Source organism: Agelaius tricolor, unplaced genomic scaffold, assembly GCF_023055355.1.
Source record: "Agelaius tricolor isolate 1412-34295 unplaced genomic scaffold, bAgeTri1.0.p SCAF_2, whole genome shotgun sequence".
Lineage (NCBI taxonomy): Eukaryota > Metazoa > Chordata > Aves > Passeriformes > Icteridae > Agelaius > Agelaius tricolor.
Genome location: NW_027269262.1, coordinates 50,483,444 through 50,627,622, shown reverse-complemented (window position 1 = coordinate 50,627,622; position 144,179 = coordinate 50,483,444).

Sequence of the window (144,179 nt, the reverse complement as noted above, 5' to 3'; positions counted from 1 at the left end):
TGTTAGAATCAGCTTGTAAAACCAAAATGTTTTTCAGCACTCTTAGAAATTCATTTAATATTAAGAAAATAGAGGATTGAATTCACTCCCTGTATAACCACAATCACCTTCAATGTACCTTGTGGGAGGAAATTTTTTGATACTGCAAGTGTTGTCCCCTAGCACTGCTGCTATATCTGGATCATGAGTTGAGTCTCCGTGTTAAGATTGATGGAGATAGGGGTTCCATTCCTGAGAACATCCTTGAACAAATACAGTTGTTGCAAGATTAGTTGAGCCAAACTGAAAATGCATGCACAGCTGTGCATGGACAGTCATCCTCTTCCTAGATTTCCTCTTCTTTAAAAGAAAAAAAGTGGTCCTTCCCTCCAATACCAAATACTGTTCCAAACTTGACAAACTGCAGCTGACAACCATAGCCACTACAAACAAAAATGATCTGTCAAAAGGTAAGAGATTTTGGAGTAGTAGTTCTTCAGCCCTAATTCATACTTCTAAAGAACAGGGATATATACAGCTGCTTTGCTGTCAAAGACATGAAGATTTGGAAGGTACCTTTTTATCCTCCCACATTTAGCATATGTCTTAGCCATGCATAAGACTTTTCCAGAGTGGAGGAAGCCTAAGAGGAGGAGGAGGGGCAGGGAGGAGGCAAAATTTTCTTCCTTTCCAAGATGCAATCTGAAGTGATTCTAGAAATACTCACTTTAGCTGTATATATTTTTGAAGATAAGACTTGTTCATATCAATCAAAGCAGAGTGGCAGCAGCCCGAGTGAATTGCTTCAAGTAGTTCTGCTTTTCACAATCTGATGCAGCCCTTTGATATGTTTGTTCAGTTGCAGAGGGGCTCTAATATCACAGGCACAGCTGGTTTCCCACTCTGCTATCACACTTAACAGTGGGGGGCTCTCCTCTACTGCAGCTGCCTCTAACATCAGTACCACAGCTATTCCAAAGGCCCCCGGTTTTCCGTGGGCCCCTTGCCTCTCCCATATGACCTCCATCTCACTAAGGTGATAAATAAACTGCTCATGAGGTTTCTTTTTAAAAAAATTTAATTACTCAATTCCAGCCACTGGTGATTCCAAATGAACGAGATCTTGGGAGCCAGGATGGAGATATTGCAAACCTATTAATGGCAGAGGTAAGCAAAGAAAGGTGGTGGAATCAGGAGAGACCTGGAAAAAAGTGAAAGCACTGAATAACATCCAGGTAGAAAGTGATGCAGAGTTAGTCATCTGAAGAAGCAGAGGGTGAGAGTGCCATGTGAAATTCCAATTTTCTGCTTTCTGAGCTCATTTTAACCTGTTATACACAGTGCTGCAACTGTTAGACCTACTAAGCCATTTCCACTGACAGCAATGCCAACCATTCCATTGCTTCCATGAGAATACAGCTAGGCTGATATAAAATAACTTTACCCTAGAAAACAACATTTTGAAGCACTTAATTTACATTTTTGAAAGTTTGTTTTGTGAATGAGCAGTGTTTGTTGACATCTCTTTGGGTTTCAACTAAAACTGAAGCACACCTAGTTTTCTGTTAAGATTAGTTAAATTCTAAAACATTTTTAAATTAGAGAATTAAAGAATTTTAGAATCATTTTTCTTCCTTGAGTAATATAGAAAACATAGAACTTAATATTTTAATAGCTGCCTTTTTTATTTTAAATTCGTGGCTAGTGGAGGCTTGGTGGCAACATTTTTGGCAAGTTCTGAATTGTCTTGTATCTCCTTCCATAGCATAAGGCAAATTAAGAGATGGCTATACATCGTTTTTATCTATACCTATTGAGAGTGGACAGTCAGTAGTTGTCAAAGAGAATGGTTTGGTTGTATTTCTGTGTCAAATGTTAACTGTTCTGGAAGCAATGCCTCTGTATCCACCATAAGCAGTGCTGGTCATTCTTCAAGATCTGAATATTGAACAGGTCAGTCCAGGGACTGGTGCAGAACCACACTATCCTGGACTGACTTTCTTGGCTTGAAGACAGTAGGTTTCAGCCTTGCAATGCAGGATCCACCCTCTCATGAGTACTGCTGAAACTCCACAAGGAAGGAATCAGGACCTCTGTCCCTTGTGATGGAGAGTGGCAAACTTGGGTGGCCAGGTAAGTGCAGCCTACGGGAATAATGGCACAGAGAGTCTTTCAGCTGATAGGGAGATCTGAAGCACCTGCAGATATTCTAAGCAAATTAGCCCCTAACCACATAAAGGCAGAAATCAAGGATTAACCTTGGAAAAAGCCTGGGACTTGCACAAGGCAGTACTTTCAGACGTAGGAAGGAAAATAAGGCCTCTTTTCTGAAAAGCATTGCAAATTCTCTACAGTATGACATCATCATCAAGTAGGTACATCTATGAGTGTGTTCAACAGCAAATTTAGCAAGAGAAGCTTGTGCATGCCATGCAGCCACACTCCAACAGGCTGCTTATACCTTCCCACCTGAAAGCTGCTCTTTGGAAAGTTGTTTTATCACTTCTTCCCAGCAGCTGTGTAAATCCTACAGTCTGATATTCTGGCACGGGAGAAAGGACTTGAAGAAGAGGAGGTGTAGACTACACTAGTCATTCAGTGGATAAATGTGTCAGCAGTGAAGTGCATTGAAAATTATGTCTCTGGGAAGAGTGCTAAGAAAAATAGATATACTCTGGTGGTCTGTAGCTCCTCCAGAAGCTTTTTCAGTCCCCTGATCAAGCTACAAAACAAACAATTTGCATCTTTGGGAAAGAGAACCTGGGAGTATGGTATGGTCATGAGAAGGTGTTACAGATGCCAGTGCAGTAGTTCCCAGCTTCCACATGGTTTTAGCAGGCAGACAGACACAGCTAGTTTATAATTGGCCTTCCTTGGAACTCAGAGGCAGGCCCCAGATTGTGACTGCCATTCGAAAATGCTGCAACACATAATAAAAAGAGTATGGAAAAACTGCAGCAATCCACATTACTTGTGACATCCATACAGTGGCCATTTACAGAGCCAGAGAAATTAAAGTAAATATAAGAAGCCTGATTAGTTGTTCAGAATGAATGCACACATATTCTCAAATGTTAGAAACAGACAAAAACATTATATGTGGCAAAAAACAAATAGATTGCACTAAAAAGTTCTCATCAGCCTCTCTAGGAGCAATTTAGGCTAAATTCAAGATGCAGATGGCATAATCTCCACTATGATCTTCTGGAAAGATTTGACAGAGGTGGGTGCTTTGTTGACTGTTCTTGCACAAGGTCACAGAGCTGACCATGTGCTGTTATCGTCACTGTGAAAAGGAAAAGAAAAAAAAAAAAGACATCAGAAGAAAAGGCAGGCTTTACATGACTCCCCCAATCAATGGGTCAATCATGACTCAACCCAATTAAAATTGTGCTAGTTGAAAAATCATCAGGCATTCACTATCCCGGCTGTAGATGCTTGGAAAAAACCCAGTGGGATCCTAGTGCTTTAATCATACTATTGATCTCCCTTTACCTACATCATTATGGTATTCTGGATTTTTTTTTTTGTCTGTGTGGTTTTTTTTCTTTTTTTACACAACCTGCTAAGATTTTGCATTCAGTTTCTGCATAAAACAGAGGACCAAATCTGTGATCTTTTGTACAGCTACACACAGCCCACACAGTATTAAAATGACCATCATTTTGCTAGTCATGTCCTGTGTGGGTGGCAATATGTAGAATTATCTTTTAAAGTCTAGTCTCCCTAAGTTAACCCAGGATGGAACAGTAGACCAAAATAAATAGCCATGTTCTATTTAACATTTCTCAGAAAAAAACCCTATGATAAATTACAGAAATTACATCATGACCATGGAGATAGCAAATGAATAACTGAAATGCATTGTTTTAGTGCATCTGGTTTATGTTTCTAACTAAGAACTAGTTCACTATTTCATATTTCTGACACACAGAAGTCTCTGTTAAACATCCAGACCACCTATTTCTTCAATTAAGATGTGAGAGCTAGCAGTACATATTTTGTGGCATTTTAAATAAGCCCTTTAGCAGGCCACAAAAGATCAAAAACCAAAAAGTAATATAGTTTTACTAGGAGGTTGTTCTGGTATTTATACATCATGTTGAGTACATCAGAAAACAAAGCCAGTTTAAGAACAGTTCTGTTACTCCTAATGCACCAAACAGGGCCTGAAATTATTCACTTTAAATTCAGTGAAAAAGCCCCATTACGTTTAATGTGTTGCATCAAATGTTGCTGACTAAAATGTCAATATTTACAGTTGCCACCAGGAAACATCAAACTGTCACAGCACTTGCCTTTTGACAGCAGAAAACTAGCTCTCCTTGGTTAACACCACATGGAAAGTACTGGGAATAGCAGTCACAGTAGGGATAACAAAACGCTTGATGAAATCCAGGCACTGAAATCCACAGTGCTTTTCTCTTCAGAGGCACTCCTAATGCAATAGGTCTACAGAGGCACAGTAAGTAACTCCCACATCAACCTCTATTACATAAAATAATTAAGTCTACATCAATGATTTGGAATAAGAGACTATTGCCACAGGATCAATGTTGTGCACTTTGAAGAACAAACCTGAGCTGCACCATGCCATTTATTTTCCATAAATGCTTTGGCTTTGCCTTGCTGTTCCTGCATCTGCAGGAGCCCATTATCCTGGATAATATTCTGTTCCATTGACAATTATATCTTATTTCTGTCCTTTAAGTAGCTGCTGCTTTGAGGATCTCTCATTATGTGATGCAATTTTCATCACTGAACTTCCTTTAACTTTTACTGCCAAGAGTATATTTTTATATTAACCCCTGCAAGTGTCCAGAAACACCAGCTTGGAGTCAGCAATCTGGTAGAAATTTGATGGCTGCAGCAGGATGATCACTGCACAGAGCTTGGGAACCAACTGATTTGTATTTAAGTGGTCTGCAGGGACAATAGAAATCCCAGCACTCAGAAGAAAATGAGTATATTTAGGCTTTTCCCACATGCTGTGTTCTCAATAATACAAGCTTTCACTAAAAGAAAAAAAAAAAAAAAAAAGAAACCAACTTCTAGCCCTTCCAATTGCAAAAATAGTCTTCACTAAGTAAATCCCATCGCTGCTGTTTTGTTGAGTCTGCAGCTAGCCAGACTGAAACAATAGCACCCAAAGAGCCCACAACTCCCTGGTTGCATCTTAATGGGCTGTTTGTTAACTTCAAAGCTGACCATTTAAATGCTAACATTATTAGGCAAGTAATACAAAACATAAGCACCCAGCTTGAATCATTAGCATTTAATTGCCTAACATTTTCTCTTGTTTAATCTACAGCACTGTGCAAAATGGTCTTAATTTTGGTTTTGAACAGTGGAGCACTCAGGGTTATGTTGCCCTGTGTGGAGGGACTCATGAAGAAAAAGCAAAATATTTGAGCTTCCAAAAATCTGTATCTTTTAATGCCACAAATAATGCAGCTTTACTCTAAAGTTTTCTCAGGTCTTTTTTTTTTTTTTTTTTTTCTTTTCTTTTCTTTAGGTTCTTTTCCTTGACTGGGATGCTTGTTACCTACTCTGGGCAAGGACTGTTATTAAGAAGCGAAGATTCAGCTGCTAATGAAAGAGTTCAGAGTTGTTGCCTTTATTCTTTGCTTGAGCAAATGGAAAAAAAAGCTGCTTCTACTGCTTTTTCAAGGTGGTGTAAAGGTCACTGACAATAGCTCCCCTATAGATGCCAATGTGTGACATTTTGCCTGAATAAAACAGAAACATGATAAGCTATGAAAACATTCAAATTCTTTTCTAGATAAAGCTGTTTCTGAAATGTGACTTGTTCCTTAAAATAAGGTACAGAATTTAACTTTTATCTTCAAATCTTATCTGAAGCTTAAAGCATGTCCCCTGAATGTAAAAAACCACCAAAAAAAGTGAAGTAACACAAATCATGTAAAATATATACAATGAAACCTGGACAAAGACTAATAGACTAATGTCTAAATGGATGATTAGAGTAAAGTGATGATTTGAAGTTTCAGGTTTTAGCAGCTGAGATCAAGCCTGGAGTGTGAGGAAATTCCCCCAAAACCCCCCTCTCCAAAAAATAATCCCCAAACTCCTTTTTTATCACTGAGAGACACCTTATTGTTAATTTCAGAAATAATGAGAAAGATGATAAAACCAAGCAATTGTGGTGTATTTTTGACATTTTGTCCTCTGAGATTGCCATTCTTCTGTTCACTTTTTTTCCATGCTTCTCTGGTGTCTGGTCTTCATTGTTAAAAAAACAGGTTTTTTTCTCTTGTTCTGGGAAGTGTTTTCTATCCCCCCAAAAAAGCATAATGAAAACAACATTCCAGTTTCTCTCCAAGTTAAATTCACCTTGACCAACACCATTTCCCCCATGAAGTTAGGACTTCAGTAAATTTACCTGGCAGGAAGTACTACACAGCTGATCCTCACTGGGTGCTCTGTCACTTCCCTGCAGTTCAAAATACAACATTTTTTTTTGGCTTGAAAAGAAGCCCTGAGATGGACATATCAAACCCATGTATGCAGGACATCAAATCTGTCAAGTGGCAGGTTTAAATACTTTTCTTACATGATATTTTCACTCAGAGATTAATTTATGGAACATTATTTTATCTTAAACCTGTAAAGCTCCCTGGATTCACCATTACACTATGTTAGCCTGTAAGCATTACACTAATCCATCTGAAGAATTTTGTCTCTGGACAAACAAAGCATTACTAGGCAGATTTACCAAAAGAGTTACAAGATGCTGATTCCAGCCATCCTTCAAAAGAAGCCAAAGAGGATTGTTGAAAAAAAAATTTGAAATTAGTGACTGCAGGATTGGAGTTTGTATGAGAACTCAGGCAGATGTAAGCAAAAAGGATGGAAAGGCAAAAGAAAGGATAGAAAGGCAAAGGGTCCTAGCGACTGGACAGCAAACTGATTAAAGTGTTTCTTCATCCCTGGCTGCCTGTAGACCTTCTCCTTTCTCTCATCCATAACAGGCAATCAAACAAATCCCTCTGTCAGTCTGTAGCAAGTTACACTGCATGGCAATCCCTTTTCCCATTCTCAAGCATGGCTTTCTAAAACCTCTTGTTCTCCTGGAGAAAATATGTGCTGAACTTTTGCAAACTAATCTCAGGCTCTGGTGGTTTCACCCCAGTTTGGCCATTTTCATTACACTGACATCTTCAATCCTCTCTTTTCTAAACATAGTCATTGGAATTTTATGAATCATCTTCTTGTAGAGTAGCATAATATTGAGATGCAGTAATGGAGGGTGCCAGCAGATGGTGACATATGTAAATTTCTATAAAGATTATGTGTTACAAAAGAGTCTTCAGAGGAGGTGCAGATACTTCATGTATTTCTGCTTCCATTTCTTGTAATGCTCAGGGAAAAAGAAAATCTTTTTATTATTTCTATCTTGGCCTGCTACAGCTGGTGGCAGCTGTTTGGGGACCTATTTCTACCACTCAGATAATTTTGTTTGGCATTGATGCCTGGGTAGCTGCTGCAAACCATCTTGGAAACTCCTACAGAGTGTGTCTACTTTATGCTCTTTTGCTGAGGGTTGTTTGTTGTTTGTTTTTGTTTTGTTTTTTTTTTTTCTTTTTCCTTTGGAGAAGTTATTACCAAGTGTGCTGTTTACTGTTTATTCTTGATATCACAGGGGAGCCAGAATGCAAAATAGATGGCTGTAATAGCCACAGGGTAGCATACTGGGGGCCAACAGAGGAGAAATGCTAATCACATTGCCATTTCCTGGCCCATATGGTCAGGGCTTCAGTACACGATGGTTTGAAATGCTATTATGAGTACAGGCTAATATCGATTCTTCAGAGAAGACTTTGGCAAATCCATTACCAACTCTCTTAAACTGCACCTCACTAACAATTTAGGGTAGCCATTCATCCAGAGAGAAGAAATACAGCTGTGGGCTTGATGAACTCAGAGAAAAGTTGACTTTATAGGAGGGGAAAAACTTTGAAAAGTCACATTAGTGTTTTTTCTTGGCAAGAATGAACTCTTCTGAGGCAGATCTCTTCTGAGGGAATGACTTGCTCAAACTGCAATCCTGTCCTTGTATCTCAAACAGATCTAGCTCACTCATTCAGTGTGAAAACCCTTTTGGCCACAGAAGGCATTTCTGCCTCAGCTGTTATTGTCTCCCATTCACCAGAGGCTTTCACCCCAAAATAGAAAGGGCCATGTGTTGCCACACCAGTCCTCTCCAGCAATCTTTCCAAACTTCCCTCTCTGGTGGATGAGATGAACGTGTGGGACTGTGAAGTGGGTACCACTGAGGGACAGGAATGTTCTCTGAGGCTTTGGGGTGGACAACAGGAGGGCAGAGCGGGCAGGTGGAGGCACCAGTTTGCCATCCTGTGCCAAAAGTAGTCCCAGCTCCTCTGCTAGGGCTTTGCAAGGCTATGGTGGTGCTGCCCACAGGGCTGTTCTTCTCTGTTAGCACTAACTGGTGCCATTCATGAACAGTGGAGAAAATAAAGCAAGTAACCTGTGGTAGCTGAGAAATTGATACATTCTGCTGAACTGAAGAAAGGCTTGTGTTCCTAATGTTCAAGCATTATCCCACATATTCAGAGGAGGGAGAGGAAGAACTTGAGGACAATCAGTAAACAATGGAAATGGACTATGGCAGAAGTGACCAGGATGGAGAAAATTTTATTTTCAGCCATAGTCAGAGTCAGCAGTGCACACAACCTGTGCACAGTCCTAATGTGAATCAGGCTGTTTTGAATTCACTTTTCCCTAGTCAGCTACCCTTCCTTGCCCTAAAAGGTGGTGCTTTCTGGTACTAAGCTCTACTGACACCACAGTGACCAGATATGAGCAAGAGGTATCCTCAAAAATTCTTTACTCTACAGGTTCCTAAGCCATGCAGTCTCCTTCAGGCTACACTTCTTTTGGTCAGATGATGGGAATGGAAAGTCTTCTCCATTTCTAGGTAGCCCTAGGAGACTCAGGTCTCTTTCCATTCAAGAGCATAGAAGAGCCAGCCACTGCTGCCACTTTAGCATGGTGGTAACAGCAACCCTTTAGAAGAGATTTGCTTTGAAAGCCTGGCCTTAGATGCTTGTAAGGTCTGAGGGAAGTAAAATTTTAGTAAATCCATCCCTATTACTGGGGAGTGAGAAATTTTCAATCTTTGGGATTAAATTTTCCTTAATAATACAAAGTGCATGCTTTCAGCTCTGGGATTATTCTGTCTGGAAAGATGCTTTCTTGCTCCCTGTGCAGTCACTTTTTACAGTATTTTGTATCCCTAGTTTGACTGTCCCTAAATGGCATTTGCTCACAAAGCCATTGCTACATAGCATGTGTTCTCCTGCCTAGCAAACTGCATGTCTATTATCACTGATATTTTTGTACCACTCATCATGACCTGAGCAGTTGTAGATTATCCTGAGATTTTGCCTCAATGCATAAATTTTCCTGCATCAAAGACTTGTTGTTTTCCATTTATGGCCCTTGTAGTGCATTTTGGGGTTGGCTTTTTTTGCTGCCTAGACTTGGGAATCAGACACATACACACACAATGTTGTTTTTCTGTAACAGTCAGGTTACAGAAAAATATATGAAGAAAAATACGTGAAGAAAGACATATCCTAATATGAGGTTACAGAGCACTGCACTGAAGTCATCATGTTGCTCCATTTGGAATAATTCTGAGAGGAAAGTGTGTAATTAGGAGCACTGTGTATATTTGGGGAATGAGGACATCATCAGTGAGAGCATTGATGATGGAAAACCTGGTATAATTTGTGGTGTGAGTAGGTGTGTACTCTCCTCCTCAGATTTACACTTCTTGCTAGGAACAGATTTGGTAGCAGGGCTGGCTTTGGGGAAGAATTAAGCTGACAACTGCCTGTAATGGGCAGCAAAGCAAACCCCTCAGAAAGGGCTGATCATTCTCCTGTTGTGTGAGAGCAGGGTCATTGGCTGAGCTAGGGGGTGTGAAAATAAATCTGTCCCTGGTGAGAAGGAATAGGCAATGAAAAGAAGACTGACTTTGCTAGCTGGGCCTGGCAGGGAAGAAGGCAGCAGAGGAGAGGTGGCAGTGGTAACTGCCTTTGCTTCCCAGCATCTGTGCCAGCACCTGCCTGTTCCACACAGCCTCACTGTCTGTTCTGCACTCCTCCAATATTTCAGTTTGCCTCTGCTGCTGATAAACTGTGAGCCAACTCTGTCTTGGAGGCACAGTGGAGTCCTTTCTTTGATGGAAAACTGTGGTTCTCCTCCATCCTGACTCATAACACTATGTCTGTGTTGTAAAGGATCAAGCCCTCCAGGCCAGGTGTTTTCTACCATTTTCATTTTCCCAACTTTACTTTCACCATATTGCAGTGCCATCATACAGCACACAAGAGCAACAGCTTTTTCTGTCCTGTGTCACTGTCACCACTACTTAATTCTTAAGTTTGGAGTTCTGCTGAGGTTCCAAAGCCCCTACTCACTGAAAACAACATCTTGATAGGATATGGGTAGAGTGGGATAATTTTGAGATGAATTGTAGATCTAAATTAACTATGTCTTTTAGGATACATTTTCACAATATGGCCAAGATGATGTACAAGCTCACCAGTGACTAAAGGGAGAAACTGTGGCAACTTTTCTTCTGACTCCCCTCTTCTTCTTTTCTCCACCCCCCCCTTTTCCCCTCCCCATCTCTCACCACAGCAATCAGCTTTCCCTCCTGATTCCATTACAATGGCTCATCTGCTCTCAAATGAAACTGCTTTGTCTTGTCCTTTTTTGCCATCTGATTGGGCTGCTGTGTCTTGCTGTGTGACTTACATGAGTATGAAAGTCATCTCAAAGTGAGCAGTAGGAGAGCATGGCTAGGAGCAGGAAGGATGGAGATATTCAGGAATGAAGCTGAACCTGCTACTTACACAGTGGTACACTATTTGTCTCAGACCATATCATAAGATCAGACTCTAAGTGTGCCATGCCAGAAATCTCGTCAATTATTTGGACATTTCATAGTACAACAGTCACTGAATCAGTTGGGCTGGAATGGACCTTGGGATGTCTTTCAGTCTGCTCTCAGCAAGGTCAAAGGGACCATTAAAGGTCTCTTTGGTTAAATGTGTGCCAATGGACTTCAAGAAACCCCATTTTGGTTGCAAGATTTGCCTGCTGACAATCTGTAGAGCATAAAAGTACCAAGACTGACATGAAAGGAAGTGAGTGGATTCAGGCTCCCTGCAATTTCATGAAAGACATCCTCTGTGTAAGTAGTATTCATGGCCTCATATTCTCCTTCTGAATCTGCAGGTTTTCAGAAGGGTTCTCTTGGTACACACTTTCTTCTATAAGGGGTCCCTTGAATGCTGTTTTCCACAGTAAATCCTGGCAGCTTTTGCTGAGAGAGAATGCAAAGATGTTCATACCTCATAAATACATAAGGCAAAGGATGTCAGGGAAGGGAAATATTCTCTCCATTCTATAAAGGAAAGCTTTGCTGAATCTTTTTTCTCCTCCAGAGTCCCAGTGAACATGTGCAGCAGCGTAGCAACGGGGACACCAACCTCCTGAGGCTCAGCCCAGTACCTTCCCTGTAAAACTATTTTTCTTCAAAGCTGCCATCTAGGAGGATTTTGTTAGCTGCTCACAGCTCTGAGATTTGTTGGGGACTTTTGCCTAAGCTCATTCTCTTTCTTGAATACAAGTGTGCATTTGTTTCCTTGATCTGCTATCACACAATTTCCTTTTAAACAGAGCTTACTGTGCAATCTTATGTCAGCCTTTGCATTTGTTCTTGTGCCATGAACAGATTTTTCTTTGCCTTGTGTGACTCCACACACTTTATGGAGATTAGAGCTGCTCTGGTTTGTGCTATCACTGCCTTACTCACTGCCTTACTGGCCATTTTTCAAATAATTTGTAAATCCATAATAAATTATTCTTTCTGCAGGATGTTCCATCATCAGTATGAAAGATATTTGAAAGGCTGTTGTAAAGTAATCAGATGCCTTGCCTTCCTTTGCCAGCTGTTGGGAACACATGATGACCAAGTGGAGAGTTTTCATCTGGGTGCAACAATCTTCTAATGTTTTGATTGGAACATTCATTTTATTCATTCTGTAAGTTCAAAGGTGAATGAATTTTGTTAATCCTATTCTTCTTCACAGTGTGAATTGAGATTTTCAATTTTTCTCCACTGGAGACCTTTTTTCTCTTGTGCTGATATGCACTGAAATATTCTGCCTGGCTTGTTCAGTATTTCCCTAGGAATCCCTCTAGTCTTAGCTGCTTGGGTGGATAATTTCACCCATTCATTGTTACTGCCCTCACTTACCATTTGATATCTGACATCCTTTGCCCATCCTCATTTATGTCCTCTTTGCAGCTGGTATAGGAAGAGACCCGTTTGACTTCTCATGTTTGCCAAAGTTCATGAGCCTCAGAGCTCTGTGTTAGGAGTAAAAGTGAATGAGAGAGTTGGGTATCTCTTAGGTAATACCTTTCTACTCCTATGGCCCTTAATGTTGAAAGAATTAAACACTGGGAGGCAAGGCATTTGCTCACAGTTCAAAATAAGTTTCAGTCAATATTTAGTTTCAAGCTTTTGATTTTTTTATTTTTTTTCAGGCCAGTGTTTCTAGGAAAAGAAGAAAGGAATGTGGGTTTTTCCTTGTAGTGTTTCACGGCTGCCCCCACTCAAAACCAGTTATACCCAACCATTCACTGAAAAATTTCCCAGTGACTTCATCGTGTTGTTTCTGTAGGGTAGCAGAGATCCATGTAATGGTTGGAAAGAAAGATGCTTCTTATGTGAGAAAGATATGGCTTTTTTACCACAAAGGAAGAGCCGCAACTGAATTAATTGGAGTCCATGATATTTTCCTACCCTTTAGTTATACTCTTGGTGTACCTAGAGCGGCCCTTTTGGGAAACATCTACAGTGCCCATCCTAAAACACTAAATTGTTGACTATATTCCAGCAGTTTGTTCAAAAAGGCAGACAGACTCTCCAGTATTTCACTGTGATGGAGCAGCCCAACTTTCTGCAGCTTTAATTAACAGTAATATGAGATACAGAAGCAATAACACAAGTGTATCACCAGTAGAGACAGTGACATGCTCTGGCTTTTCAACCTGACTGCTTTTTCTGCTCATCTTTCCTGATGCTAATTCCCCAAATTAACTTTGCAATGAACATTTACCACTCTGGTAATATGGCTGCATCTGCACTCCCAATTATCAGAAGGTGTGGCCAAAACATTTCCTGAATCATCGCCTGGTCACTGCGCTAAGGATGTGTGAAAGGATTTTGGAAGGTCAGACACTTTCTGTGTAAACAACACTGAATGTCCTAAAATACGCTGTCTCCACTGTGAATTCAAAAACTTTTATTCAGCACTTATGTTAGCAAAATTTACTTGCTTAGAGGCAAGTGAAAGACAAAGGCAAAGTGGGTTAGAACATGGCCAGACCTAATTCAATTTTGTATTTAAGTGATTGTCCTCAGGAAATTTTTACTTAGTACTACTAATTTTAAAATTAATTTATTAGAAAAGAGATGGGGGAAAAAAGTAATTTATATATAACTCAAGAACTACTGTGGGACTGGGATAAAGTGCAGTGCAAATATGCCTGAGCACCTTGTTTAGTGCTCGTAAATAGACTGAATCCTAACTCATGCTTCTGTTTAAATGGGCTATTCCACAGGTCATATTTCTCATTTTCTGCAGCCAACTTGTCACCTGGTTATGTTGCAAAGATTTACACTACATTCACAAATGCCAGTTTAAAGTGTCAAGGCTCCTTTAAAAGAAAAATAAAGTTAACCTGGGCAAAATGAATAATACATATTTTATAGCCAAAAAGTGGATTTCTTTTAAGTTTCAGAAGAACTGTGAGTTCCTGCAGCCTGTGATTGCAACAATATTTTTTCCTAAGGAACAGAAAGCATTTATACCTTGATATCCAATTCCTTAAGGTATGCCTATACTTATAAATTTTAGTCTATTTCTTCTCCATTCATTGTGTACTCTGGGAGAAGCTGGGAACTATGTAAATTTTTACTTTACAGCTGCTGAAACATAAGCAAACAGCATCATCCCTAATGCCTCCTGTGAAGCAACAGTCCTTGATTTTTCTCCAAAATTAAATAAAAATAAAACACTTATAAATTGGTACCCCAAATTCTGATAGAGTTTCTTTCCACAAGACACCAGTGTCTCATCACTGTGGTTCCTAATGGCCATATTGGTTTACAAACATTGTCACACATGGCAATACTTGTAGGCTGAAGATCCTCTAATGTAATGTAAATCTTATTTTCAGATTTTAATTAACAAATAAAGATTATAGAAATGGTAAAGATGACTGCAAATTGCAGTTCAGTTGTTTTCAGTTGATGGAAGATAGGTAGAAGCTCTTATCAAAACAGGTCGTACAATGCCACTGATGGGCTGAAATTGAAATTTTCAGTTATTTGGAAGATAGGAAATCCTGTTGTTCTGGGATAACATGACCATGATTCACTGCCTCAAAAGCAATCACAGATCAGCAACTCCTTTCTGCCCCCAGCCACTCTATCCCATGTCAGAGTGAAGGTCACAACAATGTTCAGCAGGCTGGTGAATGCCTGGGGATTTTGTGGCTTGTGTTTGTCAGGAGTATGTGAACACAAGTTTGTCATCTAGTCTGCAAGTGCTCAGGGCTTACAGCTGCAGCTATTATAGGGTAAAAGTGGTTAGGGAAAGCTGTGTCATGGAGTATAAGAGTGCACCCCCTCTCTTTGTCCAAATATAGTTGCATTTGTAGACTTAAGATCCCCTGAGCAGGAGTGAATTTAGAGGGCATCTGGACAAAGTAGACTCAGGTGAGAAAACTTTATTTCATTCATTGAAAAAACCAAAAAATTACAGTTGAAAGCAGAAAAGAATTTGAGACTTTACAAACACACAGGTAAATCATCCATTCACAGCCTCTGCTGGCCTTGTGAGGCAGTGGGCAGCACTGGAGGTGGCGAAGCAAAGAGTAATGCTCTTCTGCTGCCCTTTGTCACCCACTCATTTTCCTGCCAGGTTGCTTCTGAGTGTCCCTGTTCCAGGGTAGACCTAATTAACTTCTGTCCCTCACAGAGAGGAGGACTTCAAAGGGGAGAGGGTAAATAAAGAAGCTGGGAAGAAGCTCTTTTGGAAGGAGAATATGTCTTCCAGACTGTGAGAGCTGTTTCAGCATCAACAAAGCAAAATCAAAGGCCAGAAAACCATGCCATGGAAGGACTCTTAGGGAGGGTGAGGAGAAGACTGGTGTGAAAGAACTGAGAAAGGGAAGGTACAGAGCAGCAGAGTGGAGGTGCAGAAGGCCCACAAGGAGAAGATTTAGCTGCTGATGTGCTTCTTGAGGAGAGGGATGGCCCTGGTGCTGCTGAGGGAAGACCACCAGCTGTTTGGAAGTGATAAGTTTAGCTGTTTGTGTGTGTTTGTGTTAGGCCTTGGGTGTAAATACCAACATGTCACTGGTCTCACTGCAGGTTGTGCCACCTCATCCTGTAGGGATGGATCAGCTAATCTGGGGTGTTTGAAACAGCAATCTATTCCCACCTGTTCTGGAGGCCATGGAACACTTACCTCAGTGGATACTACACCCTCTTATACCTTGAGACACACTGATACTTACTTAACCTCCTCTGAAATTTCTAGTTTTATTAGTCAGTTTTTCAATTTTTTAAAATTTCCTCCTGTTCCCCAAGAAGTGCAGTATAAATTACTGCTTCAGTAAGAAAATCAGTGAGTATCCCAGGTCTGGAGCCATCTGTACATGACAGAGCTCAGGGAACTCATGCTGAGGAAATCTCTTTGAACTTAATGTCCCCAAAATTCAACTAAACTGCAAAAATTCCTTTACTTCTTTCAAGAAGTAATTGGAAACTTTCCCTGAACTTTGTAAAAATTATACTGGTCTCCCATTCCTGGTTATTTTCTGAAAAAAAAAAAAAGAAAGAAAGAAAGAAAGAAAAAGCTTTTTTCTATGTATTCTGGCTTTTTTTTTTTTTTTTTTTTTTTTTTTTTTTTTGCAAAACATACATCCATGCACATCCTTTGGTATAAATATTTATAATTTTTCATTTGACAGCTTTGAAGTAAATGCTAATATGTACACTTTCCCCCCTCATGAATGTCAACATGCTCTAGGAACCATATTTTTATGTTTATTGCTACCATGTGAAGTAAAAGTCATGCAAACTATATAAAAGTAGAAGGCTCTAATAAAAAACAAAAGCAGAAGGGAATAAATAGGAATGACCAACTACCAACTCTGAATGTCTGAATGAAGGGAAGTTCCAGAGAAGCTGACTACAGAAGCAGCAGAAAGGGAAGCAGAAGGGGAATCCTATTTTATCCCCCAAATGCTCTGTGAAGATGTTAGAGGAAGGAGGCAGAGAGGCCTCCCATCAGACAATAAACACAACATCCGTGTTTTCTGCAATGCCATCTGTTTCTGCATCTTACAGTGCATTGCTACATACAGCTGCTGCCACCAAATGCCCAGCTAATTTTAGGGTACTTATCTGTGCCTGAGCTTGGGTAAGTAGTCTCTCAGCCTCCATTTGTAGGAGATGACACATGAGCTCTCCCACCTGCTGTAGATTTCCTCACAATTTCCCTTGGGACATCATAAAGGGAGCTATGCAGTTGTGGGATAAGAAAGAAGGGTTGTACAATTAATTAGAAATTGTGAAGTTGTCAGCAGCATAAGCTGTAGTAAGCAGTTTGTTTTCAGTCCAGGAGGAGTTGGCCTGCAAAATAATTTAAAAAACCCCATCCCTTTGACTGGAAGAGTGCAGCAAATTCATCAATGTTTGTGTAAAGAAGCAAAGGAGGATAAAGCAAAGCTTGTGAACAATGCTAAATAGCATAGTTGCAGGAAAAAAATAATGACCTGTCTTAGGAACACAGACTGTGCCAATCTCTGGACAATGGAGAGGGTTCCTCTTGCTCCTGGGTAGAGGAACTTGCTACTGAAACAAGAAGTTGCATCCTGGGAGCGTGGAGATCTGTATGTGTAGGACTTCTGCTTGTTTTCTTGCTTATTCATGGGCATTTGTAGGCATGGAAGGGGAAGAGGTATTGCCTACTCATACATTCAATGGGACTGTCACCTTAGCTGGATGGCTGTGTGGAGAATGCCCTAAACTGTACTGGGGAACAGCGGAAGGAAGGATAAACTAAATGGGAATCCAGCCATGATTTGGTGTGTGGATGAGTGCCATTGTTCTCCATGTTTGAACCTTTGCGTTGAGAAGGGCTTGAGAAAGATAAAATGTTAGTAGTCAAGGAATATGAATGGAAGCAAATTGACAGCAAAATACTGAACTGCAGGATGATTTAAGAGTTCCACATGGCAAAAAAAATATAAAGAAGCCTTCATCATAGTCTCCTTGATGAAAACCACCTGTTGATGGAAGCCAAGATTCAAATAAAATAAACAAGTCTATCTTAAGAAAGTAAAGGAATGCCACTAAGAATGTCTCATAATGTAAACTGAGTGTGTACATTCACCTTGAATACTGCTTACAATTCTGGGCACAGCGCTTCAAAAAGGGCAAAGCAAATGGATCCAGAGAAGGACAAGAAAAAAGTATCAGAGGAATAGCAAGATGTCTCCTGTGTGCATGGTGATTATAAAGGTGAATGCTTTAGAAAGGAGCAAATAACTTATGACATAGCATAAATATATCCGGTACTGGCTAGAACAAAGAAGGTTAGACAGAGGCACCTGTTTGCTTTCATACTAGAAAAAAAATTACAGACACACCATAAATGATAAGAAAACCAATTTAAAACTTTTAAAAGGATAGTTCTGGAAGCATGAATAGCATGCAGATGTGTATACAATGCAGTAAAACACGACTGAGGAAAAGGGATCAGTAGGATTCCAAAGAGCCCTTAAGACCAGATCTGCAATGGTATTCAGTTGACTAACTCCTACTGAAACAAATGTAGTGACTTTAATTAGCTATGAGCTCAGTATTGGGAAGTTCTGAGCATGCTGGCTGTAATCCAGTGAGACCCATGCTTTGCTCTCAGCAGGTAAATATTGTCCCTGATGAGTGCAGCAGAAATTATACCCCTGAGGTTAAGCACACACTTATATTATTTGCTGGACCTGCATGAGCATGTTGAGTAAAGAGCTTTCCATAAATAAAATGCCCACAATTATTTATCCTAGGGGAAAAAATTGTTTCATCGAGGAACAAACACCCAGTGATCTGTACACATTTAACTGTAACAATAGAACTCATATAATAATGTACAAGAGCTGACTGAAATATGAGGAAGAATTGAGCACCAAATGGAAATACATGCTGGTTGTTTATTTCACTGGCAAGAAAGATGTTACATAAAAGAAAAAAATTCCTTAACTTAAAGCTTCATTTCACTGTCTGACACTCTCTTTTGGAAGAAATGAATAGTCTCTTGTCAGTATGCCTTAGTGAAAAAACAAGAGAGAATATTTTTTAAAAATATAAACCTCTACACCTAGATTATTTAAAGAGTCAAATACATGAATCAAACATAGTAATAGTTTGGAAGGTTTGAAGTTCTGATTCACTGTTGCTGAGAGCTGCTGGGATTAGTTACATGGTATGTGCTCCTTGGTGACAAAATGAGCTGCCCTTCCTCCACCGCCCTTCAGCCCTTTGTGCCTGCTCCCACACTCATTGAGATGTGCCAGCACAACTGCTTGTGGGATCATTTCATGGACCAGATTAGGGAGATCTGTACTGAAAAGCAAGCAAACAAACAAAAAACAAGAACAAAAGCCTTTTTCTCCTGGTGTTTTTCTTTTTGCCCTGGATTGTATCAGGGGTCTGAGACACAGAGTGTTCGACAAACAATTGCATCGCCTCCGTCAAGGAGACAGCAAACTGCAGCTGAGGGGCAGCAGTTGGGTCAGGGCAATGCTGAGGAACTTCCCAAGGCAGTTTTGTCAGCAAAAATAATATTTAATTGCCCCAAAAGTCTCTCTCTAGAATCAATTACATCAGAATTTAATTTCAAAATTGAGATTCATCCCATGTCTCTGTAATTGTACTTTTATACATATATATATGCATAGAAATCTACATTAAAATATTATATATGTGTGCAAGTGTATCTCTAAATTTTGAAAATATTCACTAAGCTGTGAGATTTGTCTTCCTTGAGGTAAAAATAAAATCAAGAAAAAAAAAAAAAACACACAGGCAAACTATGTGTTTAGAGACAGAGCTAAAAATGCCTGGGAAAACACAGTGCAATGTTTGTAAAGACCTATACAATAGAGTCCTAGCTGCCTGCCACACAAACATTCCTCTCTTGTGAATGGATGCTTAACTATGGAGCAACAGACCATAAGCTTGGGCAGAGCAGCAGATGGCAGGTCACTCTATTAATATGGAGAATTCAAGCGATTCCAAACATTTTGCTGTGCTTTAACCCCCATGATGTGAAACTGTATGACAATGGAGTGAAGTTCCAATGGCTCCATTTGAGGAGCAAGGAATGTGGAGATAGACCTAATTGGATATTACCCATTTACTGCCAGCTCCTATTTACTGTAACCAAACCACCCATTCTTCCCTGCCTGCTGAAGTGTATTTTGTGTCTGTCAGCAAGGTACTTTGTAGAGCTTATGCATGCTGAGATGCAGAATCAGTCTGTGTGCAGACATTTTCCCTGTCCCCGGGACAAATGGCAGAACAACATGCCCAAGAAAATGAAACAACTGATGGATCTAGAAAGACGACTTTGGTCTCCAGGCTTCAAGAGCCTGGCCTATGCCTGTCACTGGAAGGCCTCATGACTAAAGTTTTCTTAAGACACAAGGAGAATTGCATCTTCCTTTAAACTGCTAGATGACCTGCACTTTAATGTGGTTACCCTTAACCACATTAAGTGGTTTTCCACATTCTAAATCTTCTTAATATTTTGTTACCCGGGGAGCTTTATTAGCATTCACCTGTCTGAAAATGACTGGGGAACAGAAATGCAAATTACTCCCAGATAATGCAAATACATGGCATTTTGCAAATGAACCTTGAAAAGCTTATGCACATGTTGGACCATATTCCTTGCAGCTTCTGTCCTCAATTAAGCTGGTGATGACCATAATATATTATATTGTATGTCAGAGGTTAATTGTTCTCACCTTTTTTTGTCTCTATCTCATCACCTTCTCCATTCTTCTCTCCTGACCAGTGACAACAGCAGTTGGAAGCAGCTGTCTTAGTTTGCTATCTTGTGTCAGATGTGTTAAATGCAGGGCTGCTGAACATGCAGTTCACATCACTCCAGGGGAATATGTTGAATATCCAGGGCCTGAATTTGGGTGCTTTTTCTTACTTCTCCATGGAAGTGAAAGCAGACTTGGAGGAGTATTCTGTGAACTTTATGATGTAGGCGTTGCCCCCGAGGTTTTCTGCCTTCAGATTATCTTTTGTCCTGCCCTCACTTCTCTGAATTAAAATCCTCTTTGTTCAATGCTTCAAATATGATAGGCATTCCATAGTGAAAGGAATGAGCAACTCTTCCCTGAAAAACTTCAGAAAAACAAATAGGTACCAAGCCTCCAATGAAGGGCCAATCTTCAGATGTAATTCTACACTGGAGCATTTTTATCTGCCAATATCATTTAATTCCAGGCACAGCTTTACCTGACCACTGTTAGATGCACTCATTTTATTCTGTACTGTACAGCAGAAATGGGACCTTGGAAATAATGCATGTAAATACCACTTTGTAGTATTTAAGGTCAACTTCTGAAGCAATACAATTCTCAACAAACTCTTGAAACCTTTCCAAACTAATACTTATTAAATGGACCCAAATCTTCCAGGTTGATATAATGAATACATCAAGAATGTTACCATAAGTAGACCCTTAAAATATTTTGATATACATATATTCGTCCTAGAAAATTTTATAAAGGAAAACAATTATTTGAATGTCAGCCATTACTGTCATTTAAAAATTAAATAATGTGTGCAGAAGCAAGAACTTTGCAGATAGTCAATAAAGGGCAGAAATTTTCAATTAATTTTTTTTTCACAAAGCATCTCTGGCTCCTCAGTAGCATTTCTCAAGGCAGACTCACAAATCCCTTCAAATAATAAGTATATATTACAATTTGTAGCTCCCTTGGTTACTCAAAAGTAGCTCCCTTGGTTACAATAATGAATATATTGCATTATGTGCTATTCCAGTCAGCCATCTGACCCTATTTTTGTGGACATGAATAGCTTCTTTCTTGTGTCTGTTCCATAGGATCTGTCAACTCTCTTCCTGCTGATGCGTGTCACATCTCTATCACTACTTTCCTCTCAAGTGATCTAGTCAATTAGCAAAATTAGATTAAGCTATGAGCAAATATATTAAAATTATTTTTAGCTTTCTTTTCAAGGTGATGCTTCTTACCAGAGTTTATAAGACGACTCCAAAATCTGTACTTTTTCCTCCCCTAGTTGTATTGTAAATCTAATAAAAGTTTTTGCAACCCTAGATCTTAACAAAATGCTGGAGGAAAGAGTAAGTCTTAACTCTTACATTGTGAAGATCATCAGTGTGAAGATGTAGGAAATGGAGCAAAACAATTTTTTTTTAGATTACAGTGATGTGGAATATTGGATGGTGCATCTGCATCAAGAAAATACCGTGTTTGGCTTTTTCATAAGAGTAGGAAGGTGACTTCTTCTGCCTGCTGATTTGTCATCTCTGCTGGTACTGACAGGTGCATTGATCCTCATACTCACCTCTCCATTGGCACAAGAAATTCAGTTAAAGGCCACTACAAATGCCTGTTAACCCAAAAGAGGTTTTAGTAACTAAATATTGCCTATGCTGAAATGTAGAACAGGAAAGAAAATATTTTCAACTGTATTTTCTGCTCCCATTGCTGTTTTGTAGATAAGGTTTCTGTGACTTAAAATTTAGAACTCCAAGTGATGGATAAGATCATTGGGGTGTTGAAAGACATTTCTTGACCTTTTGACTTCATTAGGCTTTGCATTTTTATTTGGTGATCATTTAAGAAATAACCCCCCCATATTTTAGATACATGCATGTATGAACTGGTTTGGCAACTGCCACTGTTTCTTATTCTGTCATCTGAAAAATCAGAATAATCTGGGGGAAATATAGGGTTTTTTTACACCGCAGAAATATCTTCCAGTGCTTCTCAAATCCCTCTACTAGTATGTGCAATATGGGATGATATTTCTTTATTAAAAAGGTCACAGAACATTGCTTTTAAGTGAAAGACCTTCCTTGAAAATATATTAGGAATATTTCACTACAACGAGTTTCTAAGGAATCTCTTTAAGGAGTGATGAAAACAGTCTTTACTCTTGCCCAAGTCATGAAGGAAATTGCTTTGGGAAAGAGAATGGTAAAGAGGGAAGGGGAGGAAGAGGGAAAAACCCCACTATGCAAACAACCTAATATCATTATCTCTTTTTTCTCATTGTACTTTTGCACATACACTTGTGAAAGTCCACATACTTGTTGGACTTTCCTGGCTTTGCCTGAACTGAATATCACATCAAGCACCCCAGCCCAGCAGTAGTTTCGCAGCCCTGTCTGATATTCCCTTTGTGCGTCAGGAGGAGGTAGATTTTGTTTCATGCATCATTCATAAACTCACTGCTGAGATTCCACAAGTTGCTACATCTCCCACTCCTATTTCAGAGGCTTAAAACAGAAAGAGATGACTGCACTTCTGTGGAAAATGGCCACATGTGCCACTTCATAAGATGTTGCTGATGTCAAAGATGACACTTATTTTGAATACGTGGTAAAAAAAAGTAGCTCTTTACTGTTGCACCCATGTCAAAACTTTTCTTGAGTCTTGTGTGCTGTATTCACATGCTGACAGAGGAGACACCTGTATTCCCAGCACAAAGAACAGGATAAATAGAAACCTGTCTTTATGTGGAAAGATGCTCCTTGAGAATGTTGGCAAATCACTTAATCATCCAGCCAATCATAACCTTTTCTCTTACCCAACTATGTCACAGTAAGACCACCTTCCCTTGAATTCAGCCTATTCTCTGCACCTATTGGACTTCTTTCCTCTCTTTTCTTCTTTTTATGTCTCCACAATGTGTGGTAGATCCTTTCCTCCTTTTTTTTTCCATCATCTGGAATAGCCATCAACCATTATGTGACTGATTCAGTTGGGCTTATTTTATATTTGGTGACCTTGGACATCTATTGTCACTGGGCTATGCCTCCTTTCTCAGCTAGAAAAAAAAACTAAGGAAAAAAAAAACAAAAAAACCCCACCACAATACCACCACCACCAATGATAATAAAGGCAATAGAACTTTCATTCCTGAGCTTCTTTACAATCCCAGTATGAAAGCCTCTAAAAAGCCAAGAGACTGCAGCAATCATCCTTACCTCTACCTAGACTGGGTACAAGATCCATTTTAACAAAGAATATCTGTATTTGTGCTGATAAATGTAGCCCACGGAGACATGTTCTCAGATGTTTTTGGTAATGGCATATATAATCCATCACAGTGAATTTTGAAGCGGGGCCTCAGGAAGGGTGATGAATCCCTGGACTGAATTAATTTATAGCAAGGCAAATGTGTACTCCTGCCTGTAGCCCAGAAACTGTTCCCTACAGATGGCTAGTCACATCTTTCACTGTGTTTTCCCCTGATTAGGCAGAAGCATAGGATGTCCCCAGTGGGGACCCCATTCAATCAAGTGAAACATAACAGGAATTTGATGGTGGCCAGAAGAAAAAGTCCATGTTCACATTTCTGACTTCACATTCCTCAAAGCTCCCTAAGGATGAGAGGAGATCAGCTTTGATCTTGCAATGGACCATGCTACTCTCCCTATGACCATCCCTTCATCTTAGAAACATGATTGTTCTTGTTTATCAACCACAATTTGTGCATAAATGTTAACAGGACCAGAACAAAACCCTGAAACATTTCATGCTTTTCATACCACTCTTCAAATTTTTTTTTTAATAATGTCTTCCTCTGCTGACCTTATAGAACTTGAAATAAATGCACTTTTCAGTACACTAAATTACAGAATTACAAGAAGGATTGGGAGAAAGATCTGGGGAGCTACGCTCTGATCTCAGTGTTGGAAAAGGTTGTGGAGCAGATCATCTTGAGTGCCATCATGAAGCACACACAGAACAATCAGTGGATCAGGCCCATTTGGTGCGAGTTTATGAGAGGCAGGTCTTGCTTGACCACTGTACCTCCTTCTATGAGGCCACTGAGTGGATGAAGGAAAAGCTGGGGATGATGTCTACCTGACTTTAGTGAGGCCTTTGGCAACACTTCTGATGGCATTGTCTTGGAGAAACTGGCTGCTCATAGATTCTGTGAGCAGTCTTTGCTGGGTATAAAGCTGTTTGGATGGCCAGGCCCAGAGAGGTGGTGAATGGAGTTACATCCAGCTGGCAGCTGGTCATCAGTGGTGTTCCCCAGGGCTCAGCTGGGGCCACTCCTGTTTAATATCTTTATCAATGACCTGGCCAGGAGGATCAAGTGTTCCTGCAATCCTCCAGTTTGCAGATGACGCTGAGCTGGACAGGAGACTCCTCCTGCTGAGGATCTACAAAGGGATCTGGACAGGACAGATCCACAACCTGAGGCTCAACAAGGTCCTGCCCTGGGGTCACAACAACCCCATGCAGCACTGGATGCTGGGGGCAGTGTCTGGAAATCTGCTTGGTGAAAAAGGAGTTCAGGGAGAGGATCAGGGGAGATCTTATCACTCTTTAGATCCACCTGAAAGGAATTTGTACTGTGGTAGGGGTTACTCTGCTCCTGGGGAACAAGCAATAGCATGAGAAAAATGGCTTCAAGTTGCACCAGGGGAGGTTTAGATTAAATATTAGGAAAAATTCCTTCACCAAAAATGTTGGAACATCGTCAAACATTGGAACAGGCTGCCCAGGGAAGTGGTTGAGTCACCATCCCTGGTGATATTTAAAAGGTGTGTAATTTGTCACTTGGGGGCATGGTTTCATGGTGGGCTAGGCAGCAGTAGGTCAAAAGTTGGAATTCATGATCTTAAAAGTCTTTTCCAAACTAAATAGTTCTATGATTCTATGATAACACACCGGTTCACCTCAAAATTCAGCAGAAGAGTACTGGTGTCTAGTGTAGTATTAGTAAATAATACTTATACTTCTGAAATTATACTTCTGAAACCAAAACTATGAATGTGTGGAAGACAAGCTCAGAAAGATGCCCTGCTCCTTTCTTGCTCTTCACTGAGATGGAGGTTGCAGTTTCTTCCTGTTAGGGAGCTAATAAGGATAAAAAAAGTAGTAATAAAACCAGTATTAGTTTTGTGCTACCCTGACCTTTCTGCATGTTTTGCTTAGCGACCACTCAAGGAATTTAAAACAAACATGTTCGTTGATGTCACGTTACCAAGAAACCTGGCCAGACATTCAAGAGCACAATTGCATAGGCTTTACTTTTTTTTTTTTCCTAGCTCACTTTTATCTCAGGTTTGTTTGGGGAGGGAATAGCAATGGTCCAGCTGAACATTCAGGCAGGTTTTCAAGTCAGGTTGAGGAATTCCATGACTGAATAGTATTTATACAGTGCTGAAATTTTTTTTTGAAAAGTTTTTTAAAGTATTTTTCTAATTAACCTTCTGCTACATTTTTGGATAGATGAGATATTACCTGGATACTGGTTGTCTATACTATTGGGCAACTTCTGAACTTAATTCTGGTTTCTTTATATGCAAAATCCCTCTTAAACTATGGATGAATTCATGGTTTTTTTTTTGACAAAACTTACAAAAATAAAATAGGATGGAGGTATGTATGGAGGGTTGTGTTATTGTGACAGATACCATGTTTCCCAACATGCAGCAGAACTTGCTGTGTATTAGTTTGTGTACAATATGCTTTTCATTGCTGTCACAATGAACCAAGCATGATAACACTGCTGGTATTCAGTGCTGAAGAATTCATATCTATCATTTGGAGACATCTCCATTCATTTTATATTAAAGGTGTGAGAATTTTTTGTGTGGTGATAGGATGATACATTCTGCTACCACATAGGTCCTTCATTCCCAGTGCCTGGGCAATGTCTTTAAAGGTTTATGTGAAGTCTGTGTTTTGCTCTAGGTGGTTGCCTCATTCCTGAGTGTTTCTCCACATGCTGCAAAATGAAGACATTTGGCCCTTGGCCCTAGGAACTAACAGCAGCCTTTCACTCAGCTCACATTTAATGTCTGTGCAAGTCTTTTTCTGTGGGTCTTTGGACCACATTGTGTGCTGGCATTACCCCGTGTGGAGAAATTTGCATAACACAAAGTATCAGAAAGTGTCATTTTGATTCAGTCTGCTCCTGTTGAAGTGTAAACAGCCACTCAAGATGTAAGGCAAGGGTATTCTCTTTTCCTTCCTTGCCTGATTCAGAACCTCAATGGCTCTTCAGGCAGACAGGTCAACGTTTTCCATGAGGAAAATGGAAGGGCAAGAAGCACTACAAATCCCTCCTTAAAGCTTGTGTGGTATGTGAGGCAACTGGAGTTTTTCACAAAGCAGTAATTAAAACGAAGCACACGCTTGGTGCAAGTAAAATTACTGTATTAGAACTTTAGCCCTATTTTCTCTATAGCATTTGTTACTATAATTTGCCACATCCCGGACAGTTAACTGTTGGTGAGGTTTTGGTGCAAAATTCATTTTCCTTGTGAAAGGACTGTGTTTATTTAACTAATTTTAGGTCTGCTCCTATTAGTTGTCATGGGGGTATAGTAAACCCTTTTAAATTTTGTAAAGGACAAAGAGAGAAAGGAATTTTCAGTTTCTGTCATCATAGCTCAATTGACTTGCTTTCTCTGGTAGCTATGCTGCATCAGCTCCTTGCCAAAGAGCCTGTCTTCCCTTCATTACAATTTTCTAAATCTGCTCCTTGTCTCCTGAACTGTCTGGCATTTTATCTGGAGGACATTTCAGTTCAAGGAAAGGGACAAGACTATGGAGATTTCTCCCCCTGAAGAAATTTAACCTTTGTGCTGGATTGACATGTCTGTGCACTTAAAACCATTTTATACCTAAATCATGTACAAGTCAAATCCCTCAAGCCCCCGTGTTTCAATCTTGAGGGAATGAGGTAAATTTACATCTAATTTTGAGGGGCTGGTGAGAGGAACTGTGCCAAGAAAGATGCCAATTATGAACAGGACAAGCTGGTTTTCACCTGCTTGTTGAGGTATATGCATAAGCAAATCCTTAGCTACTGTAAATTAGTGGAATTCCACTCACATCTAAAGACTCTCCATGTTCATTATCTGGATCTTTATTTTCAGGTACTGTGTGTGCTACACAATTTCCTCTGCGAGGTAATTTGCATTCAGGCATGCTCCAGCTGCATGATTCTATAATATTTATACACCTGTCATTATAAAATGCTGAGTGAACAATAACAGGGACTAAACAGGAGCATATGAAGAGCAGAAAAGACACACAGGGATGAGGTGCCTGTCTCACACAACTATTCAATGTGTTAACTGCTTCATTATTATTTTCCATTATTTCTTAGCTAGACATAGAACATACAGTCTGCTGTAGTGGAAAAAAGATAGTTTGTCCAACAATTGGAGGAAATTTAAAAACTAAAGCTATGGCACAGCTGCTTTTTTTCTTCTCCTCGCTGCAAGTGCTGAGAGAAAAATGCACTTTGAGGCTAAGCTTTTCAGTGTAGAGAAAGTAAAAAAAAAAAAAAAAAAGCCAAGAAGAATACAGGAAAACTTCAGCGTGTGCAATAAGGTTAACCCTGAAGGAAAAAGATATTCACTGCAATGCACAAAACATCTCCTTGCTACCTAGTCTCTGTGTTTTACCCTAAAAATCAGAAAAAACTGATGAGAGAAGAACTGGGAATCAAAAGTGCAGCAGTCAGAAGGACCAAGTGAAAGCAATCCTCAAGATGAGAGCAGGAAAGAAACAAAGGAAGAGAGAAGCAGCGCCAGGAAAGCTTCTGTTCCTTTATGCAGTCGTTTGCAGTCTCCCCCTCTGCCAGGGTCTGAGGCATGCTGAATTCTGGCTGTCAAAGCAGCCCAACAAAACCTTTTAGAGACATCAGATGATCTGTCCTGCTGGCCATTGGCCTTCAGTGGGATTTTGTGATGCTGTCATTTGAAAGCCACTGGCGATGACACATAATGAGTTAACAAGAGTCATCATTGGTAGCTCCAAGTGGTTGTAACATCTGGGTTATGAAGTTTACAAGGGAAAAGTAAAGTTGAATTTTGGACATAAAATATTCGGCAGATCACAATCATACTTTGCTAAAAAGTGTTAACCTTGAAAAATAAATCAGCCCTTTGGAGTGTTGGCTACTCAAGCACAGAAAATGCTGGGTATCCGAAGAGCTCTCTTGCTCCTTACTATCTAAATTGCAGCACTTCTGCCCTCCAAGAGTGGGAGCAGAAATAGTCTCTACCATTCAGTCAACGAGTCACAAAGCTCAAAAAGCCAAGAGCATGTTGCTTAAGAGCAGCCTCCATTTTGGGACAGGATGTTTAATGCATATTTCTGGACAAATATTGCAAAACAAAACCAGATTACTAAATTAAAATACACGAAAATATGCAAGAAAATAAACATGTATGATGAAAGAAATTTAAAATGGTTGAGCATCATTGAATTCCAAGTTTGAATTATTACCACTGAGAATAAACCTATGAAAATTCAAGGAAGAAAAATATTTTAAAGAGAACACGGATACTTTAAATACACATTTAAGGTCCAATTCCATCTGACCCCCGGGAGCTTTCCTTCAAGCAAAGTGGGTGCAGGAGAATCAGCCAAGTAGACATTGAACATTAATAGGCATAACATGTTCTTGAGGGACCAATAAGGATTTGAGAATGGGGAGATGAACAAAATGTACCCAAGTAAATGGATTATACAGCATAGTAGGTGTGCATCTGAACTCAGGGATGTTAGGTTCAGGCTTGCTTCAAGCTAGCACTAGAACTATAAGCAATATTTCTGCATCTGGACCAATAATTTTCCTCTCTAAAGGAAAGAAAGTGGAAACAAAATTCTCTTCAGTGAAAGACATAGCTAAGTCCCAGTTGGGATACACTTTATTCTTCCTTCATTTTTAACCATTTAAATGTGTCTCAAGGTTTTGAGATCAAGAGAGGATAAAACTTTTATCTGTATGGGGTTTGAATGACCAGTTGTTGGTGGTGGGAAGTATACAAGGGGGGCTTCTCTGAGAAGCTGCTGGGAATTTCCCCATGCCCAAGAGGGCTGATGTAAGCTGTCTCCGAGATAAACCCACTGCTGGCTGAGGCTGAGCTCATCAGTGACCCTGGTAGTGACTCTTGATTTGGTTTTACCTCTCATTATTCTCCCCTGCTTTGACTGGTAGTAAATTCACTTAATTTCTCCATGTTGAACCTCTCATACCAGTGACAGTAATTGGTGAGTGATCTCCCCCTGTCCTTATCTTGAGCCACGAGCCTCTCATTATATTTTCTCTTCCTCTCCCAGCTGGGGAGGGGAGTGATAGAGTGGTCTTGGTGGGCATCTGACATCCAGCCAGGGTCAACCAATCACATTATCTAAAATGGGCTCTTTCACAATTAGATGATTCTACTCCAGTCATTTTATTTTTAAAGACATGAAAATTGACCAGAAAAATAGAAACCTCAATCCAAATTACTCCAAGCATGTTTTATGTTGTAAAGGGGGAAATAATGTTTGAAACCCTAAACTCACAACTGCCCTAATTTCTAATGAACCAACCAAAAACCTGAGACCTTCCAGATGTTCCAAGAGTCTGGGATTCAGATTCCACATATCAAACCACTTTTAAAAATAAATATGAAATGTGGTACAGATTTAGACAATTTAATCCCCTGAGTTCCACTCATATCCTGTATAGACAAGTTGTTTTTGCTATTCCCATCAGTAATGACTTTTGTAATTGGATAGGCTGTGAAATTCAGCTCTTCTTCATATCTCCATCTATTACCAGTTTCTCTGTTCTCTTTTTGATGCCCAAATTATCTCATATTCATCTGGACTTTGTCAATGCAAAGCTGTTCTTATTACTAGCCTTTGTTGTTTTCCGACTTGATTTTGAGTCAAAGTCCTTTCTTGTAAATATGTATCATTAACATACTTGATTAACTTATTAAACATTGCAGCACAAGCTCATTATGTGTTTGTCTGATGTGATTTAACTTTCATTTGGAGTGAGTTCATTGCAAAAGAAAGGCTGTGTGATGCAGAGGGAACACAGGGTACTGCATAATGCTCTCTCCTGTCAAGCAGTGGTTCAAATCCAGTCTCTTCAAAAGCAGCTTTAATTATCACTGTCTAACAGTTTTGAAGAAGGATTTTTTGGTAGCTGCCTCATAAAACTAGGAGTTGTTCGTACACAGACTTTGTTGCAAAAAGTGAAGAATGACAGAAAATGTGCTTTCTTCTAATATTGAATAAAGGACTTTATTCTGATAAAGTGTTATTCCCCTTTGCTTCCCTTGTTTCTTCTCTTTTCACAGCACTATAGAATTTCTGCTGTGAACTTTTTCCCACCTTCCCTGTACTGGTATTCTGCCTATTAACTAAAGCAACTGTAAGTCTCTTTATGCTACAGTAGGACCCTGGGCAAGTCACTGTGTGAGCATGCATCCTTTTTCCAGCTGCGGCAGCAGTGCCACCTGCAGAGGTTATCAGCACAACCCTGACTCCTAGCTACCCATCCTTGCCAGAGGCAAGACAGCCTGAGCTGCTCTCAGGAAAGTTCCTGAATCCAGATGGGGTAGCAGAGATTTACTCATCACCCTTTCAAACAAGGCCCACTTGTATGAGCTGGAATGGGTTGAGGAGCTTTTTCATGAGCAGCTAAAGGAGCCTGAAGGAGCAGTAGAGAGCACTGTGAGAGCAGTGATTTGCAATGGCACTGGGAGGGCTGCAGCAGCTCCCTCTGTCACCTTAGGCGTAGGTAAAAGGTGCCACGTGTCCACACACTCTTGGTCAGTGTGCTCTGTCTGTAACATGGGCTCGATGCCATTCTCTGAATTTCAGGCAAGGTAGAATTCATCAGCTGTGCCAGCCCCTCCAAGAACAAGGATAGAAAGCAAAAACAAAAGCCAAAGCATGATTAAGAATTGCTATGTCAGATTCTAACAGAGTGATGGCAGGCATAGCTGCTGCATTTTAGCCATGAAACAAAGTAAATGGTTTCCATGCTAACTATTCAGGGCAGATAAGAATTCCATCTCCCAGTGTCCCTGGAGGAAAGGCTTCATGTGTCTGTCCAGCTCCACATGAAAAGTGCATGCCAGACTATAGGTCACAGCAACCCCCTCCACCCCCAGCCCTAGACTAGGGAGGAGATAGGTCATTTTTGCCTTCTAGGCTCTTCTATTGTCTTGTCCATGCAAGCTCAGTTGAGCTTGCTACTATATCAGGGACAAGAGGAATGCCCCCCTGTCTGCCTGTTTACTGCACAAGACCAGATTGCTGGTCTCCTGTAACAAGAAAGATCCCCGAGGGTATAAGAGATTTCTCTACCTCCCTACCATGCTTCTCTACATGGGTGGACAGGCCAGGTCAAAATGTGATTCTTCATGATTGCCACATCTTTCTGCTCTGCCTCATCAGCAGAGAAGCCCCGGGGCTCCTGAATGCACTTGGCCATCACACCGCCCTGCAGACAGGCAGCATCAATGCACAATTCCTGGTGCATCACTTGTCTTCTGCCTGCATTTGTAAAACAGTTTTGTTGCAACCCAGGGATGCCCTTCCAGCAGAGTAGAGCAAGCCTTCTCTATCAGGTTTCTGAATTTGCAATTAAGTCAAAAGTGTAATTTCTCTGCAGTGTGTGTGTACTGAGAAAATCACTAATATTCCTGGGAATAAATCCACTCACTCACTATGGTATTCTCAGGAAGACAGTAGGAAAGCTATATCTGTGTTTAGAGGGCTGGGACACACTGTCTATATTAATTAAGAACTGAAATTGATACTCTGCAGTAGACATACCTGTTTCAAGATTTACTCAGCTCTGGTTCACATGATCCATAAAGAACCTAAGAATTACTAAGGAACTATTCAGACGTTGTTTTGTCAAAAAATGAGGTGACATGGCACAAGGTGACACCATCCCTTTGCTGTCTAAGAGATAAAATAGCTCTTATGCTCCAGGAAGAAAAATTGTCTCCTTTGGAAGAAATAGTGAGAGAATGTAGATGGTCTGTATTGTGTGGGAAATCAGTCTTGATGATTACCACTGTCTCTACTGGCTTCAAGCTTGTCAGTCTCTGCAGCTGATAGTCTGGGGTCCTGCACAAGAGCTAAACTAGTCTTTAGGAAGTGTAGAGCCGTTATTTATGATATAAACCACAGGACAACCTGACTGTGTGATGGCAGCTTTTCAATTTGCAATATGTCCTTTATAAAGAATCACACTTCCTTTTAGAACACACAGGGAAAAATATATTCTTGTGTTCATCGAACTGTTGGAGCTACATGACAACAAGCAAGAAGTCTGGAAACCATGGAAAGGAGGGCATCATAATCCATAACACTGCATAATTAATCATTTTTGCAAAAACACAATCTTAAAAGCCTTGAAGTGTTTATAAGCTTCCAGTGGCCTATTAATAAAACACAGTCAAAATGGAAATTAACTCTTTAAAATATGATGGTGGCTGAAATGAAATTTTCCACAGAATAATATTAGTTAGAGGGCATGCATGTCTTTGTTTCCTGCTCTTTTAGAAAGAATCACTGAATAAATCTAACTTTTGCTTTAAACTCAAGGTATTTACAACAGTGTATGGGATGGTAATTAGTTCTACAGAACAAGAAAAGGTTAGCAAAGGAGCCATATAATCTAAAAATAAAACAGTTCCAATGGTTTAGCAGAATGACTAAACAACACAGTTTCTGATGGCAGGAGCTATCAAGAAATTCAAGCATTTCTCAGTGCTTCATGATGTTTTTCCATAGCCTATCACAGTTTCTTTTTAAAATGAAGCCTAATTGGTTTACAGTACACACTCATCATTTCATGTGCCAAAAATACTGTCTATTAGAGGAACATTAAGGTGATAAAATAATCCCACAGAAGCAAGAAAGACTAGTTGCAGATTAGACTTCTATGGTGTAATATAAAGGGCACCACAGGAAGACATTAATGTGGAACCTAATTCTGGAAACGTAATGATAATTATTATTTTCCAACAGGTAATAAGAATAATCAGCATTTATGCTGGTGTCTTGCCTCCTGTATGATCTGGATGCGTTCAGTATGGCTGAGAGGAAGGTACCTTTTGGGTAAATGAAGGAAGTAATGGGGGGGGCCAGATCTGTGACCTGCTGTAGAGTAGAGCTGTTAGGAAGGTCTCACAGAGCTGCCCTCCAATTGCCATGAAAAGGCCAGGGATGCTTACGTGGACAGGTGCTGAACTCGGGGAATTGAGCTAAAACAGTACTGAGTGCCTTAGAGAAGCTCAGGCTAATGTTTACATAAAGTGAGAGGAGCTGGGAGTATGGAGTTTTTAGAGTCTTAATTCCATTTGTGCTTGGGCAATGTTTTTCATTTCACTTTTTTTAGGTAATTTTCCAGCTTTTATTATGCTAAGTAAATACTGAAAAAAGATTATATTATTGATTTGGTAGTCACATAATAACAGTAAAACTAATGTAAATTTAGATACAATTTTGTAAAAAGGACATAAAACCTCTTATTAAACTTCAAAGAAAGAAGCTGAATTTGAACCAGATCAAAGATTCATGAAGTCAATCTGGTCTTACACTATTATGCATTGGTCATAGCCTGAGTCAAAAACTGAGTTCTCAAACAAACATAGCAGATTACAGAGTGATGCTGGTGATCACTACACCATCACACCTGAATTTTTGAGCCACAGATCCCTGTACACATTAAGTTGCCTTCAGTCAGCAGTGCTGTTACAGCAGATTACTCTGCACTCTCCTCCGCTTTGCTCTCCCACTGGACCAGCATCAGATCTTATGGTGGATGAGGCCATAAGTGTTGATGCAGCCAGAAGTGAATAAGATTGGGAAACCGAGCAGCTTAAAACTAGCTGGGAGGATTTTTTGTCCATTTTTTTCCCTCTCACCTCTGGGCTGGTTTTACCAAGGATCCATTCTCCACTCCATACCACTGTGTGTCTCCATCAGCACTGATGCTCTCTCCTCAGAGAGGGAAGGGCTGTTGAGCCACAGGCTGACTGAGCTGGGGAAAGAAGTTGTGTTTTGTTGAATGGAAGTGTTGGAAGTGTGTCCGACATTGTGTGTGTCACCCATGGCATTTGCTCTTCCCCTCGGAGCAAAGCTGGCTGCAGGTGGAACATTCATGGCAGTCACCTAGTTAACCAGGAACTTGACCCAGATACAAGCCCATTTTTCTGTCCCTAGGGTGCCTGGTTTCAATATCAGACAGGTAAAAATGGAAATTGGGTTGCTCATCTCAATGTAACCATTCCAACAGGTTGTGAGCCACAGTTTGGCCCAGAAAGTATTTTCTCCTCAGGTTCTATCTACACAATAACATATAGATAGGCCACAGACTAGCTTCTCCTGTGCTCTGCATTAATCAGATGTGAGCCAGAAAATGCTGGTTGCATGGTTGTGCTGAATCCAGAGTTATATTGAGGAGAGCTTTGCAGTAAGTGCTAACACAGCCAAGTGGTGCACACTCCATCACAGGGAGCACAGGCAGAGCTGGGTCATAAATAATGACATCTGTCTGGCCTGCACATGCTCAGAGGAGTAAGGCAGGTTATGAATCAGGTTTGATAGACACTGGCACCAGCAAACCCCTCCAGTACCTGCTGACTAAATGCTGGGCTCTAAGCTGTCAAATGCCATGGGAATGGGATTGAGTTACTGCATTTGCAAGCATTAATCTTGAGTTCAGATGAGTTGTGCAAGATCATAACTGAGGGCTTGGAAACTTCTAGCTTAGTCTTTGCCTTTCTCAGCTATAAAATGGCTGAACGATTTTTTGGAATTAAAAACAAAACAAAAAGCACTGCTGTGCTAAAATCTGTGTTCCAGATTATAGTACAGAGCATATTTTTATGGCAGAGTTTAAACTAGAAATGTGGGTGGAATCTTAATTAACAAATTGCTATAGGACTCACATTATCAGTTGCCAATAACTATCATACTGTTTATGGTTAAATATCACCTTACAAGCCTGCATTTAGAAATATCCCTGACATTTAATGTTTCTTTTTTTCATAAGTGCAACAAAACCCATAACACATAAGCTGCATGGAACCTTATTAACATGTTTACCATGATATTCTGATTCAGTTTCTCTCATTCTTCAGTTAAGGTCTGTGGAGAAAAAGGAGATGGAAATACCCATTGCTATAAAAAAGGAATCAGAGAGCACACAGCAACCCAAGTTCTTTAAAAAATATTATTCCTTGATTGTCTGCACGTAAAATGTGAATCACGTGTGTGGATATGAAATTACCCAAAGATGGGGTTCTGATATTAAGAAAAAAACCATAAAAATTGGGAGAATTCAAAGCATGACCCTGCTGAGTTTTATTCTACTGCATTGCCACATGTTTAAGAAGATGTAGTTGGGTGAACAGATCACAGTCTGTAATGGGAATATATTGGTTAATGAAAGCTCGTAGCACATGGGGCCAACCTCATCACAGGCCTAATTGGACACAACAGCACCGATCTCAGTGGTGTTGTACCCACATATGCTGGCAGCAAATCTGGCCCCATGCCTGTAAGCAATGAGCAGAAATGTTAGAGCAAATATGAAAAAGAACAACTCCACTAATGATTTTGAACTGAGATCACTGGTGACACAGTTCAATTACAGCATTAGTTCCTGGTGTCAGAGAGGGGTTAAAATGGAATGTAATGACTCTTTAGCAGATAGATTTGGAGCAATTAGAAGTCTGAAAATGTCTCTCTGTGTAACTAAAAATATAATTGCTTTTGAATAGCTAGGCTATAGAATCTTTTTTCTTCTTTTCCTTTCTCTTTTTTTCTGCTCTGAAAACTGTGATTTTTACTCCTATTACTCATCCGCATGGACTTAATTGACTGAGGTTCTAAACCCCAACTCTCTAGTGAGTACTGATGAGGTTTTAAATTACTCTGAATTGAAGCACTTTAAAATACAGGCAAGGAAGTGTGCTAAGGCAATACAACATATGGAGTGAAATGTGGGTTTAGATTATCTCGGTTTCACATCTCTGCATGGAACTCCACTAAGGCCACCTTAGAAAAGGCAGCATTGCCCACTGTTAATCACTGGGTACTGTTCCCGTGCTTCTGTCTGCAGCAGTTTCCAAACAGTCACTATGAGTGTGTGTTTATTATTCCTGGTTGCAGCATTATGATGACTGAGGCTGAAATATTTTCACTGGAGGACGATCCTGATGTCCCTTCTACATTTTAAAATGAAGACATGTAGGCAGGGAAGAAATGGGTGGGAGTGAGAGAGGACCAGTTTCATGTCTGACACTGCCCCACGCAGCATCTTCCCTTTTTCCTGGCTGCCTTCTGCATCAAGGTCCAGACCAACACAGCATACCCCACAACAACCCTTTGGACAACTTTTTGTTTTCATGACTTTATTTCTGGACCTTCTGGGAGCGAGTGTCTGGGATCTTTTGATCACAAAAGGTGAAGGTTTTGATGAGCATAGCACCTGCAGCAGGAGTTTCTGAATGTTGAATAGATTCATGTGCACTGCACTGAAACAAGCAGGAGTGCCAATAGGATACAAAGCAGTCATACCGTGTGGATGGGCTGTACTGAACATGTATTTCAGGCAGCTTTTCATCCCAGCACTACTCTTTTGCAGTGCTACCCTGCCTTTAAGGGAGAAAAAGCTCTTCTAAATTCCATACTAAGATACTCTGAGCAGCAGTGTTTCCACATGACAAGGAGTTATAGAGCCAGATCTTACACTTCCCTCCTTCCACACCTCAGATGTGTCAGACTTCAGGAAAAATGCAAAGCCTGAGAGAAATGTCTTTCAGTTGTCAGTATGTGATCATAACCTATGGATGCAAAATAGATCCAGAAGTACTCACGAGGATGGGAGTCAGGCAAAGAAACAAGGAGCTCTGCTAATGACAGCTGTGCACCTCAAATAAGCGAAGGAGGGTTGCTCCTGCAGGAGCTGGTGAGATGCTGCTGCTCTTCCACACCCTCCAAAGAATCTGCAAGCAAAGCCACTGGGGAAGAAACTCATTAGAGGGCAGTAAAAGAGGAGCTCAAAAACTCTAGTGCTGCAAAGGCATCCTCTTTTCTTCCAGGTTTGTTACTCATTTTCATTATGGTGAGCAAACCTTGCTGATGGACACAATGACAGAGAATTGCCAATAGCTCTCCAATAAAGAGCTACCTCATAGGTGTCAGGTGTGTGAGACAAAATCCATATCAGATTGGCTGGGCCATCTCTGCCTGATATCTGATAGTGCTGCCAAGCAGCAAGAGATGATAATTTCAGTATCCCCATGGTTTTGTTTGGGACATAAGGAGTTGTAGAGACCAAGAAACCATTTGAGCCTAATCTTAAACACTGAGACTAGCAGCTTTTCAGAACATTGACCCAAAATTAAGCACAGGCTCAACGTCAACATGAAGAGTTAAGCAAATATGCATACATTTCTATCTTTATTATGGCACTACCAGATGTTCTGCCTCGTCTTCTACAGTGCTAATGTGGGTAATGAGGCTGCCTGGAAACATCAGATCACTTGACCTTGAGTGGAATTTTCCTCATTCCTTTGAACAGCAAGGTTGCATTTGTTAGCTAAGGAGGCAATGAATGTTTATGCCCAATTTAAGCAATTGCAGACAGAACTTATTATGTGTGGAGTAGAGGTTTTTAACTGCAAATTTGAACTGAAAAAAAGAAAGTATAACTGCTGTTTTATTAAGACATAAATCTATGGATGTTTAATTGGAAGGAGACAGGTAAAGGAGAGCAGTACTCTACCTTGGTCCAGAATTTCTCCCACTCAACATTCCCAGCAGAGCAGTAAGTGCCAACATATTCCACCATGGAAACAAAAGGAAGAAAGTTTTTATTACAAGCACAGTCTTCAGTGGATGTTCAGTGATCTACAAGTAAGATATTATTACAGAAGCTTGCCACTCCTGAGACTTGATTAATTGTTCTGAGGGTGTCAGATATGTCTTATCAGAATCCAGCCTGTTTGTTTAAGAAGTGATCAGTGTTGGAAGCTTGTTAATGATTCCCAATAACTCAATTTTTTTCTCCTGGCCACATTTTTAATTTCCACCTATGCGACACTTATATCAATTTTTAAGTGATATTATAGCACTTCAGAGTTCCAGGAGACAGCACAGTCGATTGCAAGAAAAGTCTAATAACTAGAAGTTCCTGGATTCAAACTGTGATTAGCCATTAACCTATTGTGTGACCTCAGACATGTCCCTTAATTCTCTTTTCCCTCAGCTTAGCTATCTAATATTTTTTCACAGAATTACAGCACCTTGCCAAAAGATTAAGAGCCTCCTGTGAATCAGCTATCATGAGAAAATGGAATTAGAAAACAATGACAGAAGGAGCACAAAAGGAAACCAAAGGAGGTAATGGGTGCTAAAATAGTTACCAAAAAGGAAGTAAAAAGTTCATCTCCATTTGTGTGAGTGCCTTATACTATACAAAACTTTTTCTAAGCAATCTCAACAGCATTTGCTTCTGAGGGATTTCTTTTACTTCTTGCAGATTTGTTGTCTAATAAATTTGGCATCCAGGCTTCTTTTAGCCTAAAGAAATCTTATTACTAGATGAGAACAAGTAAATTCCCATGTCTGTAAAAATCAGGTAGCTCCCCAACAGCTTCATTGGGAACTTCAACTGTTCTCATCAGAGATTCCCTTCCCCCATCCCCATGTAAAGTTAATGTGCATAGGAATTAAAAATGTGGGTGACATTGTTTTGCAAATGATGTGAACTCAGTTCTGAAATCCTTTTGCACCATTCCAAAGACAAAAAGAGATTTTTGACACAAGGAATTTCAAACATAACTGCATGCAACACCTATTTGCATGGATTTAAGTATGGCCTGAGATACAGGTGCTCACAGATTCAGTTTTTCTGCACATTTTCGTAGAGCACAGAGTGATCTAAGTACATCACAAGTGGCCAGAAAAAAATGAATTTCAAGCATGGATGCGCTCTAATACCACACTCCACAAGAGTCCTGGTTGCTTCAGTTTCACCACATCCATAGCTAAACCCATAATCTTGGTAGAGTAGGGATTACACCATATCAACCATAATGCTAGGAATATTATTTCCTTGGACATCTATCTTGCAGAGTCCCTTTTGCATTGTGTGGCCTCAATGCTGTCTCTTTCTACTTCATTCCCTGCGCTTTATTGTCATGGCAGACTAGGAGCCACAGACCTGCCTTTGTACACACTTTAATGCCTGTTGCCAGATGCAAATTCACCTCCAATGGAAAAATGAAACACAAGCTCAGAGTTAAAATATCTGGATTGGCTGCATCTTCTCCCTTTGTTACTATTCTGCTCTCATTTCCTATGGCTGAGATCCCTGAAGGGGGGTGGTTGCTGGTCACACACATATTCCTGTGTGCTACAAGCCATATGATGAGCTGGCATGTCATCCTTCCACCTTTCCACTTGCTAGTCCATGGCTCTGACACTCCTCCACCATCACCACTTGAGTCTTGCTAGTGCCTTTCAGCAGTCCTTGCTGATGCTCTGCTGAATCACTGTGCTGCATTTTCTCCTGTTCCTCCTTGGCAGAAAAGAATTCTGACATGTATATTTTTGTTTCCTTAATGTGAATTTTCTTTTTCCAGAACCTGAAGGGAGAGAGCTTGTTTGTTACCGACTAAGGCCACAGACAGAGCAAAATTTGTTGGTGCTGGCATTTAACAATGCCATTAGTACATTTTAACAAACAAGCTCTTGGGCATAGAAGTTCTTTTCCAGAGCATCTCCTTTATAAGGCTTTTCACTGTCAGGCCTCAAAGATCTTGACAAATGAAAGCATTGCCATTTTGCAGATGGGCAAAAGAGGTGTGGAACAGGATCCTAGCACAAGAAGGGCACATTCTCACAGCTTTTAGGAAGCACTGAAATGTAAATAATGAAGAGAAAGGCAAAAGGCTGCATACCTAACCCCTTCACCTTGTCATTATGCACTAGGCTCTCCCCTGCCTGACACTGCCAACACAGCAATATCTTCCATGAACCAGTTGGTAATTCAAGATATAGTGTTTTAATTATTAATAAAAGACACTTGAAGACATCATGACCTGTTAGAGACACCTCTTAGAGTGCAACTCTGCAGATGGAGCAGAATATAGTCTTAAACAGTATGATTAATATTTATGCAGCTTGATAAGCTAGTTTAGATCCTGACCCTCACTGGGTTTCTGTGGAGATGTGTCTCTGCTTGCTTCCCTACCCTCTCTCCTCTTCCTCCTCCTGCCCTCCGTCCTAGTAATAATTGTGTGGCTGCTGCTATAGCTCTCAGACTTCAAGGTCAACTTTTGAAGTTAAAAGGGCCCTGAATACTGTTGAGCCTTAAATTGGAGCTCCTGACCACTTCTGCTTCCTCCTTTTCTGCATCTCTTTGCAAGGAAGAAGTGGGGGATCTGCTGGCATCTATTTAAGTGCAAAACAGGAGGTATGAAAGGACAAATCTTGGGTGTTCACTCTTGGATTAGGACAGCAGTTTTAAGTTTTCATAGGGTTTTAGGTGATGCAGAGGGAGAACAGTAAGAAACTCAGTCTAGGGAAACTCCTGAAAAAGATTAAGTGATCCTGTGAAATGGTTCTGCAAGATATAATAGACCACAGAGCATCATTTCTACATGCTCTAAAATTTAAAGACACAGGAACCTGACATGTCTATCACAATTTTGTAAAAGGATGGTTCCCCTACTTTTCCCAGTTGTGTTGAGTTGCCTTATTTTACCTCTCAGTGACACTATGAGCCTAGGGCTCATCAATACATCACAGTGGGACAATTCACTCATGGCACACTCCAAATGAAATATCCACAAATTGGATTACCGCCCCAAAGCACTCCATAATTCATGATTTCACTGCATAATAAGAAGTGTGCTTGCATAGGAAAAGCAACACGGAATTTAGCATAAAGCCCTGTTTTTCCAATTTTATGTGATGAGAGCAGACACAAAAACAGTGGTTTGCTTATTAAGCAACACTAACCTCAAACCTCTCCATCCACAAGTGAATGCAAGGCTCTGAGCATTAGAGGGCAGCACAGTAACACTTTCCTTCCTTCAAAGAAAAGGATTTTAGGATGCCATCATTTCCAAGTGGTCCAGTTCAGACAGTTTTGTCAAACCTCTGGGAGTTTCATGTATCCCCCATTAAGAGATCTCTTTTCTTGAAGAGCTGCAGAACAGAGGAGGTACCAGTCCAAGGAAAAGGTGCAAAAACTGTATTTTTCCCATTTTGGCTGTTGATAAAGCTCCCGACCTTACAATCTCTCTATTGGCAAAGACTTATTTGTCCACTTGCACCTTGCTTTCTTAGCTCACACTTTATGTAGCTTCTAATGCTGTTTTCTAGGCAAGGGCAGAATCAGTGCAGTGCAATGACCAACAGACTAGCTGGGCCTTAAATGAAGCATTTTGTATCTTCCAGACACCCAAAGGAAGTCTGTCTTTGGAAAGGGCAAGTTTAAACATGAAAAGAACTAATGATCCGTAATAATGACAAATCACCCTTTTTGTTATCTAATTTACTAGTGCCAGGCACCTTCACAATTTCTATACTATGAGCAGAAGACTGGATCTGGGTAAATAATCCATAATTACACGAATGTCAAATTAGGATTGATTCAAGAAGACCATTTTTATACAGCAGGTTAATAGATTTATTCTTTTTCTGCTTTTTTTACATGATATGTCACTTCAGTTGTGACAAAACAAGTCCTTACAAGACAAGTCCATACAGTATTGGATATACACACAAGTGTTACAAAACTCCTCCATTGTCCAGACAAGTCAGAAGACTGATCCAATTATAACAGGATGAGACAGCCCCAGCTCTCAACTAGGTGTCATGACGAGCCCAGCTGGCGATCTAGACCAGGAAGTGACCCTCAGACTGTCATTCTGCAGACCAGTGGGCTAGAAACAAGATCAAGGAGGAGCTCGTTGGCTTAATTTCCAAGCAGCCAGAGTTCCCATCCCCGCCTCCTGCCCACCCCATCCTCCTCATGGCACAGCAGCTGGCTCACAGAGGACCAGCACTGATCAGAGGAAAATGCTGAGCATCTCACAGCTTGCTGTACTAAGGCTGTGAGTGTCTTGAGGTGATATAGCTGGGGGAGGTTTAGGAGGCATGAGTGACACTAAAAAAGGCATGCCCAGAACCAAAAGGAGGCAAGAAAATTCTTTCACAACTAATGAGAGTGGTGTGGTGTCCTAACTCCATCTTTCAGACAGGTGAGAAGATTTTTCTCCACAGTAAAAAAAGAAAGCCTGTGAACAGATGCCTGAGGCCTGCAACACACATTGAAAAGGCAAGGAGGAAAAAAAGAAGTAGAGAAAAAAGTCTGCTTGCATACTTTGAACAAACCAGCTGAGTGAAGGCTTGTATCATTGAATTAGCTTTTAAATCAACCAGACCTTCGATAGTCAAGGCCAAGGCATTCATTCTTGTACGCAGTTTGACATCCTTTACCCACTCAAACACTACCCGCTATCACTGAACTGCGCTGCAGGGTGCTTGACAAAACATTGAAAAAACAAAAACATACATAAATGAAACTTGGCATGGTATGTCTTTCTGCCTATGTAGATCAACAGCTTTGCCTGTATTGTGAATTTCTTCAAAACAACTTTCCTTTTCAGAAGAGAGTAGTAATTTAGTATTGTCCAGGGAAAGCTCTCTTATTTCATGCATTTAATTGTACCACAGATGACTGGAATCTGAGTGAGGAAACAGACACTTATGTGAATAAACTGATTATGAACAGTCTTCTAAAACTTGATTTGAAGAAAAAAATGATACAATGGCTGATCCTTGATTGCCTCCTGGATCCAGCTCTGGCTCCTGTTTGCCTCACACTTGACCTCTCTGTATATATGGAGGCCAGGCTCTCTGGAAGGAAAGAGCATGTCAGGCTGTTTGTCACTTTATGTGGACAGGGGATTTAATCAAATACATGTATGGATCATGCATATGTTTGTATTTATAATCATCATAAATCATATTATATACCCTAGATACTGATTTTATATATATATATATATATATATATATATATATATATATATATAATATATACATTAGATACTGATTAGAAACATTACTAGATCTAGTGGAAGGTGTTCCTGTCCATGGCAGGCAAGTTGGATCTACATGATCATTAAGGGGTTTTTCAACCCAAATCACTTTGTGATTTATGATGATTATACATATACAGCACCATCCACTGTATGGGGCTTTGTCCAACAGGATTTACCCCTTCATGATAAAGCTTTTGGAAATGCTAACAGAAAACTAAGTAAAGCCCAAGCATGAATGTCAATTACTGTGAGATAAATAAAAAAAGAAATTAAAAAGTGGCAGCTGGGGCAAAAGAAAGAAATTTTTTGTCGTGATGGGCTGTAACAAGTTCCTTCACTCTTGGTCAAAAATATAGCAGGAATGTATCTTATCTGACATTTCCACTGCACCTTCCCTGTTTCACTCATCTCCCAATTTGTTTTGGTTCTCCATGGAGTCCTTCAGTTTCCTATAAGATTTTCAAGAGCAAGTGATGAAGCAGTGTAGGCAATGAAGGAGCTATAGTCCACAGGGGATTTAAATGAAGCTAGCCTGCACTTTCTACCCTGTGATGAGAGCAATTAACTGGTGTGACAGCATAATATTTGAAGCCATGAAATGTCTTATTCCCAGTCTTAACCTGTAAGGATTATAATCAAAAGCCTTGAAGGTCATCTAAACATTTATTAAGTCCAAACCAGGGCTGTTGGTCAATATTTCTAAGATTGCCCTGTGTCACAGGCCACTTTTTGGATAAGTTCAGCTCAACCCATCAAGTATACAAAAATCAAATCAGGAGCCTCGACTACGATGGATGGACTATGGCAGGACTATGGATCCTCTCCCAGCTTTTCCCATGGAACTGGTTTGCTAAACATTGCCCATTTCCAGCACATAAGATTGGGAATTCCAGCAGTTTCATTTTCGTTTAGGTCCGCAAAAAACCCTTGAAAGTACAAAACAGCACAGCAATGCAGAGAAGCAAGCACCAGTAAATGGGCTGTCAGCTATTAAAAATCTACTGCTTCTTTTTAGAAGGTGAAGACCCAGCTGCCTGCACCACCCAACCAGGTGGGCTTGGCTGACCATATGCAAGGTAATCATTCATGTGGATCCTTTCTAAGGCACTGAAAGAGGTGAAGGAATCTTTTATACGGGACCAAAAAACTAAATGACAGCAATCCAAGCCCACAAAAGGATTTCTAAAGGATTTCTGTTCCTAAGACTAGAAAAAAATCATGCCTAAAGCCTGTCTTATTCTGCATCTGATAAACTGTAGTCAATTTTGTTTTCTTGTGCAAAATTCTCCACTGCTGCATCCAAATTTAACATCATAGCCTTAGGAGACAGTTCTCTGATTGTCCAGACAAATAATTTTTATTGCAGCTGTTTGCTGGTGTGTTTCTGTGGTTGGAAGGCACTCTGGGCTTGTGGTTGGAAGGCTCCCTGACCTGGAATATGAGAACACAAATGCATCTTCAGTGATGAAACTCCCAGACATTCTGCTGTACTAACCACTCCACTTTAGGAGCTGTCTCCTGCCTAAACCTCATCACAAACCTCATCAAAAATGTGGAAGTTTTGTGGCCAGCTTCCCTGATGTACCTGCTTTTCACGTTTATCTGAAGCATTGTGTTAAACACAAGGACTCTGGCAAACCTTTCTAAAAAGCATTGAAGACTTGAATCCTGCCTCCATTTAACAGAGGAGGCATATCTGTGATAGCATCCACCCAGGAGATCAGATGCCTGTCAGAAGTACAGTTTTGAAGAGTTAGCAATTTTAAATGCTTGCCTCCTACAAGACTACCTCAACAAACAGACTGTTTTGGAGGTAGTATTCTCCCTCTCTTGTTGAAGAATGAAAGAAGATTTCTTGGAAAATGTGACTTTTTGCACAGAGAAAAGGCACAAGACTGAGAAAGGAGCTTGCTGCATCCTGATTGTAAGAATACAGTAGATATGCTTTAGGCAATGATTTAATAATACAGATAGTACTGACACTGCTTTTCTTCTCCGCATGGACATAAATAATTGTAACACATTCATTTTCTTGGTAATTCCTTAATTTCTAAGTTTAACCTGACTTGGAGAGGGTTCATGCTATTGGAAGAGACAGCAGAAGACACTCTTACTCTCTTTTGGTGTCTCATTCTTGTCTTCATGACCTGCCTGATGATGAGTTTGTACAGTAGTACTCAAGCTTTTCCTTTGAAAGTTCCTTTGGAGTTGCTTGGAAGAATGTATGGATCCATGATCTGATGTGGCTTCTTCCTCTGTAGACCTTAATAGCCTTGTATGTCAATCTTGCCATCTGCATGGAGCACCCTAAAAGCCTGGGACCAACATTTGGATGAGTTTTCCTCTTATGTGAGATGTAGCTGAGGTGGGTGCTATTGTTTGTATAGGTTTTCAAACAGGTAATATTTGTCCTTGTTTATGTTGTAATGTACTTTTTCCCCACCTTGAGTAATCATCCAGTTGTGGAGGTGTTAAAAACAGGTGTAGTTGCCCCACTGAAGCTACTGAGTACAAGAGCATGCCTCCTCTGGTTTTTGGGTTTGTTTTCTTTTTTTTGGTAAAATCACACACAGTGCTTGTCTAAGATACGTGGGTTGTGTATTTTGGTGATGAGATTCCTGTATACTGGAGACCCACAAACCTTTTCTACTCCACTGAAAGTACATGTTCCACATAAAGCATTTATGTACTACAGGCTGAGGGAAAGACCTGACACTTTTTCTTCTCTTAAGCTGAGCACACATGTCATTCATAATTATGGAAGTAGAAAACAACTGGTAAAGACATACCACAATGAACTCTGCTGCAGAACCACAATATATGGTTTTGGGGAAAAGATATGCAGCACTTGTGCTGCTTCACTTTTAAGGTGAATCTTCCCTCTGGAGTATTGGATTTATTTTTTCCTTGAGAACATGTCTGAAAATATCTCCAGCATGGTGTAATCTATCTCGTTAGGAAGGCAAAGAGAGCTCATCGGAAGTATATTTTATGATCTCCAAGTATAAAAACTCCCTCAGACAGGGACAAAATGACAGCTGGCAGACAAGCAGCAGACTCTGTCAAAGATGAAGAAAGCTACTCAACTGTTCTTTAAATTAAGTAGTAGGACTTTTAACAAGCAGGGCCTGCAATCCCCATGACAGTACGTTTAGTGCACGTAGCTCTGCCATCACCTTTGTTTGAATGGTACACTGCTTCAATCAGTCCTGTTTTGAGTGAACACACAGTGCTCTTCTAATCACTCCCTTGCAGAATACCATGTGTAATTCCTGGATTTCACGGTTCCACGTGATCCAGTTGGGTGTTGCTCTGTAGGAAGGCGACTGCTGTGCGTGTGAAGTGTTGGAGTGATTGGGGTGGCAGGGCAGAGCTGTGCCAGCTGCAGGAGATGGGCAAAGGTGTGAATGCAGCATCAGCTCAGGGACCCACTGCTCAGGAAGGGTGAAACCAATCGGTTGGAGCATGATATTTAAGGGATAGAGAGAAAAGACTTGGAGTGACTGAGGAGAAAAAAACACATTGAGACAGAAAGTGAGTCCCTGTGGGGGGAAAAAAAAACCTTAGAAACATATCCTCTCATGGCAAAACTACAGTGACATTAGACATGATGGAATGAAGCAACAATGAAGGAATTTCTTTTAATGAATCTTAATTCATAAATATACTTAAATATTTCTGTTTTGTTCTGTTCTCCACTAATTACTTTTAAGGCAAATTCCTGACCTTTCAACTACTCAGTCAAGACCTAAATACAATTATGATGAAATTCTCTTATTCCCTGGACAATTGTATAAAAGGGGAATAAAAGGAGGGAAAAAAGGAGGCTAAAAAAGAAAAGCATGCACTTTTTGCAGTATAGGAAATCAAAGTATTACAGTTGTTTAATATCTGTCTTTATTTTCTCTCTATCAGTCCTTTCTGCCACTCCTTTACTTACTGTAAGGAAAATGGCCAGCTGCCTAATTAGGGCACAGCAGACTGAAATGCAGTTGCTTTGTGCCAGAGATCTACCTGAAGTCCCAGCTCCTGCAGAGCATTCAAAGAGAAGTTGTTCCCTTGGAAGCTGCCAGCCTTCTCCCTACAGGTTTCACATGAGGAGGTGAGGATGCTCCAGGCTCCTCTGCTTTGTCTTGCTTCACTGTTTCTATTAGTGTTATGATCCTTACACTCTCCTCATCATTTTTTCCCCCTCCCTTGTGGCTGTTTGCTTTCTAGGCCTGTGGCAGTTTCTCAGTGAGGAGACGGGCTGTTTATTTCACAAGGACCATCTCTAGCGTATGAATCTGGCCTGGGGAGTTTTGATACTGGCTAGACATGAACCAGCATGGGAATCTCGATTGCACAAGGCCAGGCTGTGCTTTATCTTACTCTTCAGCTTTCTGATCTCTTTCCTTTTACTAGTTCTCATAGAAGTTTTTCTCTTTCTCTTTCTCTTTCTCTTTCTCTTTCTCTTTCTCTTTCTCTTTGTAAAGGAAGACCTTACCTAGGAATCCCATTAGGAAGATGGGGAGGGAGAACAACAGCATGAAAGGATCAAGTGTTCCAGCAAACAGATATCTTGCAGGGAACATTGCACATAAAACCTGCAGGAATATGGCTTAGGAGCCTCTTGGCCAGTGAGTCAAGCTGCAGGAAGGCAGAGCAGGTTAGGTCAGAGGTTCTTATGCATTCCTTGTGTCAAGGACCATGGCATCTACATTCATCTTTCTCAACATTTCAGTGAAAACCATCTCTATTGCCTCAAGAAGCTAAATTGCATTTGCTGTGCTGCAAGCAAGGTGGTAGTTTTGAGGAAAGATTGCTATCATCTTTTACATGGAGACTCATTAATTTCTGTGATGTGCTAAATCTGCTCACTTGCTTGATGGTTAGTGCAAGCATTTTCTAATTGCTACCCATAATGCACTTCTAACCCCAGAGAAGCTAATTTAGCAGCCTTTATTTTCATCCCCTTCCATTTTTTTTAAGTGGTATTATGTTGATATCATGTACATTTATAAAAGAAAATTATTTCTGCTCTATAAGGGTACTCTCTGAACATCCACAGCAGAGGCAAATGCTTCAAATGCTTATGAATGGCAGTAAAGTCAATATTACTAATTTAGTACAAATTATTCTTCCTCTTCGATATTGAAAATATATTGGCTTCTTTCAGATGCTATTCTTTCTTTGTGCTGTCCAACAAAGATACAGGCCTAGGCTAAATATATATCTTAGGGACATTTCAAAAGTGACTGTTTTTTCCCTTCTCAGTGTTTTAATTTTTGTGGTAACTGTCCAGAGATATCTGACAGAACAATTTTTTTTTTTTTAGAGAGATGGATCATTTTTCCTTGCTAATGAAAAAGCAAAAATAAGATAGAAAACAATGTCCACATCTGGGACAGCTGGCTCTGCACATGTCTGTTAGCATGGGTACAAGAAGCCTGAGTCTTCCAGATTGCATTTGCTTTGAAGAGTCAAATCTCTGACTCTGATTTGAGTCAAAAATGAATGGAGCCTCCAGCCTAAACTAAGCTTGCATTAGTGAGCTGTTCTCTATACTGATGAAGAGCTTCCTGCTGTATTTTCCCTTCTTGCAACATTCTGCCGTGGGGTTGGATGAACAGCCAGAGTTGATGTAAGGGAAGAGTTTGCAAGAAGGCTGGGAAAAACAGGGATTGAATTTTCAGTATCTGTTCGATTAATTTACTGGTAACATGCAGCTTCATTTTGTACCCACCTCACTGAACTGCTAAACTTCAGCCAGACCACTCCATAGATATGCTATGTTCAAGATCTGAAGGGCCTCCCATTTTCATGTGTCCTGTTGCACACAAGCTCATTGCTGTTAGGCTTGTGGGCAGAAAGTTACTCTTTGAAAAAGTGCAGTGTATTGCCTCAGTTATGGTCCAAAAAAAAAGGAACAATGAACCAGAACCCAGAAGAAAAGTCAAGCACCAGATATAAGAAAATAGTAAAGCTTGAAAATTGACTGCCAAGGGTACTGACCTGCACTGCAGTCTTTCGTGAAGGATTAGTCAGAAAACACTGGACGTGAATTTATGGTATCATTTGGGCACTAAAGAACAATTAGCTTTGGAAGAGAAAAAAATAACACAGATGCTGGGTCTCCTCACCTGGTTTCTAGGGCTGCAGGAAATTGTCTGCACCTCTGGCTGTGCCCTGCCCTGCCATTAATCCAAATAAGAGGGATGTTCAGTGGAAAAGAACAGGGCGTGACATAGGAAGTTGCTAGATGTAACAGATAAACATGTGAGGAGATGGCAGAAGTTAGAGGTAGCACCAGGAGGGATGGATGGATGGATGGATGGATGGATGGATGGATGGATGGATGGATGGGTTTTGCAGGTGGCTAAGGATGATATACATGAGGAACGGTCAGCTTTCACAGATAACTGAGCTGAGGAGTGCTGGGACCTTCCTGCCCATAGTCCTGCAAGTGCTTAGGTAACCACATCAGTAATACTTTATTTGGGTGTGGATGCAACAAAACTGGCAGCCATGGGAAAATAAAAAGGCTGCTGTTTATTTGGGAAGAGGCTGCAGTAGCCAAGGGGAGTTGTGAGCATGGCAGAAAGGAGGGAAAAGGGATAATAAGGTGCACAGACCCTGTGAGCTGTCTGGGGGACACTTGATGGCCAGCCCTGCTCCAGTAAGATAAACCTGTTCTTCTGACTGTATCACAGGGGCCAAAGTTGTGGCTGTGAATTCCATGCTGGAGGATGGTGTGCTCTTCTGATCCCACCAGGGGATGGCTGGGTGACCCAGAGTGGCATCCCAATGTCCTCCCGTTCCAGTCTCAAGAGCACTGGCAGCTGTCACTTCAGACAGCTAACACTGTCAGGAACACTCCCTGGGGACTTTACCTGGGACAGTAACGGATGAACCTGCTGGCCCCAAATTGCAAACTGACATTTTGTCCCAAGAATATCTATAAATAAAAAGATAGTCATCTTCTTTCAAGTGAAAACATTGAGATTGTTCTGTAAAACTAATAACAGTGTATCAGAAAAGAAAAAATAACCCATAAAAAGTTTGTTGGGAAAAGTGCATTTATTATTTTAGTGGGGTGCAGGGGGTTACTTAGGGACAGGAGTGCAGCGGGTTAATTTCTCAGTCTTCTTACACTGATCAAGAGGGAATGCTTGGAGGACTAATCATAAATAATCATAATCATATCCTGCCTAGATGGATATGGATTTAAACATAGATGCAGTTGCTTGAAAATTATTCCATAAAGATACTGAAGGCAAAGAGGGGATATGTGAAATTAACAGCAGAATGGGCTAATTAAGATCTTCAGATAGGTGCTTAAAACTGGGCTATTATGTAGAATGTTGCTTACTTGAATGTGCCTTTTAAAAATACTGTTTTCTTCAGTATTTTGTTGTTGTTTTCTTTAACTAAACAGCCCCCCCACCCTGTTTTGACCTCTCAGGGACACAGAGGTGTACGGGGCAGTTCTGAGCTGGTGAACTGTAGCTGGAGAATGCTCAGCCCACAATGCAGTTTCTTGGTCCTGCTGCCTCTGTTGTATTTTACTGAGAAGCCTCTGGGAACACATTGGCACTGAATAACATTGAGAAGAAAAAAAATACTTTGAAAGCCACTTGTTGTCTTTAGGGTCACTGGGAGAGTCTCAGTCCATGCATTTGGAACATTGCCTCCTGAGTGAGCCTGAGTTAAAAGCTTGATTGGTTAAATACTCCTTACAATTTTTCCTGAAAATATGCTGTCTCTCTTGTAGTTTCCCATTTCACCCAAGAGTCTCTTGGCTAGCTCATGAATTTTTTTAATAGAAGCCACAGGAAAGCTGGAAGAAAGTGGACAAGAAAGAGCTGCAAAAAAAGCATTGGCTGTAGCAAAGGAAAGGGAATGCTGTGTCTCCACATCAGCATTTCTGCATGGAAGGGTAAAAGGTAGAGAGCTAATCAGAATTCATCAGTGACCCCTTTTCCAGAAATAATTTAAATTGTTCTAATTTTTTTTTTCAGAAAAGAGCAATTTTCTTAAGCCCTAAAAGGGTTATGCACTCATGCCAAAATTATTGAATCTTCCCAGACTTTCTAGGAGATCAGCAGCAGTTTCATTTCCTAGGTAATTGCAGGTACCATGTTGGCACAATTATTTCAAAACTACTTGTCTGGGACAGTACTCTGGAAAGCAAATGTTCACATCTTTCCATATGTGAGGGTTCAAGTCTGAGCTCCAAAGGGCAGCCAGCAGTGTTAGAGGGAATGTATCTCCCAGCTGCTTTACTACCACTGCTTTTAACATGGAAACATTTTGCAGTGATCCCAAAACACAAGTTAAACATGAGCACATAAAATCACATGCTGCTTTCAGAGCAGATGCTTTTTTTCTTTTTTCTTTTTTCTTTTTTCTTTTTTTTTTTTCCTGTCAGCTGTGCCCCTCACAAGAATTGATGGTTCAGGTTGAATGCATGTTGTTATGCTATTTTTATGTGTGGTTATTGGGATTGGTTCTTGTTTGCATGTCAGTAGCTGCCTGCCAGCTGGTGGCTACATTCTGCTGGACAATTAGCAATTTTCCCCATCTGGTGAATAGATTTACTCCATGTGCACCTTGCATTTGATAACATCTGAGGTTCAAACAGAGATGTTTTGGTGAAAGTTTGCTCTTCCCTATCTACAGTAGGGCTTTCTGCTCTATGCTGCTCATATTTTCAGAGAACTGTGGCTTTTAAGAGTGATGGAAGTGTGGTTTAAGTGGTTTGTGTGCTCCAGTTAGACCCTGGTGTTTTCAATTCTCCTAGAAATAAAGCAGAAGTACAGAAATTATGTTCCTAATTTGATGAATAATAAATATGAAGGATTTTTTCCTTTTCACACAAACTTTCTTCATAATGGGCTTTATTTTTGGTGATCTGCTTTGTTTCCACCTCCTGCACAGCTCCAAATTAACAGATAATGTGTAAAACCTATCACTGCAGGATTGAATTGTTTCAGAGTCCACTTCACTAACATCTCATCCTACCAGATTCTAACTGATCATAAGAGTCATGCTGTGCACCCATTTAAATTGAAAAGCTTACAGGGTCGGTTGGGCCATTTCAAAGTTTGCAGAGACTTAGCTTTAATCCTCTTAAAATATTAGGCCACGTGACCTTGCATACCATATTGTCAGTGGGATAAAGATCCCTTTGATTTTTATTTACACTTCTTCACATGGGAGGAGGCAGGTTAATTCATTTCATCTCAGTGCCACCTCTGGTTCCCTCCCTAGGTCACTCATGTGGATGCAGGAATGCTTTGGCAAGCAGAGTTTGCATTTTTCTGCTGCTCAGTGCTCCAGTTTGCTCTTCGGAGGCACGCTTACGAGATGTCAGCTTTGCAGGCAGATAAATTGTTTTCTTTCTGCATAAAAGATGTCCTTCCATCTATCTTTACGAAATGGAGTTTTTCACAATAAATGTTTCATGCAGACAATTTCTACAATTCATGTACTTGCTTTTACTTTATAACTTTTCAATTAAACAATGGTTTCTGAAAGCTGGCAGTTGTTCCAACCTGCTGTTGTTATGAATTTTGCCTTCAAGTTTTGGGATTTTTTTAATGTGTACTGTGTAGCAAAAAGAAGGCATAAGGACTAAAGAAAAAAAAAAAAAACCACTGTAAAAAAACCACTGTAACCATGGAGTATAATGGATTTGAAAAAAACCCTGAGTACACGGAAATCCCACAGCCCCTTTCTTCATCACTTTGCATAGCTATTTACACACATGCAAAAGCAGTAAAAAATATTGATTTACTAGTGTCCTTGGCTAGAAAACTAGGTTCCATGGAAGGAAAAGTATAGGTCTTTCTGTCTAGAAGAGGGAAGGGCAAGGAAGAGTTTTCGGACGTAAATTGAGAGAGCTCTGGTGCTATCCAAGCATTTAGTTATTTCAACAATGACAAAAAAATTGCAAGAGGAGGAGTACTTTCTGCAAAAACATCCCTTCAGCCTAAAGCTCATTTTTTCCATCTAGTACTGCACTTATAATTTGGCTAAGATTGTTTCCCTGTGGTCTTCCAGAGTCCAGGGAAGGGTGGTAAAGCAGTGATGATTTCAGGCCTAGTGTTAAAATTAAACAGTTCCTTCATAAAGTTAATGAGTTCAAATTCAAAATATTAACCTGTCTTGCCATCTGCTAGTAGCCAAGCTATTCTAACACCATAACAATATTACAGACTTTGTGCATTTTCTCTTCCTACATATCCCTCCTTATGGAAGAAGTAACTCCTGTTACTTCAGTGACTCAGTACTTGCCAATGCTTCATGTAGCAACAGCATTGTTTGTAAATTATTTGAGCACATACAAGCCCATTAAACAAAGAAAATTTACCAGGTGATCTATTTTACCAGACAACACTGGTCCAAACTTTTTCTCTCTAGCTACATTTCCAAATGACAATGACCAATTCAACAAAAAGCTGTATATTCACAGCCTTTCCCAGAGGTGACAATCCATAAGGATTTCTATGGGATTTAACACCCTGTCAAATGTGCAAAACTCTATTCTAAAGAAGGACATCTTCCAATTTAAATGTCACCTTAATCTAAAAAATTTCCAGCTTTCATTACTGCAAGTAATATCTACATGCTTAGACCAGCAAAGGTAAAACAACCCTGTTTTTTAATTCTGTTGTTTATTTTACACATTCAAACACTTCTTCTTCTTTCAGGTGAGTTTACCATACATAAATCTTTAGAAGAAATGCTTTCATTCTGGGGGTCAGGGGCAAGAGAATGAAGCTAGGCAGATAGTTATAGCAATTTGGAGTCTCAGCTCAATTTCTGACTGAAAAGAAAGAGGTCACATTTAAACCACTGGGAAAAGTCTAAAGGCTTTGGTTCACTTTTCCTTTCATATAGCTGCAGCTAAACTGATTACCTTCTCCCCACCACATCCACCCCCAAAAGCAGGAGTGAGGGTTGTAACAAGGGCAGCTAAATCCAAGATAGATGATGAGTCAGAGGCTTCAGCTGTGATTTGTGCAGCCTGGCATATTAATGTAAACTGATAGCAGCTTATAATGAGCATCTGCTATTGCCTCCTGTTAAAGATGAGGTATTGGACTTGCTGGACCTTTGATGTGACCCAAGTACAGCTGCTCTGGTGTTTGTAAGGGCTCAAACCATTAGTGGAGCTGCTCAGGAGAAGAGAAAAAAACCCCAAAAATGCAAGGGTTGACTGTCTCAAGTTCCTCATACGTCTCTGTAAATTGACAGAGTTTGGGAGTCCAGTTCCAGAAAAGTTAGGGATTAGTTTCTGGGGGAGGAAGAGAGGGCATATTCACAGAAAGAATTGAAGCTGCAGATGAACTGCAGTCCTGGAATGGGGCTACATTTTTTAACCTAAATTGAGGTTTGGTTTCTATTTGGACTCTGAAGGCTTAAAAAGTACCAGATGCAGAGAGATGAGCTCCCAACAATACTGTGAGAATGAGCAAAAGGAAGGCCAGCCTGCCCTACGTATGTGTGAGAATGACCACTCACACAGCTCCTTCCCACATAATCAGTTTTAATTTGTTATCTTGCATGTCTTATAGTCCAAGAAAGGTGATATCTGTGAGAAAGGCGGAAAAAAAGTGTCTAAAGAAAGCAGAGGTTGAAAATTTGCAAAGAGATTTGGGATTGGATGTGAAAATTGAGTCTCCTTTTAATTAATTTAGAATAGCTGAATGGTGAGGCAATGATATTTCTCTAAATGTGTAGTTATAAGCTGAAAAGATACAGAGCACACAGCAGGGCATTAGATCTGTAGATCACTACTCTGGAATGGTATAAAACCTGAGCTGAAAATTAAATGTCATCCCATGTTTAGTATTTGATACAGTGAAATATGGCTTTTGAGACCTGGGTAAAGAACTGAGGACTAAGTGAATACTTTGAGATCCTTCTGCTGCAATGTGAATGAGGAAGGCAAAAGAAAGGCTCATGCTGGAGTGGGTGGGGGTGCCAGAGCCTGTTCCTTGCGATGAATTGACTGGATTAGACAGTTTCCACATAAACAGATGTGGGGAAGGTTATTACTCTCTGAAAGCACTAGTGTCAGGCAGCTGCAATGTGAGAGAACTGCCAGGTTATAAGCAGAAATTTTTCTCAGGATTCAAGCTGTTTCTTTCCTAGTTTTCTATCCTTTCCCCCTTCTGAGAGATATGATGAAATTATTAGTTGCTATGATAGGTGATAAGTGGAGAGAGATGGAAATGACACATCTAGAAATTCAGAATGGGCTTTATTTTTCTTTCCTTCCAAAACTGCTTCTTGCTCTTCAACCCTTCCTCCCTTTTCCTCTGTACAGAGGTTGCTTTCTCTCCCCCTTCTCCTCTCCTCTTAAGCCCTTATCTGCCACACTTGGTCCTCCTCTCCCTTTGCCTGGAGGCAAGCAGGGCCCTGTTGTCCCACCTGCACTGAGCTGCATTCCCAGCTGCCGGCTGCATGGAAAACCATGCGGCCAGAAATGCACCCCAGGTCCTGCCATGCGCTGCTGCAGCTGTCCTGGGAGCAGCTGGGACCTGGAGGGAACAGTCTGGTTTATGGGTGACAAAAGGACTGTGAGCGAAAGGGGAGGTAATTCCCTCATTGGGGATTCTGGTTATTTTGGGAAGCTCAATAGCTGCATGTTTTGTTATTTTGTGATTTATTATGTGATGTGATGCAGGGGGAAGTGTCACTTCAGCAGTACATGAAGTGTTTTTTTTCATTTGGAAAAGAAAACAAATTCAAAATTGATAAATATAAAAATATGCCCCAGCATTTGTGCTAGAAATACAGGAAGTTAAAAGGAAAAACAACACTAAATGACAAATTCATCAGGTCCTGGAAAAAATGACCTATGCAGCTGCATTTCCATGCAGAAGGAGTTGGCAGATGCCCCTTTGATGTTCACAACCAAGCAAAGAGCCCTGGGAACAAGGAAGTGGAAATGAGTGGAAATCTTCAGATTGGATTGTAAGGACTGAGAGGACAAAGCTCCTTAGAGATGGGGGAGAAACAGTAGAAAGAAAAGAGCTGTCAGATCCTACACATTGTTGGGGTAGGAGCCCATCAAATTGTGCCGTAAATGCTGCCAAAGATTATTAGTGAATCCTTGCTCTAGCATATACATCACCCAACAGGCTCTCAGGAAAAGGAGCAGATCTTAGAAAAGTACTTTTTGCCTTTTGATTGAGAGTGGAAAGGGCTATGGGTATAACAAGCACAAGCTGTTTTAATCCAGTGCTGCTTAAGAGATGATTACTTTAAGTATAGCAATGCCTCCTGGCTGTACAGGAGTCCCTGAAATCTCCTGAATTGGCTTGAAAATGAAAGGTGACTGTTGTTCAGTGCAAGGCATTCTCCCTAAAGTCTGTCTCTGACTGTTGCAAGGAAGCAATGTGATAGCTGAAGCAAAATGTTCCAATAAACTCAGCTGCCCTGGGGGTGAATCCCTGTGGCCAGCAAAAACAGGGCCCAGACTGCTGTGCCGGAAGGTGAAAGCAGGTGAGATTATAAATGCAACAATAATTACAGTGTTGTTGAAAACAATTTCACTGAATATGAAAAATTCAGAGGATACAAAGCAGTCAGTAAGGCTGTGAGAGACTGCTCTGAGATGTGAGAGTGAAACAAAAAAGACTGTTGCCAGAAGAACATTGGGTCTAGAAAAACTAATGCGACAAAGCAGCTGGTCAGCAGTTTCAGGGAGAAGATGCAGGCAGACAAAACAAAAAAGAATAAAAGATAATCAAAGATCTGAAAGGGAAGAAGGGTTTTCCGTGTCCTTGGGGTGAATGAAGTAATCATTGTGAAACAGGCATACTAATGAAAGGCCTGGGAAATGTGTGAAAAAAATTTCACTATGAGCAGCTAAACAGATGCTTTTTATTTATGGCCTGCTAGAAAAAACAGCCAGCATGGAGAAGACTCAGGTTCAGGCTTGGTTGGACAGGATAGCATTAAAAGGGGTGAGCCCTGGAGGGCAAAGAAGGAGTGTGAATGGCTGTCAGGACACATGGGAAGGGCATCCTTGCCTGGGAGGGGATCCACAGTTCTGTGTCTCAGAGGCAAGGAAACATCTATGACTCCTCCTCCTGAGGAAGTGTATGGCTTTTGCCGCTGATTTAGCTACAAAATGGACAAGTCATTACTGAGACCTGTTTGCTGTGAGCTGAGGTGCTGGTGATAGTGGTTCTGGCTCCAGAGCACCAATAACCTGTGCTGCTGAGGCCAGGGAGCTGCTGGAGGGAATTTATGTCTTGCTGTGATGTGGCTGCACGGCTCTTCTGCACAAGCTCCTTCTCCATTGTAGGAATAATGGACCTATTGTTCTTAATGGCTATGTTGTAGGCTTCAAGTCACTGAGAAGTGTCTGGTCCAATCTAAAGATCCTGTATTTTGTGTGCAGACACTCCTCCATTTGGAAAAAATGCAGGACTAAATATAGCAGCAGACAGGCTTGGACTGTGCTCCTTAATTCCCCGACTGGAGATCTTGGAGATTTTACAACCCCACGCCAAAATGCTGAGCTACATAAGATCAAGAGTGGTTGAATTTGACAGTGCTGAAGTAAAAATCTGAAAATCAGGAGCCTGTTTGTGTGATTCCTGAGAAACAGCTGATGGCTTTTCCAATTCATCTCAGTGGCTAATGTATAAGCCAGGGGTGCATGGCAGTGGTGGCTGCATGTGCTGTGTGGCAGCCCCACATCAGAGGGGTAAAGTGGAGGTGCCTGACTCTCTTCTCACACTCCCCTTTCTGGGGGCAGACACCCACACCTGCCTGCACACCCCAAGAGAGGTGAGTGCACAAGCTGGGGGTCGTGAATGGATGAGTGGAGGAAATGGGATGCAAGGGTATATTTTGGTGAGTTGCTCTGCTTTGTAAGTGCAGCCTCACTTCATCAGCTTCCCATCTTTAAAATGGAGGGAATATAAACTCCTCTCTAATTTAAAGATAAATTAACTTTTGCTTCTGAAGCATTCAAGTGGCATATTGAGAAGCACCACAGGAGAACCCATGAAGAGACAAATTATTTTATGCAGAGGGAAGGGATTTGGTTACTGTACAGTTAAGCAGAGGCTGGAACTAGATGGTAGGTGAAGGAATGAAACAATACACTGCACAGCTGTGCATTGGCACCATCTATTGCACTGAGTGAGGCACAGGGTTTCATCAGAAAAAATAGTATGTGGCCTTATAATGAAAGGCTTTGTTGTAAGAGGAAGGGGACTAGAAAATCTTAAACCTGCCATTTCCTAACCTTTAAACAGTTGACTTTGCACCCACAATGTTCTTTCACTGTTGTTGGTTTTGCATGTAGCACAATACAAAGCAGTAAAGCTTTTATTATTAAACAGAAGCGACAACAGGATCTGTGGCACTGGGCTGCACAGGAATGTAGTGGAGTCAGCAGTTTAGTGCATGATTGTTTAATCCAGGACTTGGGCAGTCTGCAGGCAGTAGTCCAGCACTGCACAAATCTATGTTCATCAGCTTGCAGATTAGACAGGAGCAGCTCAGGACTGCATCCCTATATTTGCCCTCCTCTCCCAAATAATTGTTTTTCTCTCATTGTACCAGCTGTACCACTGTAAATCAGGTTCATACATGAAGGTAAACATTTTGCTTGTACCACAACACACTGTTCAAGAGGCAAGCAGAGTATACACTGACTTCAGCTTCCACCATGTGCTTTGTGCTCTCTTGCAGCACCCTTTTTGTGTTAGACAAGGGTGAAATGTTAACATGAGGATAGTAAAGAAACAAGTTGACTTTTGGTGCTTAGAAGCAATAATAGATGCTCGCCTCACTATGAACTTTGTGTAACTCAAGTTTAACCTTTACATGCTTGTGTAGAATAAGAGATAGATTAGGTTTGCAGGAGAACTGAAGGTTTAAAAAAAGAGAAAGACTTTAAATCCCAAAGGCATGGAGAAGAAGCCAGAGGTCTGATTGCATTGTGTCAGATGGCAGTTGTTCTCCTCTTTGAAGCAGCCCTGATACACACAGGATATTGTAATGCTGTGGTGTTACAGCCTCTTCTATTCTGTGAACCCACAGAAAATGTTTTAGAGAAGCAGGAGATCCTTGGCAAATTTTAGCCTGCAGCAATATCCCCAGTTTCTCAGTCTATTATTTTATGTTTTCTCTCAGGCAGTGTAAGACTAGTGCCACAGCCAGATGAAGCTGTGCCATGCTCAGCCTACTGGTCCTGCCTCTGCATTACCTTCTTTCTTGCATCCCATCAAAAGATAAAATTACATGGAAGTTGAAATGAAAAGCCCAAGTGGGAAGACAGATCTGCTGCCCTAGTAATTTCCTGGGGGCAAGACAAGTTTATGATGACTTAAGCCCCAGAGCTTCATTTGCTTTGTGGACTGTCATTAAATGATATAAACCACCAGGTCTCTACAGATCATGGGGTGAAAATTGCCCCAACGGATGGGTCAGAAACACTAATGAAGAGAATTTATAAATAATTTATACATTAATGAAGTATCCCCAGGTTGATAGGTAAATGCAAGTAAGAGGAACTGCAGGATTAGGGGTGCATAGGCAAAACAGTGCAATTGCCCATCTGTATCTCCCAATACATCTCTCCTCCAGGACTGGGGGCAAAAACCAGCACAAAACCCTACAGTCTTCTCAATGTTATCAGAAGCCTGGTTTTAGAGTCCAAGTCAGACCCTTCCTCAAGGTGCACATTTGTTTGCATTTGGAGACATGAGGAGACCCTAATATGTTGAGGTGTGAGGACTCTGTTGTATGTTGAAATCTCTCTGCCCACCAAAAACAGTGTAAGAGTAGACCCTGAAAAGAGCAAGAATGTAATGTTATGCAGCATAAAACATTCCAAAACAGACCTGCTCTTATTCTGCCCTCTCTTCTGACCCCAGCTGTATATTCCCTCCCTTCCTTTTTTTTGTTGATGCTTGTAAGGTCATGGCATGAGATCTGAAAACTGAATACTTCTGAAGCTTTTTTCCTTAGTTTTATACAGTTAGTTTCATCTCCCCAAACAAGCTCTTCATGCAGCAGTGTGGGTATCTATCCTGGTGCAAGGGAGAGGGCAAGATCACTGCTGGGGGCAGAGTTGCTGGATGTGAGGCTGGGCTGGGGCACAGCTGACTTAGATCAACCTCATTTACTAAGGAATTGCATCTTCGTTAACTATTCTGAGTGTTTAATGTTGTTTCAGGCCTGGCAGAAGTGAGCTATATATAGCCCTTGATTACAGACTATGCCTAAATAATTGTCTAGTCCAATGACATGCCTAGAAAACTCTATCACTCCCATGGATCCAGAATGAAAAACCCCGTAGATCTTGCTTCCAACTTCCAAAGCAGTCCTTGCAGTGTTTGTTGTTTCTTGCAAATATTAATGCTTATAAAAATTTTGAGCCTTTTCTACTCCTCATGTGGGATCCTAAGAGGCTGCAGTATAAGTGTATGGTGTGCTTGTACTACAGGGATTGTGCAAATTAATTCCAGGGGGTGAGAGAGTACAAGAAAAAGGAGGCAATGAAGAACTAGTGGAGGAAAGAACACAAAAAATTAATCCAAGCCATCTTTATAGATCAACCTGTATATTTACAGCTACTGTTGAGAGATGAGTTATTGAATGATATCTGTTTTCACCCTGGCCATAGATTTCAAAAATGCATGCAAGTACAAATATCTTCACCCAAGCGGCAAACATTTGGACAGTTTTCAAATCTAAATGTTGTTTATGAATTGATTTTTGCTTCCTTAAGTTCAGCTCAGCTATCCTTGCAGCATACCAAGTGCCATAACCAGCCTGATGGATCACACTGAGGTTATGTTTTACATCTGGAATCCTGCAGCACTCATCCTGGAGAGATGCTTTCAGACATCAACACTTGGAGTGGGAAGACAAAAAGCAGTCACAGGAACATGTACCCGTCTTTCCTGTAAATATAAAGTAAAGGCTGTGTCCTTTAAGGGCAGTGCTTTGTTACTGTGCAGATAACTCTAGGACTGCTTCTGTGTTTTCAGTGTTTGTTAGTTTCATAAGCTCTGAGGGTAACGGGGACTCGACATTTTCTTCTAGACCAAATCCGATGGTCAACTCTCAGTTTTAACTTCTGCAAACTGAATGTGAAAACTGCAGGGATTTGTCTGCATACAGGCTTCCACAATTCTGTTGGCTGTAAAATTGTTTATTATAAGGACTTTAGTCTCTGAAGAACCTGTGCTGGCTGCTGTCAGGAACAGAACATGCATTAGATTGGTGGAGTAATCTGATAATGCAAATTCTTCATATTTCATCAAGGGAGCATTTACTCTGCAGTCCCAAATGCTTCCTGGCAAAACAGACTGGCAGCACTGATCTCTGGCAAGATGGCAATGCTCTTATTTCTTCCAGAAGGCAAGAACTAAACTACCTCCCCTCCCCTCTGGGAAAGACTATAAATAGAGGTCTGCTGGGATCCTGATCTCACATTCACAGAGGCAGCTGCCATCTGGGATTGCAGTTGACCCCCTGTCCCTTCTTCATCTTCTCTCTTTCCTCTTCGATGGTATTTGTGTGATTTTGAGGTGAGCTGATCCAGGGAATTAAAACAACTGAAAAGCAATGGTAGAAAAAGAAGAGACTGGTGCTTGCACATATTGCACATTGTTTCCTCCATATTTCTGGCTACCCCCAGAGAAGCTGACTACCTTCCACAAGACATTCTGAAGTGCTGGGCAACAAAATAAACAGCATATGAGGTGACCTAGGGATTTAAGCTTAATCCACGTCTGTGGAGTAAACTGCTGAAGAAAGGCACATATTCTAACTGGAAAATATCAATCATATACTATTTACTAACTGCAGGCACAGTTACTATTTCTGTACCGGCAAACCACAAAGAGAATGAAACCTTGTGGGTTAAATTAATGGAAACCAAGACAGACAGCAAAACAACTAGCTCAGAACTACCAAGCTGTACTCAACTCAAGAGTCACCCTGAACTCATGAGCCTTTGCCATATCCCTGCTTTCCTGAGAAAGTACTGTGTTCCTGTGCAGGAGGGAGTGTGTCCTCAGGGAGGGACACAACCTAAATGAGAGCAGGAGTGCCAGTTTGGGAAATAAGCAGTGCAACAGATGCAGCCAGCTATGAACATATATTTGTTGCATAATTTTTCCCCTAAATGTTTAACCTGTTAAGAGCTAGTGCCTAATGAAACTGCAGGAGGATATTTTTTAACTGACCGCTACTGCATGTGTTGGAAGAAACCTTTACTAAAGATGCCCCTGGTGCCATGTATTTTGCTGGAGGGACCAAGTGACATCTGCTTTATCAAGATGCAGGAAATGCCATTTCCTGTCTGGTCAGGGGCATCAAGCCAAATACTGGTCTCAGTTGTCAGCCAGTCAATTATTTGATTATAGATGTACAGTCAGCTTGTGTTTGTAGATCATCTTCCAGCTAGACTGAAAAGATTACATATGTGCTCTTATTTTCAGCTTAAAACCATTACTTATTAACACAGAAGGCTGGCCTCATGAAAGCGAATTGTTCTCCTTCCCTGCTGTTAAAAAAATTTGATGTGCACTGATGAGTTTGCTCAGATCCTCATTCTGTGGTTTTTGCAGAGACAAGAATCAGTTTCTTCTCAGTAAGATGAAAGAAGTAATATTTTTTCCCCTATATCCCAAAATAAATTAAGGTTTTCTGGCAGTGGTGCTCATTTCACCCCTTGGTTTTGAGAAACACTATTCATCCTGAGAAAACAACTCTCTGTCTGTTGGCTTGAGGATCCAGCTGCTTGTCATGTTAAACCATGTGGAGGCTGCATCTGAGTCCATCCGTATTGCCAGGATCAGTGCCCCAGGGACTCAGCACAAAAAACACTTTGATCCCTCCCAGTGACAGGGTTTTTGCTAACAAGCCTCCAGACATTTCAGTTGGTATGTCATAACCCTTGCTAAACTAGAACAGAAGGATGAAACAAAAGTATCTCCAAAGACCTTTAATAACAATCAGTCGAAGGGGAATGAGTAAAACATCCCAGGTGAGGCACTTCTGTAAAAAGCATTAGCATTTGCCATATGATTGCAACGAGGACGGAGAGGCTTTTTTCCCCACCTTTTTCCTTTTTTCTTGTCCTTTTCTTCAGAGATGAAAGAAAGGATGGGAGCTATGGACTGTGAATTGCAGAGAACAAAGCACTTAACATCCTTTAAATAGCTTGATAGGGTCAAAGTAAGGCAAAAAGTCTAAAACTGGTAGAAGAGAGAATGAACCTGAAAAGTCCTAATATGTTTTATACTGAGTGGCCCCCCTGCAAATTGTACCTCTTGGTGATGGCCTGATTAGTCCAAATTTTTCACACACTTAACAGCAACTACGGTACAGACCTCCTGTACACCCTGAGAGGATTTATGCTTTTAATTCCCACCATTATAGAGCTGCAAATATACCCCATTGCTTTTACCTTTTAAAATCCAGACTGCATGTGCAGTGGGCATGTGATTTGTGCAGCCAGAGTTTTCAATGAGTGCTTCAAAATAGCAATCACCTGATGCCTCTGCACTAGGGCAGTAAGTAAGAAGTTACCTAATGCCTTGTGTTGATGAAGCACTCTGGTCAGTGGTAGAGTCTGGTCTACTTGCAAGTAGAGTTGAATTTTTTGCTAGACAGCTGAGACCTAGAGTTTTTACAATTTAAGTGCATTACTTGAGCAGAAATCAGATTGTCAACAAGGCAGTATGTGATTAGTGTCAGCAGGGCAACTTTCAATAGATCATGTAAATGAAGCAAGGAGGGCAGCAAGGCCAAAATCCTTGTCTTAATTAACAGAAAGCATACTTTGTAGATGATTTTGTTGCTTAAAGAAAAGGAACAGTGAAGGAGAGAGTGCATGAAAATGCAAGGTTTTATCTAACATGTCCAGCCATGTTCCTCCCCTTCTGCAAAATAATTTTGCAGAAAACAGGCAATTTGATCTGAAACCCCAACTCTGCATCCAAAGGCATAGGAAGTTTTGTCACTTAGAGAATGAAACGTTGTGCAGACAAGTAACAATCCAGCATGACCTAGTGGAGCAGAAACATTTAAGTAGCTCATCAGCTAGGCTATGATTCTTTAAACATATGGTATTAGAAGCATCCATTTCTGAAAAAAGAGCTACCTACAAGTCTAGGAAATCAAGGTACAGGTATCTTTTCAACAGTGCGATAGGGTTGATCCATTCATCTTGTCAAGCACCATTCAATAGTTACTATGACTACTTATTATTAATAATGTTGTTCTACTTTGTGAGCATTAAAATATATTTAAATCAAGCTATAGATAAGTTGTCTCTAAAAGGCTGATGTTTCTGGAAATGTACCTTTCATCTTCATCCAAGATTTTTATTTGAAAAATTATTTTGTTCTTTTTAAACTGCAAACAAGAAATCAACCCACCTACCTCTTTCCTCCTCATCCTCACCAAAAGATTTTCTCCTCCTTAACAGCACCAAAATATTTCTATCTCTCTTTTTGTTGAAATATGCAACTGCAGAAGAGAGAAAACTTCTTGAAGCACTTACTCATCCTTGCCATGAAGGGCAAAAGGAGTCCATATTTCTCCTGACACTCACAGTTTTTGGCTCCTCTGTGGTCTCATTAACATTCCTTTTTTCATCCAGAGCATCTCTGTGTTTTCAAGCTGGGTAATGTTTGCATTACAGTTAAAACAACCCAGAAAAGTTGGATTGCTTGTATCATGTATTTCTTAGTGAATGGCACCCTAAGAAACATTTTCCTGCCAGAACTCCCAGCTGTCCTCTTGACAGAAACTCTTGCGGCAATGAGTGCAAATAGCTCAGTAAGTGGTTCTAGGGTAAACGTGAAAACTCTCCCCCATGCCAAAGGGAGATTTCTCAGGAGCATTTCACAATGTCACTCTCCACAAACATCAAGCCATGCCTGATGGCAACCAGGCTGACATTGCCTCAGTATTCCTCTTCTCCTGAGAGTACTTTGACAGACTGTTTAGTTGTGGGGTTTTTTTTCTCTTTTATTTAATGGCAGCTTTGCAGGGTTCATTTATGTTAGCTAAATAGCAATGTGCCCACTAGTGTGTTAGCTAGTCTTTCCTGCACTGGCAAAGCAGGGATGCAACTGGCTCTACTACTGTGCTTATGGCACACCCTGATCAGAGTTTGCTTCCTTGTGGTTTTATTTTGCACTATTACTCGGGAATATGGGTAGGTATCAATCATGTCAAGATTCCTGAAGATATTGTATCATCTTTGCCTGTCTTTTTGAGCTGTAAAGCAAAACAGCATCATTATATACTGCCCTCCTACATAAGTCAGGTGATTCAACTTCAGGAAACATCTGAAATATATTGATCACATTGCTGAGCTGTCCAATATTGTTTTACAACTAAAGAAGAAAAAAATTGCACCTGAGAAGTCAGATTCATGTCTCAAATGACCTTCAAAAAGATCCTGGTGACATGAAGTCATAAAGAAGAGATGGATAGTTAATTTTTCCTTGCAGGTGCACCTCATCCTTTGGCATGAGTTGAACAATACCCACTCACTCAAAGACTCCTGAGCTCGTTTTCAAAGGTTATGGATGGATTTTTTAGTTCCCTCCTGCTTGTTCTATCCTAGCGTCACAACCATCAAACATCTCTGGCACAAGTAGAAAGCAAGAGCCAAGGGGATTCTCTCCCCTGTGTCTCTAATTCATGTAGATAAATGGATGCCCTTTACCTTTTGATTTGTACCTTGAAGAGACACCTTGAAGTTTGCTCAGTATTAGCTGAGGAACATTTGCCTATTGTCCTGTTCTTCAAGTTGTATGATATGAATTAGGTTTCCTTCTTTCAGTGAATGAAGCAGAACTTGGTAGCTTACTGCCTGTCTGTGAAGTCTTTCAGCAGTAAGTCACTGCTTCCATCCTTAGATTCTGAATAGTGCTGCTGTTTCTGATCATGGTTTTGAAGGAATCAAACTTTTTTTTTTTAATTGACTGTTCTAGAGACTGAGCATCCTTTGGTAACAGTTGTGTTTATAGACAGTAGCTGAGTCAGCTGAAATACCAGACAATAATAACTGCAGAGAATTTGTATTTAACTAAGAAGTCCAATTTTATGTGAGCCAGAAAAGACTTTTTCTTCTTTCCCCTGAAGTACTGTGCATGTTCTCATTCTAAGTCTATCCCTGAGAGAATCTAAATTTACTCTTTCCTGGCTTTTGAGAAATACACAGCAAGACATGAGCTGTTGGTGGATAGGAAAGCTCTGAAATGAGGGAAGAGACGGAAGCTTACAAAAGAAAGTTCCGTGTCTGTATTTACTTGTTTTCAATAGCAGTCTGCAGTGTCCTGGGGTTGCTCTGGCAGAGCTGAGCACAGGAAGGGCCCTGTGCTGGGGGTAGGCTGGCTGTGAGTCAGATGTGTGATGAATTGCATGAGAGCCACACAATTCATCACACATTTGTTACTCTGACTGCGCCATCATCACACGACTGGCACTGCTGTGTGCCTTCCCAATGGGAACGTGGCTATGTCTCCCAGGGCAAAGCTCAGCACCCCTTGTGTGTGTGGGGGGCTGTGCATGGGAGGAACCAGGCCCTTGCACATGTCCTTTGCTTCCACATGGCCTTTGTGAGGAACTGTAACACCGGCGTGTGCCAGCTTCTGCTTTGAGACTCCTTTCTTCCGCCGCAGCGGTGCAAGGGCAGACCTTCATTTACACAGAAACCTCCGTGTGCAGCAGGACCTAACTTTTATAATGGAAGTGCCTGCAGACAAGAAAAAAGGAGTTCTGCTTTTATGCTTTTGTGTAACCTAGGCTTTACTCCTCAAAGGCCTTCTCCTGCTGATAAGAACAAAACCCAACACGCAAATGGCTATTTCTACCACCGTCCCAGAGGTGACATCTCCTCTGTCTGCTCCTGGCTTGGGATGCATGGGCTGCTGAGAGCACGTCATCATCACAAGAAGTGCAAGAGCTTCCTCAACCTGTCGAGCTGGCTACCTGCTTGGGAGGACATGCTGATGGGGAGGCTCTTCAGAAGAGAGATTTTAAGTGTCAAACTTTTTCTTCTTTTTGGTAACAGCTCAATCTAACTGAAAAACTGTAATTATTACAGATTTTGCAAACATCACTACATTTTTCTGAACTTATCACAAGCTGCACTTTTTTTCTTTTACATTTTTTTTCTTTTTTTCATTTTGATTTTTTTCCCTTTACTTCCTTTTCCTTTTTCTTTCTTTCTTTTTTTTTTTTTTTTTCTTTCTCCTTTTGGCTATTTTTTCTTTCCTTTTTTTTATTCTTTTTTCTTTTATCCTTTTTCTTTGTTTTTCTTCCTTCTTTTTTCTTTTCTTCAAGGGAAAGCTGGTTTTGTTCTTCTTACTCTTAAGTTACATTAAGACAGTGGCCCAAAATTCAACACCCTTCTTTTTCTTTCTTTCTGGCAGTTGGCTCCAAATCTTTTGTTTTACAGATTCTAGAGCCTTATTTGTTTATTCTGCTTTAACTCTGCTGGTATAAGATCTCCCTTTCCCTAGAATGTGGATGTAGATATATGAGATAATGGTCCTACCAAGTTTTGAATGTATCTCTAGTGGCATATCTAACTACAGATGAATCCTGTATTAAGTAGTTTGTGGTGGTAGCAGCAAAAAGGCCTAAGGGACAGGGCAAGGATATCAAGGTTGTAACTGTCCTGTTGGGATTTTCCTAGCAGAACCACCTCAAATACAGGATATGAAAGTTACGGTGATATAGAGTGCTTCACCTCGAGCAACTCCAGCAAAACACAGAACTCAAGGCTGTAGCAGCTCTGTAGCACTGTAGAATGAAAGGTTTGATGTGCTGCAGTGATTCCACCTTCCATGAGGACACTGTTGGTTGTTCCCAAGAGCACAGTAATGCTTACCTGAAATATCAGTGATGATAACCTCAGCCACAGCATGAAGTTAATGAGAGCACGTGGAGTCGGAGAAATACTGATGTCAATTTATAATTGAAGTTGGATCCAAATACAGAAGTTATTCCTAAATGCTGGAAATACCAATCACATTGCTATTATAAATAAAAGAAATATAAATAAATTAAAGAGGTGTCTGTTGTCAATGGCACAGGTGCAGACAGGGAAAGATTTATAACTGATTTACTTTCTTGCCCATAAGGGAACTGCTCTGTTGGTATGACAGATATAACTGCATTCAGATTGGAGAAATTGTGCTGGTTTTAGTACATTATAACTAAATAGACTGTTATACTAGTGTAGATGAAGACTAGAGGTTAAGATATGCTGAGGGACAGAACACCACTTGTATTCTCTCTGTAGTTAACAGAAAACATACACAGAAATGAAATCCTCTGCATTAATAATTTCCATTAATTTACTATGTCAAGTGCAGAATAGAAAGTCATTATATATCCACTGTACATCACTCTAATGTAAAAAGTGCATAAACCATTAGGATAATGATTTCTACCATTACTTGTCAGTAATATGTGAAAAGATTTTGTTATCATCCATTTACATTAATTTCAACATGCATGCATTTCGTCAGGAATGCAGACTTTCTGAAGTGATTGCTTCACATTGATTAATGTAGCCAGAAGTTTACTGATTTGCCAAATGTCACGGAACAGTTTATTAATGGTGCCTGTTATGTGTATAAAGCTTTGCATCAGAAGAGGTTTCATCTATAAATTAGTACAGCTTAGAAACATTCAGTTAAACAAGAAAATATTTCTAGTGTGGTTGCTGTGTTGGGGACTCACTCCTAATGCATACCAGTAGTGATCCTTTGCCTTGGGATGAGTGAAAAGTGTGACTCTGAGTGGCTGAATTTATGCAGTGTCTAAGGCAAAGAACCATTTGGATAAAAGTGATCCATCTGTATGCAATACAATTTTGAAATGCTGTTCATCTTCTTCTGAGAAGGAACAAGCCCTGCCACGCTTGCATGCATTCGGGGCTGGATGTCAAAATCCCCAGGTAAACTTCAGTCCGGGTGTAAGGAGATGATGTTCCCATAGCTCACCATCTTCTCCTTTTAAAATAGCACCTCGCTGACAAAACTGGTTTTTGCTGGGAATTTTTGATTCCGTAACATTAAAATTTTTCAAGGGAACAAGAAGGAGTTTCCAGAATGAAGAAGGATAAGGATTCTTATCTTTGGATAAGAAATAACACTACACTAGAACAAGGACCAGGGATTTAAATTTTCAGGGTTTGACTTCTCAATTTGAATCAGTAACACAAACCTCTGCACCAGCTGCGTTGTGACAGTGTCAACTCAGGTCTTCCTGCAGCAGTTCTGTTTTGTAGAGTTAGGCTGAGACTCAACCTGATCCCCTGTAAGTGGAAACCCTCATTGCCAGTTATTGAGGCCTCTTTTTCATCCCAGTTTGAATGTTTTCTTTCTCTCCTAACTGAGAAAGGGGGGATATTTGAAACCTTTAATTTGAGGCAGTAAAAACATTTTCTGTTTACTCAATAGAGTGATTTGAAAGCAGCAATACATGCCTCTACTCCTTTTGTTTTCTCTTTCTATGAACATTCAAGTGAAAAGGATTTTGTCCTCCATGTTTGTAGAGAAACAATTTTAGCAATTTATTTTAAAGTGCCCTTGGAAACCAAATACTATATTTTGCCAAGGTAAGCACTGTTGCTCAAGGAGCTTGAATATGCACTCATCTGGGTAATAGGAACAACAACATGTGACTAATAAAATCAATGTCTGCTAAGTAATGTGGTTCAAACTGGAAATGTTTTCGATCACTCCAGGGGCATGTTTTTCTCCTGGCTGGAGAATAAAATAGAACTAGTCTAACAGCAGACATTTTCCTATGGAAAAAGTTAATTTATATAAAGCAGGATATTAATAGGTCTGAGTAGCTCACCATGAAGACAGCATCTCTGATTTGATGCTATCTTAACTTTGTCAAAGTAACATTAGCCCTTGCCTTCATATAAAGTGTTCAATTAAGCCAATTTCTGCCCTTAGTCCTGACACAGCTTGTTGTTAAAATGCACTTTGAGTATTGAAAGGCAGACTAACCTGTCATTAGACATAGCTTGGAATAGATCTGGCATAATTATATACTTTCTTATTGCTGAAGTGATTGCTCAATATTAGACCTGCAAATTGCCGGCAAACCATGAGGCATTGGGGCACTGCAAATGTGGAAAGGCAGCCTGAAGGAGTAATACTGATAGAGTGAAAGAGTTCAAAAGCTTCTTCAAAGTCAGGTGAGGGTATTTCATACCAGGCTTAAATGACACTGTGTGCAATGTGGCTGAAGAAGAGGCATTCTTGACCTGTACCAAAGTAAGAGAAACAAGTTAGCAGTTTTGATTCACTGGGAATCATCTGGAAATATTTTTTCTTCAGAATATGGTTTTTTTTTTCATTTCTACTCATCCCTCCTGCTTGGAAAATGCACTAATTTCAGTCCAATTCCTCCATTTAAGGGCTGTAGTTTTTATTCCCATGAAAGCAGATGGAGGGAAAATCTCTAGTGTGTAGAAAATAAAGCAAGCTGTCCAATTAAATCACCACACTGATTCCTAATTCCACTGTGGCCCTGTCTGAGAAGGCCATTAGGAACAAAAAACCTCTCTGAGGAACATTTTTCTGGCACTTCACACTCATGAGGAAGGTATCTGCAGGCAGCCAGGCATGCAGAGTGCCTGGAAAGGGGGGAGATGCTTAGGAAACTGAAGTTCTGCAGCACTCTGCAGCATTTCCTTGCAATGGTAAGGAAGAATAGAAATGATTAAATAGAGCAAGCAATCCCAAGCAGGAACTGCTGTGATTAGGGTGAGACCTGAGAAGACACTTGGCATCAGACCCCCACCTCTTTGGTGCCTATCACTTACACAGGGCTGTGGGGTGCCCAGCAGGCAGGCAGGCAGCAGCTGTGGGGCACAGGCAGGCAACTGAGGGGCAGAGGCAGACAGCCATGGGGTGCAGGCAGGCTCTCCATAGTAGGCAAATTAAACGCTCCTTTGGAACTGCATTGAATAGGGCAAAATAGTATTTACTTACCTTACTACAAGGCTGTAGTAAATGTCTTCAATACATAATATTATACAGGCAATTAATAGACAAACATTTCTATATCTAGAAATGTGGTAGAATTCAAGTTAATCCCACTGGTACAGAGCAATAACACTAACCTTATTAAACTTCATATCCAAAGGCAGTAGGTTTACTACAGAGCTTTCATATCTAGCGGTGAAATTCCAAGCAGTTATAGCTTTTAATTTTAAGGTAAACACTGATAGATCCATCATTTGGAAATAGCCAGTTGCAAACTGAAAATAGAGAAACAAAATACTGTGGATGAAATGTGGTGCTTGTGTGCTGCCTTCTATCACCATATCGCAGGATACTGTTTCAGAATCTACGAGATTTGGCAACAAAAAGGAAGATTATGGAGGAGCACATTTGTTTTACAGGGAAATGCACTCCAGAGCTGTGTACAGAGTAGGAAGCCAAGCCAGTGAATTTCTGCACCAAAGTCAACAAATAAGCTGATTGACAGTGTTTGTTGATAACAACCACAGTCTTTCTGTTACATCCAGCCAAAGCAATCAAAACTCAGTAACCATGAAGGGACAGTATGAGTAAGATCTACAGTTAATGGATGAACAACAGCAGCCATTCAAGCTTAAAGAGAGCTTGCTCACCAGAATTTGAATGTTCTTTCTGCTCCTGGGAGCAATAGAGGTGGTTTCTTCCTGCAGCATAAGAGACAACCCTCAGGATACCTAGTAGAGAGTGAATGTTATTCCTAGGGCTGTTTTACTGTGTTTCAGCTTGTTTTCTTGGCAGCATTACAGAGTGTAATTCTGTGAGTCATGAATACGATTCATACTAGCCAAACTGACCTTTGAAATTGGGAGTAGGCAAATACATCAGAAGAAATTCAAGCTCTCACAAATAAGCTGATAAAATGAATGAATTATATTTATAGAGCCTGCCAGTCTATTAAGAGGTCACTTTGACAGCCCTGGAGGTCCAAATGTGAGAGTTTCCATTCTCTCCTGCATACCTGAGCAGCCATTCATACATATTTAGTAACCAGGTGCATTATCACTATTTTGGCTCTTCATGCAAATAGCTCTAGGATAAATCTCTTTGTAGAATGCATTGTATGATACAGAAAACTATGTTTTTGTGGGTCTCAGTGCTCATGAAGTTCCTGCAAACCTTAACAAGACTAGCTAGCCAAGACAAAGAGGGAGAGAGATGAAGAAGATTACGGCATATGTCTAAAACACCTAGAGCTGACCTTGAAAAAGGGCTGGACAAGGACCTGTTTAGAGCAGGCAGCAACACCCTTTCCAGCAGCTCCTGCCAACCAACACATCCCTGGGTCTGTGCAAGCACATGGGAGGAACCCAGCCGAGCAGATGTGGCAGTGAGCGGGATAGGCGCAGGACATGGCTGCCAGCATAGGGTGAACTACCACCAAAAGAGCACCAGAGTGTCACCATTTTAAAAGTTTCCATCATTTAGTGAGTGTAGGCAGTTTCAACAACAAGATTTGAAAGACCCACACCCTATCTCTGGTTTGTTTTGTGTGAAATTGTAGACTCCAGAAGTGCTGGAGGAAATTTAAATCATCTCTTAGCTGGACTATTTTTCTAATCAAGGGATCCTTGACATGAGTTGAGAACCTGACCTGCCATGATCCTGGAGCCCATAGCTCCATGTACAGTAACAGACTGTTCTTCCAAGCATCCCAGGGACAATCTGTGCCATCAGTGGGTTTGCATCCTCAGTTTTCAGTTATGCATTTAGAAAAATTGGCACATAGAATTTGTATACTTCTAAAACTGTGGCTTCACTCCATAGCTGTATTTGATTTCTGTATATGAGCACTTAAAGCATTTTGGAATCTCTCTCTAGAAGACAAAAGCAGTTTAATATAAAAATCTGTTTCCTTTTTTTTATTCCTAATAGCAAGGTAAATAAGAAGTGCTGAGAATTGCATGTGACTGGAAGATTTGAGGTTTGCTTAGAGCCATTTCAGTGGTTATTTTGAACTTTCATAGCAAAACAATATCATTTCCTTTCTTCACATTCATAACTTACCAACATGTTTACATTTTCAGCTGAACATTTCCATTCTTGGCTGTGCTGAAAGGTGATACTCTGTTTACTGGATATAACACTGAGCAAAATCCCTTCCACCTTTTGAATTACCTCAGGCTGAAAAGTATAATCCATTATCCAAATATTCTCCCAGTGTTTTTCTAGTAGAATAATATAGCACAACTAGTCGAAGATAAAAGCTTGGCCTGTATATAGCAATTGCAAAGGATTTCTTTGGCTGGAGATGAAGGAAGAAGGTTTAAAATAAGACCACCTCTGTGTGTGCTCAATGAGTGTTTTGCTTAGATTGTAACACTATGCAAAGCATAATTTGCAACCCTCTCTATAAAAATTTCCTCTGCCTGTGTGGATAAGAGGCTGGTACTGAGACCACCATGCTCAAATTGCCATTAGCAATGAATAAACACTATGAAGATGTAAAGCCAGAGTCCTTTAATATCATTTAAAGGAAAAAGAAAGAAACAACCCCCCCCCCCAAAAAAAAAACCCAAAAAAACCAAATCCACCCCCAAAAAACCCCAAAACCAAAAAGCAACAAATCAATAAAATAAAACATTATTTTGATACAGTGTGAATTTAGACATTAATGTGCATATTCATAGAAACACAGCATGTGTGTGTGTGCATGTACACACACCCACATATGCACAAGCACAACCTTCCTCTGTTAAAAAAAAGTAATAATTTAAATTCCTTCAGCACTCTGATCTCCATTATTCTTCATATTAAATTTACTGTCTTTCATTGTGAGGCTGCAGCCATGTGCACAGATAATTAGTCTCCATGCAAATATTGGTTAGTCAAAGAGGGGACATTGCTTATTTACTGGAAGATATGAGCTTTAGTGCACTATTGGAGTAATTTAAATGATATCTTCTTATTATGAAAAGTTTATGTAATATTTTTTTTGTCAATAAAAATAATAAATCATAAACACCTTCATGTCTTTTTAGATGCATTTTAAGCTGTGCAATGTAACCTGATCATTTGCACTCAGTAGCATTTTTTGCTTTGCCTAAACATTTTGTCAAAAATTAGAGAATCAAGAGATCATCCCATCTATCCTTTTACCCACAGTAGTCAACTGTACATTAGCTGACAGATGCCAATCTATTTTGGGAGGCTTCCCAGGAAATCTATCCCTGTGCACTGCTATATTTACCACTAGAAAGTTTTTCCCTGACATCTATGCCTAATCCCTTGTGTTGCAAGCTGGATCTATTAATATACACTTTCACTCTTTTTTCTACCCTGCACCCTTTTTGTTACACACTACCTAAAAATGTATAGAATGTTTCATCAGAACCTTTACAATCAGAAGAAAATTGCCATTTTCTTGCAGATTTTGCTCCTGTTCATACAGTCCAATAAGATTTATTTTTGTTTGGTTGGTTTTGTTTTTTTTTTTGGACAGCAGATACTATATTATTCACTCAAACAAAACATATGCCCAGGTTCTTGTCTGCAAAACTCCCATCTTTCCAGAAGTTTGCCAGGTGTATTTACGCAAGTCAGTGCTTCTGCGTGTCCCTAAGACCATTTTGTCTGTTTGTGTTTCCAATTTGTCAGAATTTGTGTTATTTCTTCCCTTTCTCTCTTTCCATGTTGATGTACCCTGTAGATTTAGGAATCATTATCCTTTCCACCATCCAGCCCATTAACAACCACATGGAAAGCTAGTGGACACAAGACAGATCCTTACAGAACACCGTATTGGTGCCATTAGTAACTCCCCTGCTTGTAGTTCAGCCAGTTCTGTGCTCACAGTCTTATTTGCAACTTTATCTGCTCCTAATGGTTTTGAACCTGTCTCAAGCTGCTGGTTATCTTCTGTGGGTGTACAATACAGACCCCAGTCTGAAGCTGGGATTGGAATCTCCCCTAACAGACGGACAGTACTACTACTGCAGCTGTATGAATTGGTCAGAGAGTCAGTAAGGTTGGAAAGGCCCCTAAAAGCATCAAGTCCACCTTTTGATGCCAACCATTGAGTCTGCAGTCCAGTTGATGCAGAAAGTGACTGGGGGAATCAGGTAAATGTCACCAGCTACCCCTTCTAAATTAACACTTACAGATCCATCACAAGAGGAGGTCAAGTGCTAGTAGTTTTCATGGAAGTCTGAGGTTTAATTGAGGAGTTTTAATCCAGTTTTTGTCAGTATCCCAAGGTCCTGCAGTTACAGTTTTCCATGTGTGAATCTACATCTCTGAATGAAGGTGATGTGAAACCTGCCCCCTCTGCCTGGGGTTGTTTGTAACTACTTCTGGGAAGAAGGGCACAGCTAGATAAGGGCTTCATCTACCATAAAAGCCTGTGGTCTGTGAGGGGAGAGACACTACTGGGATTTTTAGTCTGCTCACGGGTGGAGAACATAATCTCAACCTGCCACATACACAAAGCCACTTCACAGATGTGAAGGACACAGAGGTTTGTGTGCCCCCTTGCTTGTTAAAAAAAGAGACAGTAGAGTGGTTCTGTTTATTTTTTCATGGCAGAGCTGCATTAAAGTTCATGTACTCCCTGAAGGTCAGAAAGACTTGCTTGAATCCAGAGTGCTCTGGGTCTTCTCTTGTGTGCACATGAGATCAGGCTTGACACAACACAAAGGGTCATGGACTGAGCAAAGACTGCAAGTCTGTTGGCCTGTCAGTCTCTAGTGATGGCCACCTGTGAGACTGACCTGTCCAAAACCCACTCTTCCCTGTGCTCAACAGGGAGCTTACACAGTTTTCTTCACTCCTCACTACCTCAAAGTTTTGCAACATGCTTGTGGAGGATTGGGATGCAGACCCTCTCCTAAGCAGTTTTCCAGCTTGGAGACACCTCATTTGCACTCTGTGGTAGGGGTAGGGCTGCTGGCAGCTTGGGGAATGCTTGAGAGAGACTGATGTGTGCTTGCCCTACATCTGTCACTGTTTAGCCTCCAGCTGGGCAGACAGATACATAGGATTGATTCAGGGTAATCTTAGTATAGTCTAATGACACATCAGGTTTTTTGCAAAGGCATCCTGACTGTGAGATTATCTAGAGCCTGGATAGCTGGATGTTATTCTTCCTGTCTTCCTTCTTGTAACTCCCAATGGTAATCTCTTATCTAAATATTATACAATGAAAAAAACAGGAGATTGGCAATGGTAAAATGAATAACAAAGCTATTGACAGTAATTATTCTGCAATTTATCTGTAGTCCATAGCTTCACTTCATCTGATGTTTATTTTTTCTGATCCAACCTTTTGCTCATTTGTTTTCTTACTTGAGTAAAAACATCCTTAATGACTTTTTCTTGTCCACAAGAAGAAAGTTCTTTAGCAGAAAAAAAAAGGCTGACCAGAGAACAGCTTTCACTGGCATATTTATTGTGAGTGCTTCATACTTTGTAACATATGTGGGAATAATATGTAAAGCAATACATGATGGGATCTCCTACAACAGCAAGGGATGCAAGTTCTATGATACACAGGAAAAATAAATAGACAGTGCACTGTAAAATACCAATTTGCCACAATGTGTCAGGGTGAGCTCCATAAAACAGCTGGGACAAATCTAGCAGCTGTTAATGGGTACTGATGATACACTAGGACATGAAGCTCAATAGGAAAAGAGCTGTGGAGTGAAACAGCTGAAATTCCTAATGTAGACACCATGACCAAAAAGATGAAGCAAAAAATGAGGAAAGATATTAAATCTAAAAAAAGAATAGCTGAGCTTAAATTGTTGCAGCATGCAGTGAGGCTTTTGCTGCTCTGGATGACAGAATGTCTTGTTGCAGTCACTTCATTAAAGTGGCAAATACACAGCAGCCCACTGCTACTTAAGGACATGTTTGAATCATCTCAGGCTATTTAGTTTAGATTTCAAGCACCTGTCCTGAAATCAGGAAATTCAAAATAATGCCACCACAATAGAGCTTCAGGTATGTAGTCAAGAAAACTAAAGGGGAAATGAAGACACTCAATACATTCAGTACTGGGAACATGAAACCAATTTCCTGAAAAATAAAAACACACAAAAACAAGCACCCCATATAAATCTTCTACCTCTATTTCTATTTTCTGTTCCGCAGAGTCTTATATTTCATTCACAAGCATAACCTCTGAGCATTTTTCCATATTGCCTAAGCAACATGTCTACCATCTTTCATCTAATTCTTTTGTTCTTCTGCAGAAAAGCATGGACAGTGGTGTCTCTTCTTTATGTTTGGTTTCAAAAGGATTTTTGATTCATTTTTTACATGCAAGCTACTACAAAATTCCTAGGGGAAAATGAAAGTGCTAGGATTCATGATTGTCTGTAGTTCATTGGAAAACCTATTTATTTTAACTTCTGAAAAAGTTCTGTTCATTGAGGAACACACATACACACACACATACACACACACCCTCTCCCAAAACCACTAAGAATTGCTCTTGGATATTTTATCAAGCTGCATTAATAAAAGCCTTATACTTTTGGGGGCAGGTGGGTATCTTCTACACCCATTCATTGGGAATGAAGGCAGAGAATTGCAAAGTTTTGTGAAGACTGGGATGTGAAGGGAATTTGTAATGCACCAGTGGCCACTTTCTCCCTTATGCTTAACATTTCTTGTGCTTTTCTTCTCAGGTTGCTGCTATCTCAGGCCTAAAGGCAGAGATGATGACACTGCAGTGAAGAGCTCAAATTTTCCCTAAAGTAGACTCATTTAGCTTGTCTCTATTTGCTAATCATCTTCTGCAGCCATACGAGGCAATGAGAGGAGTAGTGAGAAGAGTAAGGAAGGTGTTAATGGGAAATGAGAATAACCAGGTGCTTAAGGTACTCTCTGACCAGCTGTACAAAACCAGCATTTCCAGCATCTCCTAAGAATCAAGGAGGGAGAGGTGGGCCTGGGATATGTTTGGAATCTGGAATGAGAAGTAGCTGCTGTCTCCAAGTTTTTAGATGGAGAAGGGTGTGTTCTGAGGAGTTTGTGCACTGAAATCACTCAAGCTCCCCAGCTCACAAATGCTAAAACAAGAACTCCCCCAGCTGTTCAATCCAGCTGCCTTGGAGGGTTGGATAGCTAAAAACCCCATGAGCTTCTCCATCCTGCAGCATGCCATGAAGTTGAACGTGCTTGCTAAGCTTTATCTCACCATTTACATTGCATATACCCTGCTTCTCCCAGCCACATTGCTTTGTTTCAGTGAGCTGGCAGGAAATGGAAAATCTGTGTAGGATTCTTACATGTTTTCACAGCTGCCTAGTCACAAATATGACAAAGTGTAATAAAGTTCTCATAAGGACTAATCCTTGCTGTGACAATATGCAGTAGCCAACTTGTGTTTGTTCTGCAGTTGCCACTGCAGTCATTTATTTCTCCATGAAAGGTGGGTCTTCTGAGGGTACTATAGGAGCACCTATTTCATCAGGGCTGAGGGATGCATTCAAACACCTATCAAACACACATAAGGGAAAGCTGATGTGGAAAGTTATGTGTGCTTTAAAGGGAAGAGTCTAAACTCAATGTTAAACAGTGCTAAGCAAGGCCTGTTCCAATCTCATTTTCATATTTACACTTAGTATTTAGCCATAAAATACTGCAGCTTACAACTGGTTGTGTTGTCACCATTTTGGAGTCCTGGCATTAATAGTTTATGCAATAGGCATTAAAGTTAACTATAGAAGTATTTTTAAAGAAGCAAGCATTCATGTGCTATAAAGCACATGATGGAGAACCTAATCAGCTGGAATGTGTTTTGCTTATGATGTGCAAGTCTAACCTAACACTGCAAGTTTGAAAGCCTAGAATTCCTCCATCAGAAAGTTTACAGTGGGCCCACAATGCCTTTCTGCATTTTCATTCCCAGCTAAAAGGTGTAATTATTCCTTTGTAACTTTCAAAACTAAAAACGAACATTGCTGTGAGCTCGCGCAGACAGAAAAGCTCTTTAAAACCCTTGCCTCAGCCATGCAGACTGCTCCTGTTGTTATCACCAAGTTTCACACAGCTTTTGTCATCACACTTTTCTGTCTGTCATCAAAGAAAGTGTAAGTTTTGGTTCTTTTATTCAGCAACCGCAGATGCTAGATCTTATCTGCGATTTAGAAAACTCTCTGTTCTTCTTTTTGAGAGCAAAAAATTCCTGCCAATACGAAGGTAAATTTATAGAATTAGAGGAAATATTTAATACTGGAAGGTAATAAAAGAAAGAGAAAGAAGCTAGGAATTTTAGAGCTCTAGTAGGAACTTAATTTTTCATGTGATACTTAATGTAATCCCCCTCTTCAGTCCCTTGTCTTTCCTACAGGCTTTCTGAAGAGAATCAATACACAAAATTGTCGTTGTGTCATGAACTGTTGTTGGTCTTCCCTGTTGTATCTCTGCCTCTGTCCAAATACCTCTCCTGGTTATGTTGCTCCATCAGGAATGCTCTAATAAGTGATATCCAAGGCTCAGGTGTGAAGGAAAAACAACACCAGCAAAAAAGCAGACAGGCCTACTGCAATGGTTTCCCCTGATAGCTTGTTTCATACATTTTCCTCTGCAATACCTTCACTTGAAGAAAGCTTCATAACAGTGTGACTTAGCAACTCTTCTTTGTGTTTTGTGGTTTTTTTCCTTCTCATTTTTTCCTAGGAATCATGTTTGTTGATAATAGCAGCGAGATAAAAATCAGGGAAATTATCTTTCCTCTTTTTAAAAGGAGCACCTAGCTCATAGGGAGCTGTACATATAAAGGGGCTCTTGGGGAGCTGTACCTATACAGAGGCTCACCAGTCATTCTGGTATGATTCATCCCCTAAGAGCTACAGTTTCAAGTTAGTTGGGCCAATTAGTTGAATCATTTGAAGAAGAAAGTAGATCTTTGCACCCAAATGCCTTGAAGTTGCATTTTGAAATTGGTAAGTTGTCCTGCAAAGGAAACATCTTCTTATTCTCCTTTCCTTTTGTTTTGACAGAATGGATGTGTTTGCTTTTTCCCTAACTGATTACTCTTTGAAATACAATATGTTCTTATCATCAGTGTGAGATACTGTGAACAGATTTGAAAATCACTACTAGCTTGAGAAAGGAGTCAGATTGAGTATCTCCATTTCTGTAAATCCAGGTTTCTATATCCTCATCACCTGCACTGACACCCAAAGGGACACCTTTACCAGTATAGATTAGGTCACTGTCAGTCAAAGTCAAGCCCACCTGGAATGGGAACAGGGTTTAATGTCAATACCTGCAGAGCAGTGCATGGATGTGAAGAGTCTGCAACACTTTTGATTATAAGGAAAGCAAGAGAAATGCACCCTGCCTTCAGACTTGTGAGGGCACTGATCCTTACTCTGCAGTGTGGGTGATCTTTGTGTCTTAAAAGCTTTTGAAAAATCAAAATGCCAGAAAAGTTATTTTGCACATTTAATCCAGTCCTGTTAACTAGGAATTTTGCTCTGAAAATGTAGACCAGGTCTTAGAAATGTAGATCAGAGGTCTTCTGCACTTTGAATAATTTTCTGTCTGTTTACTTTCTACAGTCATTGTGAATTGGCCTCTATGAAGGAAGCATCATGGAAAGAACCTTGCAGTTTACTAGAATAGAGGTGATTTACGTGCAAGTACAGAGGGTGAGGAGGGACAAAGAAGGCAGAATAAGTCTTTGACACCTAAGAAGTGATGGCAGGTAGGTGATGAGTGGCACCTCACATAATAAATCCTAAGAAACACCTGTTAGCATCGTAAATTGAGTGGAAGAGCTACGTGTTGGGCTGAGCTGGTGCATAATTGGAACCCTGGAATGTATTTGTGCAGCTTGCAGCAGGAGCCCAAAATATGTGGACTTGGCAAAAGCCATCAGTAGCGTCAAATAATTATGAAATACTTGAAAGCCCCAGGTAAATAACCTCTTCAGAATTGGCAGGCATCAATGGTTCATTCTGTTCTTTCCTTCTTTATATGGTGAGCTGTTGTAAATCCCCAGTGGAAAATCCAGTGAGGCAGACAGGGGAGAATGCAATCAGCAATCCAAGCAATAAGAACAAAAAGAAGAATGGCACTTACAAATTTTCCTACCAACACCACAGTCCTTTCCAATTCCAATCTGATAGAAAGGATTTAGCTGAGTAGCTTGGCTGGGTGAAGTGGAGTTTTTACAAGTCTAACACAAAGGACCAATACATTTGATTTGGTGGACGTGTAAGCTCTAACAATAATATTCAGCAAATTCAATTCCTTAATCATTGTGACCATAAGAACCAAGTGTTTGTAATGTTCTCAGTACATGCAGAGAGTAATTACATCGGATTTTAATAAGACTTGCTGTGAATTGTTGACCAATGATTCACTATGGGGGAAAAATTAATTAAATTTTAATGTGAAAAGCTATTGTTAATTAAAAGTTGTATGAAAAACAGCCATAAAAAGTAGTTAAGGTGTACAGATTTGAAATTACTAAAAGAGCATATAAAGAAAAGGAATAACACATTTTTGAACTGGATTATATGCCTACAGGTTATATGCCTAAAAACAACAATCCACATGCAAATTGGCTTCTCCAGCTATTAAAAATCTGCCTCAGGAAGATGAGCACCCTGTGAGAGATGATAGCTTGCACCCATGGCAGTAGAGATCAGTGGGTGGGTTGGTCTCAGGAAAGACTATCATACCTTCTATAGATTGCAGAGCTTACAAAGAAAAAGACTGTGACAGCTAAGCAACCAGTGCAGGAACACTGGCAACTGGAAACAGTGTCATTGCAGCCTTGGGGGACATTCCACTGTAAATCCCCACCAGATATGCCATTGACTGTCCATGTTTCCATCCCCTATCAGACTTTGCTTTCCAGTCCCTACCACGTCCTTTTTACAGGGCCCTTAAAATACACTCCAGTTATGCAGAAGCTGGAGAGAAAATGCCAGGAAGAAACTTGGGCACAGATCCCAAAAGTGATTTAAGTATATATTATGGTTCTCAATGAAAAATTTTGATCCTCAGGGTTGCAGCTGTGTTGCTGCCCAGTTCCACTGTACTTGGGCTACTGCAGGTTCCCCCCAAATCAGGACCTGCTTTTGAGGATGACTGGAATACAAAGAAGATGTGGTTAAGACGTGGTAAGTCCAGAACCCAGTTCATAAATAAATCTGATTAGGATCAATGTTTTCTTCATTTTCTAAGAAGCTTGGACAGAGCCTGGTACACTTTTGTAACAGCTACTTCACCAAAATTAATGAAATGAAATAACATGGCTTTTCTCTGGGTTTTTTTTAAGGAGGGGATTTTGTACAGGATGTTTGAGCTGATTGGGAGGGTTTTTGCTTTCCTACACTTTGTGTTGTCACTCTAGGGGGTGTTGTGGGCCATGCTTGGAGGACCAAGCACCGAAGTTAAATAATGTAACACCAGCACTGTGGAAATGAAGTCCTCTTATAACTCCAGACCTTTGTGTTTTCCTCCATAACAAACCTATGAAGGATCAGCAGGGTCTCAAATTGTTTGTGTGGGTGGCATATTGTGACTCTTTTTACAGATTTCTTTTTCCTTTTACAGTCGAGAAATTAATGTATTTTAAGTTACTTCATCATACATGTCTCATTCAGATCATTATAATGAACTCAGCAAGGTTAAATCACGCATTACAAAGTGCTTTTCTTTAATCATCAGTTTATCCAAAGGACTGACAAGTGAGCTATTGCACTGGGTAATCTAATGCCCATTTTCCCCTTAAGGATTAGGATTTATTTACTCACGAAGGACAAGCATCTACTATCTCATTTTGATGGTATTCATGCAAATGAAAATTTAAAGTCTTCTCCATTATATGGTAAATTCCTACAAAAACAGCTTCTTAAATTCTCAAATATATGCATCTGTATAGTCAGCTTTAAAAAATCTCAGTTCAGTGGTCTGAAATATATTGGAATATAACACATTACAGGTGGTGCAAATGCTTTACAGTAAAATATTATTCACTTAGCTCTCTCAGGGGGTCATTGACCAAAAGAGGAAATATAACTGGAGTCTAACTACTGAGATTCAGTTTTCCAAACAAAAATGAGCTTGAATTTCTTCCCAATGCTCAATATTTCTTAAAGGGCAAATAAATAATTAGAATGAAATCCCAGTTTTAATTTAGTTTAGTGAATACTCTGCTTGCAGTTCTAAAAGAATCCCATGTGGAGCTTTTACAGATGTTTGCAGAAACCTGTACCTCTTGATTGCTGAAATCATCTCTAAAGATTAAATCAATAGACACATATGTATGACCTTTCAAAGAGCAGTTTGTATGTCATTCTCAGTAGCCCCATGAAAACGTTCCAGTTAAAATGTCAACAGCAGGATCACTCTTGAAGCATCAAAGGTTATTCTTGCTACACAGTTCTATGAAGATGGTGACCCTAACCACACATGCGTAGCTGCACCAACAAATTATAACATTAACCAAATGTAACAATTTATTTTATCATTATGCTGTTCCCTAAATCACATCCTTGTGTGACTATTAACAAGCATAGCTGAAAAATAGAATTAGTGGAGAGGTTATCTCACAAAGAAAGATCATGACTGCCTTCATGCAGCTCAAAATGCAGAGCATGACCTTTGAGAGCAAGGAAACAGTTGAAGGCAAATTATTTCTAATACTATAATTCCTTCAAATATAATAAAAAAATCCAAGAAAGGCATTTGCACAAAAATTAATGGTTGATCCCTGATCAGTGTACACTGGCCTACAGCTATGCAATTGCACCTGACCTACTCATGGGAGCAATTGCAGTGCCAAAAGCTTTGGAGCAGGTGGCCACCCGAGCTCTTCTTCTCCTGTCCCTTGCAGACTTGCTGTGGGAACACAAGAACCTCTGCACTGGCACAGAGCTGCCACTTTGGGGACTAGCTGTGAATGGGGCCTTCCCAGAAATGTGGAAGATAGGGGAGGGGCATTATTTTTGGTGTTGTTTTGACATTAGCGCTTTGTTCCTGCATTGTGCATTTTCCAGAACCAAATTCTTTCTTTTTTTGCCTGATTTTGTACAATTAATTCAAGCCATGTGTAGCTGTTCTCCATTGGCAATGGACTGTTAGCCACTGCACCCATTTTGTCACAATTCTGCATTTGAATGTAATCATAGTTCTTAGTCTGACAAGTACCTAAATATCTAGAGTCTACTCACTTGTCCTGTGCCTATAATCAATAATTCATTCTCTGAATAACTCCATAAAAATGGCAAGGATGATGAATATTTTTTTCTCTCTCAGTTTAAAATAAAATCCATATTAGTTTCATCAACTGGCAATTATTAATGTACCTTACTTAACCAAGAATTGATTTGATTCTGGCAAGTTCTTAATGTCTTTAAATTGTGGTAAATAATTGCTATCCATATTCAGCAGTTTAGTACACCAACATAAGATGAACTTGCTCTAATGGGAGACATATCTGTGAAGAATATCAGCTAAAAGCCTTCAGCCGTCTCTTTTGCCTGAAAGCTTGTGCTGGACAGGCTGTAGGGGTAGCTACAGCAATAAATGGAGCCTAAACAAAGCTTGGGGCTCAAAACTCAGAAGAAAAATCAAGCTGTAGATTTTTAGGCTGAGACACAATATATATGAAATATCTCATCTCTATTTCTATTTTTATTTCCTAATAACCTGGAAGTTGTTGTATAAATGCCAACCTTTTAGAATTCCTCACAGGTTTGGCATACCTATTAATAATTCAGGAGTTTAGAAGGATGGCCTGTCTGTGACATTAGCTTGTCATAAAATTATGTTATGTTTAATCCTATGAATATGGCTGTATTACATATACCTCATATGCACAATTTCACTTCTGTGGCAGATATTTAGCTCAGCTATTTAAACTTCTTTGTTTAGTGCCTTGCCCCTTTAAAAGCCTGTGAAGCAAAGTGGAAAGTACTGATAAGAACAGACTGAGGGACTGTGGGTAGGATAGGTCTTATATGAATTGTAAATGGACTGTGGAATGATTAAGTAATATGGTTGAATTGGGAAGTGTAGTCAGTACTCATGGCTTTTAGTTTCACTACAGTCTTCCATTTTTGGCTGATATACAGCTGCATTTGGCTGTCCAGTGATTGACTTCCGAGTAAAGGGTATTAAGCCTAAATGTTTGAGGTTGAGTACAAACTTTACTTTACAGTAGTTGACTGAGGGTTCCTAAATCAAATGAAGATTCCTATATCAAATGTGAACTTGCCTACCAATCTGTCCCAGGTCTTATCCAAAGTCACTTGTCCCTTCCTGTTAGAAGAAAAGTGGTTGTCTTTTCCCAATGTCCCAGCAATGAGACTTATTGGAAGGAGCAAAGCTCATTGATATAAGGTGAAAATCCTTGGAATGAGGAAACTATGACTTGTTAATGCTTTTCCTTTGTATGGATGGCATTAACCTGCCCAGACCTCAAGAAAGTAACAATGATTAAAAAAAAATAAAAGTCCTGTTTGAAATTCATAGAATGTGGGTAGAGGAGTGCTGCATGGATCTGGTAATTTGTTTATTTAAAATGGCACTGCAGGCAAGAATTTCAGCCATCCCACCAGAGTAAATTGTACTAAAGTGTGCTACAAGTGTTGTTAAGGCCCCAGACATAAGCCTCTTCCCAGCAGGATAGCTTACACAAGCTTTCTGGAAAAATGCCTGTATTCAACAACAAATCTAAATTCACATTGAGTAGTAAACCTTGGTATAGTCTGAAAAGAAGAACAAACAAAGCCCATACTGTAAATATACCCCATAAAGATACAGGAGCTCGCATTAATCAAGTAAGCTAGGACAATAAGTGACCTTTTCTAATAAGAAATGAGGCAACTAAAGCAGCCATTAAATTTTGCAGCAGCCCTATTTAATGTCTGTGACATTCATCATCACACGACGTAAATGTCCTCAGCCTGTCGACATTTGCCAATCATCCTTCACTAAGAGGGAAATTGGTCTCAAGCTTTTAGAGCACAGCTTCCCAAATTCTGGCAATGCCAAGGCCATTCTAACTCCTTTTCAACCCTAAAATGACAGAGAGCAGCTGTTTAGCCAGCAAGGTTAACAAACCTTGGAAAAGCATTAGTGCTACTATGGTTTTAGCACTTTTCAAAACACAAAAGTTGAAAATGACTGTCTGACACAGGCCTGCTACTTTTGCAGGAGTCAAATGTACAAAGTCACTGTTAAGATATCTAGGCTTTGTCTTTCAATAAAAATGCTTATGCTTGCAATTCTAACACATGAAGAGTTTTCAAGAAATGAAAGTTGATATATACTGAGATGTAGCCACTGCTTTAAGCTTTGCGGTTTAGTTTCAAACTCGGCACAGAGATGGTAATTAGAAATGCTAGAAATAAAGATACCATAATTCAGTGTCCAGGGAATACATTCTCTTATTGAGCTCATGAACTCTCACTGTGACTTTGAAAACTTAGACATCTACTCTGCCAAGACTGTCTTCCACTGGCTTTTTTTTCTTTTTTTTTTTTTGTTTTTTTTTTGTTGTTGTTTTCTTTGTTTTTGTTTGTTTGTTTGTTTGTTTGTTTGTTTTTTGCTACCCTTAAAGGATTTTCAGGGTTTGAATTGAGCCTCAGGCCTTCTCAGCTTCATAGGAAAATGATTTTGAACCAGCAGTTAGGATCCTGCAGATCAGGTAGGAGCCTGGAAACCATCCATGGGCTTTCTTTTTTTCTTTTTTGCCTTGTTGATTTGCCCAGTTCTTAAATGATATCCCCTTCTTCTGGCTAAGAAGTCATCACTGACATCAGTGCTCTCCACAGCCCCAGCCACATCCTGTTTCACATCAGCACTGAGGAGCTGGTGCCAGACCAAGTTTTGCTTCACTGACTGCCAGGGAAGTTTTATTCTGGTCTATGTGCAGAGACAGAGAATCCTTTGCCACTGATAGATGATCTGCTTAGGGCTAACAGCAGGTAAGCCCCTGCTGTTCTAGCAAGTTCTAGTCCTGTTTTTAGCTTACTTGGCATTTGATGCAGCTGACTTGCCTGAGAAATTTGGGAGAGTAGGGAGATCTCATCCCTTTTAAAATACCTTTTTTCTATTCCTCTCAGAAAAGTCTGAGACTGTTTGTTAGGGACTTCCTCTACCTCCTTCCCCAACAGCTCTCACTTGGAAAACATCTCTTGAATACCACTTTTCCTAGTTTTGGTGAGCTTACAGGTAATACTGTGTCACAGAAGATAACGTCCGTTTATAGTGCCTTAAATGTCAAACATGAATGATATCCTAATTCACTGAAAAATGGGATTTGAGCTGAAAAGGACCTGGCTCAAGGCAAAGAAATGAGAGTTGTAACTTCTTAAGGGGACATCACTTTGATGAGAGGAAAGAGCTACATGAAAAGCCTTACAGGAGGACTGCTGCCATCCCTTGTTTAGGTTATAGCACTGGATTCAGCTACTCAGGCTTTCCTCCACTCTTGAGTGCTTATGACCAACTCTGAAAGGAATGCCTGTGGATGGCAAGGAAATCCAGCTTTGGAGGGGAACCAACTCTCTGTAATTCAAGTTTTGGGTTTTTATGATATGGATGATTGCAATCCTTTCTCCTTGGATGTACCAAAACAATCTCTGAAAGCTTAGCTGGTCTATGATGCAGCTGCACCTCTTCTAAAACAGACTGCTAAGACATCTATCAGCCCAGTTCCCCTTTGCTTGTCTTGGAACTATATGCAGTTTTGCTTGTACTGAAAGTGTTTTGCTTCAGTTTTAAATCCTTGAAAAGAAAGGTCCTGGTTGTGTCAGTGTCCACCTGTTTGCCTGTGGGTTGTGGTGGCAGTGACTATCTACCAGACTGGATTCACTGGTTTTCAGTGTCTGTGGGCAAAACTGAGTTTGTCTTTAAAGGCTGAAGTTCACCCTGGGAATGCTGCAGGCAAGATGCAACACCCATCTCTTTATGTCAGTTTCTTTAACAGATTGACAACATGTAAGCCAATGGTTATAAACCAAAATTTCCACTTATTTCATATCATGTAAAGGCAGTAGGAAATAACAAGAAGGATTCAATGAGCTTCTAAATTTAGGGCAAGAGTAGACAGTTTGTGTGTTAGGCTTGAGCAGCTCAAATGCAGCCTGTTTGCCTTGTCTTGTGCCAAGCAACAAGCTGTTTTTGTCCAGGAGCTGCTGGAAAATTCAGACTTCCAGTTATGAAGGAGGCAAATCACTAATGATCACCAGGTCACCTGCATCATCCCAGCCCTTCCCATCCTGGGGAGATATGAAATGGATTCTGGGAAGCCTGCACTTCAGGACTTCAGGAAACAACATGATTTTCATACCTGGGAACCACTGATGGTGCTTCCCTACCCTACTGCTTCTCAGTGCCTTTAGAAAGACTGCATGGAGATGGCAAGAACCTGCCAACTCAGGGTATGTCTATAGAACCAGGATCCTCTGTCAACTGGAGAGGTTAACAGAGACTTTGTATCAGCTCTACGTAATGTTTAATAATATTTCCAATAGTGGTAATCACAATTAATTTAAATGAATATGTGCAAATACTGACTACAGCCTGAAAAATTGGTAATTAACTGGCTGAAATGTTTGCTTTTTTTGCAAATCCAAAGAATTAGATTCAGATAACCTTTTTTTTTTTCTTATATTTTTTTCCCTATTATAGCGTGCTTGCATTTTCCTCTGTGGTTCGGAAATCCCAGCTGCACATCCTCTGTTCCTGCTCCCCATGGGCAGGGATTTCAGTGAGGAAAAGATGACATATGATCATCACTGTAGTTCCAATAAGAAGTTGGTTGTGTAAAGGAAAGCTGCTGCCTGGCTCTAGCTATGAAGCTTCATTACAAGACTTCTGAATAAAAGTATCTGAGTTCTGTATGACCTTTTTTATACCAGAATCCCACTTGCTGGCAGAACATGCATCATAAGGACTTTTTTGTTAAAAGGTAGGGAAACATTTTCCAGACAGTTAACATTTTCCAGACCTCTGCTGTTTTGGGTGAAGAGTGACAAATAGCACTACACATCAAAAGACTATTTTCATTTCAGTTCTCATTCTTTCTGGCTTTTTTTTTCCCTCTCTTTCTCTCTGTTCAAAATAGAGAAAAAAAAAAGCATCAGTGGCCAAAACATGGGACAACAGAGAAAGAAAAGCTATCAAACAAAGCCTTTATAAGGAGAGAGTTGCAGAGACTGGCTATAACTGTGGTAGAGAAAATACCATTCCTTATGAAAGGTTCAGTCACTGTATCCATGCGTTCCTCACTATATCAGCCACAATCCCTGCCTGTCTTCAAGCACTGAGTGATCTAAAGTTGTCAAAAGCTCAGATCTTGAACTTCACACAGAAAGCAAGTCCTAAGTCCGCATGCAGGGTCTGTCAGTGTTGTTTTTCACTATGAACATTGTTTTCAGCTTCCACCTAATTAGTCCATAGAGGGATACTATTTCTATGCACAGAATTTTCTTATTTTGTAAAAAAATAGTGAGACTTCCCTGCATGTGAGTAATGGTAATTTTTTTCTTCTAGTTGCCCCCAAAGGCACCTTTCTTTTAAATATTAATCTGCAGTGGTGTTGTTCAGATCTTTATGAGATGGGTTGCTAAATTTGAAATCAAGATATTTAGTATAAGACTGGATAGCAGAAAACTTCTTTGATTTGCTCCTTTTGTTTTCTTTTATTTTCAAAACATATTTTAAACATGTTAATTTAGCACAGTTTCTTCTTAGCCCTTGGAGAAGCTCAGCTTAGCCATCAATTTCGTTGTAGAGAGACCATTTTTCTTCTGACAAGCTTGTGAGCATCCTAACCTATAATTCACCCAAATTTGTGAGACATTAATTCTCTCTGGCAGCTCAATCCATTAAAGACAGTAAAGAATTTGGACCAATTAATACATTCTTTTGACAGATGCAGTAATGAAATTGCTACTTCCATTCTATTTGCCTTTTGACGTACGAGCCCAGATCAATCCCAAGAAGTTATGAGGGACCATTTTTATGTCTGGTCTCCAGCAGTGACTCTCTATTCTCTGTGCATTCTTGAATTATGTCCCTGAGATTATTTACATAATATATATCACACTAGCATATTAAAGCTTCCAGAATTGTTCCCAATCTCTGGATGTAAAAATCTGCCATTTCACTCTTCTTGCATATGGAAATAGTACTAGCCTCAAGGCAGGGAGAGGTACAAAGTAGAACTGTCTTCCTGCTCTTGGTGGCAATCAGAGTGTAGTTCTGTGTAGTTCCTGGGGTGCAAGATTGTTACAGGGAAAGTCTACCTGTAGCTGAGTAACCCAGGAATTCCCCTCATACACAGGTGTGGTATTTGCTGGGTCCCCAGGACAAAGGAGGAATTGAGAATCTGACTCCATGTTCTTTGAAGGCTAATTTATTATTTTATGATATTGTATTACACCATAGAATGCTATATTAAAACTATACTAAAGAATAGAGAAAGGATACAGACAGAAGGCTACAAAGAATGATAATGAAAACTCGTGACTGCTTCCAGAATCCTGACACAGCTGGATGGTGATTGGTCATTAAGTCAAAACAATTCACGTGAAACCAATCAAACAACCACCTGTTGCATATAACAATCTCCAACCACATTCCAAAGCAGCAAAACACAGGAGAAGCAATCAGATAATTATTATTTTCATTTTTCTCTGAGGCTTCTCAGCTTCTCAGGAGAAATCCTGGTAAAGGGACTTTTCAGAAAATATGACAGTGACACCCAGGGGCCCATCAACTGAATTTCTCAGAATGGAGAAATAGAGGACTGCAGCAGGCAGGACATAAAATCATTTGGCATTATGGCTGGCTGCTGGACCTCCCTGCCTTCCTTCTCTGCTCCTCTGATTGCACAGACATCATTCATAGCTAGACCCAACAGCAGGACAGGCCAGATGAAGTGCTCATATTACATGCATTCTTTATAGTCAGGCAACCCATAAGAATGTTTTTAGTTCTGTATTTTTGCCTCTTTCATAATCTCTTATTTCCCTAGTTTTTTTGTGACTGAATTAAAATGGCCTTTAAACTCAAGTCATAGGGGACCAAGGGTGTTGTAGACCTTGCTAATGATTTATAAACACATACAGTTGGCTTTGCTGAGATTCCCAGCATGTTTATTTGTGTTCACCTCCTTCCCAAATCCCTGAACTTCTGCACCGCATATGCTAGAATTTGATTTTGGAAGAATTCAAGTTTCTTTCCGCTATCTTTTTTTATTAAAGATAGAAAGTATCATATACCTTTTTTTTTCCTTGTTTTTTTTTTTTTTTTTGTGAAACCCACTGAAAATTTAAGGCTAAATAGGGTGCTGGGAGAAGGGGTTCAAATGAATAAATATTCTTTCCAACTGATGCCATTGCCTGAAACGTAGCAGCCCCTTAATTTTTCTTTAAATTTAAATAGATCAGTTCATCCTGATACTGATGTGGTGACACCCTTTCCTGTATAGGAGCAGCCATCAGGGTAACTAGATGTGTGACAGCTTTTTAACTGTACAGTTACGCTGGTAGACACTCTGAAAGGGAAGTTGTCACAAAGAAGTTATTTGTGGTCTACCTCAAAGCTATGTTTTAGAAGCTCAAAGCAGGAAGAGGTAAATGCATTGGCAGTGAGTACACTGTGTGGATGACAATGCAGGGAGGTACAGACATAAGCAGCACTGAGTGATGGAACCAGAATCACATGCACAAAAGCCAAAAAACCTTGAGAATTAACTATGAAGAATGAGATGATGGATAACAGTTAGGAATGCATCAATTAATTGTTGCAGCAACATCTAAGCTCAAAGTCTTAACAATTAGAAATAAGCAATCAGGATCTGCCACAGGGAGTGAAGCAAATATTTGGACACATTATTTCTGGCAGAGATAATAAAAACCATGATGTTGTTGCACAAAACACTGGCACAGTTCAGCAGAAAGGCTGTACACAGTAGTGGTTTCCTACATGAAGTGTGAAAAGAGACACGTTCAGAAAAGAGCTATGAGCATGACCTAACATCTAGATCATATTTCACAAGATCCTGTTTTGCTAGAGGACCACATCAGATATAGACAAGCTGAGAAGGGAGGTCACTATTTATGCACCACAGAAGTAAACTCTAAGAAAGAAAAGTTATTTAAGGTAGCAAAGAACTTTGGCACAGTTTCCAGGGAAATAATTCAGAACAGAAATTAGAATTAACTGACTTCTGGTAAGAGAAATGAGGTCTGATATGATCTTCTGTTAAGAATAGTGACTAGGGGAGGGGAAAAAAAAGGCTGCAGAACTGTTCTGAAAATAGTTTTTACTAGTTTTAAGAAAAAAATATGATCATATTTTCCAGGATAGCAGAGTATTAGACTTAAAAAACTACATCTGTTCAAACACATTTTCTGTACCCGTAGAAGTTCCTTACACTCATACAAGTTATTTTGGTCCTTGACTACAATCAGCGGACTCATTTACATCTGCACTCATACTAAGTGCAAAGTGTAATTGTACTTGAAATTAAGATACAGATGTTTTACACACAGTAATCAGTATTTTGCAGAGCTAACCCTCGGGAATTGTTACAGATGGTTTAAAGATTTGTTTTCAGGAGCAGAAGGTTCCTAGCTCTTTCTCTTTTTTGAGAGCAGACAATATTTACTGAAAAGAACAAGTGAAAAAATTCCACATCTATGGGTACACACACTCTATATTTGCTTTTAGATTTCAGACTCATTCAGACTTTTACTTTAGATTTGGAGGATTCATTCTGCATGGAAACCAAGCTAGTTTTAAATTTTAAAGTAAGATTTTAAAATTCTAATTTATTCATCCTGTTTTGTATTTTTCTCAAAGCATAACTGAAATGGCATTCTGAACAAGACTCCATAATGCTGCTCTTTGCCTATTGAAAAGACATTCCTCATGTTTTGTACATTGGCTCAGAAAGCCTAATACTGAATGCATTTCACTGTGGGGATGTACATTATAAAATGGTCTTAGCTTCATCTTCTGAATAATTCTGCTCAGAAACAGCATTAATGAACTGTCTGCCATCTTTATCACTCATTGTTAATCTGTCTCCCACTCAGTTCTCTACCTGTCTGGCATTTCATTTCCATAGACGTATTTTCCTCTCTGTAATACTGCTTGCACAACTTTATATGCGTTGTGTACTTCAGATAACAAGACACCTACACTTTCCTCTTGAAAGAGCATTTTAATAGATTACAGAAAATCTTTCAAAGTTACAGAGTCCTAAAAGCATCTTTTAATGAATCAAGGGCCATGTTTCACTATCTACTGGACTTTTGGACACATCTAGATTTTTACATTTTACATTCAACAGAAACATCTGAGTGTGTTAGCAGTGCAATATTCATCAGTAAGAAATCCCAAATATGTCCTGGATTTAGACAATGGCCTGGGAGGGACGAACCTTAGAGACAGCAGAAAAAATCCTTTCAGTGTGTTTATTCACTGGCTGTTTTATTGCAGTTCAATGCATGAATTTGAACAGGGAATGAAAATTTAAAATACCTTGGTCATATTCATGCTGAAAATGCCATTTTCTTTCCTTTAGTGTGTCTTTATTTAGTACCAATATAAACCTTGTAAAGAGAGTCTTTCTACAATTGCAAATTATCTCTGCAATGTAAATAACAGTGAAAATAAGCTTTGGTATGTGTTGATGAGCAGAGTGCAAATATGACTTCTAGCCTGTGTGTATTTTTGAAAAACTCGGGTATCAAGAAACACTATTAATATCTTTTAGGAGGCTGTGTGATGAACATAAATAGGAAACAGAGTTTTCTATCACTGAACCTTAAAAACTTCAGCTAGTATCTAGAGGGTGAGTGAGGCAGTAGATTAGCCATGGTTTTGGTACTGGGTTTTTGTTGTAGATCACTGTCTGAAGAGAGAGCATTGCCATCTTTCTCACTGAACACTGGTATTCCATACAGATAAGCCTTGCCACATTGCACCCACAGTGGCTTTGTAAACTGAGGGAAACTCTTCAGTGAATTTCACAGAACCACAGAATATTCTAAGTTGGTAGGAACTCACAAGGATCATTAAGTCCAGCTCTTAAGTGAATGGCCCATAAGGGGCCCTGGCCTTATTAACACCATCCTCTAACCAACCGAACTAATCTCAGTGGCATATTTGAGAACATATCACAAAGATGGGATCTTCAGAATGAATTTGAACTGGTATGGGATTGAATTCTGGGTTGCAGGAGAAAGGAGACAAACTATTTTGGGGCAAAATACTTGAGAATAAATTGGCCTCTGAAGAAGAAGGCACTTTGTGGGAAGATGTGAGCAGCAACATGGCCCTGGTGTGATCCAGCCCAGAGCTCTCACCAGACTTGGAAAGGAGTGAACTGATTGACCAAGCAGTCTGGTAGTTTTGTGAAGTGTGTGGTGGCCTCTACTGGTATATTGAAATGTTACATGGATATTTATGCTGTCTCAGAATTCTGAAGAACTCTGGATAAACACAAGAGATGTTCAATATGCACCAACCAGCCAGTTTGGGATCCTGTCTTGGTTGTTATTTCTGCTGTTAATGTAAATGAATTCATCTATCAGATTATGTCTTTTAGTCCAAGGGGTTTCCTCTCCTCAACTTGATATGGAGCTTGCTAAATGGATACATTCTCTCTTGTTGGTGAGAAAGGCAGTAGTCTCCTTCAATTTTTGTTGATCACATCTGATATGGCCATGCTTAGCAGAGGATGCCAGAATTTGTCCTGTTGTATTTTTATGTCTTTCGATGGATCATGAAGATAATGCAATGAAAAATTATTTCAGACTGTTCTATGAATAATTCTTTCATTGCAAAGACTTTATGCCCAGTTGTATGAATTAATTCTGTACCTCTTACCTGTGCACCCCTTGTAAGATCATTTAATATTAAGGTAGTTCTTACATGGTCTATCATAATTTATTATCAATGAAGTAATAGTTAATGGGCATTTAAGAGGAGGTTACTGCTTGTGCTCAAACTCTGCTAACATTATTTGCTCCTTCATTGTTAATCAATTTGCTACATCTTCACAGAGATACCACTGTAATGCAGTAGAAGTTCAGTCATAATTGTAATTAAATAGCCACATTTAATTTCAATTAAATAATGAAAGCTTAAATAAGCTGTTGATTTTTTTCTTCTCTGATAGAACTAACTTGCCATGAAGAAGCATCTTTTCATTTCCTTTCAGAAGAGCCAAAGCTTCTCTAGAAATAGTATTACCAAAGGGCTTGCAAAATGAATGAATGCTGGGACATGAGACAGGGAAACAGAACTGGAGCTTGTTAACTCCAGGATGTACTCTTGCAGAACTGGTTGAAGTAAGGGAGTTTTCTAAGACATTTCCTTCAGTCTTTCAAGTGCCCAGATTTCAGAATTCACACTCTGTTAGCACTAATCACTGGGGTGATAGGAAGGATGTAGAGACCTAAGTTTCAGTTTTCTCTTATGTAAAACAAAAGAAGGAACTAATAACATACAGTTCTTTGTAAAACATTTTGATATTTATGAATAGCATTCCAACATAATTTCAATCATTTTTTACATTAAAATGGACCCATATTTAACCATCTACTTTTGGATTTATAAGTGTCTCTTCTTACTGCTCTTCTGTTTGTGTGTTATCAGTGCTTTCACTTTCTACCACATGTGTTTATTGACTTGCCTGCATGCTGTATTCATGCTGCTTTGAAGCTCCCTTCTCTACAGAAATAATGGAGCCTCAATTCAAACATTAACTTTTCAGAGTTTTGAGAGGAAGGAGAAGCACAAAGGAAGATTTGACTTGTTTTAACACTGAAAGCTTAACAGGAAGCCTCAGCCATTTATTCACAGGAACTGCCTGGCTATATGGGATCTCCGATTTAACTTCTGCAGGCCATTGTTTGAATTCCATTAATGGATTTGATAATAGAATCATTAAGGTTGGAAAGACCTCCAAGATTGTGTCCAACCTTTGACCAAGCACCATCATGTCAACTAAACCATTGCACCAAGTGTCAGATCCAGCTGTTTCTGGAACACCTCCTGGTTTGGTGATTCCACCACCTCCCTGTTTCCAATGTTGCACAATGCTTTCCATGAAGAAATTCCTCCTGATGTCTAATCCAAACCTCCCTGGTGCAGCTTGAGGCTATGTCCTGTTACTTGTTGCTTGGAAGAAGAGGCCAACCCCCACCTGGCTGCATCCATCTTCCAGGCAGTTGTAGAGAGCAAGAAGATCTCCCCTGAGCCTCTTTTTCTCCAGGCTAAACAGCCCCAGCTCCCTCAGGCACTCCTCACAGGACTTGTGCTCCAGACCCTTCCCCAGATCTGCTGCTCTTCCCTGGACACACTCCAGCACCTCAATGTCTTTCTTGAAGAGAGGGGCCCAGAACTGGACTCAATGTCAGGGTTGGCTACAATATGAGATGAAGAAGGAGAAAGGCCACCCTCCTTCTCAATCACTGTTGGAACTCTGCCCTCTCTTAAGCTACTAGGACACTTAGGTGAGCTCTTGAATAACCTGGGGTCCTCTTTGGTATCCTTGTCTAGATGTTGCTTAGCACTCTGGTGACCTGAATGCTGGCTTTACAAGCTATTGGATCTTTCTGTGTTAATATTTCTTTTCCTAGGGCCTATTCCTCGTTTTGCTCCATTTCACCTAATGCTATCCTAGGAAATCAGGATTCATATTAGCTTTGCTGAGAGAAGAAGGTAGAAGAAAATGAGCCCAGGTGTCTGTCAAGTATGAGACATTCTGTGATTCTGTGTCTCAAGATGATTATTTGAATTCACTAGTCAACAGCTTAAAAAAGATAAAATCAGTGTTCACCAAGGGTTGGTTGTCCTTTCCTTCCTGTCAGGACAGGAGAAGGATGTGCAGCTGGAAATGCCTTGTTACCATACAGGAGCTGGAAGGGTGGATATGCTTATGTAAGCTTTCATAAGCAGATATGTTCCTTAATTTATTTCTTAACTGGCAAGGTCAAAATACCTCCTGAAAAATTAAACACACTCCCTGCTGTGAGAGCTGATAATCATCTCCAATCACACCAACATTAGTGAATATGTCCCCATTTCTTTGGTGTGGCTGTCAATCTCTGCTCCAATTCCAGAGCCAAATGTAAGTTTGTGTTGACAGCCTACTCTTCTGTAACTTTCTCCCCAGAATAGAGGTCTTGTTGCTGTTTAATGAAGACATCTTTATTAAAGATGCAGTCTCAAAAATTCTACCTAACAATTAATAAGGCTGTTTGCAAGCAAAGCACTGATAGGGATGAGTTGCATGACTGGAGTTCTGTAGCAGGAGTACTTGATCCTTGCCTCCAATCTTCCTACTCCCCTTCTTTTCTTTCTGCCATCTGCAAGGCTTATCTAGCTCTGCTGTGAGCCAGTGCATCTAGATAAAGACAACAAGATAGAGCAGTGAGTGGATTTTTGCCATTCTGGTGGGCTGAATTGACTCTGCAGAGGATGGACCAGTCACCGTGGTCAGTGCAAGGGAAGCAGACTCACCAACTCTGATGGAAGAGCTAGAAGGCAACAGTTTGGTTCAGCCAGCTGGAGGAATTTCACCCAAGCAGTTTCTACTTTTTTGGCTGTGGTTTTGGCAAATTTCATTACAGGCTTTGGAAAGTCCAGGGATTGGAGGTATCTTATATAACATAAATTATTTTGCTATTTGTTTTTATTTTTTTCCCAATCTACATACTGTGTCATTCCTAAGGGTGGTGAAGGTTTCTGCTGGAACCTGCCTTATGTTCTAGCAATCAAACATGTCTATTATTTCATGCAAGAAAAGCCCAGTAACCCTACAGAGCTAAATTTCTCCCTCCCTATTTTTACATTCCTACATTGCTCCTTCTCAAGAGGATGTCATACAAAACAATGTTTAGCTCGATTTCCTCTGAACAAAATGAAACCCTACCTGTCACAGAAGAATAACTCAGTGCAAAACTGAATATAATGAGTATGGTCTGATGAGCAGAAGTCTCTCAATCACAACATGCTCCCCACAGGACAGCATATTAACAATACTGCACTGTGAATTGTCTTGAGAAAAGGCTTCTGGCCAAAACATTGACATTCACAAGCAGCTGCTGCACTCAGAGAATGTAGGTTTTAATTATCTTGGGTAAAACAATCAATTTGGAGTGCAAGGCAAGTTAGACTCCTGAATATTACTGATCACCTGGAAAATCACAATGAATGGATGCTTTTCTTCTCAATCTACCTTTCAGCCTGCAGCTCATTCCCTGGGCTGTAATAAATGCATTAGGTTTTGCTTAGCAAAGCAGCACCACTGAAAAAAATTCATGAAATGAAACTTGAAAGAAAGTGAATTATTTAAATGAAAAGAGGTATGATGTTGCTAGTTACCTGCTCCTCACTCATTTCCTGGGGATTTAATATGCTTGCATGTGATTCCAAATCAAATAAAACAATCTACTGATTGCTTCATACAGACAATAACTGAACAACCAGAGTTATTTCTTCTTGTTTCCCACATTTCTTTATTTTTCTTCAGGTCATGCCAACACGATGGCTTAGATAGCTGGGATTAATATGTACACACACAAATATGTGCATACCTTGCCATTTCCTCTATTCTCTTCTTCCAGGAGCTGTGAGCGCCTGTCTTGGGGCTCCTGGTATTGCAGGCCAGGCCCAGTCCTTGCTCCCAGTAAATGCAGGCCGATGCTGGCAGAGTGACACCGGGTGGCAGCAGCGGGTTTCCAGCCAGTGAGTTGAGCTGAAGCGAGGCCCTTGTCACAAGTAATGAAGACGTAGAAATTAATTTTGTTTTGATTTCTGAACTGAGTGCTTGGCATGTTATCCAACTCCAGATTTCTTCAGTTTGTCATTTGTTCATGCCTCACAGTCCTAGATCCCTTCTTTTTTGCTTAAGCTAACATTGTAATTGCTGCATGAATGACAGATACATTGGGGTTTGTGATACTGGAGGATGTGTGGTGCACGTGTCATCTGATGAGAATTTGGGATTGTAGCCAGCTGGAGGAAAATCGGACAGCTATTTGTCTTTAGGGTATATACCATGTTTGTCCTGATCTTAACATGTCAAGAGTTGTGACAAGCACAATAGAAGAAACCCTTTCAGAAACATATTTTGCAATTACTGCAAACTTTGCTGGGCAGATGACAGACCTGGTGAGCAAACTGCCTGCTAACCATTATCTTCTCACAGGGGGTTTTCATCACTTGGCAAGTCCCCTCTGAGTGGGCATCTCCTGGAACTTGGGAGCAGAGCTCTGGGCAAAAGACAATTTGTTGGGCTGTTTTCTTCTTTCTAGGGAAGTTTAAGATGAGGTCAGACTCCAAAGCCAGCAGTCTATTTCTTTGTCTGACCTACATGTTGCCTGTTATACTAATGGTTCCCAGATGCATTTGCTTTTTAGCAATTTAGAGACTAAAATATACTTCTTGCAGGGAGATAAGTGGAGGATGTAGAGGTCTGAAAGCCCACACCTCAGAATACATCTTGACAGCCACCATAGCCATTAGTGAGGCACCCTCACTGCAAACTTGAGACACAAACAGGCTCAATTTTGTTTCTTAATATCAGTGGTACAGTAGCATGACTCAAGATACTATTTTGGGTGAGGTTTTTTTTCTCCCCAAGAGCAGGCAAAGATTTTCCAAGTGTCTCATGCTCAGATTTCTCTATTTGATTTAGCTGAGGAAGCTCAAAGGAGTAGCATGTTATGTCTTGCTTGCTTTCACTGCTGATTAATGCACAAAAACCATGAGTCCCAGCTGAAAGCAGTTACGACAACAACCTCTGCAAAACCCAAATGTTTTCATTTTAGCAGACTATTGTTCATGCTGTAAATTCTTCTTTAAAATACAGGGCTTTTCATGCGGTCATACCATAGTTCAAAAGCCAATTAAGCCTTTTTTTAAAGACTGGTAATGTGTCTGTCTGCAGTGAAAATCTGTGTTCAACAGCTAATGCCTTGAAAGTAATCCATTGCCTTCCAAAAATTCTTTACTCTTCTATTTTCTCTCAACAGTAATCAGAACATAATCTGGGGCAGCTCAGTTCATGGCAGTATTGATAATCCTGCATCTTAAATGTCTTGATGGTACACACAATTAGGTAAAATATGCATAATATTGGCAAACATAGTGATACAGTGACAATGGTCAAAAGTATGAACAACTAATTTTCTGCAATGGCTGTTGGGACTTGATGATTTAATATGAAGATGAACCCCATTGTTTGGTTTTTCAAATATTGAGAAGCGAGTGTGTTTAGAAGACCAAACTGGACATGAATAAATTGAATTTAGTTTTTTTTTACCAGCAGCAACATCAAAAATACATGCACTGTGAAAGCTGGATGCAGCCGCATGTGGGAAAACTGTTCCTACACACCATGTCAAAGTAAAATCTGAGGATGGATTTCCATTCCTAAAAGAATAGAAATATATACTGTGTAAAATATAATAGTATACATGGCATATATGTCAGTTAGAAATAGGCCAGCTAGAAATGAGAGACAAGACTTTGAAAAAATTGCAAACATTGCAAAACATATATTGGAGTGTGATAAAGCAGGGCAGAAGGGGGTCAGAAATATCTTCTCTCTCCCATGTTGCTTTCTGCCCCGTTTGCCACCCTTGGTAGCAGGTACCCACTGTTCCTCTGTGCCACCTCCCTGCCACACCGTGTTACCTGCTTCAGGTATCACACAAATCCTCCCACCAGTGCTCTGGGATGTTCACAGAAACATCCTCCAGTGCTCTAGACTGGTACCTGAGACATTTTGCTGGCAGTTCAACCAGCCTCAGCCATCTCTCCTAGAATCATCTTTCTTAATATTTCTCTGTATTTCTTTACCTGTGTTTTGCCTATTCTACATTGTCCCTACTGTGCTTCCCTGACCATCCCTACACACGGTGATGTCTCCCCTGTGGTGTGAGTTACTCAGAAGCTGCAGATCCCTGAACCACTGGTGCCAGGAAGAATGCTGTCATGAGAGGTGGGAGAGGGATCAAAGCCTCACTGGTGACTGAAGAGAGGAGATACGAAAGGACATCTTGAAGGATAGGAAGAGAAGGTCTGTAGCAAGCCAAGCTTTAACCAATAGAAACTACCTCATAATCTGCTCTAAATCTCCATCTTCCCACAACACCCTGAAGCACTTCACGCAGTCATAACTGCTGACTGTTCTCAGCACTGGGGAAGCCACATTGATCATCTGTAATGCATGTTTACATGAAAGTTATTTACACAAATGCAGAATACAGCAGCTCATTAAATAATTTTTCATGACATGTCACTTATGGAGCAGAAGTAAATTTGGCTGCTACATAGCAGTTTCTACTGAAGTGGCTAGAATGTAATGCATTGACATTAAGCAGAAACAATCAGCTTGAGAAATTTTGTATTGAATGCATTTTGAAGAGTAATTAAGCTTCCTAGAGTAAGCAATGCTTGTTAAATTGTGTGTTAGTACTCGTTACTTAAAGTAGATAACACTACATTGTTTTAAACAGCCTGTCTTATCTTCCCTAAAGAATAAGATTATCTCCTCTGTCTTGTTCTTCTTGGTCTTTCATGAAATACACTCTGTGTGTGTGTGTGTGTGTCCCTCAATCTGTTTTTCATGTGGCCTCCTATAGTAAAGCTCAGCTGCCAGAGCAGCGGCAGGCCAGCGAGAGATAATGATATTTTCCCCTTTCTCAGGGCCTGCTCTGCCACTCTTGCTCACACGTTAGTTTCTCTTATTATTGGGAATTATGGAACTGCTCAAGGAGTAGGAGAAGTGGAGGCACTGAGACATGAGTAGGATGGTGCCCTAAAAGTGAGAGGGCAAAGACCTTGTTGTGGTTTAACACTGGCCCAACACCAGGTACCCGTGAGAGTTGTTTGTTCACCCTCCCCTGCCACGGCTGGGTAGGGGAGAGGAAAAACTTAAAGGCTTCGTGAGTGAGATAAGGACTGGGAGAAAACACTTCAAGAGCAAAACATGTTCAACTTAAAGTTGCAAAGTGAATTTATTACTAACAGAATCAGAGGAAGAGAATGAGAAGTAAAATAAGCCCTTAAAACACCTGATTTCCTCCCAGCCTCTCCCTCCTTCCCACCAACAGAGCAGGGAGACGGGCAGGGGGGTTTGGTCAGTTCATCACTGGGATTTTCTTCCACTGCTCTGGTAGAGGAGTCCTTCCCCTGTGAGGCCGTGGGGTCGCTCCTATGGCAGACAGTTCTCCATTAACTTCTCCAGTGTGGGTCCACTCTCATGAGCAGCAGCCATACTGCACCTGCTGCAATATGAACTCCTCCCATGGGCAGACAATCCTCCCAAAACTGCTGTGGCTTGGCTCTCTTCCCACAGGGTGCAGTCCTCCAAGGACAGGCTGCTCCAGCCTGGGAGCAGGGGCCTTCTCTCCACCAGGTCTCCCACTGGATCACAGCCTCCCCCAGGGATCCACCTGCTCTAGCATGGACACCTCCCCCACGGGCTCTGGGTGGATCTCTGTATTCCCCATGGATCCCCATGGGCTGTGGATGGATGTCTGCATCCCCGTGGATCCCCATGGGCTGAGGATGGGTCTCTGCATCCCCCATGGATCCCCATGGGCTGTGGATGGATCTCTGTATTCCCCATGGATACCCAGGGGCTGTGGGTGGATCTCTGCATCCACTGCAGATCCCCATGGGCTCTGGGTGGATCTCTGCATCCCCCGTGGACCCTCACAGGCTGTGGGAGGATCTCTGCATCCCTGTGGATCCCCAAGGGCTGAGGGTGGGTCTTTGCATCCCCCATTGCCCCATGGGCTGTGGGTGCATCTCTGTATCCCCCATGGATCCCCAAGGGCTGTAGGGGCACAGCTGCCTCACCATAGCCGCACCACAGCCTGCAGAGGAATCTCAGCTCTGGTGCCTGGAGCACCTCCTTCCCCTCCTCCACTGCCTTTGGTGTCTCCATGTTATTTCCTTCACATATTCTGACCTCCTCCTCTTCTCTGACTAGAAGAAAAATTCTGTGACCTTGTTTTGATTTCATCTTAAATATGTCATCACAGAGGTGTTACCACCACCTCTAATTGGCCCAGCTTTGGCCAGCAGCATGTCCACCCATCTTCAGTGCCATCAGGGGCTGGCTCTGCTGGACATGCTGGAAGCTTCTCACAAGAGCCATCTTTGTGGCCACCCCTGCTAACAAAACCAGGCCATGCAAAAACAATACAGGTCTGCATATTTAACATGAATTACCTGGTTAGTCAGGGCAAAGAGAACAAAGCCTAAGCAACTTGATGAGCAGGAATTTGCTGCAGGAATTTTTCTCTGTATCTCATGACTTGTTTATCTAACTTCAATGCCCATATTTATTCTTATGATCCAGGACCAGAAAGTGTATAAGCACTAAATAAACAAAGTTTACTGCTTCTCCTGTAAAACATTTACTGCTTTATTATAAGGCTCTGTTAATGTGATTAGAATTTTCTCCACAACTAGAGTTTACATTATGGGGCACCTTAAAGCATAAATGACACTGTTCTTGATACCATGCAAATATGTACTACTTGAACGTGCATTATTTGTAAGCCCCGAAGGAGCAATTGAGCCAAGTGAGCTAATTCTTCTGAGCAGGATTAGTATATCCCATGAGAAGCCATGTCACATTACAACTGATCTCTTACTTTTTTATAAAAATGCAGTTGCTGTGGTTTCTAGGTACCGTATATGATCCATTTTCTTACATTTCAGCTCTGGATGGCAGTCACCAGGGAGAATTTTTAATCTCATGACTTTTATTGAAACACAAGAGCAGAAGCATAAACCGCATTATTGCTGAAGGAAGTTGGTCTGAGAAGCTGTATTCCCATATGCATATGAGTAAGTGAATTACAAGTTAATCCACGTGCAAAAGAGTTTTAGTGATCTCAGTCTGCCTTCTGCAATTTCAGCTCTCTTTGGAAAAGTGAACCAAACATCACTAAAAACACATATTTTTCCACTGTCAAATATTTCTCATTCCTAGACACTGTCCCTTGGCACCTCAGTAACTTTGTCATTCTTTGAGTGGATTACTGGTCACTTAGGCAACCGGCACAAATTCCAGTGTCTGAACAGATTTGCCCTGAAAACCTGCCAGCCAGTCAGTGAACAAGTGACTTCTTCATGACTGGTGGAAGGAATGTCACATGATCTCCTTTATTTACATCTTGACAGAAGCTGCTAAAGCAAGGAAGATCTGAAAAGTAATCCAAGATTATTAACAGCTTAAGGCAGACACTGTGTGCAGCAGTTCTCAATTTGAGTATTTATAATCATGCTAAGCTTTTCTGAAGTGTAAGAGTGACTGGGGGTCAAACTGACATCCTTTTTTGGAAATTTTGGAAATTTTCATGTTTTCCCCACAAGTCATGTGCAATGTTTGATTATTCTAGAAACTGCTTGAAATGTTTGATTGTTCTAGGAACTACTAATAATACAGCATATCCCATCTTTTTGCACTCTTGTAAAATCACTGATACTTTGTAAAGTCACTCATGTCGGCATGCTCACAATATGACATAGAGATTTCTCTGCAGGATCCCCCTTTTCAAAAGAAAAGCTAAATTCTTTAAGACAGCGTGTGGGCAAGTTCTTTGAGGAGAAAAGGTGTTAAATTTTTCCTGTTTTAGGTGCTCAGCAGGATTTCCTATTTGGTGGTATAATCTGTCCACTGATTTTCCTCTGCATGGCCTGAAAGGTCAGATACTAAAGTCACGACTACTACACCATAAATTGTTTCTGGTCAGAAATGTCTTACAGGAGAAACTGATGCTCACTGACCTGGTTTTGCTACTGGGGTATTCTGGACTCCGATGAAATAGCTGTGGTGAATGCATTGGGAGTAATTCCCAGTGCACTCTTGCATCTTCCAATGTGTTTACTAGCAGATATGCATTTAATGAAATTTAGAACATAATTCTAACTGTCATGGCCAAGACATTTTGTCAGAATTCATGCTTCCAGAAATCTAAAATGTAGCTATGGTCTATGCAAAACTGAGTCTTGCTAGCTTTTTCAGAGTTGCCTCTCACATACCTCTACCTGTCGCTGCTGCTTTTAGGAGGAAGCATTTGAGTTTGCAAGGAGCACAATATTGCTTGCACTTGTCTTTCATTCTATGAAGGCAAGGTTAATAACATGAGGGACTTTTCAGGATTATCTGTAGCCTGGCCTCTTCTTTTTCTGTGGCTTAAAGATTCCTTGGACACAGTGTCAACACTGACTGCAAATGTGCTCAGTTTGAAAACCTAGAATAAAGAATGCGTAGCCACTAGATGTAGGGTTTTTTTTTTTTTTTAACGAAAACCCAGAAAAATACAGCTGTGGCCAAAATTTTACTTTGTTTGTTTTTCTTCCTGTACCGTACTGTGAAGGCAGGGAATAGATTTTCCTTTCTTTTTAGCATAAATGTGATTTGAAGCTGGTTGGTTTCCAGCTTTTGCAAGGCTCACACTTGAGATGATGAAATGCATGGATATGTAAGTGAAATTTGAGTCAGATATTCAGAGGGTTCATGGTCTCTAGCTATTTCCACAGAGGTGCCTGAGACATTGGATGAAACCTATTGCAAAGATTACAGTCTTGACTATCTGCATTGCTTATTAAGTAAATGACTTCTTTCCAATCTAATATCAGTGGTGTGACATTTTTTTAGGTATACTGAAATATGTAACTGAATATATGGATTTCTGTCACCCAGTTGGAGTTCTGAGTGCAAAAAATTACATTAAATGAGAAGTGATCAAGAAATATCAGAAAGACAGAAGCATCTGCCGAAGCTCAAGACCATCTCAACTCAGGAGGTTCTGCAGCTATGAATGTGGAGAGTTATACACCAAGGAAAAAAAAATCTCACAGTCTACACTTCTTGGGAATTTCCTGAGTTGTGTTTTGTCTTTGAGAACTTGCCTCATACTGAAATGAGGCTTCTTCTCAGCCTTTACTTGAAGTCAGCATTGAAAAAAGCATCTTGGAAAAGCACCATCAATTGGGCCAAGATTCTCAAAATAGCTAAATGCCTAACTTGTCTATAATTCTTTGGGAGATAGATTCCAAAATACTTAGTCCTTATACAGTCACATTTTTGAGAAGGATAGAGAAGACCTGTAGAACACTAATCCATGCAAATGAAAACTTTTAGTATTTTTGTAGGAATCAGGAAAAAATATACAGGGCATCCTCAAGGCATGTTGAGCAAGTTCAGAAAATGTAAAGTGCAGTAAGAAAATTCCAAGTATTATTTTATGAGCAAAGGCCAGTGATATTTGTGCCATAAGTTATATAGATCAAAGAAAAATATTGTTAAGCATTTTCTATACATGTATTTCAGTGGCTTTGCATCAAAACCTCCCCAAATATTTAAAAACTTGAATTGCTCCTGGGCTCCTTCACAGTACCTGACAGAAATCTTTCCAAAAGTATGATTCAGTGAGAAATACAAGAAACAAACCCACAGAAAATGTGATGTGAAAGTTTTACATTAAGAGGATAATAATTATGTTGAGTAATATCCACTGTCTGTTAGACTCTTCAGTAGATACTTCATAAGGAGGAAAGCCTTAGCTGCAAGAAGCTCACAATCTCATGGCTGCATATTCAACCTTAATGTTTTATTTATTTCCTTTGTTTTGAGTCCTGCTGTGAGTTTGAACATTTTCTCAGCGTAGTTGGAGGTTTGGGGTTTGAAATACATAAATATGCATTTGAACTGTAATAGTGCTTTTAGTCTAAATGCTTTTATCTCAGAAATTCAATAATAATTACTCTATAAATAAATATCACAGTGCTAGATATATACAAGGAATTTAATCTGAACAGGTAATTTGTGGACTTAGCTAATTAAGCTTCCCTGGCCAAACTATTCCTAGAGTATATTCAAATCTGAAAAAAAAGGAATAAAAGGACAGAATATCAATAATACTGGGACTTATTTTTTCAAGGCGCTGACTCTGAGCAGCTGGCCACACTGGAAATTTGGGAAGCAGAGCAGACTTTAAAGGAATTCCATAAAGCTAAAGGGGAAAAGCATTGGTTATGCTGGTATTTTGTAGTGTTGAATACAAAACTGTCCTCTGGGGTATTGTTAAGTTGAAGACAAACACATCCACATCTCTGCTGCAGCTCTAATACAGCAGGGAACATACGTTTTGGTTCAGGACTGTCTGCCTTTTTGTCTCTGCTGCTCAGACTAGGCATGTCAGCATGTGTTAAAGTATTACAATCATTTGGATCACGCTGCCTCCTTCTGCTAATATGAGTCTTAGGTCTTGTTTTACCTGCTTTCAAGTCTCCATGTGAGAGTCAGGTCAGTGCACAGAGCCCATGCTGGGAGAGATGTGCTGCCACAAGGAGGGAGGAGAGCCGCAGTGCTCAGCGCAGTTGGCTGGTGGCAGCTACAGCTGCGTCGGTGCCGCAGCAGCCTGCAGAGCACAAAGTGAGGCCCTGGGAATGACAGCCTGGTAGCCATTTGTGACACTCCACACAAAAGGTGGTCCCTAGTTCTAATCGTACTTTTAGCCCCCTAACAAGATCTTTGCAATAGAGTGAGGCAGTTCTGTTATTGATTCTGAACATGCTCCCCAGTGGCGAGTTTCCTTCTCCACTCTGTGTTTTGGTCAAATTGACAGACTTTAAAGTTGTGCCCGCACTGCAGGCATGGCATGGCATGAGAACAAATCTGGCAGTCCAGGCAGGTGCTGTTTCACCATCCATTTCGCCTCATGTTGGTGCAGGTTCCTCCTTTGCCAGCCTCAGTGACATATTTTGAACTCTCAAGTGCATCATCAGAAAATCCCATACTTATACTTGATAGTGAAGAACAAAATCATGGAATCATAGGATCACTTAAGAAATACCTATAAAGATCACCTAGTCCAACTCCCCTTCAATAATCAGAGACATCTTAAACTAAATCAGGTTACTCAGAGGCCTATCCAACCTGATTCTGAATGCAGGGAGGTGGCATCTATCACCTCTCTGGGCTGCTTGTTCCAGAATTTGACCATCCTCATAGTGAAGAATTTCTTCCTAATGTCCAATCTAAACCTACCCAGATTAAAGCCAGCCTGTCTTGTCCTGTCACTACATGCCATTGCAAAAAGTCCTTCTCCAGCTCTCCTGCAAGCACCCTTTAGGTACTGGAAGGATGCTCTAAGATCTCCTTGAAACCTTCTCCAGGCTGAGCAACCTCAGCTCAGACTGTCTTTATAGGATAAATACTCCAGCTCTGTGATAATCTTGATGTTTTCCTCTGGACTCACTCCAGCAGGTCCATGATCTTCTTGAGCTGGAGCTCCCAGAGCTGGATGCAACACTCCAGTTATGGACTTTAACAGCAGAGGAGAGGAAAGGAATCACCTCCCTCAGCCTGCTGGCCATGTTTCTCTTGGTGTAGCCCAGGTCACAGTTGTCTTTCAGAGCTACAAGCACACATGGCAGGTTTATGAGCTTCTCATCAACCAACAACCCAAATCTTCAGGGCTGGTCTCTCTCCATTCACTGTCCAGACTGCAATTGTGCTTGGGATGAGCTCATCTCTTAGCTTAATTTGCCTTAGTGCACCTGGTTTATCCACAGTTTTGTCTGTGTATACAGACATAACAGGTGATTTGGAAGTGGATTGCCTCCATTTTTATGGAGGGCTTAAATAAAGCAGTGTATCCTGATGAAAAATAGGGATAAACGTTATTTCCTCTATTGACAGGTAACATACTTTGAACAAGATGGAGGAAAAAACTCCATATCTTTCACTTCTCCATGGAGGGAAATGTTCATGCTTTTCAGAAACTGTGAATCAGAGATTTGTAAAATGGCTGCAATATTGAATTTACAGGTGTGTGACAAATGTTTTTTCCTTTTTGTTCCCTATGCAGTGTATTTCCAAATAAACATTACATTGTTTTAACTTCATTATATTCAATCAAAAATTTGCAATTAAAAGGATTAAGAAACCTCAAAATGCTAAAATACAAAACGTGAGATGAAAAAAACCCCTAAGAACTGATGTGACTTATCTGACACATTTTTCATAAGACAATCACAAGAACAAAATTGTGGAACTGAAAAGTTCAGGATAGTGTAAATTATACTTACTCAACAAATACTGCTCTCTAATACTGCATATCTTTGTCAGAACAGGGCCCCACTAATTTGGTGCAGAGCACAATCTCAGAAGGTAAATATGCAGTATATAGAGAAATGGCCATGCTTATCTGGCTTGCATAAAAATCTATGTAGAATCTTAATTTATAGCATAGTGATGAAGCACACTTCCTTAGCAAGATGTTTAAAGCAGTATTGGCATATGTTTTTATATGATTTGTACTGACAGTTGAAGATTCCCAGTTATTGGATATTCCCCAATTGAAAGTGTTGCAAGGGAGCATTATTTGTGTCCCATTCTGAAGGAAATGTCACAGTATTTCTGAACAGTGTTTTTAAGAATCATATCTATGTTAGACATGCATCAAACAATTCAATAGCGATATAGAACTTTTAACAATAATAATTTGATTCACTGTTAATTTAAGTTGTTTCAACTTCTTAGGTGTGTGTATTTTGTCAGGCAACATCTCAAAACCAAGTTTGCTAACTGTAGCTTTTTGAAAGATTACAATGTACTCTCATGTTAATTCAATTCCATTTCATGAAGATAGAGTGACTGCACTGGAACCAAGGCTTGTGTTTTATTATAAGGGGAACCAATATTTAAATTAGTTCATAAGCTCAGCATCAAAGAAAAAAATGTTGTATGTAATGATTTGCATATTACCCTGTGTATGCATGATAGCAACTAAAAGAAGCAGTTCAAGCAAAGTAACTGCAAGCTATAGGGATATAGAGTATAATCCCTTGATACATGTGCCTAAAAGAAATAGAGTGCTGTCAAGACCTACCACTAATATATAAAATCACACAGAATGTGTGTGGGTGAACAAACATCAGAGACTGAGAAATACAAAGCTGCTGTAAGAAGAAAATTATACTTGTGGGGAGGCCATTATCCAAAGAGAATCCCACGGTTTTGTTAAATTCCTTTCTTTATTTGTAGATTCCCCAGTGCTGCATGTTTTGTAATTTAGGAACTAGTGAAGAAAGTGCACATCACCAAATGAGAAAAATCTGGCAAGAACTTGAGTGTGCATGCTGATTTAGACAGAAGTTGTAAATTGGTATTTTCTGTTTGAGTTTGTTAATATTATTTTGATATTTTGGTAATATTATTTTGATAAGGTATATTAGCAATCAGACACATTATTAGAGATATTTTGAATGCTAAAATTAAATATATTACAACATATTGCCTAGAGAGCTGCCTAGGAGGAATTAATTAATTATTGGTATTGAAATTAAGGAAGAATTAAGTAAAAATTTGGTTCCCAATTTTGTTTCATGCGAATTTAGAAAATGTTCAGAATATGTTTTATTTTTATGATTCTAGAATACCTCATCAGTGAATTCACATTTCTCCAGCTGTGGTACTATTTTCTGTAGGTTTAGTCTGAGCTCTGATAATCCAGCTGAAGGAAATGACTTCACTGAAAAAAATTCACTTATTGTACTGTATAGTGCCTTAAGGATTTCTTGTGGTGTGGTTTACTAAGGGAAGAAGGGCTCTGGTCTTGATTTCCCTCCACACCTCTCCTCAGGTGTCAGTTGAACATCCAGAATAATTTCAAGGGACAAGAGGACAGACCCAAGTGAGGATCATGGAGCAGGCTCAGCTCTCCCTGAGGAGCTGCCTCTCCCAGCTGCTGCACGCATACTCACAGCCTGGCCCTACAGGGGCTTTCCTTTGCCCAGCAAACAAAGGAAGAAGGAGATCATCACCTCAGAAGAGTTTGTATGAGAAGTATTCCCAGTTCAGGGCTTGGCTGCACATGTTTTCACACTTGTGTGTCCTTCTCATGGGCTGCAGATGGTTACCTCCTCCCTTTCTCATCCCATGAACAAATATTCAGGATGAATGGGGATGAGGATATAAAAGGAAAACCTGGTAGCAGAGAATCAAAACTGCTTTCTTCTTCACAGTGACTGCCACTGCAATCCCTTAATAGTCGCACGATCCAGCTGTATTAAATTCCCTTCCTTATTCCATGTAACTCAGCTGGATCATGTAGGCCCCTCCACTGAATACACTGAGACTTTGCTGGTGCTCTTGGCAAGGGAGGCTACAGACTGTCAGTAATCCCTTTTGCATTTTTGGTGCTTGTTTCTGATAAGATAACTGGACCCAATAAGTGAATTAATTTTGAAAGATTCATTGAGCTAGCAAAGCAAAGTGTAAATCTAATTCTTTAGTCTTGTAATGTGAGTCCCAGAAAAGGGTGATTTGGGCTCTACCCCCCCTTGCTGATGGCAGCTCTGGTGGAGGAAACACAAAGGCAATCTGAAAAATACATTAGCTTCTTGCATAAAGGCAAATAATGTTCATTTCAGCCTTTTTCTGGGTGCATATCCTTTCATAGGTGAGGTCCCTAGGACTAAGTCTTGTCCTAGTTGATACAAGGATTTAGTATTACTGCATAAAAATACAGCAGCTCACACTTGGACGTCCGATAATCATAAGTTTGTGCAGCAAGAAACACTGTTATTTCCCTTTTTCCTTTAGGTCTACAGGCTGCTGGAGATGTTGGTTTGTGTGTCCCAGCAACATGACAGTTTTGGTCATTTTGAGGAGCATTGAAAAGAGAAGGCAATTGGCAATTGGCAATTGATGCTTCTTTATACTGAAGGAAATTCCTGTAATATTTCTAATGTTTCTCTTCGAGGTTTTTGCTTAGAAATATGAAAAGCAATGCTCTGGAAAAACAGTAGGCTCTTGTTTGCCCTGCTTTTGTCAGTCAAATTTATACAGAAACTGAGTACAAACTAGCAAATATTTAGTAGTTCAACTTTCTTTAAGGGGATCATGACGATTGTTTTAATCAATGTTAGGGGAAAAGATAAACTTTCTTTGTCATATATCTCAGATTGACCATAATCTTTTATATTTCTCATTTAATTTTTTTTCTCATTAAAACAAACTTCAATATTAGCTGTAATATACTAAAACATATTTCCATTGGTCTGAAAAGTATGATTATTCTCTAAGTCATCCTTTTCCTAGGTACACATGTTCACAATTCCTGAAATTAATGTCAGCACATCTCCAGCATCATCACAGGAAATTTGAAAGCACCATCTCTACAGAGATATTTACTTTCTTACTTTTTGCTGGCAATGAGTCTGTGCAGTCTAGCTTATTGAAACCTAGAAGAGCAGAAAGGTATTTCAAATCCCAGGCACTCAATGAATGAGATGTGAAATGAATTTCATGTGGATCATCCCCTGGAGGCTTGTCACAATAGATAAGGCAAAGTGGATAGATGCTGCATTAGTCCATGTATGCTTCTGAGTAGCAGAGCTAATAACTGAATCATAATTTCACTTCGGGACACAAGGCTACTATATACTGTCCTCCTTTGATCTCTTCACCCATTCCAGCAAGCTAGGAAAATACCATAATAAAACTTCCTAAATACATGCAAGGGGAAAACTGGTAAAACCTTATAAAACAGCCAAACCACTCCACAAGCAGCAATTATTAACCCCTTTCAACTGAAAAGTGCCAGACATGGTTTTTATTTCTAGTCCTCAAGATATGTAAGCCTATTTTCAATTATTTGTATGTGGGATAACAGTAAAACTTCATACATGACAGGCTGTGTTTCTATTTGACAAATCCTCCCATTTAACTCTTGTTGAGAAGCTGATGTGCAGACACCTGAGCTGATACTTCAGGAGAAGAGCATATTTAGCTCAGACCACAGCAGCTCATTTATTTTTATTCTTCATGAGAGATTAGACATGTAATGACTGGAGTAGTGCTGAGGTGTTGCTTTTCACCAGCTCTCAGTAGCTGAATACAACAGAGGCTGTGTGGGAACAAGATTTGTTTTTGTCTCCTGTTAGCAGTTGTGCCAATGTTAGCACTTCCAAAGACCTGTCTCCTGCTCAAATCTCCAGGTAGGAAGCACCTCTACTGGCAGCAAATATCAGCTTTGCAGCTGACCAAACCCAAAGATTTAATATGAGAAAATGCCAGGGAGTATCAGCTGGTCTGGTTACTCTTCCTCCCTCTACTCCAGAAGTTATCTCCAAAATATATTTTACTGTAATCCCAGAAAACATCAATGACCAGTTCCAATTGAGATATTCTGCTCCTCCAAATTCCTTTGGTTATTGATGCTGCCTCTGTGCAGGTCACACACCATTCAGTTGCCCTGAGGTTTCCTTTACCTTTTCGAGGTAAAAAGGTAACACACAACTGGTTATTCCTGTAATTATGGTTTAAAAAAATTCCCAAAAACTTGCAAGTCTATTTTGTGAGTTACTCACATGCAAGAACCTATCACATTATTAATTTTCTACAAATTATAGGTAAATAATGGACTGAAAATTTTAATGCTATGACTGTGATTTTGTGTGTGTGTGTTCATTCCAGTTGTTTAGATTCACTTCTGCACCACACAGAAAATCCCAGCACAGAATGCATTGGCAGTGATTTTAGATTGTAGGGCATTTTATAGCTCAGCATTTTGTCTGACAAATGAGGGAGGGATAGCACATATGTTATTATTGTCTCTAATCTGAATACACAGAAAGTGACTCCTGAGGAAATCACTGCCTTTGTAGTCAGAGGTAAAATTACAAACCATCACCACTTGTATCTGGCTTCTTGCTGTGGTAAAGAAAGGGAGGGGAAAAAAATATCATTTCAATGTGGTTTTTTATTTAGTATAAAATCTCCAACAGGTGGGTTCCAGAATAATCACAATCTGTGAATCATGATGTAAATACAAATAAAATTACTTTCCAAACCATCTGCATGCATACAAGTTAATAGAGTTCTAGTTGAACGTTTTTTTGTGAATGCTCTGTGAATGCTCTGTGAAAGAGGTAAAGTGTGTTCCTTGACTCTGAATAAAAGCACAATGAAAGATGATTAAACAGTGGGTTTTAGTTGAAAGAGAAGAATATATAAATTCCTCTTGCTCTTAAGAAAAATGAGGTCTGAAATGCTTTTGAAATCAAGTTCTGAAATCATGATGTTTCAATAAGTCATAATTTGAAAAAGAACAGATTGTTCTATATCAACAGCCTATTTATTGCTAATGAGATAATTGACATTATAGTGCCTCTTGTCCACAATTTTGCTTTGGTATTAGTCATCTTGTCATCACAAATTGAAAAATCCCATTTCAGAAGAAATCCTCAAATCTATGTTAATTCTTATTCTGTTGATCATTATTTGTTTTCTTGTTTGCGTTAAAGGACAGATTTTCACTTCTATTAACTACATTGTATTGAGAGTTTAGATTATGTCTTTCTACTGAGTTGGGGAACACGTAGATTTCTGCTTGCCAGGTTCTCAGGTCTCTTTTTCCCAAGTCATAGTTGTTTGTTCTACCACAAAAACACCCAGGGTTTTTGCCCCTATTTCCCATATAAGTTAAGAACTTTAGGGGTCTGGGCAGTTAAATGCTGTGTGGAAAATTTGCACATATTTCTTTTGATAAACACCACTTCTGCAGTACACCATTTTAACAGTGATTTAAAAATAAACCCTAAGACCTTAGGAGTTACAAATCGTAAGGAGACACCCTTGCCTGGGGTTATACAAAGAGGACTTTAATGTGTATGAATGCTGCTAGTTTTCATTTCTCTAATGATTACTTAGAGTCTGCAAAATGGACATACTTTCCTGCTTATGCAGTGGTATGGCCAGTACTTTTTATGTGCCCCAGCATGGATGTTCATTACACACAGAGCCCCAGGATTTGGTCCTTTATTTCTAAAAGGTAACCTTTTTTCCATATTATCAATAGCCCTTGCTTCATAGGCCGCCGCTATAGAAGCTTATTCATTTTTCACTGATCTAGATGTTGCATTGAAGTTAGATCACATATAAGTGTCTTTCACCTCTCTGGGGGGTACTCTGTAAACAGCCATTAACTAAAATGCACACAAGCAGGTAGGCATATAAATACATAAAGAAAGACCCTTTGAAAAACAAAGTGATTCTTTTCTCCAAGAGAATTTTCTTCTGCTTCTCTACTTGAAAGTTAGGAGATACAAATATAATTAAGTTATGAATGAAGTAAACAGAATGAGTAATTAAGATCATTTGTTGTCCTGAGACTGAGCTCGCCTGATGACCTGGACGACCTGGTTATGAAGTTCCATATTTTTCAAAATCCAGGTGTTTTTGTGCTCACAGTGCTAAGGACAGGATTCTTATGATTCATGGGTTACTGTCACTGTGCATGCCTTCTAATGGAAAACATACAGGATACAAGGAAATGTGCAGTAACTCGGGTGCCTAACATCTTGGAAAACAGCCATTCACTTGTCAAGTTCTTCATGGAGAGTAGCTGGAAGCCTTGTCAGCCACACTTTGTTCTCTAATGTACCTAAGCTTGTTTTATTGCTGCTTTCTCAGATAGACAGGTACAGCTCAACTTGAATCATGGTTTGGTTTTTTGTTGTTGTTGTTCTTGCTTCAGATTGGAGGAGTTTTGTGGTTTTTCTTTTAGTGTAAACAAGCATGTCATCACTGCCCTTTTCCATCTCTAGTGCATGATCTAAGATTACTGGGACAGCATTTGTGGCAACAGAATGATCTTAAATAGCGTTAGTGATACAAACCATTTTAACTTGCCAGCAATGAGTTAGAAATGTCTGGACTTTAAATCAGGCATGTGGCAGTAGTATAGAGCATGCATGCTGTTCAGGATGTCCTGAGGGCTGTGAGATCAATTCAGCTTTGCTCAGCCGTGTCAACAGAGACTATCCAAAGATGCTGACATGGCTCAGCTTGATAAGTTGAAGAAATTTAGCTGCTTTGATAAGGTTAAAGGGGGAATCCAGGCAAGAATAGAAAACAAAACAAAACACTGCTTAGAAGCTTGACTACACACTGCAGTAACCCACTGACGACTGACAATACAACCAGTGTAAATTACCTATCCTCCAGAAAAAAATAATTAACAAGCTGTGTATGGAAAAGGAATCAGCTGGTGTCTACAATCCTTCCTACTCTATCTGGTGTCAGGCAATGACACCAACAAAACCAATTACATTGTTGTTCCTGCCTGTATCATAAGGCCTGTCCGTGTTATAGGGCTGAGAACTTCAGAAGAGGCTGCCTCCAAAATGCAAAATTTTATCCTGAGTTTAAACTTTGCTACTGGAGAAGAACTCAGCAAATAGGTTTAGGAATTTAAAAACTTTTTTTTTTTCCTGTGGAAGAATTAAAGCAGTGGCTTATCACAAAAAAGATCATAGATCTGCAGGGTAAAATTGGAAGCCCACCGGATCAGTGCAAGGGTCTTCATAGTAAGACCTTTGATAAATTGTTTTCAAATGCCTTTTTGCATGCACAGTTCAAGTATGCCCTTGAATGATTTAAAGAGTGTATCAGTTTGGCAGTGTATTGACTTGTTTTCTAAGTGAAAGTTAGTTTTTGCTGAAGAACTTACTAATATAGCGTTACTCTTGAAATTACTGGTGTCTGCATTCCTACCTTAAAAATAAAAGAAAAAATACTTTCTAAAATTTGTCTTTTTTAGCCATCCACCACACAATGCAACATTTACAGAGGCATATTAGACATCTGCCATACCAATTACAGGAATTAAGCCTGTCCAGAATGTTTTATTTCTTTTAGTTTTCACCAAAGCTTGTGTCCTTTGAACTATTTCTAGGTTTGGTGGTCTAAAAAATATAGCAAGTAGAGAAACCAGGAAGCATTTGATGCTTGTCACAGATCAGGCTGGCCTTTGTGAGTCCTGACACTTTTTTCTTGTCTGTAAATATGGTATATGGAGAAATGCTAACCAATAGCAGGCTGCTGAGATTTACAAAATTCCCAGTTAAGTGGGAAACAAAATTACAGATCAAACTAGTTGCTAAATTCAAGAAGAATTGAGTGTTTAGAGGGATTGAATGGAGTAAAATGTATGAAGAAGTGCTAGGAGAACCTCAAGATAGGCAGAAAATAATTTTTAGGGAGTTGCAGGAAAGGTCAAGTTGCTGTAACTGAACTTGGAATAACTAGTGAAGAACTGCAGGCAATGCAATACCTTCTGGAGAGCAAAGTGATAAAAACCAGTGCTTTTGAGACTGGACTGGACTGGACAGAATTATGTGGTAAAAAATATGGTACTGGCAGAGATTCAGGGATCCAGTTAATCTCTTTTAAATAGATATATGATGTGAAAATCCTTGTGCATCTAATAACCTCAAGTATTGAAAATGTAGATTAATAAGTCCTATTAAAAAAATCAGAGTTGTTAGGCAAAAATATGGATTGGAACTAAAATGCATAGGATCACATAGTGCATATTTTGTTCAATATTATGTTGAAGCAGCTAAATCACAGACATTTCAGAGTTATGATAAAATGTCTTTAGTCATGCTGGTTATAATTTGGGAGAGTGGTTCTTTTACTGATATAAGAGGTTGATGTAGAGCATTTGTACTGAACTATCAGCTTAAATTCACATGGTGCACACCACCAGCCTATTCAGACTAACTTTGATAGAAAGGTTTAGGAGCTTATTTGGTTCATTTTTTACTTAGAGATTATTTTTTATTGCTTCTTTCAATGAACATTGTGGCATAGGAGGGAATTCTTTAATTTGATAAATTTTAATTTTGGCTGATTTTTTTTCTACTGGAAACTCTGAAGCAAAGCAGGTGGCACTGTTCCCTAGAGATCTAAGAGAACCAGAAACTGAAGCAAAACATGAATTAGATTTGTTAGAATAAATTTTAGGAAATATAGCTCAGAAGGAAATTATTCTTGTTTTGCTGTCTTCAGAATAAAAGATACAATGGTTCATATATTGCACAAAATGAGAGTATATCTCAAATACAATCACTTTTTAAAATTTTTATTTTATTTTATGACAGTCAGAGTGTGGTGCTGACCTTCAGAATGCAGGCTGGCTATCTAGAAAGAGGCACCCTTGTAATTTGAATGACAACCTTGCCACTACTTTAAAAAGCAAGAGATGTTTACAGCCACTTCAGGGAATGCATCTTATAGGAAAGCTTGACCCTGATGCCACATCTCTTTTTGCTGGGTAACATTTCAGGCAGCAGAAGTTACAAAACAGAACAGAATATGCTGTGACCTTGTCCACTGAGGTTCTTGAACTAGTTTTCTATTGTTTCCTACATAGCAATGACTCTTCTGATATTACCCTTAAATGCCCTGAAGATCAGTCAGTCTTCTCACCCAAGAAAATACTGAGGGGGTCGATATCATGTTTATTGAAATGCTTATGTTTCATTTGGTCTCAAATTTCTTGCTACAAAGAAAGAGAAATTATGAGGAAATTGTCATTAGTCAAAGATTCTTTTTTTTTCTTTTTTTTTTTGTTTGATTTAAATTCTTACCATTCCCATGTCAAAAGACTACATTTGTATATTGGTGTCATTACATTGTTTGTTTTTCTTTGTGTATAGCATATATTCTCATGTTGACTTCCCATAATGTTAAACACTAAAATAATGATGCAATTATGACATTGTGTTGACTCTTCAAATATATTTCATTGCTCCCATTTCCATCCTGAGCTGCTACTGGTTTTGTGAATATACTTGGTTCAACAACTTCATTGCTTTGCATGTGATATTCCTCTTGCAAAATGCAGGTAACGAAGTCTGCCTCTTTTGCTGATGCTATATTGGAGCAAGATAATGTCCATACATCTTTTAAAAATAGCAAAGGCTTGGAATTCTCACAGCTGAGAATCTGAGGTGCAACTAAAATTTGAAATGTAAAAATCAGTGAGGAAATATGACTGGAAATGTATTTAAACACACTTACCTAAAATATAACATGCAAAAATCACAGAAATCACTGCTGTCTGGGTTTTATTATCTGGGATTTTTACCTGACACCCTGGAGATGTGCTGCAGAAATTCCTGCTTCTGAGAAAATTTTCATTCTATATTTAATCCCAATCTCTTTATCTTGATACGTGTGATTTTATAGGGACACAAATGCATGTACAGCTATCAAAGTTTATAAAAGTAACTGTCAGGAGCAGGGGGTGCCAGTCACATCAACACACATTTTTGTTTTGTTTCTATAATCCTTTAGACAATCTTTTTTATTTGTCCAATCCTGTGCATTTTTAGGGCTCATATACCACTTCTTACTGTAGCAGAACTGTGTCAAGCCAGCACTGACACTCCCCATTAATTTTAAAGGAGCAGCTCTATCACCATTTTAAAATTTTGTCCACTTTTTGAGAACGTATCTTGGCTTTCTTTTCACTTTCATTTGTTTAGCCCAGATGCAGAGGTCTCTGTAACTCTTGTTTTTTAAATCTACCAACTTCTTTTCTCTAAGTCAAGATTTCTTCATTTATTTTTTTTTCTATTTTCTATGCTCCTGTTGATTTGCTGTAGAATAAAATAAATTGTGCATTTCTGGAAGTAAGTCCAAGATATTTAATTTAACATTGTGCTTTGCCTAGATTCCACCTCTCCTCCCACATTATGTCATTGTTTTGAGTAGATGATTTTAAGAGTGTCTTGAGCTTCCTAGTGCAGCAATTGTTCTTTTGGATGATGCAGCACAACTCTGGAAGTTGTGAAACTGCCATTGAAACAGGCATCAGCTACATGTGCACCCATGGGCACCAAAGAGCTTTATGAAAGCTCTGGCTGTTGAGTGTCAGATAATAAATCCAGGAGGAAAACAATATGAAAAATTGCTTAAATGATCAAACCAGAAAAGATGAATAATGACACAACACTGAGAATTTCTGATTATTGAACCAGTAACAAAGCACACTTCTCAGTTCCCCTCAAACAGACCCTGTCAGGAAAACAAAGCAAGTCAAAACCAAGCAGCACAGAAAGGTCTTCTTTCTCTCCATTTTGATCCTTTGCCTGCTACTTTGAACAGTGAGTTGCATAATAGCTTGAACGAACTGTTAGCATTTTAATTATTTAAAAGGTCATCAGTGCGTGGGAGAGCTACGCTGAAAGCTAGGAAAGGTTTTTCAAATCAAACAGAAAAGGCAGGAATAAACTACAGGCAAACTCATAAAGGAATAGCTGAAGAGGAGGAACAAACCTTATGGAAAAGTCTGCAAGAGACCGCTGCCCCTGACTTATTCACTTGTCAGCGGCATTGAAGAATTACTCTGGATCTAACCATGTTTACAGTTTCAGCACTCATATTTCCTTATTTAATAGAATATAACTTGTTTAAATTTTATCTATCCATCTGCTGAGCCGCTGATTTAATATCCAGTTACCTTTGCTAATTTTAGAAGCCGTATGGTAAAGTGGTTTTTTCTAAGGAGGAAGGACGACCTATAATTTTGACTTGTGTCAGAGCATGTGCCAGTTTTAATTAGAAAGCTGGAGTTAGTTCAGAGACCAAAGTATTCTATGTGTCTAGGAAATGTAAAGTTAATTTAAAAAATAATTTAAAAAAAGGTAACTAAATGGGTAGTAACTGCTACTGACAGAAGAATGTTCAATTGCTGTAGAACTGAATTTCCATATTGACATAGAGTAGATGGCAGTCCTCCTCTTTACTAGGCTGTCTGCAACAATGAGATCATGTTTTATGATAAAAGTAGTGCAGCCTGATACTCTGAAATACCTCAAAACAATAGAGGCAGAAGTTTACATTGTGCTTGAAAGAACTTGCTAAAGAGAGTGCAAACAAAGAAGTGTTAGAAACTCAAAGTATCAAATAGAAGTATGGTATTACAAACATAGTTATATAACAATGACAGTTAAGTCTGCAAATATGTGAGATTCCAGTATTTTCCTTTCTTAAAAATCCCCTCAAAATCAGTTTGAACCATTATTTAGTTTCCCCTTAAGACTCAAACACTGTTTTACTGGAAGAGAGGCACAAAACTTATCTGTGTTTTCCTAAAGCTTTGATGTATTTCAGGTAGTTCCAATAGAAAAATTTAAGCAGTCAGCTCAAGTTAAACTCATTCCTAGAGCTCCTCCACAGGCATGGATGTTCAGCATCATTGCTTCAGGTCTGGCCCATCTAACTGTCACAGATGCTATTATCTTCCTGAATTTGTTCCTGAAAAAGGCAAGGGCTAGGGGAGAAATATTTCCCATTAGAATTAATATAATTGCAGGGGGTGAGGGTGGGATGCACAGAAGGTGCAGACAATTTAAGAGAAGGATGAGGAGGATTGGGAAAGCAGGAGCAGGGCTGTCTGCTGTATTCTGAGCTACAGGGTTTTCTGAGCAGATCACTGAGCTGAAATATCTCAGATGCTTCACCTCTGAGACTGAACACACAGTTGTGTGAATCTTTCAGAATAAGCACTTTTGGTGCACTCTAAGTGCACTGTGGCATTTCCATAGTTGCTATCGTCCTCTTCTGATGAACCATGAGTAACTAAGGGTGAAGGACAGAAAAACAGGGTAATGATGATGATAACAAGGAGATGCCAATGATGTTGGGGTACTGTTCCAATGCAATTGCTTGTCTGTGCTCCTCTCTCCAAATATAAGCCCGTTTAAACCTCTATTTTGCTCTTGTATCTGCATTGCAGAAAAATAACAATATTTGTCCAGGGAAGGAAATCAGTTCTCCATCCTTTTCAATTCAGAGAACTAAACACAGCTAACTTTTGTGATCTTCCCATTCTGGAGAGCTACCTGGGTCCTCCCTTTGCAGATGAGGGAGTCAGTGGAGAAGGATCTTTGCAATGGGTCTGGGCACACAGATCCCACCAAACCTTTTAGACTTCTCCAGGTGTTAGGTCCAAGAGAATATCTCATTTGGAGGTTTCCTGTGAGGTAACCACAATAGTTCCATAAGAATTTTTGGTCATGGGTTTTAAGAGCAGGTTGGTGTGAGTAATGCAGAGAAACAAAGTGCTGTGTGGTAAGGGGAGAGTGAGGAAAGGCTGCAAATTTCACCAGAATGAAATTGTGATGGGTGAGGCATGGGAATTTGGTGGAGAATTTAGAGAGATGAAAAGGAAAATACAATATTTTGTTATATACACCTGGGTTTATACTGCAGTGAGCATCTACATCTAATACGAAAAAAAAGTATCCTGCATTTTAATTAAAAATGGCACACAAGGTCAGAGAGGTGTTGCTCTTTGCCTCTCACTGTTTCTTGATGAATGACCTATTGGAAGGTACAAGAAGAGTACAGAGATATTTATCTCCTTACAGCCCATGTATGTCTTAATCCTTCTATCATAGGCTATTGTACCTAGGGTCTTATGAATTTCTTTTTCAAGGTGAAGCTGCCTTTCTTACAATGAAATTTAAAAATAGTCATGAACTACTTACATTTCCTCTCTGCTAAGCAATCTTGCACAGCTCAATGGGGTCAGTGGGGTCATATTTTCCAGGTTCTAAGAAGCAGCATGATGTGCACAGAGTTTCTGCTGTTAAAAGTGAAAACCTTGCACCTACATCTGGATTGCAGAGCAGGTGTTTTATTCAGCTCATCCCACACACCCCAGCCTTCCAGCAGTGCATGAGAGGGGAGTGCAATGCGGCTCCCTCCCAGCTGCTCTGTTCTTCCCCAGGGAAATCAGGACAAGGAAAACAAGGAACACCTGGGATTCTTCCTGGCACAGGGACAGCATGTGGCCAGCAGATATCACACATCTCATGGGACAGATGTAACAGGGAGTGAATGAACCCTGCACTGTACTTGTGCCCCTGTGACTTTGTACGGTTTCAGGCTTCTGCTGATGCAGCTTTGCTATTTAAAGATGAATATGCTCCTAGTGCCTGCCTGCCTTGCCTTGCCTTCCTTCCAGCTCAATTCAAACATGTGCTGCAGCAACTTGATTTTGTTCAGCTGAAGCAGCTGTTCCAACAGTTAAATCAGAAATCTCCCCTTGTAAGGCATGATCCTTGCCCTGTGTCTGCACAGAGGTGCCCATACACACCTTCCAGGGGGAAGCCTGCTCTGTCAGGCACACAGACACTCTGTCCCTCTGTCCCCTTACACTCCAGCCCAAACTTGCCTAGAGTCTTGGACAAATCTCTTGCACCTGACAGCCTCCAGAATGAGATAACACACAGGATACATGGCAGAAATATGCAGTGGCATAAGAAGACAGGGCCACTTACAAAGTATCAGAACAGAATGATACCTGGATGGGCCATGTGACTCCTGCTGCCTCTGCACAGTTTTGCAATAAACGTTTGTGCCTGAAAAATATTCTCTCCACTAGCTTTTGTTTCAGATTTAATAAAGGAACAGGGGAATTTGGGTTGCTCCTGATTGTCTCCACAAGTCCATAACTGAATTTTCAGACGAAAAGCTGTCAAGTCTGGAAAAAGGTTTTTGTTTCCTGACATTTCTGTCAACACTTGAATTCCTGCTGCAGCATATATGACCAGCATTTTCCATGGAAAGAGAGGTTAACTATTGTCCAGAGGAGTTCAGGAATGGAGTATGCCGTGCCAAGAGGGATGCTGAGAGATGAAATGGCATTGAATAATTACACATATGTTGTACTTCTACACAAAGCAATAAAAAGTAGGCATGCTCACCAAGGAACATGCCTTGCGGACCTTCTGTGTAATGGAGATGATTAGGAAAAACTGCGAAGCAAGAAAATTAATGACTGATCAATTAACCTCCCCATTGTTATCAAAATGAATTACTTAAACCAGAGTTCCACTCAGTGCAGCAGCTGTGGATAACAACTATTTCATATTCAGCTTGCCAAAGGCCTGGGAGGGCTGGAGGGTTCAGAGGCACCTCTGGAGCTCTGAGCACCTGGAAGGCCAGGAGCAGTGGGATGTGGGGAGGTGGCAGAGCTGATGGCAGCCAGCACCTCAGGACATGGTGCTTGCTGCTGGGTGATCTGGCTTCTTCTAAAACACAGCACTGTTTTCTGCCTCTGAGCTGATTTCCCTTGTGCAACTCAGGAGAAACATGGTCTCAAAAACTTATTTTGGTTTTTAAGTTCCCTTGAGAGGCAAAATGAGAGACCCCTGTTTTTTTTTATTTTTGTTTCTAAGCAACACTTTTGTCTGCAAATCATCTCAGTACTTCACAGGCTGTGAAGGTCTGAGAGCTAAGAAATATTTATAGCCCCATTATACATAAACTAAAAAAACACAGAGGTTTCTTTAAACATCACCCTGATTATTTAAGGGAGAAATACAAATTTCAGGATTGCAACACAGCTGGCGTAGCACAGAGCATTTTCTTTTCTGTAAGAGTTGTATCTGGCTGCACATTTTAACAATCCACATTTTGATGCAAGACCAAAAGCAGCAAGTAAAAAATGGAGATGCTGTAAGTTTTGGGACAATTTCAGGTCATTTGGACATCAGGTCTCTGCTCCCTGGTTAGCCATGTACTGACTTTGAACATGACCAGGAGAGAATTAGGATTTCCATGGCATTTTTCTGGGTAATAATGCTTTGAGTCCTATTGTTGAAATGTTATAAAGGAGCAGTGGATTTGCTCAAAACTAGTCTTAGTTTTTATTGGTTTTAGTAGTACAACATATTTAGGAAGGCAAATTTTTGCATTGTACTTAGAAGCTTTTGATGTATGGGGCTTAGGGCTCTGTTGAGAAGAAATTAAGACCTCAAGTATGTAGGCAACTGAGAGCCAAAACCACCATCTCTAGCTTCATGTTGTCCTAAGGATCAGCTCCTTGTTTGTCCTGGCACAAGGCTGTTTGTAAATTTGTTAACATAATATGGTACAGAGACACTTATAATTCTGGTTTGGACTATTTTTCACCTTTGCCCTTACTCACAATAATTTTCTTTGACTAAGAGACCAGACAATGACTGATAGAGTGCATATGAATAATACACTGTGCTGTCGGGCTTTTGGTATGTTCACCAAAAAAAAGCTACAAGAAATACACAAGCACACATATACAGCCCCCATCTCCAGAGTAAAAAGAAAAGAAGTACAGAGAAGTTTTCTGCTTTCCTGCATCGACCATAGTTTAGTCTTTCTTGTTTTTCAGCTTCTCCGGGAGAATTTTCTGTCTCTTCATATTCATAGGACTCCAGGATGCTCTCACATATATCTTGTGAATGACTGAGGCCAGAAAGAGAGATTAAATTTAGACACGGTAAACTAACCTTCAGGTGATACCTACCAAATGTAGTAGTGACTCTGTTTACCCATACCTCCTGCATAGTGTGAGGGGGTGAGGAAGTACTCTTCCTCTACAGAGACTGTAACCAGTCACCATGGAAGCCAAAGGGCTCTTTTATATTTGGAATTCCATGCAATAATCAAGACTTTATGAAACCTCTTTATTTCACCCCCCTCAGTTTAAATCATACTTTCACAATCACTTAGCCATGCAATCATAGTCAAAATTGAACCATTTCCACCAAGCACTTTTCTTTTGCCAGAATTGCAGGGACAGAAATGTGCCATCAGAGTTTTCACAGCCAGTCCTATTCCCTGGTGGTGAGTATCTGCTTTTTCAAAGGCAATGTGACAGGCGTCCTGAAAGCTACTGCTTAGGATGGAACAATTGGTAAATATGGTAATTTTGTGTGGAAGAGGGGATCTGAGGATACTGTAAGCCTGAAAACCCAAACCACTCCAGTCCTTGTGGTACTGCAGTCAGAGCACAGAACCAAATTATGAGTGCACACTTAGTCTTTTCTAAATACAGCATTGTTAGTGGGTTGATGCTGCTGACGTTTCTGTCTGTTCGCACTGCTGACATGGCCAGTCTGCAGCAATCTGCAACAACAGAGAATTCTTGGCCTCTCTTCAGTTCATAAACCTTTTTTTATATGCCACTTGTCACTAGAGCTCAATTAATTTAGTCTGCTGTTAGTAATGTGTGATTTGTTTTTCCTCCTGTTTCACTGGTAGCTGGAGTGCTTAGTACAGATAGCTTGCTTTCAGCTCTGTTCTGTGACTTAACAGCTGCTCATTTTAGAAAGGAGTGGGGGATATGTTGAGCTAACCATGGTGCCAGCTTTTAGAGAGTTGTAGATTGGCTCAAATTTATATTTTTTAAAGACAAGATCCATCGCGAGCCACTCTTAAAAGAAATCTATAAGCATAAAAAATTTCTGCAACGTTCTTTAGCCTGTAGTCAGAAGAAGCTTACACTTTCACAGTCCTAATTTAATTCTGCCCTTACATGCCTATCCTTGTCTGGATTTCTCAATAAATTTCTATCTGCTTCAAGCATGTAAATTTTTATTCAGTGATGAACACAGGTTAGCCAGGCCAATGAAAATATTTCTAAAAAAGTACAGAACAGCACCGTTATTAAGATGGATATTTGTTATTGGTGAAATTCAGGAATTCTGCCTGAATTCTCACTCAGATTTTCTCATTGCAAGCACTTAATTCTGAACCTACCACCTTCAGGCACATAGAGGGTCATCCTGTAATATGGCTAATTTGAGACCCATGTTCCTAGTCAATCTTGAAGCATATAATTATAATCTAGCGATGCTGCTTTTTCATTTCCCCTTTATCTGAAAACTCTGAATCAATTTATATTTCCCTATTTCTCTCTATCCCACCCATAACTCCCTCCTTTAGCTTTCTGTATAATTGATACCCTTTGTGTTGACCTCAGATCTGTGCCTTTTTTTGTTGTATAATTTGGGCTTTGAGAAAGATCTGAGTCTTCTGCCATCTAGTTGCCTCACATCAGATGAACTATTATGCCAAAAGCCATCTTGAAGTGGTGTTATTGGAAGTTTAGCATGTAGAGGAGCCTAAACTATGTTACATCTGCACACACACACACACACACACACACACACACACACACACACACACACAAACGTGCACAGAGTAAAAGTGTAGAGCAATTTAACTCTAGGTGTTTCATACATAGTTACCTTAGAAAAGAAACAAGGGTTTGAGTTTATTGACCAGATTTTTACTGAGGGTTCTGAAGTCAAATACTTTGAGGAAACATCAGATTTGATGAAAAGTCAGAAAGTCTCTGAATACATGAATGACTTCAACTGCCTGATGATACGTGTAATCAATAAACTCTATAATCTGAGGTCTCTGCTCTGGTCAATGAATGGGTGAATTATGTACAAGAAATTAGGCAGGAACACTCTGAAAAACAGCTATTACCTGTCAGATGCCTGCTGATGTATGGCAGAAAGGAGGTGGCCTCTCTTGAGGGAAAATGGGGCTGCAGTTACCCAGCTGTGTAGCTTTCGCTGCTCCCTTGGAGAGGTTAAGTCTACCAGGGGCTCTGAAGCTAAACTTTCAAAAACTGTCCGAAATTCAGAGCCCAAATTCTCTGTGCATTCAGTAGAGAGAGGTGCTGGCTGACAGACAGCTCCAAAGACAGATGTCTGCATGTTTGAATAATTCTCAGAATGTGTTTCTCACTTCCTGGGTGCACAAATTTAGCCTCTAAGGCTATTCCTGGGCCCAGCTAAAAACTTCTGATAGTTGCTATCTGAATATACAATGTGCTACAGAAAGCTAAATCATGTGAATAACCAGACTTACACATTTTAAATATAACTTGAATCAGCAGAGACAATTCCACATCCAAACAATTCCACATCCACTGCCTTACCTCTCCCAGGGGCTGCAGAGATTAAAGCATTGCTACTTGCATGTGACAGAAGTGAGCTCCACAGAAAAGCCTGTGCTGAAGTACCCACATCTCTAATCAGGAGAACTGAAGAGCGTGCAGTACACGAGTCACAGGGCACACACTGCAAAATTAAAAAGAAAAAAGGAATATTGCTATGAGAGAGGCCCTGGGGCAGGAGTGTGCAGCAGCACCAGTGTTCATGAGACAAGCGAGCCACAGGCAGGAGGCATTCTGGTGGGCTTGTAGTCTTGTAAGAAGGGGTGCAGAACAGAGGGAGCCTCTTCTAGAAGGGGCAAATGCCTTCACTCAGAATCCATTTACTTTGAAGATGGAGATGGCAGCATTCACAGGACATTATGGTCTGTCTGGGTTCACAACTAGATGGATGGGTCACATGAGGCAGGCTCTAAGAGATTCACTCTACTGGTGTACCTGTAACTACCTTCCAGAGTAGGGATTTATCCTGGGGACCATCCTGTTATCTTTATTGATGTTTTAGATTAGATGATGGCGTGCACTCTTATCGCGTTTGCAGGTCACAGAAGATTGGAAAGGACTGCTTGATACACTTGAGAGCAGAATTACCATCCACAGGGACCTCAAAAAACTGACAGGAATCTTATGAAATTCAGCAAGGACAAATGCACAGCTCTGCACCTGTGAATCAAAACCCTGCCATAATTCATAGTCTGGGGACTGACTGCCTGGGGACCATCTCTGCACAAAAGGACCTGGGGATCTTGCAGAACATCAGGCTGAGGATGAGCCAGCCGTGTGCACTGACTGCAGAGAAGGGCCAAAATACCTTGGGTTATATTAACAAGAGCACAAACAGTGCTTCCAAGGTTCAGGAAAGTGATTATGCATTTCTACTCAACACTCATTGCACTACTATTTAGAGAACTGCGACCTTCTCTGCCCTGCCCTGCCCAGTGAAGAAAAGGCATTGATGAAGTGGAGAGAGTTCAGCAGAGGGTCACCAACTGGGACTTCAGCACTCACCCTGGAGGAGGAGCTGAGGGAGCAGGACTGGCTCAGACTGCAGAAGAGGCAGCTTTGGGAGCACCTAAAAGAATCCCCCCCCCACCGGGCACCTTTGCAAAAGGCAGTGGGGAGAATGGAATGAGGAAAGGTTGAGACTGGATTTAAGGAGATCCTTTTCTTAAAAAGAGGCAATGAACAAGGCTGCCCAGAGAGGTTGTGAGCAATGCCATCTTGTCTTACAGCTTACCCTTTTTTCAGTTGGACAGGAGATTTTCTGAGATCCCTTCCAATCTAGATTTTTCCATCAATTTATGACATATGGAATGCTAGAGTCTGAAGTGGCATTGAATAGCACAGGTATGTGAGTACATGGTACATAGGTATGTGAGTAAATAAATAAAAATTAACTGAATAATGAGGCTAAATCCAAATAATGAATAGCCTCTAACTCACAGAGCACGATTGATGCTCTGCTTTGAGAAAGGCCTGGGTCCAATGCAAAGATACAGCATGCAGCTATCTAATTACTGGGTAATAATGAATATTACCAAAAGCATAAAATGTTAGTTTCACAAGCAGTCTGAATTCCATTCTTTCCTGACTTTGAGAAGCTTGACTTTTCAGCCTTAATGTCCTTTTAACACAATTTTCATGTAATTCTCTATAAACAACACAAGAGGTTTTACACTGAAAATGTGTTTAGATGTTTGTTTTATCATTGTGCAAGAGGTTCCTCTCCTTGACAGATTGTCGTACCGATATGGCTTGCTTTCTTTGCATTTAATCATGCATGAAGAATAAACAGGGTGAAGGGTGTTTCATTTCAAAGTCTATGAAGGGTAATCTTGCTGACTGCTGTGCTGGCCAAGTGCATTAGGATGTTATGCAGTTTGTTGGTTCAAGTGGCAAGCTTGTAAGTCCCAGGAGATAAATGCCCATATTTTTTTTCCTTATGTTGTTCTCTGCAAACTGGACCTGTGTCAGACTGTTTTTGGACAGATCAACCGATCAATGCTTCTGTATTCTTACTTACATCAATCATCTTTTCTGTTATGAGCCATGTCCCAAAATCCCTGTCTACACAAAACTCTTATTGACATCTTCAGGAGCCCTCGGGACAGCAGGGTTTGATAAAACAGTGACTGTTAAAAACATGGAAAATTACAATAAAACATAAAATACAGCTCTATATTTAAACAGTAAGTCTCCTGATACAGGAATAAGGAATTTACCTGGCCCATATCACTTCTGTACTTCTGCAGAGTCTCTGTAACCTTCGTTCACCTTGGCCAAGTGCATGCATGGAGCTGGTGCAACCCATTCCTCTGGCTAAGGAGGTGGATACACAGCGTGGCTGTGAATGCTACATTTCATACAACTATTTCGTCATACAGTAAATAAGGGTTACTTATGTGTGTGTATGTATGTGCATCTAGGTATGCCTGCATGTGTGTGTAATATGCTCCCCATCCTGCAATTTCTGCTAAACTGAAAATACTGTTTCTTTACTGTTTATTCATCTGCTAACACAGAGCAACAGCAATGACATGACCAAGGTTTGCAGAGATGATTACTATAAATTATCTTCCTCTTAGGTAGCAAAGTGTTTTAGGTACAAAAAAATATGTGCACTGGAAAGTATTATCTGTATCATGTCCATTCATCTTTCCTCTTATTTCACCATAGCAGAAAGATTCGCTTATCACAATAAAACATTTTTGTTTTTTAAAAGAAGATTTTTAATAATGAAAACATTAGGTTTTTGTCACATTCTGCTGCCACTGCTTTTGAACAAGAATATTGTCAGGGAATGAACCTGTACTTGGGGGACTTAAAGCAGCAGAATATGTCTCATGAGATTGGTATCAGATGTCACAGAATCATTGTCCCTAAAATTGCTGATGTTCTGCTCAAAATGGCAGCTAAAAATAACATAAAGAAGTCTTCCTCTATTTGCTTGCCTGTTTTCAATTGCTAAGATTTTAAAAATCATTGGGTCACATCAATTGCAGTAGGCCCTTCTTACCCAGCATGTGTCTTCTGACAAGGCCAGAAGAAGGAAGACAGGTGGACTTTAAAAATGAGCTGCATTTTTCTAATCTAATTGCTGGTGGCAGAAGGTTTACCCCATCAGTAGAGAGGTATGATGCAGAAGTTGTTCAGCAGCATTAATAGCCATCCCTGTTCAAGTTACATTTTAAAATATGACATGTGCTTTTGACATCTGGGACCAGTAGTTGAGGAGGTGTAAGTGCTGCAGTGATGTGACCATGAACTTACTGGTTTAAGACATATGCATGTATAGGAACTGCCATCTTAACTGCTAGGAAGAAGTGAACCAGCCATTTCCAGCCCTAAAAATATGATTCTCTGTATCTTGAACAGAAGGGCTGCATTTGGGAGCTGGAGAATGTAAAAGCCATATAATTTAAGGATCAAGAAAAGAACAGGAATTAAAAATCCAGTATGACAGGTGACATATGGACACTTTAGTAGTCATAGTTAGAACATAGGAATTAAATTATGATTTACTAACGCTATTTTTGAGACATATGCAATTTAGTATAAAAATATTGTAGCTGAACACCAAATTATATTTCTGGAATTAAACATTTTCCTGACTTCTTCTGAGCACAAGACACATTATTTATTAGTTTTTCTCAGAAGTATAGACATTTAACTGCTCATCCCTATTGAATAGCATGTTTCATTTAGTACTTAAAGAGCCTACGTGCATGCAAAATTGATAACTACAGCTGGGTTCACAAGCTGCTCAGAATGCAAAGATGCCCATTTTTCATGTTCAAATGCCAAGTGGAACCCAAAAAGATGTATTTTATGTATGACAGGTGCACACAGATTCTACAGACGTGCCTAAGACCTCATGCTTTCAATAATTTGGCATCTCCTCTGCAGTAGATACAAAACAGATCAAAGGATCAAAGATATCAAATGTTGTGGGGCACTGAAATATCATCATGCAGTTTCCAGTGCTGTAAATACTCTCTTGAGGTCCATGTATATCCTGTAAAAGAAATTGTTTGTCTCAACATGAGTTCAATTGACACAGCCAGTTTACTTGAAAGGTAAATACAAAGCTATTTTGTCTGATAATACTTTTAATGATTTTTAAAAGTCCTTGGACAGCTGGGTATTCTAGAGAGCTATAATACACATAACATAATCTTCTGTAATGAGTGAGAAAGGACATTTTTCAGTATTAGACCTAAAAGCACCTTCAGAGCGTCAGTGTAGGATTTTTCATTCCGTTGTTAAGAGTTTCTGGCTGTTTGTTAGAACACCATTGGGGATGCATGTCAAAGGGATAAAGGAAAAACACTTCTGACTACAGGTGGTCTTTTTGGTTCTCTTCAGCAATGGGAAAGCTCAGACAAACCCCAGGTGGTGCAGAGCCCTCAGCACCACGCCGGAGTCCCTTAGGGTAGGACAGGTTGCAGCAGTTAGGTAGTCCCCTCCTGCCAAGTTCAGTCACTCCAAATTTTAATATTTCATGGAGAAATAAGATCATTTCTGAGCTGAGCAGATGGGTGAAGGAACCTGTGAATAATATTTCTTTGGTTAATTTTGCTTCATAAGCTTCACATTTCCTCAGTTTAAAAAAATCCAGATGTGAATGAAGACAAGGCAGACATACCTTGACACAAAATATCTCTGGGTCCTCTTCCTACCTTGAATGGCAAGGGTAGGGACAGAATTGGAAGGCCCAATCTAAACAAAGGAGGAAAAAGTCACATATTTTAACAGAATTGTATGCAAGACATTTTATTCCTTAGAGCTATTGCTTCATGTTCTCTGTGCATTCAGGTGAGTGGCAGTGTTACAGCACATTAGTCACATTTTCTAATTCTCCTTTGTTCTCTTTTCTAACACAAGCATGGATTGTTGGATCAATCTAGATCACTCCAGAGCCTCAATGTGGATGTTACATTCTGCATGCCTCATCTGGCGCTTCTCATACACTCTGTCCAAGAATAAATGAGTCTTAAATGTGGCACTGTTTCTTTACTCCAGTGCTGATGGAAAGTGAAAGTATTCCTCTGACTGACAGAATAAAGGTCAGAAGCTGTGTGAAAATATGGCAGACCCTAAATGTGGGACTCAGATAAATCTGTGCCAGAAGTACTAAATTCACTCCGTTCACATCTATTTTACAGCATGAGTTGAACTTGCAGATTGCAGTTTCCTCATTACTTCAGGACTTTTTTTAAAGGTCTTTAAAAAACAGAGTAAAAAAGGTAGGGGGTTTATTGGAGAATTTGCTGTGCAAAACCCTCTGTTGTATGAGAGGTCAAGCCAAATGAAAGCAAAGGTTCTTCTCAGATCCAAAAATCAATAACTCTTTGGAATTACTGCAAAGACTTGGTGTACTACTGCCAACCCTTCAAAAGAAAAAAAATCTATTTTCTGTGGCCTTATATTCACCCTGTCCACTTTGAAATTATACTGCTCATTGACAGAATTAATACAAGTGCAGTTTCCAATTTAATTGATGCAGCATTTTTTCAGTGGAGAAAATACAATTCTTTGTAGTAACTGATTTGTTACAAGTAAATAAAGGGTAATTATGTAGCCTGCTGTTCACATTAGACAATCCATTTCAGCTCCTGGTCTACAGATGTTTAAGTCTATACAGATGCTTGGCAGCAGACTGAGGGCATATTTACTGCCTATCTGCAGTGAGCAGGGACTAAAGTCACTAAATCTGCAAAATGTGGTAAGAGATCATACTGATTTTCTAACAGCCATCCAGCATTACATAGATACTTTATCATGGAGCTGTACACAAGCTACTTAGTCCTGCTGATGAAGGCATTAATTAGGTGAGGAAAAGCAGCCTACAGATGAAACCAGTCTTGCTTTTAGATGCAAACTGTGTGCCTACAGCTTTTTTGTGTGTCTCAGCTTTACAGTCCCCCGCAGTTCCAGCTTGGATGCCGGTCTTTTAGTTTAGCAAGTGTCAACAGTTTGAAGGGCAGCTTTGGAAAAGAGGAGAAGCAACATAAAATAAAATTCATATTTTTGAAGGTTTAGCTTTGCCTGTGATAAAAGCAAGGCTATGTACAATGAACTGTGAAAACATGGCAAGAAATGACAGTGTCTCAGCTGATAATATCTACAGGAAATAAAACCCTGCAGAAATCTCAACTTGCTGTCAAAAACAGTCCAAACATTATACACATGGCTTGTACAGTTAAGAACCTGGAACCAGAGTGTGCTGAAGTGCTAAACTGGCTTTTGACAGCACTAGCATCTTGCAGGACAGAGGATGATTTTTTTTTCATTTCACTGCATTCTCTTAGTTCCATTCAGTGACTATTTAATTCAAACCTGAGAAACCAGCTGGGAGTTGAAAAAGCAGAGAGGCTGATATTCCTCTCAGAGCTTTCAAAAAGTATGGGAGGGGAGGAGGAGGAGATCTACCACCACTTCTGAAAGCTTAGTGAGATCGTGACCAGAAAGAACCACTGCTGTTCAATTCACTGGTAGATATTGTTCCCTTTAAAAAGTTAGCTGGTTTTAATGTAAGGCTCTTTTCCCCCATTTATAAAAAGGTTCTAAGCACATTTTAGGTATTTTTTTCTTTCTTTATGTGAAAGCTGAATGTCCAATTGATATCCATATGCAGCTTGGTCCAAATCATAAGAAAAAATCTAGCACTTGGTAATTAAACAGTGAGGTGTCGGCATATACAATAGAAATAATGGGGACAGACAGTAAAAATAAACACTATTTATTGTTTCATTATTTATGTCAGGAGAGTTCAACTTGTGATCCACAGGTTTTATGCAGCCTGCCAACACAGCTCCACTGGCTAACAGTCCTTTCCTCTTTGCCCTGTTTCCTACTGATTTCTCAGGAACAACATGGAAGGCAGATGAAACACTCTGCTGGCAGTAACCTTGTCCAAGAACCTTGCTTTCCTAGGGATGCTGCCATGGTGGGTGCACAAAATAGAGAGTGAAGTAACTCACACAGATTCACTACTGCCCATGCATCACAAGTGTGGTTGCATGTGATACTCACATACTCTTTGAACAGAGTGGGACATAATTCTCTCTCCCAGGATTTTTCCTGGGGAAGACAGTGAGAAAGCTCAGAGAGAAAAGAGAAAACAATTCTTATCTCTGCTTGCTGCTCCTGTTGTTTGGCACATTGGAATGCATTATGGAGATTGTTTACCAAAAGGGATTTGTTAATTGGACTCTGCTGATGGTTGTTTGGACTCATTGATCAATTAGGTCAAAGCTGTGTCATGACTGTCTGGTAAGGGTCATAGGTGTTTTTTAGTGTAAGACAGTTATAGTGTAGTATATTATGTAATGTAATATAGTATAGCTTAATAAAGCAATTGTTCAGCCTTCTGAATCATGGAGTTAGAGCACGTTATTCCCCGACTGGGGGCCATCCTGCATCAATAGTCACATATTAATTGGTTGGTCTTCCTCTGACTCCAGAAGAAGGTCTGAGGCCTGCTCTATATAATTTGTTTCTAAAAGATGTGAGTAGGTTACAATGTAGAGTAGCAAAAAGAATCAACTTTTTTTTTTGCAAAAAAGGTGTATGCAAAATGAGATTAAAATCAGCTACTTTAACTGTGGGCTTCAGCTTGCTGATTTAAAATATTTAAAATAATGATATTTAAATCTTTCTGCCTTAACCAGTGTGCTAGCAAGTAACTGTGCCAGTAGTCAGAAGTTATCTGTACCTCCATGTTTAGGTCAGCAAACCAATCCATTCTCAAGTAAAGAACAAATTAATTTGAGATTGTTGATTCCAGAGAATTGTGTGTATGTCTGTTTGTCTGTGTGTGTGCAGAGGTTCATTAGGAGGTCATGTTACTTTTAGCATATTTGAATGACAATTCTTGCAGAAGTGCCAGCCATGAAGGGAAATGAGACATGCTGATTTAAAGGAATAAAAAAAAAAAAAAGAAAAAAAAGGATATTGGTTTTTGAGAAGTGCAAATTGCAAGCCAGACCATGGTGAAAATCTCCTTGTCTGCACTGTTGATTTCATAACCTTCAGCTATCAAACCTCTTAGAGAAAAACTGGCAGATTACTAGAGCTCTGCAAATACTTTGGACTTCTCAGCTTTAATTCATTTCAAGATGCCTCTTCTCCCTAATAAAAGGTTTTCTATATTTCAAGAACCTAGCAATAATACAACCGTATTGACAACACATCTTATTTAAAAGACATACAATGTTTCCATGGGAAAAGACAATCTTCTATATAAGGCTATCAAAAAAATTTGCAAACCCTTTCTTTCTGGGGAAGAAATTTTCAAAATCAGACACAGATATATAAGAACAAAAATATAATATGAATTGTATATAGTTTCTCACTAGGATTGCATAAAAACTCCTGTTACAATATATGAAGGAAGCCATATCTGTAAATTAGATAAGGCTATAAATTAGATAGGCTGTCTTGGGAATCATGGGTTTATATCCTCACATTCCTTAAGGCATGCAAATATAGGCTTTCTTACACTCCTCACATGTTGTGAGAGGATTACAAAGGGAGATTTCAGACCACTGGCTCCCTAGAATTTAAGCTTGCAAAACTCATTTCCCTGTTCCAGACCTTCCATGCTGGAGACAGCACAATCAACCCTCTTTTTATTAGGAAACAGCTTGTCCTGGAGTTGTCTGAAGCCATGTGTCCTCTAGTTATTTCATGCTCACCCTATCTCACCTGCATTCTCTTCAATTTTGCTGAAATATAGCTAACACAATTTTTTTTTGCCCCAGAGTACTCTTTCTGTGTCAGAAATTTCTTTTGGGATTCTGCTGGGCGTGTACTAAATTTCACAACTTAACATTTGGAATGGGCTCTGAACCACAACCAGGAGGAAGACAGGAACACAGAAAGCTACAGCAGTGCCGCCTGCAGGTTAACAGGAAATGTTCTGAGTTCTCCTGCAACTTTTTGATAGCTTCTTCTATTGTAACCTTATCAGTGACCCACCAAAAGTCTGTATATACTGCCTAACTAATTGCATTGCTCCATTTATTCTTTCCAAAATATTTGGCAAGTTTTGCTGGCATAGTCAAGGTTTTGTGTTCCAGTGAAAAGAGGTGCTGGTCACCCCCCTCTCTGTTGAAAAGGGCTTCAGTTATCCTTGGTGAGACAGGTCCAAGAAGGTTGAAAAGACGCAAATAATAGTCAAGAAATGATAAAGACACGATTAAAAATTTCGGCTTATGGTATAGGAAGATATGACTCTCAGAAGTGATGTGACAGAAATGATGTTGCTGTGAACAAATCCACAGGCATAAGACATATGAGAAAAAGGCTTAAGATCATGGATAATGTCAACATATAGGCAGAAGAAAAGTTAAAGGAACTTATATAATATTTTGTATGTATTTAGGCACAGACTTTCCAGCTATGATTTCAGATGGATGTGAATGTTGATAGTTCCTGACTCATGCTTTTGCTCTTTTTTTTTTGTTGTTTCTACTGATCATCAGTCACTAATACTACAAGAATGGTACAATTTAGGTCCCATCACTCTGACCTCATATTATCTGTGTCATCCAGCACCAGGACTGCCCATGGATGCTACACGGTCCATCCGTGTAGCAGATGGAGTTAAAACAGGAACAAACCTCTAACATGCCTTGTGTGGGCATGGTCTGTCTTCTCCCAATATTTGTAGAGAAAGGAAAACAGGGAGGATTTAGGAGAGCACCATCATCAATCTCATCATCCATCTGTGTTTGCTGGGTTTTTTTATTAGAGGGTGAAGATTATGATGGCTATAAAACTTCACCCAGAGCTAAAAGGCAGAGCACTTATGGAAGGCTGGAAGCTGTTCATGGAACTATGCACCACACATACAAATAGTTGCTCAAAATTGAAATTCTCTTTCCAGCTGCATCTGCTTTTTGTGGCAAGAATATGCACTTTTTGTAGATGACTATGCTATGATCTTGTTAGAAAAAGGGGCATTTTGTAAGTAGGATGTGTCATAAACAGTCATTACTTCCAGCACTCACTACAAAAATGCCAATATTGACAAGGATGTGAACAACTTCAAAAATTAAAGTTAGATGATGAAGATCTCAGAAGGCAATAACTAACAGCTCTTCCAAAAGCTGTGTGATGGAATAATTCTCTCAAATGTGTTACCCAGTCATCTGGACATGATGCAAAGTATAAAATACAGCACAGTTACTGATTTTTAGCTCTCAAATCAAGATAATTCCCTTTATGATTTCCCCCCAGCTATACAGCAATGCAATTATTTTGCTATATTAACATTTCTTGCTGAATATTACAGTCTCACACTGCAACTATTTAAAGTCAAATGCTGAGATTTAATCTTCTCTTTAAAATAATTCAGGAGGTAAAAAAAATTACTTTTAAATAAGTTTGTAAGTTTGTTTGTTTGTTTTCTTTTGCTTCTTAAGCATAAACAAAAATATTTTTTATCAAAAAACATGGGGTGAAAGTTGAATTTATCTGGGAGAAGATGATACTTTAAATGAAAGAGGGAATATCATTCTGAATTCAGCACACTCTTGAAAACTCAAAGTAAGAAACATTTCCTGAATTTCCTTCAATTTTTTATGCCTTTCATTCGGAAACATGGCTTATTTTTTAAAAATGTGAAGGAAAATGTTATAGTGAGGAAGACAACACTCAAATAAGAAGGGGAAAATTTTACAAATAGTTAGCTCTGCAGGTTTGGTGAGCAATTTTCACATTTTCAGAATATTTGCAGATGGGAACCTGCAATAGCTTCCCTGGATACTTTATTTTCCATAGTTTTTTTGTTTTTGTTTGCTTGTTTGTTTGGTTTTGGGTTTTTTGTTTGTGGGGGTTTTTTTGGTGGTTTTTGTTTTTTTTTTGTGAGCAAGTAACCATTCCTATTTATCATGAAAGTCTTTTAAAATGAAGCATCCTGATGGTATCTGTCTCACTGCAAAGCAGAGCTCCAGTATCCCATAGCAGCTTTTTGTCCTATATAATTAAGAGTTCATGAAAATGGGTTTGTACAAAAGCTGCATCCACAATGGTGTGCTAAATATGTCAAGGACATAACTAGAAGCCCTGGCCCATCATGCCCTTGATTTGTTTGTGTACTCCTTATGCATATTTTTGACCAGGGATAATCAACTTTCCTAGTCAATGCCAGTCTAGGATGAGACAACAGCATAGTCCAGAGGCTGTTCTCTTGGATGTCAATGAGGTCCAGGCAGGGTCCTGGAAGAGAATTCAACAACTAAGTGACACTGCCTACAAGGCTGGGGAACAGGTCCCAGACCATGTCCTTTACTAGCACTCCTTACAGACTCACCATGACTTAGTGCCTAACATCATACTAACCAGTTTGTGCTGGGATCCTTCTGTCACAAAAGGCCCACAGGTTTTGATGAACATGTTTAAACTTAAGTTGCTGAGAAAGTTGTACTTGAAATGGCTTGGCTAGCTGAGGTGCCCAAGGTTAAAGTACAAGTAGCAGGGTTTGACAACTCAATGACTTATAAAATATTGTTACTGTTTGGGAATGTAGCTGATGAATCACTGATGCTTATTAAAGGAAATTACTTTTTTTTTTCCAAATTCTTTCACCTAATTTTCCCCACCTGTTCTAACATGCACTCTGGATCAGAAAGAAATCAGTGCTCATGGTTCATAACACAAAAGTGCTACAGGATGATGCCTTACTCCAAGGCATCATTGCTACTCAGCTCTCTCTTTCAGGCCTCTGTACCCTCCCATTCAAGACTTTTTGGTCAGTATTTCTAAACCCTAATACAGCTGTTTTACTCTCCCTGTGTTAAGTGCTCTCCTTTCAGTGTGCCTACCATATGATATGGCCCAAATCAGCCGCTAGCAGAGCACCCCTGTGCTAGAGTGATGGTTCTCTCTTCCCCCATGGGAAATCCTTCAGTATTTTAAACTACAAAACCCATGTATGGAACTGACAGGAACACAGCTTCCTCTAAAGAACCCCCCTTGAGGAGGTGAGGAGAAGGAGCCCACCAGCCCCTTCTTCAGCACAGCACTGGCGGGCAGGGATAAATCTTCCGGCAGCCGCCCATCCTCCCCTTCCCGCTGCCGCTACAGCGGCTCCGTGCCAAACGCCCGCGCATTGAAAAACATTTGTTTTGCGCCATAAAACCCAGTGGCTAACAGCTGCACATGTTGTCTCCAGTGTCATAAACCTGTCATCAGCCTGGTATTGTTTACATATGGCTACAAGGCCCTCGTAACTGAGCGTCCCTGCGCGGTGCGGCGACAGCCAACGCTTTCCTGACAGCTGTGTCAACTGGAAGCGGCGCAGCCAGCTTATTTGCTTCAGCAAAAGCCTCAGTAGCCCCCACCCTAAAGACACAAATCAGATTCTTTCATTTTTTTAATGAGCTCAATGTTAATAATAGATCAACTGCAGTGCAGATGCTGGAGTGGAAAATAGCTCGCATTTCACTAACAAGGCACATAATTCTCCCAGAAATAATGGATTTCAACTGAAATAGTTGCAGCCAGCCAGGCAGCACTTATAATGCATGACCGAGTGTCCAAAATGAAATCAAAATCTGGGAAACATGCAAAGGTGCTAATTTTCTACATCAGTGGGATTTATCAAGTTCCTACTGATTAATATGAAAAGTTGTTTTGCTGTTCAACTGATAGAGCTTTGTTTTACTTGCATAGACTTGAAAGAAATTGATTTCAATATTACAGGAACTTCTCGATTGGCAGAATGCTTTTAAATCAGTAAATCAATTCTCTCTGAATTATAAATGGCAGTTATTAAATAGGGATTTTTTTTAGTCTCCATCTTAGTGACAAGGTTCCTATATATTGAGAGAACAGCTACAATATTTTTCTTTATATACACATACCAAGACATTTTTTGAAAGATCTGAGTTTAATTCACTGGTTTTTCCACCATCTTTCATTACTTAAAAAATATTTATTAACCTCCCCTGTCAAAAAGGGTCATTTACCCAGGATTCTTTACACAGTATGATTTGAAATTGCTTGGCAAGAGGGAAAGATAAAAGAGAAATACATAAATCAGCATTTGCTTTAGAGCACATGCCTTCCCAGAGAACTCTGTCCCTGGATCATTAAAACTGAGGTTAACTTGCTTACCTTCACAGTGGATGTTATTCCCTAGTTATTCCTTAACTGTGAAAGCTATTCCTTAGTTGTAAAGTGGAGGCACACATTCTAAAACTCAGCCAGTGTAAATAAGTCTAAATGTAGATTTTAAAAGGGTCTCCAATTCTTCCATGATGGAGAAGATGGAATGCTCTGTCAGAGATTTCAGACTGGGAGTAACTATTCTTACAAGTTTCAGGACCATGTTAGCTTCTCTTTACCTTCCACAGGACTTTAGTTTGCACAGTTTCAGGACCTGTGGGCTTGTTGACAACCTCTGATGAAATGTTGCAGCACTCTCAAGTCACTGTCAACAAGAACTGGTCCCAGCACCCAGCACAAGCAGAACAGTACTGTGGATGCTCACCTGGGCTTTGAAGTGACTTTACTCTACTAATGCTTTGTTGACATTATTATTTTGGATTGGTTTCTTGAACAGATCTGGCCAGCAGACCCAGGTTCGCTGCAGTACATAGTGTGGATTCTCCCTGAGGTCTGTGGAACAGGTAAGGCCTGAAGCTGCACCATCCTGAGCAAGGGAAATGCAAACTATTCCATACTTCCAATGTTTACAGCACCTTTCAGGGTTGGTGTCTTATATTTCAAGTCCCTGAGCACTACCAATGTTACCTTTAAACATCACTATTGCTACAATTATTACAGGTGGGATATTTAACCATGACCATAAAAAGTCCTGGGGTTCTGTCTCTGCCAATTTATGCTATGGAAGCCATGAATATTCAAAACCCTTAGAATCTCACCAGAAAAATGTAGAGTGAAATGCTGTAACCATTCTAGAGAACTTCACTGTTAGAAATGACTGGGGCTGTGGTCTGTACCTGGAGCCTCTACATGACATTACCCTTTCCAGGAAGGGTGAGCCATTGCCCTGCTCCCTGAACACATCTTGGGGAAGGTCAAATACCTGCTGAGCCACCTCTGTGCTCAAATGGACATCCCACCAGTGAACATCCACACATGGTGGCTGGGGTTTATTCTCCTGGTGGCCACAGCTCGTGGTCACTCCTCACGGCTCACTCCTTGTTTCCAACAACAGGCGCTTTTGGCCCTGCTGTCCCTGGGTTGATGGGTGGTCATCCATCTGCTAACAACTCATCAGTCTTTGTTCTACCCAAAGGGCATTGATCCTAGTTTATCTAAAGTATTTTCTCTAAAAGTTTCATCTTTCATTGAAAGTACCAGCCTGAACTAGCTCTAAATCTTATGTATTATGGATTATGCTAAATTAGATAGAATTTGAAAAATTACCTCTAAATGTCTCATAGTTATTTATCATCATCCAGGGTCTGTCAGCCCCCACAGGATGATCAAAGAACCTTTTTTGCCTTGGTTTTGCTACACACTGGTAAAGGTTATGACATTCTCATTCAATACTTCTTATTTCCTTAACATTAATGACCAAAATGGGCAGCAAAAATGTAACACTTCTAGAATAGATTAATTTCAACCCCCTATTTGTATTCATTGGTTTTATTATCAACATCACACATTATCTGTTATGGTCTGGCATTTTAAAAGGGAGGATGACTTTATGCAGTAAGGGCAATAACTAATAAAATAGTAAAATAGCATTATGTTCCAGCAGATAAATATATATTAGAGTTTCATAGAACTAGACTGCCTGACCAGCCAATGAAAAGGGAATTAATCTAATTTATTGTTATATCATTTTTATCTAGGAATGTGTACATTACTCTTTATGTGATTAATATACCTTAGTGCTAGAGCACCCTTTTCTTGCCCTTAGTAATTAGCTGTTGCTTGATGTGAGGCCATAACACTGTCTGCTCAAAAGCAATTATCATCTATCATGTATTGGCCTGTTCAGACTTTTAAGTTTGGAGGTCTTTCTCAAGAAGGCTTCAGATTTTTTACTTGCTTTTTTATTTTTTATTATTTTCATGTCACTGCTATTCCACATGGGGAGCCTAAAATCATCGTGAACACCTTCAGTTGAAAGAAGAGCATGAAAGCTGCAGTAACAACAATAGCTCAGAAAAGGATTTCAGTTTGATTGAAGCTTTGGGTACCCTCTAAATAAAACCAATATTTCTTCTGTGGAAAGAACATATAGATTGCAATATCTTTCACCTGTTTCAGATGTTAAGTTTAACAAGCAGGGAACTGTGGTTTAGGATGCCTTCTAAACTTGATTTTTTTTATTAGTCCTCTTTTTCTCTATTTCCCCTCTCCTCCAATTTTTTTCCTTCAGAATCAGAGGGTGTTCTCCAACAGCATGATACATTGCATGTTTAGGAGTTAGTCATATATAACTCCAAATTCACAAAATATGAACTAGTGCTCCAAATTTTGAAATGTTATTAGAATTATTAAGATTTAGATAAGAAGAAATGAATAAATTTTTGCAAATATTATTACATACATTTTCCAAGCATCTGTGTTTGAAGCTTAAGTATACATGAAACTAATTACGTGAATTGCCTTAATCAAGTTCAGTCTTCATGGACTTTGCAAAGGGAAGTTGGGCAATGGAAAAAGGAAGATAAACCTAAATTTGTCCTAATAGGGACGTGAACAAACATAAAGCCAAAGTAGCTGAGGCTTATTTCTGAGCAGTAGATATTTTGATTTTTCTATTTAAGTAAATGCAGCCTTGTGTCTGATATCTGCATCATCTATGGTTTCTGTTCTTGTTTGATCTTTAAGTAGGAATTGCACTGTGGATTTTGTTTAACTGACTTAAGGATCTGTTTTCATGGACACCACCACACTGACTGAAAGCTTCAGTTCCCAGGGAATGCAACTGGGCCATACAAAGGTGCTATGTCTGTATTGGTTACATTAATAACAGAATATTTCTCCAAACCAATAGTGTTAGAGATGACCAAAATAGTTACAGATAGCCAAATCCAAGACAGGTACAATCTAGTGGATCATGTCAATATGAGGATTTCTTGTTTGCTGAAATATGCCACAAATATTAGTGTAACTGACTGAATAGTTTATGGGGACAGGGCTGACATTTAGGAAAACCAAGGGATTTACATGCATGATACCTCTGCCTTTCAGGCAGCACACACATGCTAAAATCATGGCACAGT